Source organism: Trichomycterus rosablanca, chromosome 5 (assembly GCF_030014385.1).
Source record: "Trichomycterus rosablanca isolate fTriRos1 chromosome 5, fTriRos1.hap1, whole genome shotgun sequence".
Classification (NCBI taxonomy): Eukaryota; Metazoa; Chordata; class Actinopteri; order Siluriformes; family Trichomycteridae; genus Trichomycterus; species Trichomycterus rosablanca.
Window position 1 is genome coordinate 11,776,738 of NC_085992.1, and position 119,425 is coordinate 11,896,162.

The 119,425-nt window shown below is 40.1% G+C and overlaps 8 protein-coding genes across 12 annotated transcripts; 3 read left to right on the plus strand and 5 right to left on the minus strand.

Annotated features, from left to right (window-relative positions):
- The first annotated feature begins 2,026 nt into the window (after window positions 1-2,026).
- Window positions 2,027-19,015, plus strand: arg2 (arginase 2). The gene is made up of 8 exons (XM_062995705.1): window positions 2,027-2,482; window positions 2,604-2,676; window positions 13,053-13,227; window positions 15,142-15,301; window positions 16,397-16,491; window positions 17,650-17,754; window positions 17,854-17,990; window positions 18,319-19,015. Exons 1-8 carry the CDS (start codon window positions 2,369-2,371, stop codon window positions 18,483-18,485), a joined length of 1,026 nt encoding a protein of 341 aa, XP_062851775.1. The 5' UTR covers window positions 2,027-2,368; the 3' UTR covers window positions 18,486-19,015.
- A 7,527-nt stretch (window positions 19,016-26,542) lies between these two features.
- vti1b (vesicle transport through interaction with t-SNAREs 1B) lies at window positions 26,543-34,899 on the minus strand. 2 transcript variants are annotated; one of them, XM_062995708.1, is made up of 8 exons: window positions 34,836-34,899; window positions 33,241-33,378; window positions 31,108-31,166; window positions 30,405-30,593; window positions 29,147-29,320; window positions 28,120-28,181; window positions 27,754-27,972; window positions 26,543-26,802 (listed from the first exon to the last, which is right to left on the minus strand). In XM_062995708.1, the coding sequence occupies exons 2-7, from the start codon at window positions 33,335-33,337 to the stop codon at window positions 27,879-27,881; spliced, it is 675 nt and encodes a 224-aa protein (XP_062851778.1). In that variant the 5' UTR covers window positions 33,338-33,378; window positions 34,836-34,899; the 3' UTR covers window positions 26,543-26,802; window positions 27,754-27,878. The 2 variants fall into 2 exon arrangements, with proteins under 2 accessions (XP_062851778.1, XP_062851779.1); XM_062995709.1 differs by lacking the exon at window positions 34,836-34,899 and adding an exon at window positions 33,636-33,669.
- rdh12 (retinol dehydrogenase 12) lies at window positions 34,334-39,460 on the plus strand. Of its 2 annotated transcripts, none has more exons than XM_062995706.1 (7): window positions 34,334-34,567; window positions 35,807-35,925; window positions 36,010-36,165; window positions 36,686-36,790; window positions 37,946-38,155; window positions 38,241-38,430; window positions 39,005-39,460. In XM_062995706.1, the coding sequence occupies exons 1-7, from the start codon at window positions 34,500-34,502 to the stop codon at window positions 39,105-39,107; spliced, it is 951 nt and encodes a 316-aa protein (XP_062851776.1). In that variant the 5' UTR covers window positions 34,334-34,499; the 3' UTR covers window positions 39,108-39,460. The 2 variants fall into 2 exon arrangements, with proteins under 2 accessions (XP_062851776.1, XP_062851777.1); XM_062995707.1 differs by lacking the exon at window positions 39,005-39,460 and adding an exon at window positions 38,501-38,836.
- A 3,962-nt stretch (window positions 39,461-43,422) lies between these two features.
- zfyve26 (zinc finger, FYVE domain containing 26) lies at window positions 43,423-65,814 on the minus strand. Its single transcript, XM_062995710.1, has 40 exons — window positions 65,624-65,814; window positions 65,209-65,284; window positions 64,998-65,081; window positions 64,210-64,681; window positions 63,689-63,813; window positions 62,743-62,907; window positions 62,296-62,384; window positions 61,470-61,603; window positions 61,202-61,375; window positions 60,697-61,092; window positions 60,429-60,590; window positions 59,785-59,936; window positions 59,380-59,623; window positions 59,023-59,286; window positions 58,652-58,771; window positions 57,799-57,969; window positions 57,481-57,717; window positions 56,514-56,619; window positions 54,908-55,758; window positions 54,437-54,633; window positions 54,233-54,337; window positions 52,068-52,190; window positions 51,783-51,950; window positions 51,307-51,556; window positions 50,701-50,793; window positions 49,935-50,119; window positions 49,706-49,839; window positions 49,291-49,319; window positions 48,890-49,023; window positions 48,453-48,673; window positions 48,194-48,341; window positions 47,778-47,987; window positions 47,458-47,673; window positions 46,643-46,840; window positions 46,042-46,253; window positions 45,783-45,948; window positions 45,296-45,355; window positions 44,564-44,746; window positions 44,433-44,483; window positions 43,423-44,352 (listed from the first exon to the last, which is right to left on the minus strand). The coding sequence occupies exons 1-40, from the start codon at window positions 65,812-65,814 to the stop codon at window positions 44,146-44,148; spliced, it is 7,503 nt and encodes a 2,500-aa protein (XP_062851780.1). The 3' UTR covers window positions 43,423-44,145.
- A 2,370-nt stretch (window positions 65,815-68,184) lies between these two features.
- On the plus strand, window positions 68,185-72,337 carry si:ch211-10a23.2 (Galectin-related protein A-like). Of its 2 annotated transcripts, none has more exons than XM_062994900.1 (4): window positions 68,185-68,283; window positions 70,164-70,252; window positions 71,303-71,492; window positions 71,585-72,337. In XM_062994900.1, the coding sequence occupies exons 2-4, from the start codon at window positions 70,209-70,211 to the stop codon at window positions 71,726-71,728; spliced, it is 378 nt and encodes a 125-aa protein (XP_062850970.1). In that variant the 5' UTR covers window positions 68,185-68,283; window positions 70,164-70,208; the 3' UTR covers window positions 71,729-72,337. The 2 variants fall into 2 exon arrangements, with proteins under 2 accessions (XP_062850970.1, XP_062850969.1); XM_062994899.1 differs by lacking the exon at window positions 68,185-68,283 and adding an exon at window positions 69,021-69,164.
- A 1,620-nt stretch (window positions 72,338-73,957) lies between these two features.
- On the minus strand, window positions 73,958-80,664 carry plek2 (pleckstrin 2). Its single transcript, XM_062994901.1, has 9 exons — window positions 80,608-80,664; window positions 79,420-79,584; window positions 77,552-77,742; window positions 77,135-77,226; window positions 76,824-77,011; window positions 76,611-76,712; window positions 75,992-76,075; window positions 74,898-74,976; window positions 73,958-74,085 (listed from the first exon to the last, which is right to left on the minus strand). The coding sequence occupies exons 1-9, from the start codon at window positions 80,662-80,664 to the stop codon at window positions 73,958-73,960; spliced, it is 1,086 nt and encodes a 361-aa protein (XP_062850971.1).
- A 5,824-nt stretch (window positions 80,665-86,488) lies between these two features.
- Window positions 86,489-98,241, minus strand: LOC134314323 (tandem C2 domains nuclear protein). 2 transcript variants are annotated; one of them, XM_062994903.1, is made up of 11 exons: window positions 98,067-98,241; window positions 96,500-96,694; window positions 95,294-95,446; window positions 94,319-94,392; window positions 92,813-92,888; window positions 92,447-92,553; window positions 91,663-91,779; window positions 90,879-91,070; window positions 88,672-88,786; window positions 88,352-88,551; window positions 86,489-87,518 (listed from the first exon to the last, which is right to left on the minus strand). In XM_062994903.1, exons 1-11 carry the CDS (start codon window positions 98,137-98,139, stop codon window positions 87,408-87,410), a joined length of 1,413 nt encoding a protein of 470 aa, XP_062850973.1. In that variant the 5' UTR covers window positions 98,140-98,241; the 3' UTR covers window positions 86,489-87,407. The 2 variants fall into 2 exon arrangements, with proteins under 2 accessions (XP_062850973.1, XP_062850972.1); XM_062994902.1 differs by having other exon boundaries at window positions 95,294-95,467.
- A 1,450-nt stretch (window positions 98,242-99,691) lies between these two features.
- fbln5 (fibulin 5) lies at window positions 99,692-114,968 on the minus strand. The gene is made up of 11 exons (XM_062994904.1): window positions 114,854-114,968; window positions 113,697-113,751; window positions 113,171-113,219; window positions 112,632-112,922; window positions 107,375-107,497; window positions 106,761-106,877; window positions 104,446-104,562; window positions 103,077-103,199; window positions 101,684-101,810; window positions 101,402-101,597; window positions 99,692-100,338 (listed from the first exon to the last, which is right to left on the minus strand). Exons 1-11 carry the CDS (start codon window positions 114,856-114,858, stop codon window positions 100,177-100,179), a joined length of 1,365 nt encoding a protein of 454 aa, XP_062850974.1. The 5' UTR covers window positions 114,859-114,968; the 3' UTR covers window positions 99,692-100,176.
- Between the last annotated feature and the right edge of the window lie 4,457 nt (window positions 114,969-119,425).

A 119,425-nucleotide genomic window follows, 5' to 3' on the forward strand; every position in this document is an offset into this window, starting at 1 on the left:
GGAGAATTAGGAGACAAATAAGAGAGTTAATTAGTGAGTGGGTAGACCTGTTAACCCTATCACTCCTTACCCAACCCACCCCCATCAAAGTTACAGCTTTGATAAAGCACAATCTGGCAACCCTGGATGGTCTCTGAATAAAGCCGGTCACCCCACTGTCAGCAACATTGCATCATCCAGACTCCATGAAGAATTTTCTTTCTTTCTTTCTTTCTTTCTTTCTTTCTTTCTTTCTTTCTTTCTATTATTATTTTATCTTCACTGGCTTTCTGTTTTACTCCACTTTAAGTAGTAGGTGTTTTTTATTCTGTATATTCTTAATATTTAATTTTATGTTCCCCTTTCTTAAAAAAACCTTAAAAATACAATATTACAATACATTATTTCCTTCATCTTATGAATTTCTATGTAAATAGACCTTTTATTTTAAGGTTTCCTAAAGAACATTCTATTTTATAGTTCTTTATTAACTTACTGTCGATGGAGTATGCCATGTTGAATCCTGAGAGTTGAGTTCTCGCAGTTCTCACAGTGTATGATACTCAGCAAGGCCATAATCACAATATACATGGGGATGAGGAGCACATCCCCCTCAATAGTTAGATATGCCCAGATATTAAATTAAAAATACACGTTTTCCACTCACTAACTTTGTTTAATATTAGGATCCATCAGTGATACATAGACAGTCTTGATACACAGTGCACAAAAAAAAGTCACCACTGTAATCAATCATAATCACTAACAAAGAATTACAGGGACACCTTTTACACCAATACATTAACACCTCTTTTATTAATATATATATATATATATATATATATATATATATATATATATATATTGTTTGACCCCACACATTTTTCTAAATCTACAATGATTTAAAAAAAAACACAAACTTTTGGTTTTGATAGTGTTTAGTCTTTAAAAATGGTGGGACCCCCCATGTTCAGTTCATGGCTTTATACAGAGACGGTCTTGATACACATACATCATTAGTTTACTTTCCTCTTTTTTCCCCACATTGTTTTAATGGGAAACTTCTAATACGTTAGAAGTTCATTAAGTGCATGAACCAGTACCAGTTGTGTCCCTTCAAAGCCAGAATTGGAACCAAAACATTTACCTTATGATAAAAGGAAATTTATCTAGATGAGGTGATGTAATCTAAGAACCACTAAAAACCCAGGTCTGCTGTGAATAAGAAGCTGACAGGACACTAGTGACACTGTCCACAGTTAAAATGATGTGAAAATTGCTTGACTGTGGACAGTGAGACTTGTGCTCTAGCTGCCTCTAATGGCAAACTGTTTGTTGTTCTTGGATACATCTGATCATCCAGACAATCATGTGGGATCTTGTGTTTGACACAGCACATTTTTTTAAATCCACAAAGACTTTTGAAGAAACACAAACTTTTGGTTTTAATAGTGTTTAGTGTGGATGGTGTTTAATGGTGGGACCCCCCATGTTCAATTCATGTCTTGATACACAAACATCATTAATTTAGTTTTCTCTTTTTGTCCCTCATTGTTTTAATGGCTTTCAAAGCTATGACATTAAACAATCAGTTCTAATATTTAAAATAATAATAATAATGATAACAATATTATTATTATCATTATTATTATTATTATTATCATTATTGTTATCATTATTACTATTATTATCATTAATGACAGTAATAATAATAATAATAATGATGATAATAATAATAATAGTAACAATAATAATAAAAAAAAAAATAATAGTAATCAAACGCGACTGTTCTTATTTAGACACATTAGAGCAGGGGTAAACATTTAGGTCTGGCTTGTCCCAGTGTAACCTCAGAGCTGCTGGTGGTGCAGCGGAAATTTCCAACTCTGCTCTGCGGTTCTGTCGCTTAAACACGCCCCTTACCGAAACAAACCCACGCGTCCTCGCTCCTGATTGGTCGGTCAGAAGGCGCGTCTCTCAGCCTCCTCCAGCATCTATAAAAGGCGCAGTGTGCTCAGCGATTAATTATTTAACTCTGAGTATTAATTACGCGTGTTGGCTTGAATATCATTGCTTCTTCCTTCTTCCTTTTCTTTCTTTAGTTTTTTGTTGTTTTTGTTTGGCCGGTTGGACTGAATTTGCACCACAAAGCGGGTTTGAGCGCCACTCAGGACCTCATGAATTTGAATTAGTCGTTGATGAATCATTTAGATAGAAAGGCGGGTTTCTGTTTCTGGCTTTTAGTTTTTGCATCCGATCGAGGTGAAGAGCGGCGGCGCACGGAAGCAGAGCCACGCACCCGCAATATCCACGCCATTCTGGTGTGATCTTGTTTCTTTTAATTATTTATTTTATTTCACCGAATCATTTATTTGCTCTGAAAGCTGGCATGGCAGTGAGGGGGTCCATGTCGCGTTTGTTCCGGTCGGTTCACAGGTCATGCTGTCCACAGAGCCGCGCGCTGTCTGTGGCCATCGTGGGCGCACCATTCTCCAAAGGACAGGTTAGTGCACGTGCTATAATAATACATATCTGATGATAGATGTTAAGTGGGATTGAACTGTATGAAGCTAATTCTGATTTGGTGTGGGATGTGATGTCTGGTTTGGTTTTGTACCTTCCAGAAAAGGAGAGGAGTGGAGCACGGACCCAAAGCTATCAGAGATGCTGGTTTGGTGGAAAGACTGGCCAATCTGGGTGAGTAAATCTGTTATACATATTGGAAATACTCAGCACAGTGCATTGTTTTGGAAGGACTTAGCCCAAAATACTACCCTGTATCCAGAGGTGGAAAGAGTACTAAAATATTGTACTCAAGTAAAAGTACTATTACTTTAATGATTTTTTACTTAAGTACGAGTCTTCTTCTTCTTCTTCTTTCGGCTTTTTTTTCCCTTTTTCAGGGGTCGCCACAGCGAGTCATCCTCATGATCGCTCATTGATTTGGCACAATTTTTACGCCGGATGCCCTTCCTGACACAACCCTCCCTAATTTATCCGGGCTTGGGACCGGCACTACAATGCACTAGTGCAGTGGTTCTCAAACTGTGGTACGCGTACCACTGGTGGTACGTGAAGCAGCACGAGGTGGTACGCCAGATAATCTCGGAAAAGTAATTACATGCACCGAAAAAAATAATTAATAATAATAAATAAAAAAATAACATGTGTAAATTACTAATAAAATTCTTATAATTCTGTTTTAATAAAATCAGTTGAATTAAAACAAATCGTATTCAAACTAATGTGTTATTTAAAACATTCGGGGCTACGCAGACACCGTACTTCATTACGTCTATACTTCACGTTCGCGGTTTCCATCTGGAAATTTCCGAAACGTTATCAGTAAAGTTATCAGTACAGTTATCAGTAAAGTTATCAGTAGATCTCTCGCTTTTATCAGATCAGATCTGCGTTTGAAGCTCACTGATCTCGTTCCTGGCTGCTCCGCTAAACAGACGCATCCCACTCACTCACATGCCGATTCTATTGAACGGATCTTTGAAATGAACGAAAGGAGCCGAATCTTTTATTTCTGCACAATTCTTATCGGCTGTAATCCACCCATTCAGCTTCCATCAGTAAAGGGGAATTAATCGTAAATCGTAATAAAGGCTGTGTATTGTCGATATTCAAATCCGAAACACTTTCAGTATTGCGGAGAGCGAGACACACACACACACACACACAGAGAGAGAGAGAGAGAGAGAGAGAGAGAGAGAGCTGGTAGTATAATTACAAATAATTGAGAAATAAACTATAAACTTGTTTAATTCTGTTAAATCTGATTATTTCAATGTGCTTATGTTTTAAAGCAGAAACAAACACAGTCACATCTCTGTACAAGAGAGGATTTTTCTGAAACTTAATGAAATGCAACCACAGTCTGCCTCTTCCCTGTAGTGTTTTTGCCTTTTGAAATTAATCTTTCTTATTTAAGTGATGTTTGAATTAGCCCTACATTTAATGCAAATTTGATGTTAATATCGAGGGTGTCTTACCTAGTTTACCTAGTAGCGTGAAGAGTCACTTTTTGAACGGCTCTAATTAGGTGTGTGTGTATATATATACACACACACCTAATTAATGTGAGCCTTATGTGGTTCTGTGATGAGAAACATAGGTGGTACCTGGAAGTTTCGGTTTGATAATGGGTGGTACTCGGTCTAAAAAGTTTGAGAACCACTGCACTAGTGCATCTAGCAGCTAGGTATCTATAGGACAATTCAGTGTTTCCAATTAACCTGGTGGCATGTTTTTGGACTGTGGGAGGAAACCGGAGTACCCGGAGGAAACCCATGCGGACACGGGGAGAACATGCAAACTCCGCACAGAAAGGACCCGGACCGCCCCACCTGGGGATTGAACCCAGGACCTTCTTGTTGTGAGGCGACAGTGCTACCCACTAAGCCTCCGTGCCGCCCCTTTTTACTTAAGTACGAGTAAAATTACTAATCTAAAAATCTACTCAAGTAAAAAGTAACTCATTTAAAATGTACTCAGAGTAAACGTTACTTAGTTACTTTTTTAACAGAAGGAGGGATGTCATTTTCCAACAGAAGTTGATAGATGAATGATACAGCAGACTACACACAGCTCACCAGCCATGCAGCATATTAGCAGTTCATGTGTGGATTTAGCCGTTCTACACACCTAACAGACTGCAACTGCTGTTATCAAGTCAAAACAGCATTATTTCTGTTTATCCTCAATAAAAGGGTTAGGCGGTTAGGGTTGCACCTATAAAAAATATAAGGGGTCTTACACCGTCATAGGAACATGATCAAAAACAAACCAGCAGAATCTCACAATCACATTTATGCTGTCCGTTTCACTTAAATAAATACTCCAAAAAAAAATGAACATAAAAAATCACAATATTTCATAATGCTTTGCTATCGTTGCAAAATGAAAGCCAACCATAAACAGCAGAACCGCGACCTAGATCAATCACACAGCAACGGAAAATCATAACCACTTATCTGCTTACCTGATCTATATCCATGTGTTGTTCCATTAGGGATATAATCCACTTTATATAAGACCATCTTGTATGTTTCCAGAATATATAAATCCATACCCAAGTGTTTTATCCACCTAACTAATGAAAACTAGATTTATTCTCTCGGCTTTCCGGGTAAAAAGCTTAAATTGGTGATTCGTTCACTAAACTGTCATTTATAGAACAACCAATGAAGAAAGAGATTGAAATTCCGCCCAGAATGTGAATTCTGAAGCTCTGATTGCTTTATACATCTGAATCTCTTCACCAAATGAACCGATTCATGGAGTTGTTTATGCACAACATCATAATGAAACGGAGTGAGTCGTTTCTGACTCGTTAACTCAGTGATTCAGTTCGCAAGCCCGACTCTAAAGCACACAAATGCATAAATGCTCAGCGGGCCGGATCAAACAGCCTAAGGGGCCGGTTTAATGTCGAGTTTTTTATTGTTTTCTTTTTTTTTTTTTTTTATTGTTTTCTTTTTTTTTTACTCAGTAACAGATGTTATTTAAAATGTAGCGAATTACAATTCTTGATACAAAACATACTTAAGTAAAAGTAAAATTACAGGTTGTAAAATCTACTTTAAAAAGTACAAGTACACAAAAAAAACTACTCAATTACAGTAACGCGAGTAAATGTAATTCGTTAGTTTCCACCTCTGCCTGTATCACAAACGTAGTTTACATCATCCAACCAGAAGGTCATATCAAATCAGTCATGTTTTACAATATGCAGAAGGGGTGGCTAAGTGGGTAGCACAGTCGCCTCACAGCAAGAAGGTCCTGGGTTCGATCTGTGTGGAGTTTGCATGTTCTCACCGTGCCTGCGTGGGTTTACTCCGGGTGCTCCGGTTTCCTCCCACAGTCCAAAGACATGCAAGTGAGGTGAATTGGAGATACTAAATTGTCCATGACTGTGTTTGACATAACCTTGTGAGCTGATGAACCTTGTGTAATGAGTAACTACCGTTCCGGTCATGAATGTAACCAAAGTGTAAAACATGACGTTAAAATCCTAATAAACCTTCAACATGCGTAATCCAGTCTGTCATTTATTTTAGATAACTTATTACAGTCATGTAATGAGCAACACTCAGAAAGCATTTACTAAACTGTACCTGTGCCTGTCACTAAATGGCACCATCAAGGGCACAGCTTTGCTCCAGAATGAATTTGGCAAGATTCCAGCCTTTTTAGGTTCCAAAACAGGATTTTAGAGAGTTTGATCAAGCTCTTGTCCAGCCATACAAACTGCAAATGGCTTCACTAACCAGTTTCTGGAAATACAACCTGTTCAGGGTGCCAATCCTTGACAGAGCCACCCACACTTACACATTTATTTACTCACTCACACTTGGGGACAATTTTAAAGAACAGTCAATCCATCGTCAGCATGTCGGCAGTGGTAGTGTTACTGGACTAGTGATTAGAAGGTCATTGGTTCAAGCCCCATCACCAGCAAGTTAACACTTAAGCAGGGCCCTAGATCCTAGAATGCTTACACTGTACTCAGTCACAGTTGTAAGCTGCTTTGAATGAAAGTGCCTTGAATGGGATAAATGCATTCCTTTGTGAGGTTGGAGGAAGCACACAAGGGGAACATGAAAAACATCTCACAGATAGTGACTGGGATCAGAACACAATATCAAGTCCCCCAGGACTCCCCAAGAGTGATAGAAATTATTGATATTGATAGAAATTAATAAATCTTTGGCACACAATAAATTTGTAATAAGTTAATTTTAAGGTACAAGGCTGTTTTAGGTGCTTAAGTTTCTTATTATGTAGAGCCAGCTCTGTTTTTTGTTTAGCATTTATAGGAAAGTAAATGATTCAAAGTTTATGGCAAGTGTGCAGATCTTCAATCCTTAGGTCCGTCTGTCTGCATAATATCACAAGCTACTTAAATTCTGACACACCTGATAAACAAATTAATTGATTTATAATGAGCCCATCGGACTGAGTGTAGCTGAACCTCAAAACTGGAGACGCTTACCATCGTTTCAAATTGTCCACTTTTAACTATTGAGTTCAGGTTCACTGAGTTTAGATACACCTATTGATAGAAGCTGCATAAATGATACAGAATACAATCAAATAAAACATATCTTGCCATTTTTGTGGCTACCATTCTTTTTTAGCATAACCGTGCCCCTGTGCGCACAGTGAGGTCTAAGGACACTGACGAGTGGGGTGTAGAGGAACAACACAGACCTTGACCTTATAAATGAAATCTCTAGGACTGATTAAATTCGAGACCCTATACAGCCATGTCTTCAGTTCCTGTTTACTGTACTTTCTGCTCTAGAATAGCTGTAGTTAGTTACATCATGGGATTGCTTGTGTAAGACTGGAATTTGAAACTGGCCCCACAGGTTGGTGCATGTATAAAAGCGTCAGTCTCGTCTCATCTCTTGTAAGGTTTACAAATAAAGTGGTTTGATCCAGTTCAGTCTGCTTTGGTTTGGATTTTTTACAGGAAAAAGCAGGTGCTGAGCAAAACACAGGGCGAGTGTTAGTGACGGAATTTGCAGGTCATTGCCCCCTTAAATCATCGTTCATTTGATCTTCGTTTTGTACCTTCACTATTTCCTTTGTATTTATATTGAAATTAGAAACACATGACTTTAAAATACCTAATCATTTAGAGCCACCTTTGTAGTCCAAAATAGTATACAAGCTCTTAACCAGCATGGGTTCACTTATTTTTCTCACAATTTAACCCAAGATCTTCTGGGTCCAGAGCCTACCTGGGAACACAAAGCAGAAAATACATCTTGGACAGGAAGCCAAATATTGCAGGACATCAAACATTCACTCACTCACTTACTTAAATTCACTCCCTGGAATGTTTTAGGAAGGCAGGAGGAAACTATAGTACCAGTACCACTTTTACTAACTGTTTTATCCTGGTCAAAACCTAAGTGGGTCCTGTGTCAGACAGAAACACCGGCACAACAGCTGGAAAACTCTCTTAACAGAGCACCAGTCCATGTGCATCACACACTCGTGCATTTGCTTACCTACCTATACCATGGGCTATTTTAACACAGTTGTTCACCATTACACTCTCCCACACATGCATGCACGCACATGCACACACCCTATGCAAAAGTTTATGCACGCCTGGTCGAATTCTGTGTTATTTTGTGAAAATAAGGTATTCTTTACACTTTTGATGCACGGCTACTGTTTATTTGCTTCACGTGACATTAAGAAAAATGGGAAAAGGAAAATAAAGTTAAATATATATATTGCTGCTTTTGGTCAGCATGTTAAATTGAACATATATTGCTATTTACTTAAAATCCAGGGGTGTCTAAACTTTTGCATAATTTCAAAGCATTCAAAAGATGAACTGGCTGCTTCTAAGCTTGAGTAACAGAGCACAAATGTAATAAATTAACATTTGTTATTTCAACAGGGGTGTCCAAATATTTGCATAAGACTATTTACGTAGCTACTGCAAAGTTACTACACCGCTAATGTGTGTAAAAAAAGGTGGGGCAATCAATTGACCATATCCTTGGTAAATTAGCAAAGCACCGATGTGTTTCATATGTTAAAGAGCAGCATTTACCCCCCTGTAGGGATCTGAACACTCCTGCTAGTTTTTCCATCTATATGCAAGAGCTTCACTTGTCACCTGCTAATGTTCTAGTCTATTCCTGTCTGGATGTGGATAGACATTGTGGACATCGTTAGGTCGGAAACACAAAACCAGCACCCCAACACCCGAGGCATCCATCCCCTTAACCGCTTCGTTGTTTACTTCATTCCTGTTTAACGTTAGTGGAGCTGGCTTTCATTAGCCTTGTTTACTCAAAATCGGTCATGTGCTTTTATGCTTCTGACAGTAGACAGGAGTTAGCATGGGTACTTCGACTGGCAGCCCCATAGAAGAGATCGATTAAAATGACCTACAGTTTGATCCACAGTACACAGAAGGGATCGATTAAAATGATCTACAGTTTGATCCACAGTAGCTCTACTGTTGGTCTGTATAAGACGACATGGCTTTCATGCTCCCTGGCATTGATAAGTCTTGGGCAACCAACAACCTGTCGTCAGTTTGTAGCTTGACCCTCATCAGACCATGGCTGGTTGTGGTTGCCCCTTGCTGTTTGGGAGATACTTCAACCCTTCTGTGTGGTTATAACAATTTGTTCCTTATCAAAGTCACTCAGGTCTTTATGTTGATCAGATCTGGCACATTCCTGCGAGTTGCTGTTGCTCCAAGCGGATTGTAAAAATGAATGAATGAATTTCAGAGTTCCGTGTTCTGTCTGACGTTTGTCCACTTACAATCTGAAAGCTTTAAGAAATTTCATGAATTAGGAAACTCAATTAAGTCCCTTGTACTCATATTGAACAAAAAAGACGTCATCCAGGACTGAGCAGTTATGACCGGTTTCCTTCCTTTATACTCAGAGGCATGACGGATACCAGACGTGGTTTGCGTAATGACCTGTTGTGTTTCAGAGTGGGCATGCAATATCAGCCATCACACCCACACTTTTACTGCTTGTACTAAAATTTAACATGCATGTTTTTGTGCCCTGGGGTTTGAACATGAAGTTCAGAGTAAAGGTGTAAACGAATAGCTTCTGCACCCGAAATAAGCCACCTAGCTAAAGAAGATTTATGTTCAGTCAGTTCAGTCACTCAGTTCAAAGAATTCTGCCTTTTTCTACTTTTACTCAGTAATGACAAAAAGGGAAAAATCCAATGAAGACCCTGATATGTCAACCATTTTTAAGTATTCACAATCTTGTTTTGTACTTGGTTAAACCACTTTTGGCAGCCAATTGTTCTGAATGAAACAATTTTGTGTTACATTTTTCCAGCTAACTAAGTGGCTTACAGCAATTTTAAGGGTTTACTACTAATGCTGGATGGGGTTAAGATCAGGGCTACTGAAGGACATCAGTTTTCATTATTTTAAACCACTCCACTGTACCTTTGGCTATTTTTAGTAGGTTTTAACCAAGATCTGTGGTTCTCTTCATTGTTCCACTTACTATGACCACGTTTATAGTCTCGATTGCTGATTCTACACCCACCATATTTTACAGGTGGAATGGTGTTACCTGGGTGATGTCTTTTTTAGGACGACACCTATATACTGCTTATATGACTGTTTTATCAGACCAAAAAACACCTGATGGTTTGTTGGAAAGTCTTCCAGGTGACATTGCAGATTCTTTAGGTTTAGTGTATTGGATGGTTTCCTAGCAAGTCTCCTATAAAGGCTGATTTGGTGTAACACCTGGAATTGGTTGTTTGTTGTACGTGTTCCAGTAGCCAGTCTAAACAAATATCTGTCTTGTTCGTTGAGGTCAACTGGGGTGGCCTGTCCTAGACAGTGTGTCTGCATTTTACAATTTCTTTATAAGAGACTAAACTGAGATCTTAAGTTTGTTTGGTGCCTGTGAGACGGTGTATATTTATTCAGATCTGATATTCTCTATGATTAGATCTTTGACTTGATTGAATGCTTTTTGACTTTGTTTTGGTTTGCTTTATGGCCAGTCTAAACAATTCAAAATACACAGTTTATTCCCATGAGCTGTGTTGACTAGAAACTAGAAATATTGTGGTGAATCTGGATTAGCAGTACCAGGATAAAAAAATGCAATCTCGATAGTTCCCAGGTTCATCTGTGGAATGTGCAAGTCACTGTAGACAGTGTGGTCAGCAGGAGTCTAGTCAGCTGGTAAAGGGATAAACATTGCGTCAAGCCTGGAATCTGATAGTCTGACCATTTTAAACCTGAGCTTCTTTTTCCATGGTTGAATGAGACATGTTTGTCTAAATCAAGTTGAAATAATCTGGTGAAGCTTTTCTCTTATGAAATGCCACCCAAGACTGACATGTTACAACATAAAACAGTTAAGAAATTATTCTTGTCTTATTAAAGTCTGTATGAGATTCTGTAACAGTGTTTCTTATGTAGGATGATGATTATTAAATATTTAAAATACGAATTTGAATCTCAGCAGTGTCGCCAAGCTGGCGGGGCATCGAGCAAACACAGTTGGTCAAGTTTAAGAGTGGGAAGGTCAGACAGGGTTTCTCCTATCTCAAATGTCAGCTATGTAGTATGTGAAGATTGCCGTGACTCTCAGTGTGCAATAAAAGCTTGCTGTAAAGCCTCACAACTATCCGGTGAAAAAAAGTGCCTGAATGCTACTGTGCATCAAGGAGTTTTACAGATCCTTTACAGACCATAAAACATTTTGCATTACTTAGGGGTCTGAGGTTTTTTGCTCTCTATACCAAGTTGTGCGTAATTACACATTGGCTTTAGATGCAAAATGTTTTTGAATGGCAGCTCTGTCATAAATTCCAACATTGTAAAGCATGTAATATTAATTTTGGTTCAAGACTGGGTCATGTAATTGCCTACTTCTGTGGATTTATTATCTATCCTGTAAAATAGTATCTATTCCTAAAAGCGAGTTTTTGCTTGTGACCACTCTTCCTTATTGCTGTTTGTCCATGTTGGTCAATATTGTTTGTTAAAACTGCTGATAAAATGATTTGTTGTGACCAAACCAAGTGCAAATCATGTAGAAGCAAGTTTCATTAAGTTCCTTTCATCACAATAGATGCATAGTTGTTTTTTTCTTATAAATGAGCCAATGCTGTTGGCACTGGGGAATTACCTCATTTGTCCTACCAAAACATTTTCCCAACAGAGCCTGCAGAAAATAACCAAATCTGAAACCAGCCAACACCCTTCAATCCATATTTTCCATCTGAGGGTGTGACCAGTGTTTGCTCCCTGCTTATTTTATAAGCTTACACAGGACTCTGATGTTCCAATCTATTCCTGTCTGGATGCCACAGGAACGTGGGGGGCATTAAAAGTCTAAACAGACAAGTAAGATGAAACCAGCAGCCATACCCCCTGTCAACTTGAAAGGTTTCATCGAACACACCACCTAACACACCCTTTTATCTGTCCACACCCCTCACTTCAACACACCCACCAAACCAAATCCATCACCCTGCTGTTTACCTCATTTCTGTTCTCATTCATGTTCCACCCAATAGTCAAGCTGGCCAACCTGCTTCCAGACTAACTCCCTAATAGATATTAGCAAGCCAAATTCTTGTTTAGAGGATTATGGGTAATGAGATGAGTGGAAAGTGCACAGTCAGGTGGCCCCTGAAAACAAGCTCAGATAACAGGCTTTTGAATGCCAACCAGAGAGGAACGTGCTTGGTCAGAGGTGGCGTGCGGGAAGAGGTATTTGTTTTCAAAAATAGCTCAAAGACTCGGCGGTGAGAAGCTGCTGCTGAAAATAACACCTCACTCGAATGAGTGAATCACTTAACAAATATTCATTTGGCAAAAAATGGCTTTTTGGGTGACAGATTTCTATAGCTTGTTAACTTCATTAGCCGTGTAGCTCCAATGCTGAAGTGAAGAAGCTAGCTGACTGGAAATGTTTGATGGAAGTTAAAATTGTGTAACTTTCATCTTTGGCCAAACTATTTCTTTAAAAATGATTATTTAAATCTGTACAAAGTATCGATTCTGGTTTTTATTTTTAACACCATGTCTGCTGTGCAGCAAATAATAATGCACTGCATAAACAATTAGCATGTTTTTAGCTTTCGGTTGAAGCTGCTCAGTTTTATACAAAAGTAATTAATCTAGTACTGGAATACGTTTGACAAAAATGATTCTACACTTGTCTCGGGGGCAAAACATATTCATATAGTTCAGCGAGTTCAAGCAAAGCCCAGACTTCCCTGGGCTTGAAATTCTTTTCACATGTTCACTTTATTTTAATACTGAATACTTTTATATAATCTTCCTGTTGTTAATCAGCTAAACTTATTTAAAATTAATTATTCAGTTAGTATATTTCCATTAATTAATCACAGACTGGCAGCTGAATTGAATTTTTACATTGAATTTTAAATTTTTAAATTGAGGCTTTACATAGCACAGTGCCTTGTTTAACCTGTAAATATTAACCTGTTTTTTTAATTGTTTATCTTTAATCCAGCAGGTTCTCATGTAATCATTACTTGTGCCTTTTTGTTTTTAGAAAATGCCGTCCATGATTTCGGAGACCTGAATTTCCAGCAACTAGAGGAGGACAAACATTTCATGCATGTCCCCTTTCCCCGTACTGTGGGACGAGCCAATCAGATCCTGTCAGATGCTGTGAGCAGAGCCGTGGGGGCGGGACATACGACAGTCATGCTTGGAGGAGATCACAGGTACCATTTAGTAGACACTTTTATCCAAAGCGACTTACAGTATACAGTCTAAGCAATTCAGTGTTAAGAGCCTTGCTCAAGGGCCCAACAGTGACAACCTGGCAGTGGTGGGGTTTGAACCAGCAACCATTTGCTTACTAGTCCAGTAAGTGTTGGGCTGCAACTGCCACACTTTTACATTTGATCAGATTACATACTGGGATTGAAATGGCCTCTGCAACGGTTCTCTTTCTGTGACTGAATGATTGAAACACATACTAGTTCGTCCAGTAAAAAAATCACAAAGTTGAATTTCTTCTAAAAGTATGACACAATCTTCAGGGTCAAACATACACATACCAAATTCCATAATGTCATTTAACCAGTGGTCTGTAAGTACAAAGTACATGGAACACTGGTCTCATCTCCAAGGTTGGGAAGGAAACTCTGATTGTTATATTATAGGGCATGAAAATTTGTCTTGATGGTCAAACATAATCGAAGAACCACCAAAACATGTCTTCTATAAGCAGATGCTCAGGTTGGCCAAGGTTAACACCTAACACACCCCATTCTCTGTCCAGCTCCCCCACCAGCCCAAATTTATCACTTTGCTGTTTACCTCGTTCCTTCTTTCATTCCTGTTTCACCTGATGGCCAAGTTGGTCAACTTACTTCCAGACAAATTCCTCCATGGATATTAGAGAGCCTAGGTTCTGAGGCAGAGGATTGTGGGTAATGGGGTGAGTGGAAAGAGCACAGTCAATCAACCCCTTAAAAAACAAGCTCGAATAACAGGAACGTGTGCTTGGTCAGAGTTGATGACCAGGGCAAAGTAGTTTTTAAAATAGACCAAGGACTTCAAGACATAAGACAAACTGTTGCTAAAAATATCTGGAAATGACCATGACATAAATAAAAGAAACAGTTTTGGCAAAAATCATTCAGTCACAGAACAAGTTGCAGAAATTATAAAAAGGTCTTGGGGCGTTCGGACAATGGTCTAATGTGGCAACACACTACTGCTGAGAGACCTGAGTTTAAATCTCAGGGGCTCCTGTAGTCGGGGGCTCTACAGGTTCCTATTGTATGGTCGAAGTGCTGGCACAAGCAGTAGAGGATTGCAGAAAGCAAAGCGTGGTTCTTTGTATGTGTTTTGTAGGAATCCACTCCTGGCTAGTAAAAAAGAAAGTCAGTGACTATCTGAAAGTAGGCGTTGCTTTCCAGCAGAATTTCCATAGCCAGCATGGTTGGGGTACATGCTGTAAAAGATGGGGTAGAGGGGCACCCAGGTGAAGCAGTGGGATATTCAGCTACCACACCCCAGTTCGAATCTTGGCTCTGCTACCGGTCGGCTGGGCGCCATTTAGCGGGCACATTTGGCAGGGTTTTTAAATGCTGTGCAAGGACCCTGGTTAACAGACCGAAGCACCTGTTTAGAAGTCGATGAGCCTCATGTGCAAGCCACCAAAGCACAGGCATAAAAGAAGGGGTCCGCAAGGACTGCACACGCATCAGAGGGGACCCCAATCAGGATCCCCAGTAGCGGAAGACAAACGGACTATGCTAAGATCAGGGAAAAAAAGGAAGAAAATGCATAAATAAATAGGAGAAAAAAGATGAGGTGGAGGTGCAATACATATATACAATGCATGTAAATTTTATTCACTCTTTGGGCTGGGAAGGTGTAAGGTTTTCTCTATGTTGCCCAGCGAATACTCTTTCAACTGAGTGCTTAAATGTTTGGTGCCTCTGGCAACTTCCTTTTTTGCCCTTATTTAGTCACAGCTATGACAGTTGGCATTATGGCACAATTACTTAACCGCATGAAGTCTAGACCTGAGCGACAGTCTTTATTCTTGTGTTTTCTTTGTAAACATGTTATATAAAACAGGTATTAAAGTAAGATGAATGTCCCCGTCTTACCCTGTGCAGCTTGGCGATTGGTTCGGTAGGTGGCCATGCCCATCAGCGCCCAGATCTTTGTCTCATCTGGGTCGACGCCCATGCAGACATCAATACTCCAATGACCTCACCGTCCGGGAATTTACACGGCCAGCCAGTCGCATTCATGCTTAAAGAGCTGCAGGATAAGGTGAGTCAAGTCAACCCAAGGTTATACTTACAGTACAATATTCACCTACTGTACGTTGGCTTAGTTGGCACCGTGAAAAAAACATGCCCACGCAGTTTAATCAGACATCTGAGATTACTCTTCACGTAACAGTCCTGGAAATTTTCCAAATGTTTGGTTTGCACAAAAACAAGCCGTTAAGACTTGGAGATGAGAGTCTAAGAACAGTCGACTGAGTTGTTTGTTAACTTTTTGGTTAAAGGTTGCAAATGTTTTAGCACATAAAGGTGACTTGATATTTTTTTGAAAAGTTTATCTTCACAAGTGCTTCAAATATAAAAGGTTTAAGATATTGTGTATATTTTGTTGCAGGCACATCAAAAGTTAACATACACTTGTAGGGCAACTGTAGTAGAGATACTCATGATAGCGGGATTTTAATGATTTCTGAAACAGTTCTATTTTTGTTAATAATATCAAATATCTTTATTAAACATGCTGAGCAGTCAGAATTGTTCAAAAACTGGTCAGTTCAAATCTGAGCTCTGCTTTAGGGTGCCTACAAACAGTTATGATTGGCTTATCATGCTGGGTGGGAGAACAGCAGAGATTCCTCATCACTACTGCAATTATGACCTCTGCTGGCTGGTCGATGATGCTGCACAGAGACGAGGAATAATGGAGAGCAGTGTGGGATTTTCCGTAACGTGTCACTGATCTCTGTATGAACACATTTGAAAAGAAGCAGTTGGCAACTGCACATGTGTGGGTACGACCCTCTTTCATCAGGATAGGGGTCTGGGTAAATATCCAGGGTATTTGGGTATGACTAGATTGGGAGAAAAATGGAAAAATGAATAAATAGAGTAATAAAAAGAGAATAGTTCCAAAATTCTAATTATTTCTTCAAGTATTCAGATGGAGATTTTTACATCACACACTGTACATTTCTGTATTGTAACGCTATGAAGTACAAACCATGTTCAAACCCGTCACACCGTATTATGTAACACAAACACATTCACAGTGTCCTTGACTACAAGTGTCTGTAAACAAAACAAAACTACTGTCTATCATTATTGCTTAAGTTTCATCTTCTGATGTCTTTGCTTGAAGATGCCAGAGGTTCCCGGTTTCTCCTGGATGAAACCATGTCTCACTGCTAGAGATCTGGTCTACATCGGCCTGAGAGACGTTGACCCCGGCGAGCAGTGAGTATTCCTAGTGAAATTAGTGGATTTTTTTTTTTGGAAATCCACTCATTTTTAATTCAATTAAGGAAAACACATTTATATAAGATTGTAATCTGTTACATTTGCAATTATTAGAAAGCAACTGCACTGACAAATGGTGGATGATGTGCAAAGGAAAAAAATCAGTTGACTAATACCGATACTGGTCTGACAATAACGATTCCATTGTAATTAATCAGACTCTTCAAACAAGAAATGCAAACTGTTGGTAGAACAATGACGACATGCGTCAGTGTCTCCACAACATACACACACCCATAAAATATTTTTCAAAGAGCTTGTTGGACATCCCATTTCACAAACAAAAGACGTTAAAATAGTGACCTCTCTGTGATCTTTTCAGCTGTAACAAAAACCTATATTGAGAGGAATTCTTTCAAGACTTTAAAGTATGTCTGAAGGAATCTGTGCCCATTCAGTCAAAAATCATTTGTATAGCTGGGCATTGATTTTGGTCAAGAAAACCTTAAATGATGTTCCAGTTTTCTCCAAATCTGTTCAGTAGGGCTGAGGTCAGGGCTCTGTGCAGGCCACTGAAGTTTCTTTAAATAAAGCTTTTCTTCATGTCCTAATGGAGCTTGCTTCGTGCACAGGGGCACAGTCATGCTAAAACAGGAAAAGGGCCTTCCCTAATCTGTTCCTGCAAAATTAGAGGCATATAATTTTCTTTATATAATTGATCCATTACACCTGTTAGCAAATGCATGAATGTAATAATTAGAAAGGGTGTCCCAATACTTTTGTCCATATAAAGTAGAATATCTTAAATTATACTGAAGTATAACTTCTGACCAGGGTCCACAAATAATTTTGGAAGCTGTCATCACCCCTTATAATCGTAACAATAGTTTAGAAACATTTTAACCTTTGATATAAAACGTACATCATTTCATGCCAACATCTGACGCCCTGCCTGTACTGACTGGTTTACAGTTATTAACAGTAATTTGGCACATTCAGACGCTCCAGCAGACATACCCAAAACCTACATTATTTAATTAAATTAGATTAGACGAAGTAAAATGAAAAACCTGTTCCTTCATGACAGGGACAGTTGTATAATCACTGTAACAACTCTTTTTATAGCAGGCTTTAACTGATCTGACTTTCTCTCAGTGTTATATTGAAGACCCTGGGTATTCAGTCCTTCTCAATGCGTGACATTGACAGAATGGGCATGCAGAGAGTGATGGAGGTTACACTGGATCATCTACTGGCAAGGTAGGCATATCTTGTTTAATGCAAATCACTACACATGCACACACAGAGGTTAATTCCAGTCATGTAAAGCTAAAATACTTGTTTCTAATTTCTTAACAGGAAACAGCGTCCCATCCACCTGAGCTTCGACATTGATGCGTTTGATCCAGCACTTGCTCCCGCTACAGGAACTCCGGTTAACGGAGGACTGACCTATCGAGAGGGCATCTACATCACAGAAGAGATCCACAACACAGGTACCATACATACGTGTACAAGCATATACGCTCTTCAAAAAGTTTCTGCACTTGTATATTTTGGTTAAAAATGGTAAGGGTGGTCAATCAAATGCATTTTTGCTGATGGCATTAAAATAGTACGACGCTGGGAAAAATGCCTCAGAAGGTGACTGTGTAGAAAATGTAATTTGTAATTAAAATCTTTAATAAATAGAGTTTGAAAAAGTGCGGAAACTTTTTGAAGGACCCTCATATCTATCTATTTCTGTATGATGTTAATATCACAACCAACTGGTATATTTTAAGCCACACAGTTTGCTAAACTGATCATGGATTTTCTCTGAAGGTTTGCTGTCTGCAATGGACCTGGTGGAGGTAAATCCGACATTGGGCGCAAATGCTGAGGCGGTGGAGGCTACAGCCGGTCTCGCTGTGGACGTGATTGCTTCGTCTCTGGGTCAGACACGTGGGGATAACACTGTGCTGCAGGACACCGAACAGCTCGGCCTGTAGAACCACGAGGACTGAGAAGCATGGACATAAAATACCAACCGCCTGGCATTCCAAAGTTTAGCACAGTACAAAAACTTTTGCACATGAAATGAACTATGGTGCACAGGAGTGAACGTGTGAACATTTAGTTTGAGTGAGTGATTGTAGAGAGGGAGTGCGCAACCCTCAGAAATCAAACACACACAAGCGTAGCATAAAGCTAAAGACTACCTACTCAGACTGATAGCGGTATTGATCGATGTTGCTAATAGTTAGCACGGTTGAATTTAATGCAGCTTTGCTTAAAAAAAAGGACAGTTTTAATTTTATGCAACAGTTTGAGTCCTCACCTATGAAAAGACCTGCTTTTAATTATTTGATTGTAAAGTTTTGAGAAATTGTATATTTTTTTGCATTTCTTTCATGTGAGCCAACATTACTGTTTCAAAGATGTTGGTGGCATGATGAATAACTTTTATTAGTTGAATATTCATGTTTTTATTAGTGTATTTTCTTGTCATGACAAAATAAATCAACATTTGATCTTTAAATTCTTTTAAACATTGTCCTATTTAGTATTTCATTTAGACATTTACAAACAGCACATATCAACATCACCTGATTTCTGGTATCATACTGATTAGTTTCTAAATATTGAGACTTTAACTTTGAAGAAAAGTATTTGCCTTGCCTGTAAAGTCAATTACTGAATGTGGACGTGAGTGAGATTCAGTAAAAGCAAGTAGCAGTAATGCTACCTTCTTGGTCAGTCTATTTACTGTTTGTGTGAGGTAAAAAACTATTCATTTGAAGAGGCAAACACAACACACACTGTTTTTTGCTGTGTTTGGAACACAAAACCTGCATTAACTAGTTTAATACAGCGATATATTGTCACAGAATTTAACAGCAGACACCAGCTTCAGACCAGCGGCTAGCTAATAGAGCTAACAAAGCTGTTTTTTAGGCAGGTCTAGCTAACATTTCATTTAAATTCTAAATTGCTTTGATTAATTCTCAAATTTAAATTTAGCTAGCTGACATAACATAGCTAGCATAACCTGACAGGCAGTGTAGGTAGCATGCTAGTTGGTGATTAGCTAGCATCTGTTGGCAACATTGCTGCCCTGTTTTATTGTTATTAACCTGACAGACTTTACTAATTTTGACAGGTAATGCATGTAAATGTCTGGTTAGCATTTGTTCATTTAACTATCCAACTCAATTGTGTCACTCAGCCATTTCTTCATCAACTTTTAAACAACATTATTTGTACATCCAGGACAAGTTTTTGGAGGAAAACATCCGGAAACCTACAGCACATTTGTCCTGTATGGTCAGATGTAGTCAAAAAAACACAATTTTTTTATGAACACAGACAGTAAACAAGTGCACATAGCCTGCTCACCTGTAGCAAATTCAGCATTTTAGCAACCTTTAAAACGACCTGCACTTTTCCACAGTCTATTGTCAGAACATGTGTTGGTTTAATGGGGGCAAATTGAGGGTGTGTGCAGTGTGGCGGTTGGCAGCCAATAGGCTGTGTTGTTTGAGGGGCAGGATACCTGACCTTCCGGCACACATTCAGACAGCACATGGCAGATTGCCTCCCCGGGCGACTTCGTCATGTTGCCATATTCCAGGAAACACTATAGAATTCGTACAGTATGTACAATACTGTGCAAAGGTCATAGGGTACTAGGGCTGGGTATCGCCACTAATTTCCTGGATCGATTAGATTCCGATTCACAAGGTCCCGATTCGATTCGATCTTCGATTCGATTTCGATTCAACACATTTAGGCATATTTGAGTTACATTAACAGGTTTTGTTTAAATATGTACAGATGTACAGAGAACGAATGTGATAATTGTACAAAGAACACTCATTATTAAAAATATTTGTTTTTACATAAATAAGTAATCCACAACAAAAAACAGTAACATAAATTTTTTTTATTATTATTATTTTATATGTCTGACACGCTACAACAGTGTATGTGTAATGTAAACATACACCTGGCTGTTGCACAGCTTATGCCAAGTTCACACTACACAACTTTCTGATTTGCCGGGTCACTGTACAGTTCACACTGCACGACTGATGGGTGATGAGGGGGTTTCACATCTACACCATCTATCACCAGGAGGAATCTCAGATGAGTCTGTCTGGTCTCCCAAACTACGTTTTGTCACAAAAACACATGTGAGAAGTGACGAGGGGTTTAATGAAACCACGTCCTAAAATACACTCCAACAAGTAGCAAACTCTGAAGTAATCATTTGGTATTTTATACCTAGGCTTCTTTGAGCACTTCCTAGAGTTCTTTATTTGATTTAGACTGTCTTTCATTTCTTTCTCTGTCAAGGTGTTTCCATACTGCCTCAATAATATTTAGGTCTGGACTGTGGATGCTGGTACATGACTGTCAAGTGTTTTATTAGCTGTTTTTCTCTCCAAATTTGTCCTGGTGATTGTCATCATGCTGAAAAATAAAATTATTCCCTTTTTAGAAGGAAATGCATGGTGAATGAATTAATGAAATTCATTAAAATTAATTAAAACCTGTCTATACTTTTCAGCAGTCATGATCCAATTAGTTTGGACAGTATCGCCAACACCACTGGCAGTAATGCAGCTCTAAACCAGGACAGATTCTCAACCATGTTTCGCTTGAGGCCTCTAGCACTTTTTCTTCCATCTCTCTTCAACTTTTCTCTTATATTGTCGACAACTGGACCCAAAAATATTGGATTCATCACTCCATAATACTCTTTTCCACTGATCTTCATTCGAATCTTTGTGAGCTTTAGCATACCATAGTCTTTTCACTCAGTTCCCCTTCTGTAAAAGTGTTTTTTTGGCAGCTACCCTTCCAAAAAGACAATACCTGATCAAACTTCTTTGGACTGTAGAAGGGTCAACTTGGCATCTTGATGAAGCTGCAAACATTTAGTTACAATTAAGACAACATGAAATTCAAACAAGAGAGATAAAAAATTAAGAACATGAAAAACTAAAAGAAAATATAGTAAAATATATCCTACAATTTAGGGAATATAAAATTAAAACAAGAGATAAGCAATTAAAAACATGAAAACTAAAAGAAAATATATATACCCTACAATTTAGAGAATAAGAAATGAAAACAAGACTAAAAGAAATATAGTAAAATGAGGGTAATAGCAACAATTTTGAACTCAATCATAGGCACAAGAAAAAAGAAAAGTTTTTAACCTGGATTTAAACATTTCTACATTTGAGGAACATCTAATATCTCCTGGCAGTCTGTTCCAGTTACATGCAGCCCAACAGCTAAATGCTACTTCACCATGTTTAGTTTGGACTCTGGGCTCAACTAGCTGACCTGAGTCCATGGATCTAAGAGATCTACTGGGTTTATATTCTCTAAACATTTCTGAGATGTATTCTGGGCCGAACCCATTCAGTGATTTATAGACCAGTAGCAGCACTTTAAATTCTATTCTGTAACTAACCGGAAGCCAGTGTAGAGATTTTAGAACTGGAGTGATGTGCTCAGTTCTCTTCGTCTTAGTTAAAACTCTAGCAGCAGCGTTCTGAATGAGCTGTAACCGTTTAATGGTATTTTTGGGAAGTCCAGTTAAGAGACCATTACAATAGTCCACCCTACTGGAGATAAAAGCATGGATCAGCTTCTCTAGGTCTTGTTGGCACACTAGACCCTTGATTTAGGATATATTTCTAAGATAGTAGAATGCTGTTTTGGTGATGGTTTTAATATGGCTGGTGAATGTGAGATCTGAGTCTATTAGAACGCCAAGATTTCGGACTTGGTCTTTGGTTTTTCGAGCCTGGGAACTGAGGTGTTCACTGACACTAGACCTCTTCTCTTTGCTGCCAAACACAACAATCTCTGTTTTGTCCTTATTTAACTGTAGAAAATTCTGGCTCATCCAGTTATTGATGTTCTCCAGACACTGACACAGTGAATCTATTGGGCTGTAATCATCTGGTGAGAGAGCCAGATATATCTGTGTGTCATCTGCATAACTATGGTAATCAATGTTGTTAGCCTGTAGCATTTGGCCTAATGGCAGCATATAAAGATTGAACAGAAGAGGTCCAAGAACTGATCCCTGGGGGATTCCACAGCTGCCAATAGTGACAAAGTAACTCCGGTCTTCTAAATAAGACCTGAACCAATTAAGGACTGTTCCGGAAAGTCCAACCCAGTTTTTCAACCTATCCAGCAATATTCTATAATCTACAGTGTCAAAGGCAGCACTAAGATCCAGTAAAACCAGAACTGATATTTTACCTGAGTAAGTATTCAGCCGTAGATCATTTAACACTTTTATGAGAGCTGTTTCAGTGCTGTGGTGAGGTCGAAAGCCTGACTGAAATTTGTCAAAATAACCACTGGAATTCAAAAAACTGCTGACTTGACTGTAAACAACGTCCTCAATGATCTTAGCTATGAAAGGAAGATTTGAGACCGGCCTGTAGTTGTTTAACACAGACGCATCCAGAGTTCTCTTTTTTAGGAGTGGCTTAATGGCAGCTGTTTTCAGTGACTTTGGGAAAACGCCTGATACTAGTGAGCCATTAACTATTTGTTGCACATCAGTTTTTACAGAGTTAAAAATAGTTTTAAAAAATTCAGATGGCAGTATGTCGAGACAACATGTCGATGATTTAAGATGCTGAACTGTTTTCTCCAGAATGCTTTGGTCTATTGTATTAAATTGTGACATAATAGTTATGTTATTTCTAGGTGTCTGTAGGGGCAGCATGGTTTCATTGTTTGACTGAGTGGCGTTGATGGTCAGTGATTTTTTCACAGAAGAAATGAGCAAACTCATTACATTTCTCTGTGGACAGAAGTTCTGGCGTGATCTGTTTTGGAGGATTTGTAAGCTTGTCGACCACGTTGATGTTCCTGTTAATGATCTTAGAGAAGTGCAGCTGTCTAGCCCTGCATAACTCCGAGTTAAAACTACAAAGGCTTTGCTTATAGAGATCATAGTGGATTTGAAGTTTAGTTTTCCTCCACTTACGTTCAGCTGTCCTGCATTCTCTTTTCAGAGCTATTACCATCATTGTGTTTTGCCATGGTGCTTTCTGTTTGCTCAACGTTTTCATGACTTTTACCGGGGAAACCACATTCATGAGTCAATATTTTCACATTAAAGTTATCCAAGAGTTCATCAACTGACTCTGCAATTAAAGTTGGTGACATAGCTATGGCCTCCATAAACTGAGAACTAGTGAAAAAGCTGTACTCAGTGGAGATAACTGACAGTAGTTCAGCAAATTCATCTATAAAATGTGCAGAGTATCTTGGAGGTTTATAAATGGTTAAAAATAAAATTTTGGGAGTACCCTTCAAAATAAAACAGGTATTCAAAAGACATAAAATTGCCAAGTACAGTCTCTTTGCACTGGAATACATCTTTAAATAAGGCAGCTACTCCTCCACCTTTCCTACCACTTCGACACATTCATAGAACTGAAGTTTGCTGGTGCTGTTTCGTTAAGAACAATAGCACTGCTGCCTTCTGCTAACCATGTTTCAGTTAGAAACAGAAAATCTAAACTGTAGGATAGAATTATGTCATTCACTAAAAATGATTTGTTGGCTAGGTGATCTAATATTAAGCAGAGCTAGCTTTAAAGGAACCACAGGAGCCCCTGGGGCAGCCCGAGGTTGTCGTGGTACAGGTAAGAGGTTAGACTGGTTGACTTGATATGCTGAATGCGTTCTATTCTTTCTATTTCTAATCAACACAGGAATAGAAAACATTTCAGGCATACTGGGTCCAAGCTTACTCTCCAAACTGTTGTCAGTACCATATCTGCTATAGCAAGGACCCTGAACACATCACATAGTGTTATCATTGTTTTGTTTTCTATCAGTAGCACTCGCTGCACATTCTGAACTCTGTACAGCCAGAGGAGATGAAGTACAAGGCTGCTGCTGACGGTGTTGAAGTGGCCTCAGAGAACGGGGAGGGGGCTGTGGACAGGGGGGAAGGGGTGCCCTGCGCTTTTTGGGTGAAACCTGTGGACTGGCTGAGATGGAGTGCGAGAATTTAGTCCCAACACACACCAGTTTCTCCATTTTCTCTGTGAAATCCATGTGGAGGTGATGTTGTTGAGAGAGAGAAGTTGGAGGATGACTGTGATGTCTCTGCTGTTGACTGCTGTGTCACTGCCTGATGATGAAGTTCGTAATAGCTTTCGTCAAGAGTCAGAAACTCAGCCTGAGCCGTGTTCTCCAGTGATGGAGATTTTATGTTTGATGGTCCTTCATGGTTGAAAGCAGGTGAGGGAGGTTGAGGATGCACGTATTGTGTCGAGTCAGTCCAAGTAGCAGATGGGTGGTGAAGAGCAAAATGGAGGTTGTCCTTTAGTGCCTTCACTCCAGTCTTGCTTAGGTGGGTGCCATCTGGGTAAAAAAAATTCTCTGCGCCCTCAGAATAAATTAAAATTGTCAATATAATTCATACCTTTCAGACTGCAGGTTCTACTTAGCCTCGTGTTGAGGTTGAGTAGCCGTGAAAACATATTAGATCCTTGGGCTCACTGATGAACTTCTGAGCAGTCAGCTTCTCAAGTGTATTAAACAGTTCAGTGAAGTTGTTCTTTAAGATTTCTGACTCCTCTCTGCGAATGTCATTTATGCCCATGTGCAGAATAATTCGGTCGATCGCTCCATGCTGGGAGAGAATGTTGGGAAGTTCCTCATTTAATTCCGAGACAGTCACGTTCGGGAGACATCATGTTAGCATTGATCTGCTGCCTATATTCTTGATGGCAGAGTCACCGACGATCAGAGTTTTCGGAGCGGTCTCTGTCAGGCGAGGGCCTCTGCTTAATCAGCCTCGTGTTTTTGCTAGCCCGCTTTGAGTCCCCTTTCATAGTCAGCTCCGCTGGTTTTGTTTCGTTACCATTACCACTGGGGATAACCTCGATCAGATTTCTGAGCGGTTCAAAATGATTCAGCAAAGGGATCGGTTTTGGTTGCAACCCTGCTATTTTCCCACGGGGTGCAATTGTGCTAGCTTTTGGAATAGTTTTAGCTTTCCGAGCCCATGATGAACAGTCTGGCGTGGAACACATTAAGACAGCCACCTAATGCTTTTGTGCTTTTGGCTTTGCTCCAAGTTTGTGCCACCAACTTATTCTCTCACATGGCTCGTTTCTGTTCCCGTTTTGACTGAATTCTGTCAAGCTTCGGGAAGTCTGTTAAGCTCTCTAGCCTTAGTTTAGCTGGTTGTTCTGTGTTAAATTTTGACTCACCCTCGAGTGATCTGGAATCATTTTTCTGTCCGTTCCAGGTAGAGTTGTGAGCATTTTTGTCTCCAGCACAGCGATTTTCCGTAGGAGTCTGTAGCAGTTCGAGCAGCACGAAGAACCCGCTGTAGTGATAGGAGCCATGGTAGTCCTGATAACTGTGCCCGAGTTCAGTCTGACAGCTAGTGGAAAACTCTGTTAATCAAGTGTCTAGTTTAATGTAGTTCTGTAACTCTGTGCCTTTCCAGCCGATCTATCGTCAGTGTCTGCTGATTGAGCTCTATATTTTAGAAATAAGAGATAGAAAATAACTAAAAAAACTAAAAGCAAGCGGAGAGCAGACAGAAAGTGTGCAGCCAGAGCGAGCGTCAGCCAGAGCGAGCCTAGATGTCCCAAAACGTTGCCCAGCACTCACACTGCGTCCACTGTCCTGCCTAAAAAAAAAAGATTCATCAGCCCACATCCTTCCATTGCTCACGATCCAGTTCTGATGTTCACATGGCTGTTGTAAATGCTTTCGGCAGTGAGAGTGCATGGCGTGGACTCTGACAGCCCCATACTCTGACACCTTTCTATCATCAACAGATGCTCTTCAGTGGGATCGGATCAGATGTATCAATAAGTCTTGGCGCACCTGACCCTGTCGCCGATTCATTGCTTGTCCTTCCTTTAGGTAGGTACTAACCACTCACTGCATGCTGGAAACACCCCACCAGCCTGGCATTTTGAAGATGCTCTGATCCAGCTGTCTAGCTATCGCAATTTGATAGATATAAATATTAGTCACCTGACCAATCACACAGCTTTCCAAGAACATTTTAATACTATTTACAATAACATAAGAGGCAAATACAAAGAGTTACTGATAAATATTTCAGTATTATACAGTTCAAGAAGATGGGTTTTATTGCAGTGTTAGTTATTAGTTCAGTCGGGTTCAAAAGGTCTCAGCATCACAGCCAGATTAGTGTTGGCACGTCCTCCTCCTCACTGATGCTGATTCTCCTGACCAGAGCCAGAGTGGTGAAAAATCAGTGATAACATTGACACCGATTTGGACCTTGAGAGGCAGAGAAGAAGAGCCCACCAAACATCAATTAATCAACTTGAGTGGAGGAGTTACAGAAGTCAAAGTCTGAAGTCTCAGTCATACAGAAATGCGACTGCAAAGTTCAGCAGTCGAAATAACATTATATTAATGGCTGATCTTTGATCTACAAATTCACATCTGTACCACTGTATTTATGTCTAGAGGGACGGTCCTTCCATCTTACTGTAGAACAGTTTAAGTTTTTTTATTTAAAGTTTTTTAATTTAAAAAGCAGCATGGTTCACTGTCAGTGGTGAAAGAGCAGGACATCATGGTAGAGCAAATTCATCAACCACAAAACTAAACTGTGTTAAAAATGATTGCTTTTGGGTGCATACAGGTGGCACAGTGACCTAATTCACTAGCCCACCACCGCTAAGCTCTCCAGCCCTCATAATTTCTAGGTGGTGCTACAGACCTGGCCAGTGTATCCAAACAGATACAAACGGCTGTGCCTGAAAAAGCGAGGTCGAATGGGCTTCAATGACACTGCGACACAATTGCGACCTGTGCTGTCTCTTTGTACATGATATGACTCTTTGTCTTTGATAGCTCACCTTGGCCAGCGTGGGGGTGGTACAGGTAGCAAGAGAATTACAAAATATGAAATTGGAAATTAGTAGACTGGGAGAAAAATGGGGGAAAATACACAAAAAGGACACCAGAATTGATTTGAAGCCCCTTAACAATGTATAAACAAACACTGATTTCACCACAAATGTTGTTTCAGGGCGTGTCCATGTTCCTGGTGGAATTTTGTTTATCTTTAAAACACTCTTCATCATAAATATAAGCACAAATGTTTAAGAACGAAAGATTGGAACATTTGGAAGATTTTGCCTCCCCAAAACCAGCACAAAACTTCTAGGTCATGCCTCATGAAATATATTATCAGCAAGCTTTCACTTGGACCGTGGTCACCTTTTCAAACACACACACACAATGCAAATTTTAAGTCTGATCCACTTGCATAGACTGCATCTTCAGATGCTCGGCAATCAAGACGGGGAAAACTCGTATCACGCGTTCAGCCCCACGTTGTAAGCTCAGTGCCAGAAGAACTTGAGGTAGACCACAGCTCCCAGTATGACCAGCTCCATAATGATGATCACCGCCAGCAGCATCTTGTTGGTCATCACCCTGTCAGAAGAAAGAGGATGGACAGTTTGTGAAGGTGTAGTTTTACTGAACTGTTTCTTGAATGTGTTGTGCTACTAGACAGAAGGTTGTTTGTTTAATCCCAGTCTGCTGGATTATTTAAAGAAAACACGAGTAGATGCTGCTCACCTGCGAGACATGGAGCGCAAGATCTTCCTGCTGCGACTCAGATTCTCTCCCGTGTTTACAAGCTAAGATGAGAAAAAGGACGTCGAAAAGAGAGGTTAATCACCACTATGATGGATTTATTTATTTAATTACTGGTAACACAAGATTTAACAGTTCAAATGTTTAACGTCAAACACGGTCATGAACAATTTTGTATCTCCAATTCACCTCACTTGCATGTGTTTGGACTGTGGGAGGAAACTCATGCAGACACGGGGAGAACATGCAAACTCCACACAGAAAGAACCTCGACCGCTCCACCTGGGAATCAAATCCAGGACCTTCTTGCTGTGAGGTGACAGTGCTACCCACCGAGCCATTGCGCTGCACCAGTTTTTATCATTTTATTTCATTTCCTGGTCAGGATTGCAGTGAGTCCAGCTTCCCCGGAATCACTGGGCATAATGCAGCAACACACCCCGAACAGATTGACAATACATTATGCTTGGCCAACTCCTCTACCCCAAAAAATAGCCAATAATTGTATGCATACAGATGTGCAGCTGGCTAATAGCACAGCTGGGGATTGTTGTGGGCTAGTGGATTTTCCAGATGTGAACTGAAATTCATGTAGTAATGTTGATTAAACAGGCAAATGTAATTCCAGGTGAGAACTTGGGAGTGTGCAGCATTCTATTACACTAGCCCACCAGCACTGAGACCTGGGTTTGAATCTCAGAGGTGATATTGGCCAGCCGGGTATCTTCACAGACATGACCGGCTGTCTGGCAGGGGGTGACCCAGCCAGGCTGAAGTGGTTGATGAAAATGAAATGAAACTTTCATAAACCTTTCTCACAGGGTCAGAAGTCTTCTAACATCAACATTAACCTTTATCAAATCAATAATATTTTAATACACACATTAGTCCATCCATATGCACTCATACAAACAATATTCTAATAAATTTATATAATTTTTATTATAGGCTGATAAAGGGCTTTTTCCACACATCTATTCAGCAGTAAACGTTTGAATAAAGCTCTCACTCGGTCTCTGGTGCGGTCCAGTTGTTCTCTCTGTTGGCCGAGATTGTCTATGATGTCAGTTCCAATATGTTCGCTCTCGATGGCGATGCGGTGGCTGCGTTCGATGCTCTGGCTGGCACTATTCAGAGATTCCGTGCCCTGGATAAGTAATGCCCTCTGTGCCTGTAACTGAGACTGAACATACACACACATACCATGAAGACCAACTTGTAAGAAAGACAGCAACATTAAAAAACCTGTGGAAGAGTCTTTTTGTACCTGCTGGGTCGATAAGCATGAATGTACACAGACTCACTTAAAGGCACGGCATTTCCCTTTTTTCCTCCAATTTAGGCATTTCCAATTCCCTGTTATAATTCTTTTGCTGCTAGCACTGTCCCACACAAAACGAAAAGGCCTACAGGCTAGCACCCGCCCCCTCAGACACGTGAAGAAACCCTATCCGATCTTTCTTTTCTCATAGACTTGTGCAAATTGTGTCTGCTGAGTGTCTGCCCAGGCTGGATGCTGCACCACCGAGCTGCACTACCTTTTAGCCAATCCAGTCATTTCCATGTGCCCAGTCACACTTCTTTTCACCCGCCAGTGTTTGGTTCTCGCACAGAGCTGAATCTTGTATGGAGAGCCACGCTAAGCTTCATATGACTACCCCACACTCACACATGCCCGGAAGTCACAAGTCCAACCTACTGTACTCTCCTTTAAACACATCAGTTGTGTTTGTGTGAATGCCCGGCCAGGCGTTCTTCTGAGTTCCAACACTCCGCAGCGATGTACTAGCATGTGCTAGACCGCTGCCTCACAAAATTCAGTCATGTCAGTGAAATTTGAAATACATTTTATGAACTTTCCTTTCCTTTTGGAACCTGTTTGCAAAAATTAGGATGTTGTGATACAGTGACACCGCTGCGCTTTTTAATATGGCTATCACGGCTGGGAAGCACTAACACTGATCTAGAAGGTAGATGGAGAGAATCATTTTAGACTGCGCCTTTATGTGATGTAATGTGTGAAACCCACCCCTCTCATAGTTATGTGGGGAAGGAAAGCCATCAAAAGTGAATCTAGACTTCTCAAACAACCCTGGTGTCAGACTCAAAACAAAAGGAATAAACAAACAACTACAAAGGTCGTTGCTTATGATCATATGTAGCGGAGAAACAACAGTTTTAAGCAATTAGAGATTTAGTATCTGCAGTACTGTTACCAAGCATTAGGGAAGCTTCTAAGCTTCTATGTTATACATATATGCACTCACACTTTGCTCGTTTTGAGCGGCATAAACGTGCCCACCATCTCCCGGCCGAGCAGAAAAGCCACCAGTGTCTAGGCTTTGTAGTTGGCGCTGCAGCTTTCCCAGGTCCCTGTGGTAAAGTCGAACTTTGGAGGACATGGAACTCCTGAAGGAGGAAGGAGCACTGAGCAGTTCCTGCTCCATGCCTTGCAACTGGGACAGACACAGAGAACACACTAGGATGAAAAGACATTCAAAAGAAGACCCAACACAATCTGACCAAGGTCTCTGGGTTCTATTGTGCACATTCTACCAGTGAATCACAAACTCTAAGATCAGGCTCAAAAGCCCTCAGCAGGTGGGTGATGATGCTCTGCTGCACCCTAGTGGTTTAAGAATAAAGTTAGGGTGAGTGAGGTTAGGTTGTGAACATTCGTACCATCACAGAATGATTTTGTGCTTTACATACAATCAGAACCCAAAACTCATAGTTTTAAATTTAATAACACTGCTGCAATTCGTATGTGCTGTTTTTAAGTAGGCAAGAGGTTGTGGAAACAAGTATAAGAGAAGAAATTCCATGTCTGATGTCAGTCACCTGAATCAAAGATTTAATTTGCAAACTGTGGTCTATATACGGGTTACTTTCTTATCAGTGTTATTATATGCCTAAGGAATCCAGGTCAAAACAAATGTGACATGTTTTGTGCACGTAAACATTACTTACTACTTCCTGTGCCTCCCCATGACGTTCATCAAACACTCGTACCAGCTTCTTCTTCTCCTCTGAGCAGAAAGAAATGTGAAGTTTTCTTACTGTTACTGAAATATTGATCTTCGCACATGTGTCACAATAACTAACATGAAAAATGAAGTGGGAGTCAAAAGTTTACATACACATGTAAGGGACATGCATACCATGATAGTTGTACGATTTCAAGACTGTCATACAATTTTAATACCAGCTTTAACAATAATTAATCAATACTAATTATTACTTATCAGATTGGTTTCCTCCCATCCTTTTAAAACATGCAGCGACTTAATGCACACCAAAGAGGGTGAAAGAATAGATGGGTCAGTGGCACATAAGAGAGTAGGTTGGTGGATGGATGTGAGAGTGTGGTGGGAGAGTGAATGAGTGAGAGAATGAATGGGTGGATATTTATTTATTGGGATTTTAATGCCATGTTTTACACACTTTGTTTACATTCATGACAGAACAGATAATTACTGGTTACACAAGATTCATCAGTTCACAAGTTTAATGTCAAACACAGTCATGGACAATTTTGCATCTCCAATTCACTTCACTTGCACGTCTTTGGACTATGAGAGGAAACCGAAGCTCCCAAAGGAAACCCACGCAAACACGGGGAGAACATGCGAACTCCACACAGAAAGGATCTGGACCTCTCCACCTGGGATTTAAACCCAGGACCTTCTTGCTGTTAGGCAACAACGCTACCCACTGAGCCACCGTGGAATGGGTGGATAAATGATTAAGCAAGTGACTGGACCAGTAGGTGAGAGGATGTGAAAATTGAGTAACTAAATGGGTGAGTGGATAATCAAGTAAGCAAATGGGGGAGTGGGTGGATGGATGGATGGCTGTAAAAGTGGGTAACTAAATGGGTAACTAAATGGGTGAGTGGATAATTTAGTAAGCAAATGGGGGAGTGGGTGGCTGGATGGATGGCTGGAGGAGTGGGTAACTAAATGGGTGAGTGGATAATTAAGTAAGCAAATGGGGGAGTGGGTGGATGGATGGATGGCTGTAAAAGTGGGTAACTAAATGGGTGAGTGGATAATTAAGTAAGCAAATGGGGGAGTGGGGGAGTGGGTGGATGGATGGCTGGCTGGAGGAGTGGGTAACTAAATGGGTGAGTGGGTGGATGGATGGATGGCTGGAGGAGTGGGTAACTAAATGGGGGAGTGGGTGGATGGATGGATGGCTGGAGGAGTGGGTAACTAAATGGGTGAGTGGATAATTAAGTAAGCAAATGGGGGAGTGGGTGGATGGATGGATGGCTGTAAAAGTGGGTAACTAAATGGGTGAGTGGATAATTAAGTAAGCAAATGGGGGAGTGGGTGGATGGATGGCTGGCTGGAGGAGTGGGTAACTAAATGGGTGAGTGGATAATTAAGTAAGCAAATGGGGGAGTGGGTGGATGGATGGATGCTGTAAAAGTGGGTAACTAAAATGGGTGAGTGGATAATTAAGTAAGCAAATGGGGGAGTGGGGGAGTGGGTGGATGGATGGCTGGCTGGAGGAGTGGGTAACTAAATGGGTGAGTGGATAATTAAGTAAGCAAATGGGGGAGTGGGTGGATGGATGGATGGCTGTAAAAGTGGGTAACAATGGGTGAGTGGATAATTAAGTAAGCAAATGGGGGAGTGGGTGGATGGATGGCTGGCTGGAGGAGTGGGTAACTAAATGGGTGAGTGAGTATATAATTAAGTAAGCAAATGGGGGAGTGGGTGGGTGAATGGATGGCTGGAAGAGTGGGTGAGTGGATAATCAAGTAAGCAAATGGGCGAGTGGGTGAGTAGGTGGATGGATGGCTGGCTGGCTGGGAAAGTGAGTGGCTGAGTGAGGAAGAGAGAGATTTTATTCAATTTGCTGATCGAAATTGAACTGATCTGGGCTTAAAGTAAAATTAAGACCCTACCGCAGTGTCTAAGACCCTTGGAGCAGCAACTGTTCCATAGTAATGATGTTTACTTTCATTAAAATGTGCGGAATCAGCTAAATATGTACCCAACACTGCTACATGACTTTAGATATGCACTAGAATTCAGACACTGTATTACTGACTCTAAAGATAAGATAGATTATTAATTAAATGAATAAACGCACCTCCTTGTGCTAGTGTAGCTCTGTCAGTGATGAGTTTCAGTTCTTCATATAGAGATCTGTACATCTCATGGAGCTTCTCAAACTCCTCCGACGACATGATGTTCCTTTATCCTTTTCTCCAGACACTCACTTTAAATCCTTTACAATTATAAAAATACAGCTTTAAATTACTGCTATTCACAATAAAACCACATAAATAATCAGTTTACAGAGCAACAGAATAATAACATCCTGAAAGAAGCTTTATTTCCTCAAGTGACCGTGTAGCTGTTCTAAACACTGACTGTAAACAAATCATTAAAATATATGTTTTAACATTAATGAAACAATAAATCTGCACAAAGGTATTGGTTTTTATTATCTATAAATTATAAAAAGAAAACAAAGAGCAATACTTAGATTTTAAAAGGGAATTGTTCAAAAAATATCCTATCAGGCGACACTCAAACGTCTTTCAGCAAACGATGCATTGTGGGTAATGTAGTGTTTGTGGTACAAAGCCAGACGTCTGTAATTTTTTTTTAATGTAAGGTTTTTTTTTATCACTCTGTACTCCACTATAGTTATTTTTTATAGTGAATTTTTAATTAATTAATTCTTTTTATTTTTAGATTTTCAATTGTATTATTATTGCAAATAATTGTTCATATTTTTTGATAGTTTTTGATGTTCTATACACTTATTTTTCATTTAAATTTTTTTTGTTTATCTTTTTACTCTGGTCAGGGTTGTGGTGGGTCTGGTTTTACGAGACAAACATTTGGCACAAGGCAGGAACACTTTGGACAAGGTGCCAGTCCATCACATGAAATAACACAAATCCTCTTCTGGAAACTTAAATACTGCATTTTCCTGTAAAAATGGAAAAATAAATAGACACAGCAATCACCCCTTTCATCCTTTCTGAATATGTTACATTTGTCAAATAAGCTGTAAGTGTTTAAAAAAAAAAAGCAGAATTTTTTAACTGATCAGGGTGTGTAACCTTAAAACAAACCAATAAAACATACTATTAGTTTAAACTTTTGCACATGATTTTGCCACCCTCCATACACACCTGGAAGGGGACAATGTATGGTTGTAAACGTCACGTGTCACGCATCAGTACTACAATATATAAAAACTACAACTCCCATGATCCTCTCGGCGCTCAGCGAGTAGGAGGTTAAGCAGAGGCGCATATCATCACACATTCATACAGCACAGTATTGGAGTATTACCATCAGATACTGTACGTTTTACCGAATATATCCGATATCATGTTTCTGATCATCTTGGGATGTGGAATAATCGCTTTAATACTCAGGATCATGTCTCCTCAGATCAGGTAGGATGATCACCTGTAACCTAAATAATACTGCTGCACCATAGAATCTGTAGGTTCGGTTCTACAATGCACATGTTTACATGGTTATATATGTAATATATATATATATACCCACACACACATAAATATATAGGGATGCTTAAGGGTGCAGTGATAATTCTGAAAAAAAAAAAAATCCTGAAAACATGTACAGAGCAGGGTGCTGAAACATTTTTTAAGAATAATATTTACGTAAATGTATATTAATTATAGATTTTCAAGAACTTACACCACGACATTACACCACGCTGTATTTATATACTCAGATATCTTATGGGTGATTGATCACTATAGTAACTGGCTCCGCTCAGTATACATATAATTCGCTTATCCAAACAACCAATAAAATTTCACCGGGGGCGGGGCTAATTATGCATGTATAAATTGATTATGCAGCTTGCAATCTGATTGGTTGTTGAGGGTTGGCGTGGTGGTATGATCAAAGTAAGTAAGTAAGTAAATTTTATTTATAAAGCACTCTTAAAACAACTTACGTTGACCAAAGTGCTGTACATCGAATAAGCATACATAACACAACATTATGTTAAAAAAGTAAGAACCAAATAAAAATACAGAGTAAGAGACAAAATAAAACAGATACAAATATATAAAGGTGTACTGTACTGTTAATATGTTATGTATAATTTTACTTATTTTATATATTTTTTTAAATGTTCTTATATTTTGTCTGTTCTGTTTACTTTGTTTTAATTTAAACATACACCAATTATGTTCTCATATCTTGGGCAATTTAAAGCAGCCACCTTCTGTATATTTTTGACTAGAGATCACAAACCCCCGGTTCCTAAGACAAATGTTGCTGTTCGGCACTCTCTGTAGCAGCCATGCCACCCCCATTTTTTATATTTTACTATTTAATTGTGAGATGTACCACTCAACACCTCCGAGATCCGAGTTCGAATTTCAGTCATGCTACTGGCCAACGTCTATCTTAATTTTAATTTACTACAAAGTGGTCCAATTTTTTAAAATGTATTTAATGTTGTTGTTTTTTTGTTTTTTTTTACATTTTCTGTATTTTTATTTTTAATTGTACTGCACCTCACAGAGGTTCTCTCTTGTGGACTCTACTCTTTATCTCAACCCATAGGCCCAAAATTGTTTTATATTCAACTCCACTTGATCAGCCAAGTATCTAATGTTGGTTGAATCTCTGTCTGATTCTCATTGTGTGTGTAGGAAATATTCTGCAGGTGGAGTGTGTTTATCCACAAGTCATCTAGATGGAAAGACGGTGCTTATTACAGGTGCAAACACCGGCATTGGGAAGGAGACGGCACTGGACTTGGCAGCACGGGGTGAGGGAGAGTATATGAGCAAAATAATGCAATAAAATTCACTCGATATGACTGTCTATGAGTTTGTTGTTCCAAAAACCACAGGAGCACGGGTGATCATGGCCTGTCGGGATGTGGAGAAGGGTGAGGAAGCAGCAGCCGAGATTCGGGCACGTGTTGGTGGAGCTGAGGTGGAGGTACGAGAGCTCGACCTGGCCGATACCTACTCAATACGGGCTTTTGCACAAAGATTTCTCCTAGGTATATTTATTTTGATATATAAATAATGTGTGTGTTTTAACCATTCAGTACAGTTGAGGGTCCATAAGGAATAAAGAGCATCATTTATAACAGTCATACAGGATCACTTGCACCCTGTGGTGTAAACATTCATTAAAGCACTTGGCAGGTGTTTTTATTCCAAGTAATTGAGTGAAGCACCTTGCTTAAGGGGGTAAACTTGGCTATAGTGGGGCTTGAACCACTAACCTTTGGAGTTCTTTAAATACTTAGCAACCCCGTCCTTACTCCTTTCCTGATCCTCCCATGTTTGAGGATTATACTGACCCCATTCCTATTGCAAAAAGTACTAAAGAGGGGTTTCGTGAACACTTCGCTGAAGGTTCTGGATCACAGATTGCAAGCAAAACCATTCAGCATATTTATAAGCATAATAATACTACAGCACAGACCTTTCACAATGTCCATGGTATTCGAGGAGAATTTTGTGGGTCAGGCTAACTGAAGTGCACCGGGTATTTCTGTCCCTTTCTTTTCACAGAGGTGAGTCACCTGCACATCCTCATAAATAATGCTGGAGTGATGATGTGTCCTTACATGAAGACTGCAGACGGGTTTGAGATGCACTTGGGAGTTAATCACCTAGGTGAGTATTTGTAGTCATTTAATGAAATCAATCTGGTCATTTCCAGTTCCCCATTGTACTTTACCGGCTGCTTTTTATCACTTTTTATCCCGCCCAGAGCCGTATTGCATATGGAGAGTCACGCTATGCTCCTTGTGACTCCCCACCACTTGTGTCAGTACCCTGACCACTCCCAGAGATCAGTATCACAGCAGAAAAGATGAGAAACACTGTGTGTGATGGGTGTCTGGCCAGCTGTGTGTTAGCGTGTCGGACTGGGACATTGGAAGAACATGCCAAACTTTTTACAGATTTTTGACAAGGTTCCTTTATTGACAAAATGATCTGGGATCTATGGTTAGAATCCTTAGCAGTGCTATCGGACGGTCAAGCGTCTAAATACAGACTCGATTGGCTATGTCGACAAGCAATCAGACTCCTCAACTCAGTACTGTAACAATTTCCTCTGCTGCCACACACTGAACTATATTGACTATGTTAGGCTGTTTTACCTGTTTATTCAAATATTGAAAAAGTCTTTTTGTATTTTTGCACCTTATTTACTTCTTAGGCACCTTATCTCCATTGCCAATTTCACTGTTTATTCAAATATTGAAAAGTCTTTTTTGCACCTTATTTACTTTTCAGGCTCCATTGCCAATTCTTACGCTGCTAATGTACAACATGTCACTACCTCATGAACCATTGTACCATCTATTCACCATCATGTACTAACACTTGTCTTTAGTCCTGTCTTCTAATTACTTGTTTAGATTAGGAATAATTAGGAATATCTTTTGTAGTTATTTATTATAGGATTTTTTGTATTTATTGTTGTACTTACACTGTTTTGTATTTACACTGTTTTGTCTTGCACTTTTTGTACCGTGTTACACCGTGATCCTAGAGGAACGCTGTTTCGTTTCAATATGTACTTGTATGTAGCTGAAATGACAATAAAACCTCTCTGACTCTGACTATGTGTGAGGAAGGGGTGGGTGGACTGGCAACCAGTTCAGGTGTGTTACCACATTGTCCATTAATTCTGGACCCACTGCAACCCAGACACCACTGCGATGGAGCTTCAGAAGCTCACGTTATACTGTTCACATATGGTTGATAATCCTAGTGGTTTCTGACCGTCTCAACTCACTAATCCCTGCACGCTTTTTTTAGGCCACTTCCTGCTAACCTACTTGCTGATTGGCATATTAAAGCGCAGCGCTCCGTCCCGCATCGTGGTGGTTTCCTCTCTGGCGCATTATTTCGGCTGGATCCGATTCCACGACCTGCACAGCCAGGGCAGCTACAACAGTGGCCTGGCCTACTGCCAGAGCAAACTGGCTAATGTGCTTTTTACCAGGGAACTAGCACGCAGGCTAACAGGTACGTGGTTAAAATGCACACTTTGTTAAATATACACTTAAACTAAAGTGTAAAGCGTACAAACTGAATTCTTCTCACCGTCCAGGTTCCAACGTGACTGTGAACTCAGTGCACCCGGGGACGGTCAGGTCTGATTTGGTGCGCCACTCTACGATGATGTCTCTGGTGTTCGCTCTGTTCTCCATGTTTCTGAAAACGCCACAGGAGGGAGCTCAGAGTTCTATCTACTGCTCTGTCGCAGGGGAACTGCACTCCATCACCGGCAAACACTTCAGGTAAAAGTCACAATTAGTATACAGTGCCTTAAAATTCATAAGTATTCATAACCCCATCCCCCTTTCCCAGACACCCCCCCCACAGACAGTGACCTGATGAAGTTTAAACCAAGGTCTTTAGGACAGTGGAGCTGTGTGGCACCCACCCTACATGCTCCACTACTGTGTTGCCTGTGTTATTCTTATTCTTCTAATGTTCACTTTACTTTAAATTGTTCTTTTTAATTATATTGTTAATTGTTCTAATGTTTCTAGATTCTTACTTTTAAAAACATTCTACTGTATATTTTTTTGTATAATATATTTTTTAACTATTTTGTAGTTTTTGTAATTACTGTGGCGGAGCAGTCACTAAAGCATTTCACTGCCAGTTGTACTGTGTATGACCATGTATGTGACAAATAAACCTCGATTTGATTTGATTTGATTTGAACACTGTTGGGGAGTGATTTCTTTTTTAAGGCTCTGTAGATGGAGATCTGTGGTCCAATGCAAAATGGGTTCTAAAACCCAACACAGGTTTGGACGTTTTAAAACTAATATTTGTTTCTTTTTTTGTATCTTTGTATCTCAGTGACTGTTCTCCAGCGTCAGTCGCTCCTCAGGGTCGGTGTGATGAAACCTCTCACAGACTCTGGGACGTCAGCTGTGAGCTACTGGGAATCGAATGGGACTGAATATACATTCCATCTTTACTCTTCATTTATCAGCCACCACCAGAAACGTGCCAATTCTTAGATACTGCACACTTACATCTTTTTTGTTCTACCGATTTGCCAAATTCACCATTACGTCAAAGTTATTTATAAACTTATAAAGTGCTATCAGACTCCAAGTCCAGTCTGTGATTTGTTGATGCTCAGTTGAATCAACCTTGAAGTCGAAATATTGCTTTGAATAATGTACACATTTCTGTTCACACCATGTCTGCTGAACTGCACTGGGGTTTTTATACAGATGTGAAAATGTCTTTTTACTAATGGTACTCATGATCAGAGATCAGTATTTGAATAAATTAATAAATATATATTGTTGGAAAAGAACTGTGTTTCTTATTCACATTAATACACTACAAGCATTTATAATTATTAGGATGATCACTATTATTATAATCAACCGAATACTTTCGATTACATGAACAGCAATAATGATTCAAATGTAAATGCACAGAGAATCGTTTATATTAAAACAGCATGTTAGAACTTTTTTCCTATTTTGGGGGGGGATTTGCTCCCCTCGGCACAAACACAATTGGCCATGTTTAAGGGACGGGAAAGTCAGACAGGGTCTCTTTTCTTTGTGACAGGTCCAGGTGCCTGCATGAATTTTTGGGAAGGGGGAGTGTCACATTGAGCTTAGAGTGTTTCTTCGTAAGTGATACAACCAAACACTGGCCGGTGATAAAAAGCGGCCTCAGTCTTGTGTAGGAGGGGGCATGTTGTAATCTGGCTCTCCTTGATCAGACTGGGAGTCGTGCGAGCGGCAGTGAATTTACAATATGGAATCAGAAATGACCAATTAACTGACTACATAAAGGGGGAAAATACAGGAAAAGCTAAAAGAATGGCTTAATAGACAATTATGTAATGACTGAAAAGCCTATTGCTGAAAACCCTTGGTGTTTCTGTAGTGTTTATAGAAAGAGAATGCAGTTTTCTTTAAAATGATAATACATACCCTGACCTGTCGTAACATATGAAAATCTCATGATTTTGAAGTTTAGGACATCTGTCAGTCTCATTTAGTTCAGATCCTTTATTTGGTGCACATACATTGGACATTTATTTATCATCCCAAAAGCAAATGATGTCCCTTTAACACTCCCATTGTAGTATCAGTTTAGCAGCAAAAAAAAAAAATTCAACCACACCAGGATTTCATAAGCACACATGTGTTCGTGAACTGGATTGAATTTCAATGTAATATATGGCAGTAAATTATCAATGTCAACTTCCTGAGGAATAAAATTTGCCTAATAGTCACCCCAAGCATAAAGCACATTATATGCATGTCTTACATGTAGGACCTAATTTGGTAACAGGTGAAATGCCACAAAAAAATAAGAACTTCAGACAATTAAGTATATGTTCCAATAGCATTTAGATCATTATGTAATTACATAGCATTAATTAAAACATCTGCCATTTACACGAAGGTTTTTGTTATTAATGCCAGGTAGTGTCCATTTTCTTTTACATTTCCTAAATTTTTTGCAGGCGGTTCATAATAAACTAAAACCATCAATGTAAACAATATTCAAGTTGCAGTATGAATTGGAGACCCCTGTGCTGATCTGAATAGTATAAAAATGAAGAAGAACGCCTTAATTTTCTCATATATACAGTGTATCACAAAAGTGAGTACACCCCTCACATTTCTGCAAATATTTCATTATAGCTTTTCATGGGACAACACTATAGACATGAAACTTGGATATAACTTAGAGTAGTCAGTGTACAGCTTGTATAGCAGTGTAGATTTACTGTCTTCTGAAAATAACTCAACACACAGCCATTAATGTCTAAATAGCTGGCAACATAAGTGAGTACACCCCACAGTGAACATGTCCAAATTGTGCCCAAATGTGTCGTTGTCCCTCCCTGGTGTCATGTGTCAAGGTCCCAGGTGTAAATGGGGAGCAGGGCTGTTAAATTTGGTGTTTTGGGTACAATTCTCTCATACTGGCCACTGGATATTCAACATGGCACCTCATGGCAAAGAACTCTCTGAGGATGTGAGAAATAGAATTGTTGCTCTCCACAAAGATGGCCTGGGCTATAAGAAGATTGCTAACACCCTGAAACTGAGCTACAGCATGGTGGCCAAGGTCATACAGCGGTTTTCCAGGACAGGTTCCACTCGGAACAGGCTTCGCCAGGGTCGACCAAAGAAGTTGAGTCCACGTGTTCGGCGTCATATCCAGAGGTTGGCTTTAAAAAATAGACACATGAGTGCTGCCAGCATTGCTGCAGAGGTTGAAGACGTGGGAGGTCAGCCTGTCAGTGCTCAGACCATACGCCGCACACTGCATCAACTCGGTCTGCATGGTCGTCATCCCAGAAGGAAGCTGACGCACAAGAAAGCCCGCAAACAGTTTGCTGAAGACAAGCAGTCCAAGAACATGGATTACTGGAATGCCCTGTGGTCTGACGAGACCAAGATAAACTTGTTTGGCTCAGATGGTGTCCAGCATGTGTGGCGGCGCCCTGGTGAGAAGTACCAAGACAACTGTATCTTGCCTACAGTCAAGCATGGTGGTGGTAGCATCATGGTCTTGGGCTGCATGAGTGTTGCTGGCACTGGGGAGCTGCAGTTCATTGAGGGAAACATGAATTCCAACATGTACTGTGACATTCTGAAACAGAGCATGATCCCCTCCCTTCGAAAACTGGGCCTCATGGCAGTTTTCCAACAGGATAACGACCCCAAACACAACCTCCAAGATGACAACTGCCTTGCTGAGGAAGCTGAAGGTAAAGGTGATGGACTAAACCCAATTGAGCACCTGTGGCGCATCCTCAAGTGGAAGGTGGAGGAGTTCAAGGTGTCTAACATCCACCAGCTCCGTGATGTTATCATGGAGGAGTGGAAGAGGATTCCAGTAGCAACCTGTGCAGCTCTGGTGAATTCCATGCCCAGGAGGGTTAAGGCAGTACTGGATAATAATGGTGGTCACACAAAATATTGACACTTTGGGCACAATTTGGACATGTTCACTGTGGGGTGTACTCACTTATGTTGCCAGCCATTTAGACATTAATGGCTGTGTGTTGAGTTATTTTCAGAAGACAGTAAATCTACACTGCTATACAAGTTGTACACTGACTACTCTAAGTTATATCCAAGTTTTATTTCTATAGTGTTGTCCCATGAAAAGATATAATAAAATATTTGCAGAAATGTGAGGGGTGTACTCACTTTTGTGATACACTGTACATATACAGATGTAGTGTCTTCACATGTACCAGCTTGTTTGGAAGCTGGGGTCAGAGTGCAGGGTCAGCCATTGTACGACGCCCCTGGAGCAGAGAGGGTTAAAGGCCTTGCTCAAGGGCCCAACAGTAGCTGCATGGCAGAGCTGGGATTCGAACTCTCAGCCTTTCAGTTGATAACCCAAAGCCCTACCCACTAGGCTACCATTGTCCCTAATAAATATGTGTAGATATGTAAATGTGTATATGTAGATCTGACTTGTATAGCTTGTCAAAAGTTCTAGCTAGCTGGCTAACAGAATGAGTAAAAAAAAATCCCGGTAAGACCTAAAAAAAAGATTTTTTATTTGATTCTGGTAACGCAAACTGAAAGTATAAAGTATTAAAGAAATACTGCAGCATTTCTCAAAATCATCTCTGTACTGGACATCTCCAGAATCTGAATGACCAGTACTTTAGATTCTGGAACAACATACATTACACAGCCAGGATGGTAAACCAGGTATGTGATAGTAATATTTTTTTTGTTATTAATCTTTTGTCTGCATTACTAATAGGTAAAAACAAGTGGGATTTTAATGCGTGTCCTGGCAGCTATACAATACTTTAAGGCATAGTTTTATTCGGGTAATGTTATTATACTGCTAACAGGCCAGCAGATTTCAAGCTTGTTATTGAAGTGCTGTTGCATTGTGTAAAAGGTAAATAAGAGTGGGATTTCAGTTTCATTAATAATATAATTAATTTATATTTAACAGTAGTCAATAATGTAAACATATACAATAATAATCATGATTTGTTGTACATCACTGTCAAGGCTATGCTAATATAAAAAAAATAATAATAAGTGGTATTTTAGTATATTTGTTATATTCATAATAAATTTTATAGCAGCCAAACATTAAAACAGACCATAATAATAACAACCATTTTATGGGGGTAAAGTGGTTTAAAGTGATGACAATGTGTGTGATGACTAATCAGAATCATTTAAGAAGTTTATCATTTAAACATCATGTTTTCAAGTACAGAGGGAGTTAAACGATGATGAAAATTAACATTTGCTCCTAGACTTTTATTATAAATACATTTTAAACTGACAAGTCTTTTGCTCACTGTCTTGCTCATTAATGTCCGTGATAATTGCAAATGCACTCAGTGACAGTGGATGGGGAATTAAAATTACGAAATTTGACATGTAGAGACACTTGCACCATTTGTTCAAAGGAAAGACAGTCGCAGAAGCAGGATGTGTCCCAAATCACACACTACTTTATTAAATAGAATGGTATAGCTACACACTATGTAGCACATGTAGCGGTTTCGGTGGCACTAGGAAACCACTCGTGTGTGCTGTCTGCCTGTCGTCATCAAGCTATTTTAATAAAGTCATCACTTGTAAATGCAATGACCTTCCAAGAAGTCAAATCTTGTTAGAGAGGAAGCCTGGCCTGGTAAGACTATGGACCAAACGTTAAGGATTTGACACCTGTCAGTGGTTGCCAACTTGTGTTTCATGTCACTTGGGCAGATGTCCTTTTTAAAATACATCTCTGTAAACTACTTATTGATTCCACAAGTGTCATTTCTTGCCATATAGTGTGCAGTGTAATACCAACTATGCCGGCATTAAATAAATCTGTGCTATAGACATAAAGAATCAGGTCACATGACCTGATCAGAGTGGGCACGTCGGTGATCACGTTACAAACTCAGTCTATCCAATCGGTTGCTCCGAGCTCCGGTGGTATAATGGAGTCCATTACTCGACAGATGGTTGGTGCTACCTGTTGTTGCTGTGGCGATGCCGTGACGCGGGTTCCTGGTGTTCCGAGAGCCACTGTCGACAGATTTCCTGCATAGCCGAGTCATTCGAGACCTCTGCAGCCTGCAGAACTTCTCGTACATGTGAACAGGCCTTCACCGGGTCCAGCTTCACCGCCAGGAGATACGCCGCTCTCAGCTTACTGCACATCAGGAAACCCTTGATCTACAGACACACAGACACAGGTGAGATCAGTACTGTCCCAACAAAAACAGAAAAAAGCATAGACGTGAAAACAGGCTTACCTTGTTCTCTGTAGTTTTGCATTCCAAAATCAAAGACTCCAACTCTTTGGCCTAAAAGAAGAACAAGTGGTGACTAGACATTAGAAAACTGGCTTCCACTTCTAAACTGCATTACTCAGAGATGGACTTACATCAGCCAGGTTTTTATCTGCAGCCGAGACACAGTTGAGCACGATGGCATCACAGTCTTGTTTCGTGGCTGTGCCCGATTCACCCACGCACTTCAGCAGCTGGCGAACAGCCTGGTATTCACGCTGAGACACCAAGCGCTGCCCAACACGCATGTACACAGCCTGTGCCTCCAACTGGAAATCCTGTGTGCACAGAAAAATAGACCATAATAGTACCAAACATTTTTGTTATAGTTAAAAATACTTTTGGTTGTTTGTAAATGCACTCGGGTGGTGTATCGGTCTAATGCACTCGCACACCACTGCGGGGTGTTCAGTTGGCTGTCTCTGAGGGAGGGAAGGTCAGACAGGGTCTCTCCTGCTGCCGCTGCAATATGCAAAACACTGTGACTGGTGAGGCCGCCTGTGTGAATGAGGGGAAAAGTCACGTAGAGCTCAGCATGGCTCCCTGCATGCAATTAGGCTCTGTGTGGGAACCCAACACAGACAGGTTATAAGAAGCGGCCGCTGACTGGACACGTGTCGGAGGAGGAGTGTAATGATACAGCTCTCTTGATTAGATCGGGGGTTGTGCAGGCAGCAGCAGATTTACAATTACTAAATTGGGATAATAAACATACTCAATAAAGGGCAGGAGGCAGTGTATTTTTATACCAGATTATTAATATCAGGTCTTGCAAATGTACTTAACAGTATCACAGTTTACAGAGGCAGGTGATCATTTAAACTTACCTGTATTACTCGATATGCAATGCCGAATCCCTCCTCAATGTTTTTGCCCCCCAACATCACCTACAGGGGAAAAAACCACACTTGCTGATTAGACAGAGGCTACAGTTCAGACTCTCCACAATCTTCCCTCAACTGTATGATGTATACAACCACTGAAAGCTACAGGAACATTCTGGTTTTCTCCCCTTGTTCCCAATTTCCCGCTGTAGTTGTGACCCCTCTTGGATGCATGCATGAAGAGAGGTCTGCAGCTTGCACATCTCACAAAAAATATTTGAGTCCATCGCTGCAGCAGTGGCAAAGACGTGATGTTTATGCATGCTATACATTATCATACATCACCCGACCCTAGGATTAAACCCAGGATTGAACCCAGGTCCGTGAAGCTGTCTACTGTAGCACCATGCTGCCCCTAGTGTTTGACATATTACCACATTTGTTCTATGTAGCATGTATATATAAATGTGTGTATGTGTTTCAAACTCACTCGACAGGCCACATCCACCTTCATAGGACTCCCTCCAAAAAGAGTGGGTGGGGTGTTGTTCCTTGTGGGGGCGGGGTTTACTGCAGCTCTAGAGGAGGAGGAGGAGCTTTCACAGCGATGAAGGAAGCGCGTCACTTCCAGCTGCAGCATGATGGTGTTCATGTGTCTAATTTAAACACACAACATGTACAATAAAAACATACCTGTTTTTGTGCACAGCTTAGTTTCTCCAATAATTTTAAATGAGGTGCTGTCGTACCTGGAGACGTCGCTGGAACTCATTTTCTTCCTGAAGGAAGATGAGGATGAAGATGAAGAGATGGTTTTCCTGCGATTCTGATGCTCCTGTAGAAAAGATCTCAGGTGTTCTTTAGCTCGGATCAGCCAGCGCTGCTGCTCACCCAGCTGCAGGTACGAGTGAGCACCATGCGTGAAGAACCGGATGCAGGTCATTGCCGCTCTCACATGGTCCTGAACACACATTTACATGTGTACATTATTTGTTTGGCTAACACTTTTATCCTTATGGCTACTATATAACCAAATGTATTTGGAGACTCCTCCTAATGTGTTCAGTTGTTTCAGGTACACCCAGTACTAACAGGTATATAAAATCAATTCTGTAAAATACATGATACGCTTTAGAAATGCCCATTCTTGTTTCAGGATGACCGTCCTCCTGGGCAAAAAAAAAGAAAGCAGCCTCCCCTGAATTTTATTCTTATTTTGTTTATAAAAAATACTTCAAGATGATATTTTGACATATATTTCTTTCTTGTCATTAAATGGATCAAGACAACTATCCTAATCGACTGCTGTTCTGTGTATTTGGATCATCAATATATTGTGGTGTTCGGTACCATCATGAACTGTTGAAGCTGGTACAGGGTGTGGTAATGGTTTTTGCGCTGCAGCATTTGGCATGCTGCTATCAGGTAGCGGCCCCAGCTCTCTAATGTTGGGTCCATATTCTCAAGCAGCCCCTGCAGCACCAGCAACCGGCCTTGTTCCAAACACAGCTGGAGTATGCCCTCCAAAAACACCTCATCTGGACACTCCTACAAAACAAAGAGACTTACAAGATCACATCAGCTCCCCAGGAAACGTGTCAAGGTCCACCACTGCATTTCTAACATATTATTTAACAGGCCTAAATGTGTTTTTAAAATGGTGAAGAAGGTGTGTATGTGTAACAGTAATGCATGTGTGTATAACAGCGGTGTGTGTAGCAGTAATGTGTGTGCATGTGTAGTGGTGTGTGTGTACTGGTGCTTGTAGGATTGATGTGTGTATAACTGAAAAGTGGTGTGTGTAGTGGTGTGTGTGTGTACATATGTAGTGTGTGTAGTAGGAATGTGTGTGTGTACATATGTGTTGTGTGTGTAAACAGCAGTTTGTGTGTATAAGTGATGCATGTGCAACGGTGGTGTGTGTAGCAGAAATGTGTGTGTGTAGTGGTGTGTGTGTGTGTGTACATATGTGATGTGTGTGTAGCAGGAATATGTGTGTAGTGGTGTGTGTGTACACAGCAGTCTGGGTGTATAAGTGATGTGTGTGCAACAGTGGTGTGTGTAGCAGGAATGTGTGTGTAGTGGTGTGTGATGTGTGTGCAACAGTGGTGTGTGTAGCAGGAATGAGTGTACATGTGTGTTGTGTGTGTAGCAGCAGTGTGTACCTTGTTGAGTAGATGCGTGAGTGCATCCTTTAGCCTGTCCTGGCGCAGATAGAAGCTGATGAGGCTCAGGTGTGTACCGTACGTCAGCAGGTAGTACACACACTCCTGGTAGTGTCCACACTTTTGTGTCCGGGTCTCTGTCCGATCCACTGGGCCCAGATCACGCAGCGCCTCCTCCAGCTCCACCAGGGACGCCAGGATGTTTTCATCTGGGGTCTACGAGTGAAACAGACACGCAGTACACACATGAAGTACAACATCCAGATAAAGATCATATAATGTGCTCACACACACTCAGAAAACTGTGTCTGTATCCTCACCTTGCTGAGTGTGAGTCGGACAGTGGACTCCAGGTGCTGGATGATCTCCTGCAGTATCCTTGGCCCCAGGTTAAGCTGGTTTCTGTCCACTGGAGCTTTCAGGCAGCGGGCAAACTTCTCCCGGGCAACACTGAGACACCCAGACTTTAGGAGAGCCATACCCCACGCGTGCCACACGCCGCTTGGGTCCAGACCGCTTTTAGTGGACACCTGGTTTGAAAGTTAGAACAATCAAACCAGACCCCTGTTATTAGTTAAAATTAAAATCCATTCTCCTGATGCAACTTATCAGACATTTAAAGACCAGGACCAACTGAAGAATCAGGTGTATCAGGTGTATGAAACCGTGTAACCTCACCAGCCTTTGGTGGACACAACTGGACAAGCAGAAAATGAGAAAATGAGAATGGACTCACCTCCACAGCTAGCTGGTAATATTCAGCCTCCAGCAGCTGGTTCCTCAGGCGCATCACTGCAGCCGTCTCCAAAATATCATCCAGAGATGGAATGTACTTGTAGTTAGCGCTGACCAAAATCTTCAGCACATCCACCTTACTGATGTAGCTGCACAGAGAGAGAGAGAGAGAGAGAGAGAGATGCAAAGTCAGCCTTGTGCTCCTAGCCAGAGTAAATTGCTGCTCATAACTGTTTTTGTGTGTGTTCTTGTGTTCTAACCTATCACACAGGGCGAGGTCCTGGTTTCGTCCTGCTCTGACAAACATTAGCTTAGCGCTGAACATAAGCTGCTGCATCACATCTGTCAGGAGGCGAGGGTCCACCTCTGGGTTGGTCAGTTTGTGAGAGATGGAGCGGCAGTGATCGATCAGCTGGTGTCCACAGGCAGCATGATCACCGTGGAGGGTCAGGATGGATACACACAGGGATGCACTGGGAGCCTGACACACACACACAAATGCAATTACAAATGAGACATTAGAGGAAATAGTAATGAAGAATCACCCATGTTCAGGAGCACTGGTGAAGGTGCAATAATATTACATTAATATGCAGTGCAAAAATGAGCAATCTGGATGAAACACTTCAATGTTCCTCGACAAGAACAATTCAGGCATGGTTGGAGGAGGACAGACAGTTGTAGAATCAGATCAGACCTGTTCATAGTAGAATTCGCTGTGCAGCTGCTGGTTCTCGGCTGGGATCGGACTTAGTCTGTACTGCCTCTGAGGAACCTCAGGGAGACTGAGCACTCCATCCAATGCGCCATCAGTGGTCGCCGGACTGCCTGCTACTGCACACACAACTCTGTAACTACACATGCTGATTGAATACACTACATGGCCAAAAAGTTTGTGAACAATTGAATGTAGGCTTAACGTGGAGGGTATCTGTGGGAATTTGTGCCTATACAGTTAAAGAGTCCAATTGTAAATATCATCTAGCATATTGTGTAACTGATTAATTATCAGTAAATGCCTATTTGAATCCAAACACATAATAATAAATATGCTAATTACTCAGAATGAACCTTTAGATAAATGAGAACATGAAGTACCTTCTGCCTGCTCCAGCTCTCCATCAGAACTGCAAAAAAACAAAACAGAAACATTAGTCTTTTCTGAAAAGTCTTTTCACAAGTTTTAACCATTTGAAACTATAGTTTAATGACCATCTACAAGTCATTCTTGGTATTAATGGTTAAACATTCTTAATTGTGGCATATTTAAAACAGTACTTTTGGTAGCACTTTTGGTGTCCCCCCTCAGAAATTGTTTTTAAGAAATTTTACTGTTTATTGTCCTTCCAAACCTTTAAATGAAACTTACGATGTGCTATGTGAAAGCCTTATCGGCAGATAATGCCAGACCACAACAACATCATTTGAATGTAATGCGAAATGTCAATGTGAAGTGATAAAAATGTAAAGGGACTACTTGTTGTGGTGCTTTTATATAGTCGAGTGTACTTACTCAGGGTGGAAGAAGCCATAGCACTGGTCACACACTCTTACTGGTTCGTCAAGTCCGTCTACCAACATCTTCCTGGTGGAGCAGGCATGGCACACCAACCTGCCACAGCGCCTACAGTGGTGCCGCCGATTAAACTGCAGCAGTCAGGCATTAATGAATCAATTAGTGATGATCTAACAGATTTTACATTTGGGGTAAGAGGAACATTTTTAGCTGCACTATCACTCACCATGGTGAACCTCTCTCTCTGGCACACCATACAGATGTTCCTCTTGTGGTCAGGAATCCAGTCTTTACGCTCTGGAGTTTTCTCAGGAGGGGTGAACATGGCGGCAGATGAGCGAAGCCTCCTCCCTACAGAGTCTCTGTCATGATCGTGGCTGGAGTGGGATGGCGTATGCACAGGAGTGCTGCCTATACATGGGGAAACAAAGTGAAGCTCAGGCACAAATGATCACATTATTTAAACTTGCCCAAATTCAATGCCAACTGGGTTTAGATTGGTACCCCATTGATTAATCATCTATGTGGCAAGTCATGCACTTTTTAAGTCACATAATTACGTTTTTACTGTCACTAATAAGAGTATATTAGACACTCTATACGTTCAAAAGTATGTGCACAGCCCTTCTAATTACTCAGTTTCCTGAGCACAAAGCAGATCCATAATGAAATGGTTCATCAAATTCGGTGTGTAGGAACATAAATGGCTAGCACAGAGCTCTGACCTTAACACCAATATACACCTGCTGGATGAATAGGAACATTGATCACACAGAACCAGGCCTTCTCCAACACCATCTTAACACATAAGTGCCTGACCTCACACATGTGAATGAATTGGCACACATTACCACAGGTTCAATCAAAAATCTTGTGGAAGCTTTCCCAGCAGAGTAAAGGCTGTGAATTGTCAAGTGTCCATATACTTTGACCATACAGCGTATCTAGCACAACATGGTTCTTTATGGATAAAGAAATGTAACGCTGCTGACCTGCTGATGGAGGTGGTGTGTGGTTGGGAGAAGATGGCGCATTTTCCTGAAACGGACATGGCAGCAGCGCCTCCTGTAGGCTTATCACTGAGTCTGAGGATACAAACAACATTAAGACAGTGCGTGTCTATAAACTTTTCTTCTACAGTTCGGTTTGGTGTAAAGCAGGATTGTATGTTTTATTTTTGGCTGAATTGGCAGTACTCGTCATTTTAAAGCTAAACAAATGCTTGGTCGGGATTACAAGAGCACAGGACACAGTGGGCTAATACGCCAGTGTCCAAAAGAGGAAAAGGTTAAAAAAAAGGTTCGTTTTCATTGCCACTGCAATAGTGACCTCTACTGTCTGGTTAAGGCAGCTAGATGAGCAGTTAAAGAACATGTCACAGGACACATCATGGGTTTTCTGTGAAAAAGCAGCCAACAACTGCACACATCTGTGGATCTCCTCAGCCAAAATAAGGGTGGTGAAGGCAGCTGAGGAATTGGAAATGTGGCCGATTATACAGTTCTACGTTAATTATAACGTGTAGAAATAATCTTTACCTCATACTTTAACACCATTTTATTTAAAAATGTTTTAAATAAAATGGTTTTGGTTCTCACCACTACGTGTCCTCTCTCGTGGGGCGTATGGAAAGTCAAGGGCCTTCCTTGAGTACTCGGCCAACAATTTGTCGATGTCCTGGTTGGTAATTCCTGCATCCTGAGCAGGCAGAAGGTTTCGAAGGGTGGAGACGGCAGCTGAAGCCCAGTCCACCTTCAGGTTCATTAGCAGCTGCTCCAGCATGAGCAGAGGATCGGCCAACAGCTGAAAATAATCCTGCCGAGATGTTTCTGGTAGAGTCAGCAACACCTGAAGAGGTGTGGAGTTTAGATTTAAAAGATGTAAGAAGCCGTGCAGGTGAAATTAATAAAAAACAAAAAACAAAAAAAAAAACCCTCCCAAATTGCTTCATGCTAAATTATTGTATAACACTAGAAACATCAACATTTCTGATACAGCTGCATAGTTGTCAAGTCTGCCTTAGTGAACAGAGTTTAGTGAAGGGGGCATGGCTTTCTAAAGTTTGGACACATACCTTGGAGCCCAGGTGCAGGGTGTGTATGTGACGTCTTCTCGCTGGTGTCATTCGGTTCTGATGGTGCAATGTGAGGTAATCGGACAGGAAGTGACAGGCGGCCAATCCGGGTCTCCGGTCCAGAGCACGCTCGCACACCTCCAGCGAAGCAGAGAGGGTTTCGAGAAGCTGAAGTGGAAAAAAAATGGTGAACTAATGGTTCAAGCTAATTATCATTTTTGTCAGACATGTTTATTTTTGGTAAATCATTTACATACACATGTGCGCACACACACACAGCCGCACCTGAAAGACATCCTCTGTACGTCCTTTCTCCAGTAGATTCAGCAAGTGTTCAGTTTGGAGCTGCAGTCTGGATCGGTCTGATACAGGATATAACTGCACCCACTGAGCACACAGATCAAACTCCTAAACACACAAACACACACAGCAATTACTACTTTAACATGAAGCACTTCACTTAATTAAGCGTAGTGGTCCGTTTCCATTGGATACACAGATAAGTTATTAAGACTTGTTATAGCATTGCATGGCATTACTGGTACAACTATGAGGTTGCTTGTTTTTTTCTTAGGTAGATTTTATAATAAATACTTTAATGTTCAAGTTTGGTGATGGTGATGGTGATGTTTCCAATACAAAACCAGGAGGTGCAGTGACTTGCAGGAAATATATTTGCTCATACATTTGATTATGAACATTACAGCATGTACAGTGTATCACAAAAGTGAGTACACCCCTCACATTTCTGCAGATATTTAAGTATATCTTTTCATGGGACAACACTGACAAAATGACACTTTGACACAATGAAAAGTAGTCTGTGTGCAGCTTATATAACAGTGTAAATTTATTCTTCCCTCAAAATAACTCAATATACAGCCATTAATGTCTAAACCACCGGCAACAAAAGTGAGTACACCCCTAAGAGACTACACCCCTAAATGTCCAAATTGAGCACTGCTAGTCATTTTCCCTCCAAAATGTCATGTGATTTGTTAGTGTTACTAGGTCTCAGGTGTGCATAGGGAGCAGGTGTGTTCAATTTAGTAGTACAGCTCTCACACTCTCTCATACTGGTCACTGAAAGTTCCAACATGGCACCTCATGGCAAAGAACTCTCTGAAGATCTTAAAAGACGAATTGTTGCGCTACATGAAGATGGCCAAGGCTACAAGAAGATTGCCAACACCCTGAAACTGAGCTGCAGCACAGTGGCCAAGATCATCCAGCGTTTTAAAAGAGCAGGGTCCACTCAGAACAGACCTCGCGTTGGTCGTCCAAAGAAGCTGAGTGCACGTGCTCAGCGTCACATCATACTGCTGTCTTTGAAAGATAGGCGCAGGAGTGCTGTCAGCATTGCTGCAGAGATTGAAAAGGTGGGGGGTCAGCCTGTCAGTGCTCGGACCATACGCCGCACACTACATCAAATTGGTCTGCATGGCTGTCACCCCAGAAGGAAGCCTTTTCTGAAGTCTCTACACAAGAAAGCCCGCAAACAGTTTGCTGAAGACATGTCAACAAAGGACATGGATTACTGGAACCATGTCCTATGGTCTGATGAGACCAAGATTAATTTGTTTGGTTCAGATGGTCTCAAGCATGTGTGGCGGCAATCAGGTGAGGAGTACAAAGATAAGTGTGTCATGCCTACAGTCAAGCATGGTGGTGGGAATGCCATGGTCTGGGGCTGCATGAGTGCAGCAGGTGTTGGGGAGTTACATTTCATTGAGGGACACATGAACTCCAATATGTACTGTGAAATACTGAAGCAGAGCATGATCCCCTCCCTCCGGAAACTGGATCGCAGGGCAGTGTTCCAGCATGATAATGACCCCAAACACACCTCTAAGACGACCACTGCTTTATTGAAGTGGCTGAGGGTAAAGGTGATGGACTGGCCAAGCATGTCTCCAGACCTAAACCCAATAGAACATCTTTGGGGCATCCTCAAGTGGAAGGTGGAGGAGCGCAAAGTCTCGAATATCCGCCAGATCCGTGATGTCGTCATGGAGGAGTGGAAAAGCATTCCAGTGGCAACCTGTGAAGCTCTGGTAAACTCCATGCCCAGGACAGTTAAGGCAGTTTTGGGAAATAATGGTGGCCACACAAAATATGGACACTTCAGGAACTTTCACTAAGGGGTGTACTCACTTTTGTTGCCGGTGGTTTAGACATTAATGGCTGTATATTGAGTTATTTTGAGGGAAGAATAAATTTACACTGTTATATAAGCTGCACACAGACTACTTTTCATTGTGTTAAAGTGTCATTTTGTCAGTGTTGTCCCATGAAAAGATATACTTAAATATCTGCAGAAATGTGAGGGGTGTACTCACTTTTGTGATACACTGTATATCATAGTTACAGCTCTGAGGTTGCCAGGTTTTTCCTAAGTGGAAACCACATTTAAGTTGCTGTTTTTTAAAATCCTAGTTACAAAGACTGACCTTTGTCTGCAGCAGAAGGGAAAACATGGACTCTGGCTTGCTGCTTGACTCTTCCTTTAACTGCTGCCATGTTTGCCATTCCAACGGAGGCTGCAGGTTCAGCATCTACAAAACAGTAAATATATATACGAGTATGTAGTAAAATTTATCATCTTATAATGCATGATTTAACTTGTGGTTTGTAATGTGTGAAGAACACCCTACCCTGTTGTACATGTGGAGTTCATGCTTCTTCTGCTGTAGCTGTAGTGTGAGCGGATGTTCCGGGTTGGCATCACTGAGACAGAACTGCAGCAGCTCCAGACAGCTGTGCAAAGACCAGAGTTCCAAACCCTGCAGCACGACCCGGGAACGTAACTCCCAGTCCTTCACCCGGAACAGCTGTTCTGTGCCACGCTCTCCTGCACAAACATCTAAGATAAAAGATCTGTATTCATCTTGTTGTTTCTCAGTGAGGTCAGGCACTGATGCTGAATGAAATTATAATAATTTAATAATTTAAACTATTGTGATCGCTCAATTCATGAAAATAATTTTTGCGCCACCTATTATTTAGAGGTGGAATTGCATAAACATCAGTCACTGCTTTTCCACAGCTGTACCTTCTTGCTTTTGTGATGATAGGTATGACCAATGAGTGTGTGTAATACTGGATGGGTGTGTTAAGGTTCTTACCCTCCAGAGCAGTACAGACAAGCATTTTGTCCCGCAGCTCCTCCTGTTGGCTGTCATTCTGAGCATACAGCTCCAGCAGAGTCAGAGCTCTGTTGAGATCTTTGGTGTTTAAAGCCTGCTGGAATGCATCAGACACCATCCCCTGATCCGTTCCATCCTGAGAAGCAGAGAACAGTACAGCCGCTGTCCCTGACTTCCCGCTCAGAGCCACACAAATGCCCTCTTCACTTCCTAGAGACGGTCCAAGCACGGGTGCTGCCATGTCCTTCAAGAAAGACTTCAGGATCGGAAAGGAAGCCAACAAAGTCTCGGTTTCTCTTGAGATTTGCTCTGAATCGAGTGGAGTTTCTTTACGTGCTGAGCTTCTGAAATATGCAGGCAGACCAGGCCAGGCGGATGAAGCCACACGGGCAATCTCAACCCGGTTGGCGCTGAGCAAAGCCAGGGCGGCGACGAGGGGAGAGTGGGATTTCAGGAACGACAAAGCAGATGGCGTGATGATAAAAGACACGGTTGAGGATGAGGAGGAGGAGGATGATGAGGTTATTGACGAAGATGGGGAAGGAGGAGAAGTGGAAAGATTCGGAGAGACACTGGTTTCCACTGAAGCATCAGATTCAGAGCTGGGTTCAGGCAGTGAGGTCGGTTCACAAAGATCAAGGGTTGGTGTTCGGCCCTGAGCATGCTGATGAAGGAGAGAGGCAATATTGGTGGGGCAGAAAGCACCAGCGTTAGGCCCTGTGTTCTTTAGAGAACCAGGAAACCAGAGGGGAAGGGGATCACAGCAGCGCTGGACTATCACCTGCTGGACGTTCACATGGAGACCCTCCTGTCTCAGCAGGGACAATAACCTAAACACACAGGAATTAAATTAGTTAATAACAGGCTTTAAAGTTCCAGGGAACATAAATTCATGATTGCATACTAAAAACAGTTTGCGACCCCTGTGAAACCATCATTTTTAATAAATATGTTTAATAAAGACATGATAAAAAGTGCAGTTTTAATTAAAGTATGTGACCATTTAGGCTTCACAAATTCAAGTGCAATTTTCAGGCAAAACCTGTTCAAGTAAAGCCCAGATCAAACAAGCTTTGCAACAGATGTACTTGCTAGAAAAACTGTCTAGACTGCGAAGTACTACTCGCCAGTGAGTGCTTGTCTTGCAAAGACCACACTAGTAGCACAACATGCATTTTATTTGCATAAAACAAACTAAATGTTCCGCAACACTCCCTGCTCAAAAGCACAATGCTTCCTTTGCAGACACTGCATCATATCCGTGAAGCATGGTGGAGGAAGCATCATGATGTGAAATCTGGACATGTTAACAAGTAATCTCAAAAAGGCATCAAAAATCTACTCAGTGTTGTGTACGGGTGATCAGCAGATAAAGTGAATGTCATTCCTGTGTAAGGAGATTTAACCCTACAATAATAGTTTGTGTGCTGTTAAGTCTTGGAAAAAGATCAGACATCACACAGGAAATTCCAAAGGGTTCACAAACTTTTGTTAACACGCATGTATCAGTAACTTATAGACAAGTTATCATCAGTTCGCTTTTTTACATTTCTGAATGAGTGTAAAGTGAATTTATATGTCATACCTGTCGGGTGGAACCTGTCTGTCGAACAGTAGGTGTGAAAGGAGCTGAGTGGGCGACTGCAGCAGCACCAGCAGAGGATTTCCTAACTTCACCTCAGAATTCTGATCTAAATACAAAAAGCATATATAGCAGCTAAACAAATATCTTTAAATTTGTTCCTTTTTGCATTTTCCTAATTATTGTCTTATTATCTGATGTGACCAGGTCTGCATAACAGGTTTTTATTTACCTTTTTACTTTTAATGAACATTTACATTTTAGCATTTACCAGACGCTCTTATCCAAAGCAACTTACAGAAGTGTGTCCACAGTAAACATTTCCCTGCTCTAGTTTACATAGACAACAGTCCAAGGATACAATTCTGCTAAAACCCTGTGTTTTTTTTTTTTTCAAATAAGATGCTATAGAAGGTTAGTCAGTGCATGTTATTGCTCAGCCTAAGTGCTTAGTAAAAATGTGGGTCTTTAATCGTCTTTGGAAGACAGTGAGAGACTGACAGGGGAAGGTCATTTCACAGCTGTGGACGTTAAACAGCCAAACATAAAAAAAATCTTAATGTCAGAAAATTTGGCATTTGGATCTGCTGTGCTGTCAAGAGGCTGAGGGCCCATATACACAAGCTTGACAGGCGCGGTTGAAGTGGTTTCTTATGGCCCCTGCAATTGCAACCTCTGCTGGCTGGTCGAGGCACCTGTACAAGAGATGGTTGATTCACGGATACTAGAGTGATACTAGGCTCTATCTCTGCCAGACAAAAGAAGTGCTAGATGTCTAAAGCGGTAAAGGAATTAACAGTTGGGGACTTAGATACGACTAGATTGAAAGGAATAGGAGAAAATGCAAAAATAGTATAATTAAAGAAAGTTTAGGAACAAACCTCACACGTTCAGGGCCCCTCATCCAATGTAGTTTTTGTCTAACCGGCAGCTAGATTTACAAAAAGCAAGAGAGTTATCTTCATCTCACCTTCACAGCTGAGGCTGCGCACCAGCACTGACGCTAGCATGTTCACATAATCCAGAAAGCTGCGCATGTAATCCGGCCTGCAGGTGGTACTGTCTAGTTCGAATGGGCACAGTTGGTCGAGGGAGCGCAGCAGTTGTTTCATAGAAGATCGGACAGGGTGGCAGTCCAGCTCGGACTGCTTCATACCCGCTTGCTCAGACAGAGATGCCAGAACAGAGCTGGCAGACTGAGCTTCACCTTTAGGAGACACAAGTTAACCGATTCAGTGTTACAGCAAGAGCGAAATAAACTACTGAGATACTGAGAAATTGTTCCTACCAGCCATGTCAACAGCGTTGGTCAGAGTCTGCAGTGTGACCTCAAGGCGCTGGATAAGTGAGAGCCAGGCGGCGATGGTCTCCTCTGTTAGAGAGGAGTGAGTGCAGAGCAGCACCTCCTGTGCACTGCAGCTGAACGGAGGAAGCACTGCAATATCCTCTTTGTTAGACTCTATATAAAAGAGGAGGTTACAGTAAAGTCCAGCTGATATTGAATACAACCTTCATGCATCATTTATTATCTTCCTTAATAAAAGAAAAAAAATGAAAATAGTTATTGCTGCTCCACGCATACCAGTGGTTCTTAAATACCTAGTCCTGAAGTTTTTTAGTCAGTTGTAATCCAAATAGCTGACTACGTTTATGAGGGCATGGAAAAGTGAAGACCTTATTTAGAGAATTGACAGTTTTCAGGAGCCAGACCAAGCTAGACCTTAATGCAGCAGTTCTAAAACTTGAAATGGCAAGAGATTGGGCTCTCTGTAATCAGGGTTGTGTAGATGGCAAAAGACAATCAGGAATTGGAAATAACTAGATTGTGAGATTAAGGGGGTGATCAGGTGACACAGTGGAAAAATACGCTAACACACTACTCTCTCTGCATTCGGCCGGTCAGGCGTCTACACAGACATGATTGGCTGTGTCTGAGGGAGGGTCTGTTGTGGCCATACAGCCCAGCCACTCTAAGTGATGGTCTCAAGCTCAGATACAATAAGGAGGGCTGTGCCAGGAATGTCCACCAGAACAAAGAAAGTAAGAAGAAAATAAATAAATAAAACAATCTAATCCAGAAACTGATCAATTACTTGCCTTTGTATGGATACAGTAAGAAAATACGCCAGTTGGGTACATACCTGATTTGGGTACTGCTTTGCCAGTTGATGTTCTGTTGAGAATTTTGCTGACTTGCTGTAGTACCAAAGAAAAACCCTGAATTCCTTCAGAATGTGAAACATCTGGATTCACGACCACACCTAAATTTATATTAATAAAAAATAAAGGGATGTTAATACACACAAAATATGTTATTAATAGCAAACTGTAATTTATATAATGTGTGCATCTGTTTGGCATAGCCTCTAATAAATTGTGACTTCTCAAGTGCCACATAAACAGTACTAATTCAACCACACCGTATAAACGGCACAAGGCACTGTATCTTTTGGACAACAGAAACCCTTGCATATAACAAATTTTAAATTATAATTTATTTATAATGCAACACCTCTGGTCTCCAATGAGGCATGCAGTCTTCTTTCAGCAGTCTCCAGAAACTGTCGCGACGTCTTCCACAGCTGGCACTGACAGCAGGCCAGGTCAAAAGCAGCCATGCCCGCTGGACTCAGCTCTTCCAGCAAAGGACACAGCATGTTGGAAGGGTCGGAGAAAGAATGAGAAAGCCAGTAACTCTCCTCCAGACAGGGCAAAGGCCGGGAAGGGGTGCTGAGGAGTCTATCGGCTACGTCGGAGATGGAATAGAACGCCATGCCTGAAAGACAGAGATAAAAAATCGTCAGGATCTAAAACACAGACGAGGTAAAGGAGCATTTTTCCTAAGGCAATCAGAACGTGAACACAAAACCTGCAGCAGCTGCATTGCCGATGCTCTGCAGGGTCGATCTGCTGCTGCTGCCCAGTCTGGTCCGTCCTGATGCAGTCAACCCAGCAGACCCTAGCCCCTCAGTGGATGATGACAATGATGAAAGTGACTGGCTCTCGATTTTCTGTTCAACCTGTCCGAGTTCAGCCAGCACCTCGCGATATCGCTCCATGAAGAGAAGCTCGCCACAGCATGGGGCGTTCTCCAGCCCAAACATTAGCATCACCTGAGCATAATCACAAGCACATGGCATTACAAAGCTGCCAACTATCTCTTATCTGTAAATACAACTCCATTATGCAAAACAAGTCACATTTCATAAGTGTTTAAGGAATTGACTAATTGACTCTTGTGATTCTCATATAAATGGAATTATGTTTCTGGTACCTGATGGGCTTCGACATAGTTTCCTCTGCGAATGCAGGAGATCAGTAGAGATTCAGGTGGTGAGAGCATAGCAGGCACGAGCCAGCTGTGAGGTCCTCCACATGTACACACCTCAGGCTCCACAGTTACCGCTGCAATGCCGCCACTGCCATCTAAAGCACACAACAGCCACAATTCACATAAAACACCTTCATAATTAATTATTTATTTGTTTGTTTGTTATGTGACTTCCCCCCCCCCCCCCCCCCCCCCCCCACACACACACACACATACAAAAATCTAAATAAATACTAGAATTTTTTTTCACGCCTGTACTGAATGATAACCTGGTGCAAACACCAATCTACAAGCAATGAAAGACAACAGGTTCTCACTTAAGTATGTTCAGTATGCACAATTATTCTATTTTTGTATTTCCCTCTCTTCCTCCCAATCTAGTCATATCCGATTCCCTAGTTGTATCTTCCTCCAATGCTGCAGACCCTCACCTTGACTGAGGTAGAGCTGCAGACAATCATGTGACCCCTATCAGATATAATGAATTAGGTCTGTGTAAACAGGATCTCCCTGGTGGTGGGCTAGACTTCTGCACCACCAGAGCACCTTTAAGGTTAGAAATCCTGTATATAATTGTAAAAACTAGCCTGAAGTGCTTGCGCTGATCTCTCCGTTATGCCGTTCCAGGGTGTTATGTCGTTCCGGTCGGTGCCGAAGAGAGCGTTTCTTCTTCCTGCTACCAGACACGCTGCTGCTGCGCCTCTGTGTCAGATTAGTGCTCAACCTTGGTGAGGAAAGAGGTGGTCCACCTACACACATGATCATAGCGTGTCAAATCAAAATGACCTGATCTAACCTTCTAAACTTTTCAAGTAAAACTATTTATGATTCAAAACACAATCTGGCATGACTCACCACTGGTTTTACACTGATTGGTGGTAATGATTTGTAGCCTCCACTGAGCTTCAGCTGTATATTTCGAGAGTCTCTGTAATCGTGAGCTAAAAGTCTCCACTGTAACTGAGCATCCCAAGCTTTCAGACAGCTCTGCCTTGGCCTCCAGTGCCCTACCGAGGGAGCACATTCCCTCCAGACCCTCCCTGATGAGCCTTAGCACTCCTTCCATGGCATCTGCATCTAGCAGGAAACCACAGCAGCTTCGTGCAGGCTCTGAATGATGGTTAAAGTCAGAGTAGGACAGGAAGAGCAGCGAGAAGATGTTCTCCAAAAGCTCCAGACGAAACATGGCAGGAACTGCTTCTAAATAGAGCTGACACTCTGAGAGATAATGCTGGAAAAGGGATGAGGTGCCTGGGGAGAAAAGGGGGAAACAAGACAACATAATCCCCTTCTGATTTCAGGCATGGTACAATGTCCAGGATAAAAATCACACTTTCAAAACCTGCTTCACTGCACATACCTTCACCTGACTGGCTTTCCTGAGACTGTTCCCTCTGTGGTACCTTTAGTAAGCCACAGTCAGAGCAGTTCACACATACAGCGTATACGGCATATTTCATGGCACAAAACCCCCTGAACAGGGTGACGTTGCGCTGAACAGAGCTGTTCTGGGTGTCTCCTGATGAAGAGTCCCCTTAAAACAGTACAGTAAAATTGTCAAGGGTTTTAGTCTCATGTTGACGATTGTTTGAAGTGTTTTCATGCACACCAGTGTTCGTGCATGTTACCTGTAGCCTGCAGCAGCTCCAGCACTTTGAGCTCGTCATACTTGGTGATGGGTGTGAGAGAGTGGAGCACATAAAGAGCAGAATGCTGATCCAGAGTGTGCAACTGAGACAGCAAAGCCTCATGGGAAATTTCTCTGATCACACACACACACACACACAAACAGTAAGTCAAAACATTCAAACCACCCCCTTAAAATGTGCACGAAAATTTCTTTTTGGTGCATGTAAGGATGATGGGCTGATGGCAGTTCCTTATAATTCAAAGTAAAGACCTGAGCAACTTCGATAAGGACCAGATCATTATGGACTGATGATGGGTTGAAGAACAAGAAGGGGTGCTCACAGACAGTCATGGTGAGTACCGTCCAAAGACTCATTAAGGCCGGAGGACAAGAATGCCATGGTGTTTGGTACGGATGAACAGAAAATCTACTGTACTTCGGAGGGCCAAGCATGTGAGTATTTTTTTACCGGGGAAAAGATGCACCAGAATGGACTGTTGAATGATCGACCTCACAACATACAGAATTTGACGGAGCTGCTAATAATATCCTAGTACCAGATACCAAAGGACACTTCTCATGTTTCTGTGGGTATATTAGGCTGGTGGTTTTGATATTATGGTTGATGGATGTATAGACACAGTAATACATATGAAATACAATGACTCTAAAAATCATTTATTAAAATATGTGAAATGTAAATAAGTTTCTTATTAGACAACACAAGGCCACAGAAAAAATGGGGACAAAATTTCCCAACGCAAAAACAATTTAGCAAATAGAATGGCTCAAATTATTGGTGCTTTTTCTAGTGTTCCACTTACAGGTTGTTTTTGGTGCACCACTCCAACACCCCTAACTGAGAAGAGAGAAGGTTTGCAAACTCGCAGAGCACTGCATCACTGGCCTGGGTCTACAAAAAACACAGAGTGAAATATAGTCACACATGGTTTAAAACACAATATGAAGCTTTTCCTTTCATCCTTTCATCCGTTTTATCCTGGTCAGGGTCACAGCAGGTCAGATTTCACCAAGAAATACCCTGGACAAGGCGCCAATCCATAGCAGGACTTCGGCCAGTAGTCATTATTATTTACAATGAATTATGAGACCATGTCACAAAGTTAAACAGACTTTACAGAACATAACCCAGCTGCTAAATGTGTATTTTTGACCCACAATAAAATTAAAGAGCTTAAATGAATGAAAGCTGAAAGTTGACCTTTTGACCTGCATGGTTTAGCATCTTATTATTGATGTGAGTGTCGGACCTGTTGGTGGTGGAGAATCCTGAGCAGCGTCTGAGCTGAGTCAAGACTCTGGCAGTGTTTCCATCCTAGCAGAAGCAGGAGGCGGGACAGTGGCTGAAACTCCGCCCCAAGCAACACCTCCAGCTTGCTAAACTCCTCCTTCTTTATAAGGTCAAGTCCGGTGACCTACCAACAATACGTACACACAAAATATCGAGACAACAGCTGAACCAATGACACATACTGTACAAACAGAGTCTATTTTTTTTTTTATTTCACACTTTCCGTGCCTAGTCATTCTGTCCTGTGTTCTTACTTTTACTACTCTGATTGAAGTCTTAGAATCAATTTCCACTGGCTAGTGGTTGTCAGTTGGGAATAGTCATCATATCTAAGCACCAGCTGATCCAATCATCTAAAAATCTAGTTAGATTTAAAAGTCTAGATAAAAAGTGCTGTGGCCCAGAGGACAGGACCAGAGCTTCTACATTGGGTTGGTGTTTGTCTTTCATTTATTCTATATTTGCATTTTACAGTTTTTCCTTCCAATCTATTTCAAATTCTTCCACCGCTGCACCACCCCCACTGACAGATATGTACTCATGACTCTTTTCACAGACAGCTGTAGCATGTACAGTGTCACACAGTGCTGTCTGTGAACATCCATTTCTTGTGCAGGCACCTTGTCTAGCCAGCAATAGCAGAAATGAGAAACCCAATCAGCCTTCATTCCTCAGGCACAGCTAATTGCGCCTTTTGGTTGGCTGGCCTGGTCGATAATACAGCTGAGATTCAAATTTAAATTAAATTCTTTTCTTTAGCCCATGCAATGAATCCATACTTACATTTAGTTTATCACTGACACCATTATAATGCAACACTGTCTGGATGAGGCTTTTCATTTAAGTTTGGGCAAAGCAAGTTTACTCACTTCTCATTTAATAACGTCGACAGAGGAGACTCTTACCACAACCTGCTCCAGAAAGTGCTTCCCACTGCTCAAACACTCAAAGTAGATGGCCTTCCAAGCCACCCGACGGTCACTATGGCAGCACAAGGCAAGCATGAGCCTCTCTGCTTCAGGTAGGTCCACTACAAAAATTTACACACACACAGTGATGGAATAAGATGTCAGCCCACAGCGTGGTCACATGCTGGTTTTGTGACAGTGCTAAATGTTAGCATAAGCAAAGCAGTCACATGGATGCGATTCAATTAAGCAGAAGTGAAGATAATGCAAAGCTTACAAAACGTGACCATTTACTTCTCTCACTTCCCCAAAACAAGCAACACACATGTAGGGGTAAGAAACCTGACTACTGAACTTTGGAACTGTTTTGGAGGAATGGGACATTAATCTTCCAGTAGATCCTACCTCACTTCATGTTTTGATCATGCTGGGGGAGATTATCTGACATGCCAGTCTAAAATCTCAAGTATAACTGGGTTGAGATCTGATGACTGCCCCCCACCACCACCATTTCTTACCTTGTATGTGTGGAGCGTCCATTAGCAAGGCGTCCCTGTTCAGCCGCAGCACCGTAGAACAGTAGTGCATCAGCAACGTCTGGCTCCGTGGTCGAAGCAGACATCCCATCATCCTCTCTTCGCTCAGAGCCCCCTTTCTCGCCCTCCACAGTCTCTCCCACAGTGCCTCCAGCTCTGTCGCCCTATCCGGAGCAAGTGCCAGAGCACTACAAACCTCTTCCGCCCACCCCACACTCCTGTCATCCTCTGTCATTTTAACAAGCTCCAGCAGATGTTGCAGAAACACATTTGATGCATCTTTGTGTTTCAAGAAGCCCAGGAGAGCGTGAGTGAGACGAGGGTGATGCTGGGAGAGGAGGGACCGGATTGAGGAGAGAACTGCATCGCTCAGGGAAGAAAGAGGAGATGATAATGATGAGTTCGAGTCCTTTTCTGACAGACGCTCGGAGTGGAGGAAAACCTGGTGCAGCTCCTGAGGAACCGATTTAGAAATGTTATCATATTTAAAATATGAACATTAGTCACATACTTAAATGTGTATACTTAAAACATCTCTAAAGTGGCAATACACACTACATGACCAAAAGTCTTTGGACAACTATTCATGGGTCTTTTGGGTATCCCATTCCAAAATCATGGGTCTTTATATGGAACAACAATAGACTATTTTAGCAACAATCACCCAGCCTTAGTCTGACCATGTCCGCTTCACAAAGCAAACTAAATGGCAAGTTTCTGGTGTATAGTAATACAATAATGAGGAATATTATGGGATGTAAGGTGTTTACCTGTAATACAGACAGTGGTACTTCCTCTCCAAGTTCCTCTAAGAGCAGCAGGAAGGTCAGCTCTCGCTTCACTGATTCAGACACCTAAAGCACACAAGTGCAATTACAGCATAACAGATCAATTAAAAAAAATTCAATGTATAAATACGCATAAACATTTTATTTTAATAATAAAAAAGCATCCAAACAGCATAAAGTATTGACTTTGTACCTTTTGTTTTGAGTGTTTCTCAAGCAACTGTAGCCAAAACCAGGCCAGTCTATGAGGACTCCCCACATTTTCCCATCTACAAAACACACACGATGATGATGATGATAATTATGATTATGAATTGTACTGATTTGCTGTAATTCTTCTTTTGAGGGGTACTTAAAGCACACCAAAATGTCATACACAGCTTAAGAGACCCTGGGCCCCCTTTATTGTAGAGGTTTAGAAATTAGATAGGCCTTCAACATTCTCTTAGTGTTGTGTACGGAAACACTAGCCAGTTCAATAGGTCAAGGTAAACTAGTGAAAGTTTGATATTTCATTCATGCTGCAGATGTGTATCATGCCAAATGCATTTACACTTCCATAACTAGTTACAATACTCAGTACTAGTAGCACTTTCCTCAATACTTACGCCAGTTGGTACGGGTGTGTAACAATGGCGGTGATGATGTCATTGGGATGACATGGAACATCTCCGGCAGCCTGGTTAAGCTGGTGAATGCAGGCGGCAGCCAGCTCCCACTCCCCATGCTGTATACACTGAGTAAAGAAGATGTACAGGTCCTGCACTGAGCTCTCCTCCTCACGCCCGAATGGATGCATGATGGTACTTTACTTGCTCCACTGGATTTCTGCTTAGTTCCTGTGTGAGTTAATGTTTATCCTGATGACAACAAAAGCTTCTCATGTACAGTAAAAACAAAAACAATGTTTGATAATTTGAACTTTATGTTAAAATGAACCACATATAGAATAATGTACAGATGTGTACAAATGTTTGGGCACCCTGGACATATCTTACTTATCCTTAAATTTTTTAAAGCTTACAGAATTAGCTATTTTTTACTTGAATACATTCTTTATTTATACTTGCCTGAAGCATAAAAGATCCACGTCCATTTCATAAAAAACAATATAACAGTTAGCAGTCATCAATACTGCTCTTCTGTTCTTGAAATATACCTATGGTATTTGATAGACATGATCAAAAAGGTTTCTTTACTTGTTTCCAAAATGCTTTAGGCTTATCCATATAGTAACTTTTTGATGAGGTCACATATTAAGTTTCCTTTCCCTGAAAGGTCAACTCAAGGGAACTGTGTATGTTAAGACAATTCTTATAGAACTGCCTGTATACTGATCTCAAAGGCAAAGCAAAGTCCATGTAAGAAACTATAGCTGACATTAACAGGGTGGTGCATTGTTGTACTGTGCAGTGTTGCCTGCACAAGCATAAATTGCATGGAGTCGTCAAAAGGAATCTGTCAGAGTGGATATTTTACGCTTTGGAGAGGCCAGTAGTCCAAAACATACCTTGACAAATTACTTAAGAGATGCATGCTGACGTGTTGATGATGACCCTCCCAATCACCTTCAATCAACTTAGGATCTGTGGGTAGATTGTAAACATGCTGTGAATGCAAGAGGGCAAAAGAAACTATACATTCTCAACATTCTACAAGTTAAAGTGCACAAAATTCTTAGAACAACAGTAAGACTTCTAGCTACTAGAAAAAAAGTGTTTGCAAGCTGTGATACCTGACAAAGTTTTTGTAAACAAGTACTGTACTTAGAAGCGCCCAAACTTCCACTTTTTGGTCACAGGTACTTTTTTAGGTTTATCAAATAGATTGTAACTGTGCATTAACAAACCGTCTGATAATTTTACTGTTTGTTGCAGTGATTAAGTTTAACTTTCCATGTAAAATAAAAAACTATTTATGGAATTTGTACAAAAGTTCCCAAATTTCCTAACAACTAATTAAATTCTTTTTTGATAAGACCTGTACAAGCCAATAAATGAAATAATAATAATAAAAGATTTCCAAATAAACAACTCTGCTTTAAAGGTGATGACATATTATTGTTATTACTATTATTATTATCATTATTATTGTTATTGCTACTGTTGATATTACTGTTATTGTTTATATTATTGTTTTTGTTGTATTGATACTATTGTTGTTATTGTTACTTATACTACAGTTTTAGTTTTAACAACAATATTTCAATGTTATTATTATTATACTGTAATTCATTATTGTACATTTATTTTTGTAACCGGCAGAAATGTCAGAAACAAACTTCAAATCTGAAACTAATACAGACTTTATTGCCCAGGCTGAGTAAAGCCAGTTCTGTAGCAAGTTTATACATTCAAAAAAGCATAACCGCTTTTATTATATATTTAATAAACGTTACTTACGGTTTATTTTGAGATAAAAGTGGTGTATATAAGAAGCTCAGCGGTTATTTTCCTCCTGTGTCTGAGCTCTGCAGCCATGACAGCTGCATCATGTGATTTTATCAGCTGATTTAGAAAGTCTTGGGTTGCCAGATTGGTTAGTATCCATACAATTGCAAAAAGCATATTAAATAAAGAAAGAAAAAAGAAAAGAAGATGAACAAGTAAAAATGTAATTAAATGGTTTAATAATATGTAAAAGGGGTGGCACGGTGCGTAGCGCTATCACCTCACAGCAAAAAGGGCAGTCAGGCTGTGCATGTTCTCTTAATTGTGTTGTGTGGGTTTCCTTCAAGTGCACCGGATTCATCTCACAAGTCCAAAGACATTAGGCCCTAGGACTATTAAAATTGCCCTGTGTGTGTGTGTGTCTGTGTGTGTGTGTGTGTGTGTGTGTGTCCAGGGTGTTTGCCTTTCGCCCAATGAATCAGACCCACCTCACCTTTTTTATATTAATGACTCACTATTTATATTTTCTATTATATGTCATTTTCTTTTCTTTTTGTAGTTTTGCGTCACTCAGTTAACCACAAACTTTACGACTGTAGATGTAAACAATTTATTTAATCACCTCTACCTCAAACCCTTCATCTCAGGTTTTGTAAACACTCAGACTGGCCAGACACAGATATTGACAGCTGAGGATCAAAGGTCAGAAGGTTTTAGCTCAGTGTGTTTATGCACTTTATTGATCTACTGACAATCAGTTGGACTGTGTGACCCAGAATTCTGTATGTAACCTGTGGCTCCAAAATCAAGAAATGATGATAGAGGAAGCAGGAGTGCCATAATAAACTTAAACGCATCTCAGAAGCTAAAATAAAAATGTAAGTAATCATATTAGCTTTATCCCAAATATCTTCATGTTCAACATTCGATTTATAGCCATTAAATGAATTTTCAGCTAAAGTCAAACACTTGTACAAGACATGTATTCCTACAACTTTTTTTTTGTCTTTAAATAATCATCTGTTTGGTAAGGTAACTTTTATTATTAAATCTATCATTATTTTATGTTTATTATTGTTGTTGTTATTTTCTATTTTTTATAATTAGTTGCTCATAGCATGCTTATTATGTTATATTTTATTTTTAGTCTTATTATTATTTTATTCTTTTTATTGTAATTATTTTATATTTCTTCTTTTTATTGTTATATTATTATTGTCTATTATTATTGTTGTTAATGGTTAATGTTTATTTTTTATTAATTATTTTTCATCTATTCTTATAAAAAATACTAGTTATATTATTATTATTATTATTATAAAATACATAAATTGTAATTGTAATAAATTATTATTATTATTGATATTATTAAATAATATCATTTACATTTACATTTTCGGTATTTGGCAGACGTTTATATTTATCATTTATCGTTTATATTACTTCTTATATGCATACATGTTTTAAATGTATGTTATTGTTACTGTTAATAAATGTATTCAGATTTTTTTTGTTTGGGCGTGGCTTTACTGTGCTCACACACACACACACACACACACACACACTGCGGTAGATGAGAGCCTCGTCTTTGTCATCACTACGGCAGGTGATCACGTTACCAGGGAGACGGTTACTAGGGGAACACTAGTCGGCCGGTGAGACGGGTTCTAAATGAAAGGCGGTATAGAAGAATAATACACTGATAATTTACTGGATTAGGACTGAGGGAAACATGTCGGATCAGACTAAACCAGCAAACGTAAGCGAGTTTATTTATATCAATTCTATGGTGTGTAATAAATCTAATCCACGTTTAATCAGTATGTGGAATATAAATAGGTAGACAGAAATGAGCCTTTATTCTCTCAGCATTGTCCACCACAATATCCACAGTCATCACAATCAGAGCAGAATGATGTAGTGATTAAACGATCACAGTCATAGTGGTTGTTGTAGATTAACTATCATTCTCTTCGTTTTGGTTATTAATTACTCTTTGATTGTTGGTATTTCGGTTTATTACTTATTGAGGTTCCAGTATTCCCATTATTTTAACTATTGTTATTGTTATTGTCACATTTCGCTACCTCTACTGCTGCTGACCATTTCTCCTGACCGAGGAGAGCCCCCTCTGACATGAGTGCAGTAGCCAACTGCTGCCTTTCACCTGCACAAGTCTAGTTCATATAAAGACCCGTATCATGCACGGAGAGTTACACACTGATCTCCATTATCCCCCGTATCTGTGCAGGTAACATCGAACAGCCAACTGAGGTCGTAATTGCAGCAATTATAACAAATTCCCCTCTGGCAATCCCACCCACAAACGAGCCAATTATTGTCTGTATAGGCGCCTGGTATGCTGCTAGATTCAAATTGTTTGCTTTTGTTATATATTATATTTATTGAAATTTTTTACATAAATGAATTTTCATTGCTTTGATGTTGCTAGTTGTGTGTTGTTGCGTATTTTTTATTTTGTAATCATTGGTTGGTATTTTTAAGTTGTGAAGCACCTCATGGACTTGTATCTAATTTATTAACTCATATTTAGCAGGTGATTTTCTCCACAAAAGGTTTGGTCCTTGCTCTTGTTTACTGATTTCATGGAGTTTAGAGGTTTCCTCTAATTACTTCTGTTTTCTTTCTTCTAGTAAGGCAGGCACGTTTGCCTATCTACATTGCTTAAGGTGGAAATTAGTGAGAGTGTGATGACCTGATGATTTGTGTGACAGTTATCTTCTGTTTTGGTGAACAGGAGCAGGACTATGTTGGGCAGATCAAAGGAGGCCTTCGCCCTGCTATGAGACTGGTAGTGATGGGCATCATTCACAGACAAGCAAAAAGGTACTGTTTCAACACATTTTTACTAAGTTTTACAGATTCTTCTTTTACACAACATCCCAACTTTTTTGGAAATAGGGTTTGTATTACAGTCACCAAGCTATGCTATGCACATAACCTGCAGGACTGTATTTGTGCCCCTTTTTATTTAATTCCTTGTTTTAGCATGTGCTGACAGTGCCAGTGTGGGAAAAGGGCAAGTACCATGAGGAAATTGGTCTACCAGATGCTGAAAGAGATACTGAGCAGTGTGGCTGCTGATTTGTCCTTCATTGAGAAATGAAAACTTAATTTATGACATAAATAACTTAACACGCACACAAACACACACACACACACACACACACACACACACATTGTCCTGCTATATAATACACACATGCTTTTAACACTCCTTGTAATTCTACACATTCACAATTACGCTAAAACACAGAAAATATGTTTTATTAGCAGACTTGTCCACAGCCAAGTCAGCTTTACATAACCATGGGCATAGAGTCTGCTATTGTTTGCCTATGTGATGTCCAAATTTTATATGCTACAGACAGTGGCACTTGTGTTTGTTTTTGTTTGTTTTGATCTGACCATTCCTATAAATGCCTTGTTGGCCGGTAAAAACACAGACTGGAACCAGAGCTGGGATCTCGAATACAACATATAGAATCTTAGCTCTGCCTGCCGTCTAAGGCTGAGCGGCCACATGAACAACGATCGGCCTGTTGTTCAGATATGGGCGGGACTATGCCGGATGGGGTCTCGCTCCCATGACTGGTGCAATTACGACCTCTGCACAACCCTGAGCTGCACTGCACTCGTCAAAGTGCAGGTGATATGATGCATATGGCATGCTGCCCAAGTGTTGGAGGGGGCGTGAGCTTTGTTCTCCTTAATCAGAGCAGGGATCGGCATTGGTGGAGAGGAAGCATGACGCAATCGGGCAAAGGGTTTTCTTTCAACCTTGACAAAGAGACAACTTTTCCAAGTCATCACCAAATGAATTATCTAAGTTGCTGTAAATCCAATAATAATAAACCCTTTTACGTCTCTGTCCAGTATGGTGGTATCGTTATCCTGCCCCTCTCAGGAGGAAGGTGAGGAGGTACAGGAGGGAGATGTGGGCTTACAGCTGACTGTGATCTTCCCAGAGAAAGCTGTAATTCGAAACTCCCGAATGGATGGAAAGTGGGGAACATCAGAAAGAACCTTGTCTTTCTTCCCTTTCGCTATCGGAGAGCCGTTTAAGGTAGAGAGTGAAAGATTTTGTCTCAGTGCAGTGCAGAGATTATTAGATCTCAGTCAGTGATTCATTTTTTTATTCTGTCCTTCCTCTGTCAGATGGAGATTGTGTGTGAACATCAACAGTTTCGGGTTCTGGTGGACGGTCAGCCGTTGTGCGGATACACACACAGAGTGACCCAGCTATCGTCCCTCACATCCCTCCATGTGTGTGGAGACCTGCAGCTCACCAAGGTCGCGTAAGAGCTAAACAAAAATATAAGGACATTCCCGAGATGAAAATGCTAAACATGAATTCAACCACCTTTAATTAATGTTCTCATATTGAATAATGTCCTTAATTTGTGTAGCTTCTATATTTGAAGATTCGATTCCTTGGTTAGAGAAGTTTGACCCTCAAAGTGACCAATGAGGTTTGAACAAGGATTCGTTACTAACAACAAAAACAGGCAAAAGCTTACATGCATACATCAAACTGATCAATTACATCAACAGCAAATTCTATAAACCACAATTTCTCAGAGATGCAAGCAAAATGATAAAAAATGACAATTCTAGTGCTTCTTAAATAATAATGTACTTTCCCTACATCTCTACCAAATTAACTTTGACAGAGGCAAGGGAAATCTCCTCTGTGTTTTACTAGTACAAAAGTGCCTTGACATTTTTGTGGGCTTGATGTCTTCAGTCTTCTCTGAAAGACTGCTGAGATAATAATGTACATGGTGCTATTTAACAGGGTGGTTTTCCCTATCATGAACAATATTCAACAAGTTTAACATTCATATACATCGATCAGCCATAACATTAAAACCACCTCCTTGTTTTTACACTCACTGTCCATTTTATCAGCTCCACTTACCATATAAAAGCACTTTGTAGTTCTACAATTACTGACTGTAGTCCATCTATTTCTCTGCATGCTTTGTTAGCCCCCTTTCATGCTGTTCTTTAATGGTCAGGACTCTCCCAGGACCACCACAGAGCAGGTATTATTTGGGTGGTGGATCATTCTCATCACTTCAGTGACACTGACATGGTGGTGGTGTGTTAGTGTGTGTTGTGCTGGTATGAGTGGATCAGACACAGCAGCGCTGATGGAGTCTTTAAACACCTCACTGTCACTGCTGGACTGAGAATAGTCCATCAACCAAAAATATCCAGCCAACAGCGCCCCATGGGCAGCGTCCCGTGACCACTGATGAAGGTCTAGAAGATAACCAACTCAAACAGCAGCAGTAGATGAGCGATCGTCTCTGACTTTACATCTACACCTAAATAATACCTAAATTGGTGGTGGTGTGGGGGTCCTGACCATTGAAGAACAGGGTGAAAGCAGGCTAAAACAGTTTGTAGAGAAACAGATGGACTACAGTCAGTAATTGTAGAACTACAAAGTGCTTCCATATGGTAAGTGGAGCTGAGAAAATGGACAGTGAGTGCAGAAACAAGGAGGTGGTTTTAATGTTATGGCTGATCAGTGTATGCTGCATTAGTTTGGCTTGGTCATGTTTTTTTCATGAACTTTAGAATAATAAATGTATGATTGTGATTGCACATTGATTAGAACATTGGATTGAAAAGTGATGAAGTGTCTATTCAAATGCTGTTATTTCATTCAAAATTAAAATCATAATGATATAAAAACATTTTACTTTCTGTGGTTATGTCGATGTGGGAATCTGGTGGTGTGTTTGTGTGATGTGTGAAGGAATTAGGTGTAATATTTTTGCTATAACAGAGGCAAGTGGGCAGTTATTATTTATAACTGCTATAAAGTTATATTTTATTTTTGGAGGTGTGGGGCTTCAGGTCAGTAATTCAAATGCAGTAGCAAGGTGCAACCCACCCCGTTATATTCTGACAGGTTTATAGGAAGCGGTTAGTATTGTAATCCAGGATTTGGACTACATTGATTAAAAATACATATAAAGAATAAAAAAGTATTATTACATTTCAACATATAAATATATTCACTTTCAATATATGTTCAGTAGAAATATTAAGAACTAAACAGAAAACATATTTGTTAATACTGCACTTGGGTCATATAAAAGATAATGAAAATAAAGCAAACATCCAAAGATTTTACAGAGGATTTAAAAGGTCTTTAAGTAAGAGTGATGGTTGATGTTGTGGTCATCCTGCCAGCAGGATCATGTTTTAGATAACCATATTTTTAACATATTCGATCTAGCAAGTTTGTGAGCGTGGATTAATTATTTTCATCATCAAAAATTGTTTAAATAAAATAATGGTTAGCTTTGTCTGTTCGTCAATGCTGGAGACCTGGTGCATCTTCTGACTAGGATCAGTCACAGCACAGTAAAACTATTAATTGATTAACAAACATCTTCTGTTTTCATTATGCTTAAGTGTTTGTTTAGTTTTTACATAATATTTAATAGTTGGATCAAAACCAGACAGATTTTTGGCTCCATGCTTTGACGTGTATTGTGGTTGGTTTTAACTTCAGGTGTAGCGCTTGATGGCCTCGATCCACTCCATCTTCTCCTGGTGCGTGGGTGCTTGAATGAAGTAATGTTTGTCTGTCTGGGTGATGATCTTAAATAAATTCCCTTGGACTTTCCCCTTCACACCTGAAAACAAAGAGGTTTATCAATAGGCTGCAAACCTTCAGCGAGCATTAACACATCATGACTCATGTCTACTGGTTAGACGTGCAAAACACAAAGCTTCTACTGAGCTGAGGAAGACAATTCTCTTTCTTTTTCAATCCTCATACTCAGTTCAGTGGGAATGGTAAAAAAGAATGGGCATAATATATTGGGATTTGGAAATTTAACATTCACCATATGGCCAAAAGTTAAACAGGTGGACAAATTACATTCTAATCCAAGATGGAACCTAGGGCAGAAGAAATGGCTTTATATACATTTACATATGAACAGTACAATATCCGCATATCCCAGCTTTTTTGTTACTTGCACATTGTAGTCTTAGGGTTGTGTGCAAATCCTCAGCCTTGGAGACCCAACCCATTAAGCTTTCGAGCAACAGATCTTTTGTTTCCAGAGCTATTTTGGAACTTAGTATTGAGTGGTGCAATCAGGGAGACAGACTTATTACACGTACACACTTCACAATTTAAGCTGCACTGTTGTTGCTCTTAGACTTTCCTTTTTGAGAATGGAACTCATGTATAACCCAAGTTGTTTGTAAATTTGACTGCATGATTCTATGCCTAACTTTGGCCACCTATTAATGAGTGCCCATATACATATTACAAAGAGCTACTAGTTCTACTATGACTCTTATGCTGTACTGGCAGAGATAAATATCATTGCTAAGTGTGATGCATCTCTTAATACTTGCTACAAAATAGTCATTATTGATGTCAACTCAGCACACGCCCAAACCTTACCAACACCCCCTCCCAACAAACACCTACCTGAGGGTATGCCATTATCATCTAGTGAAGAAACCAGACAGCCACGTAAAGCAAACCCGCCCGTCGGACTGATGTCATCCTAAGGAATGGGGTTAACACAGGAAGCAGACAAGTCAGTACACAACCAAGGTAAGATTTCTGAAGCATGTGGGCAAACACAAAGTTTTTATGGATGTGTCTATCCTACACTCAGTGCTTACTTCAGATGTCATTACAGGAATATTCCGACCAAAAATAAAACATGAAATTTCTCATACACCCATCTTCTTACCAATGTAGTTAATCCATCAACACATGCTTGTTTACTGGATATACTGGGCTAATATGGCTAATAGTAGCAGGTTTTAATAATAGCACAAGATCTAAGTTACTCTCTGTGTTGATCTACTGGAAAATATTGCTAGCTGCCCAACGATCTTAAATATGCTTCACTCAAGGAAAATAATATTAAACTATATATGACCGCTTTCTCCCAATTAGGGTCACAATGGGTCCAGTTTCCTCAAAATCACCAGGAGCAATGCAGTGACCCACAGGATGTCAATCCATTGATCCATTCACAGCCCCACTCAGACATAGCCAATCATGTCTGTATGTAGATGCCCAATCATCCAATAGCACCATCAGGGATTCGAACCCTGAACCCCTGAGCGACCTGAGCACCAAAAAATTAAATTCAAGTTGTACTCATAGCCAGTAAGATTCCCTATTATTTACAGTCCTGCTAATGACCACTAAAAGTTTCTGCATGTCTTATCTCTTAAAGCAGTATAGCCCATCTCAAGCACTCAAGCTCAACTTCTGTTAAATCCAGGTTGGAGATGTTTAAAAGATGATCATTCAAACCTCTTCTATTGTGTGTACATGTTACATGTTACTGCTCATAGTTTTGAAATGGAATGTCCATAGTTTTGGAATGGTCAACAAAATTATTACTGAACAACCCAGAATGGTTTAAGAAGAGTTTCCGGCATGGAACTTGGCATATATTTTGTTCCTGTAGCACCCAGAGCAAAACTAAACTTGGCTGATTTGTGTTAAGACAAATGTTGTGTACATTTCATTTAATTTTTGGAACATGTCATCATTCTTACCTTGCTTGGGTCGTAGTAGTGCAGGAAGCCAGGCTCCGACCTCAACACGAACAATCGCACCTTCCAGTTCTTTACTTTATGCCCCTGATAAACACATTTCCAGATTATAATCCAGTCACATTCATTCACTACTGCATTTTAGTAAGCATTTTAAGCTGGTCAGAGTTGTGGTGAATCAGCTGTATGTCTTGAAAACACCGGGCTGAAGGCAGAACTACCCCTTGGAAGGGATGCCAGTCCATTACAGGGCATCATATACCTGTTCACTTACTAGTCAACCCACCTACTGTCATTTCTTTTTGAAAGGTGGGAAAACATCCGTGCACCTGAAGGAAACCCCCCAAATTTACAGTAATCACATTTTGGATTTGAACTCAAGGACACCAGTAAGTAGTGTTGGTGTTGGTCAGCTTAAGTGACTCAGGTTTGATTGCCATCACCACCTCTGATTGCTGCCTCACATGTCTGTGTGGGTTTATATCAAGTACTGAGGTAGTGTCTGATGCCCTGAGATGTACTGGTACCTTTCGGGGGTTTCATTTACAGGCTCTGCACCCACTGCAACTCTATCCAGAATGAAAAATGAATTAATTAAAGCTGTAACACATATTCTATTCACCTGTTTGACGAGGTAGCCTCTCTTCTGCACCCTGCCACTTAGCTCGACAGCAGATAAAGACTTCTCCGCCTTTACACTCCCTCGTTTCCTCAAACCCTCAGCCTTCACACATACACACACAGAGAGTTGCAGAAATGATTGAACACTGCCATGACATACATGTTTCTTTTGAGCTCAACATATCAGGAAAAAAAGCAGAATTAGGAAACCTACAAAGCTGTAGAGAGCGGTGGAGTCGTCGAGGAACTGTTCACCCAGAGCGGCGTTTCTCACAGCAGCTACACTTTTAACTCCAACAGCTCTTACACAGCCTTCATCAAGCAGAGTTGACGCCAGCGTAACGGCCTCCATCCGAGTCATTGCTAACTGAGAGAACACCAACCAGTCAACCACTGCTGATCCTACACACACAAACACACACAATAAAATCATTTAGCATTATTCTACCCACATGTGGTTTCCCCAGGTACTTTACTTTTCTCCTGCAGATGCTAAAATGTCAATGTGAATGAAGGCCGGCTTACCTGAAAAGCAGTTGATGTAAGTGCTACCCTGCTCTACATGGCTGCTCATCTTAATACCGCTATGAAGGTCGTACATGGCATCCACCACCTCACTGATATGCACAGACACATTTACACTTCAGCATGGAAACATACGTCTAACATACATCCTTAAGTTCATTGATCTGCTATGTTGTGAATGCATTAAAAAATTAGGTTTGTTTAAAGCTAACATGTTAACTCAGGGGCCCAGAAGTGTTCTACAAAAAGGGGTCTATAAACAGATGGGATCACATACTGTGGCAGATTACTATCGACTACTAATTTGACATACTGTTTAGTGCAGTAGTCTGCAGTTTGCCATTATTTTTGATGGCATTATTTTATTTTTACCTGTATGTCTACAAATTCTCCTAACTTGACCTAAATAATTCTTACCTGAGGTTAATGCTGTGTGGCTGCAGCGATTGTGAAGGTTTACGCACAGATAGTGGAAGAGATTTAGCATCACCAGGCTGGAGTTTTTGAGCGGCTGCACTGATCTCTGCAGCCCATTCATCACGCTCCTCCCTAGAAGAGGCCTCTAAAAAGTACTCCTCCATAGATTTGGTCTTTAGTCTCAGGACCAGCTGTGAGATTAATGCAAAAGATGTTAAAATAATAGAATACAAATTTGTTGCATTTGCCATTTGTTAAGATACGACTAACTACCCCAAACAGTTTTTTCAATAAAATCATAATAATAACCTCAATAAAAACAATAATAATATTATATAATATAATAGTATTATTATTATAAATTATAATTAAATTATAATTAAAATTATATAATTATAATAATAAAATAAATACTACAAACATAATAGTAAAAGGTAGTAATAATAGTATAAAGCATAATAGTAAAAATTAATAATAACAATAGCATAAATAATAATTACAATAGCAATATAATAAGAATAATTAAAAAATAATCATTGGCATCAATAATGTCAATAATTATATGAAAAATAACCTTATCATTATTATATTACCATTATTAATAATAAAAAAATTAACATTAATAATTATAACAGTAATAGGAACATCATCAATAATATTAATGATGCCAAAAATAAGTATAATAATAATAATTATATAACAATAATAATAATAATTGACATTAATAATAACAATAATAGTTATAGGAATAATATTCATTAAAACATTTGTTATTACTATATTAATATTAATAAAAGTATTGACATTCATAAAAAAATATTTTAATATGTAAAATAAATGAAATCGTTTTGGTCTAAAAAACTTTACTTCGTTTATTGTTCTCTGTTTTTTGTTTTCTGGGTTTACTTGTTTTATTTGTATATGATTACAAATTATCAGTCACTCGCATCCAGCCTGTAATCCTGAATATTACACTTAGTCCCCTTTGGCACAAGAGAAAAACTGATGGCCAACAGATTTTCAATGATTGTGTGTTTCTACTAAACTATGTGCAGTTTTATTGGTTTGCTGAGCAGCTAGCATGACTACTAACTGGCTTGATAGCTTGTTGGCATGCTAATAAGCAAGTACTAATATTGAACATAGTAACCTCCTCTGTGAGGTACAGTGTGCTGAGTGCTCATCATTTTGTTAATGTGAACAAAATAGAGGAGAAATGAGGACAGAAGTCAACAAGGACATGTTAATAGTAGCATGTGAATGCAGGATGTGTGTCTTTCTTTACTGACTGGAGCAGACACGCCACAACTAGCTGAGAACAAAAAGACACCAGCAGCCATAAAAGCGAGTACAGCACAAATTTGTTTCCAGCAAGTCAAAGCAGGCTTTTAAATTACAGGGTACATATAATTAAATGCCATTATTTAGTCCATGTGTGGAACTTAAATCCCCTGCAGGTAATTGTCTGTTTCCTAACTACAACTGAGAGGTGAAGTTACGCTCACTGCTTTTCTGCCAAATACAAAATCTGAGAGATACTGTACATTTCTCAAGAATCAACCAAACTGCATTTTTACCCCATCCTGTTGAGGTGCATATGCTCTCTAGGACTCACAGATGGCTGCGGAATTCTAAAGAATCATTTACTTTTTCAGCACCGAGCGCACACTTTTATTCAAATCAACTTACAATTGTGATCGTATACAGTCCAAGCAATTGAGGGTTGAGAGCCTTGCTCAAGGACCCAACAGTTCCAATCTGGCAGATGTGGGGATTGAACTTGCAGCAACCTTCTGATTATCATTCCAGTAGCTGAACACTAAGCTACTACTGCCCTAAATTTCACTGTAAGTAACGTAGCTTCTTACCGGTCTGTTTTCATATTCCAGGTATGGACAGGTGATTTCACAGCTGTTTAAAGGGATGCTCCCTCTGTGGCACGAGTCCCGTTTTCCTGCTTCATATCTGTAATAAAGCAGCTTGTCTGCTCGCAGTACAAACCATCGCACCTTCCAGTTATGAACTATGTGACCCTGATGTAAAAGACAAAGATACAGATGTCAAAGATTTGGGTGGAGGTGACGGGACGTGGCAAAAATTTTTTACATTTGACAATACACAATATGACACTAGATTAGTAATATGCCCATATCAAAGTACCGACAAACAAAATGATCATATCATTTTGAACAATTAATTTAGATATCATATGTGCAACATTTACAACAAATTTGGTATGATTATTGTGACCACAATTATTTTATATTGTATTATACTGCACTACAGTATTGATTATCATATTACCCATTACAGCCCAGAGCCTTAAAGAGTTAATATTTTCCAAATTCTAGTTATTTGAGTTCCTTTTTTAATAATCAAAATACACGAAGTAAAACTACGAAAAACTAGAAATAATTATTTCAATTTACTGAACATTATTATTAAGTAATTAAGACCACGTATTACATTCAACCTAATAAAGTGTCACTGGTCATTTATTTATCAATCCCCTGACCAGCTGATCAGGGTCATGGTGAGCCTGAAGTCTACCCAGAAACACTTGCCACAGGGCAGTAGTATACACAGCCTAAATAGGGAACCAATTTATCAAATAAGTTCCAAGCAGCCAGTCCACCTTCTGAATGTTTTCAATAGGTGGGAAGAAACCGGATTAATTCATATGAGACCCATGCAGACTGTGACTAGACATGAGGTCTAAATTCAGGTCCCAAGGACCCTGGTGTGTTATCCACACTGCCTTCTGTACCACACTTTTAATTCTATTTACATCTTTCGGTGAGAAGTAAATACAATCTGAATCCATGTTTTTAATGTGTCACATTCAGCTGAATAAGATATATTAATAATGAAATAATAAACATATAATAATTCAATAATAAACAGAAAATTTAAAATAGAAATATTGTCATTATTAACATAAATAACATTTAAAAAGGGAAGAAATTCAGCTTGTATATACATAAAAACTACAAAATTATGCAAAATACTAAACACACTGATTTGTGCATTTACATATACATTCACATTAGTCTTACCCTCTTAACCAGAAATCCCTCTTTAAGCACTGAAGTGTTCTGCATGTCTGACTTCATGGCTGATCTGTTCTGATCTGTCCTGATCTAACAGTGTGCTGTGATTTTATAGCCGCTGGTGCATTGCGTCATGCTTCCTCCACACCCTGCAGCCTCCAGGTTTAAATACCTCTTCCAGGTAAGTATTACAAACTGAGAACTGCTTTGTCGGAAGTACAATCTTATCTGGATGAGTTATGTATGGGAGGGTCTGGTCACAGTTAAGCTCCCAGTCAGGAGGGTTGCTCCTAAAGTTGCTCTGAACTGAAGTCATTAACATAACGGAGGTGTACAGTTTAGACGCTTAACAGAAGTGAATACAATCAAATGAACAGCTGAGAAAATTATAATCTATTTTCTGAGACTGAAATCCCACTTGTTTCTATTAGCAGTTGGTGTGCAAAAGCAGCAATGCCAGTTAGGCTACATATGACATCTAGCTCATTTCTAGGCCATGATTAAACTATAAAACGTACTACAACATTGTATTTAATTTTCATCAACCGATTTATCCTGGTCAGGGTCACTGCAGCTCCAGTACCACTGGGAAACAATGGGGGCAAGGCAATTTAATTGCAGGGGGAGCACAGTCAGACATGTCTGGGTAGACTACCGGCTAGCTGAAAACACCAGTGATATCTCAGCCCACCTGAGCACCCACTATGACATAAAAATTGAAATAAAATGAGGGGGTAGAATTTACTTCTGATGGTAGTGTGTGTGTGTGTGTGTGTGTGTGTGAGAGAGAGAGAGAGAGAGAGAGAGAGAGAGAGAGAGAGAGAGAGAGAGAGAGAGAGAGAGAGTTTGTACACACCTCCAAAATATCTGGATGACGGAACACCTTTAACCAGGTAAATGCAGACATGGATAGTTTTAATGACTCACAGCCAAAAATCCTGAGTCAGACTGTCGGCTGGTTGTGTCACAATCTGAGTCACTTCTGTCGAATGCTTCACCTCAACAGCAGAAAATGATTCTGAGATTTACTCAGACAGTTTATTGCACAGTCGTAACTATGGTAATAAAATGAGTCAATTACCTAAACAGTAACAACAGCGTGTGGTAGCTCAGTGATTAAACTAATGGACTCTTAACCAGAAGGTCACAATTTTAAGCCACACCACTGTTATCACTGTTGGGCCCCTGAGCAAGACCCTAAACTCTTAATTACTTGTATCGAAGTCAGTAACAAGTGTAAGTCACTTTGGATAAAAGCGTCTGCTAAACAATAAGATACAAATACACAAAACAGCAGTATAGTCCAGAGGTGTCCAAACTTTTTAGGAGGGACCTACTTAATTGTAATTGGGGGAATGAAGTGTTCATTATGGAACTCAAGTACAATTTTTATTTTGTCTCTGAACTCTGACATTGCAAATGAAACCATGGTCATGAAGTTAATATGCAATAAGTCTCTGAGTTATTCACTTTCCACATTCACTTTCCGCTTCATTTCTTCATTCCTTCCACAAGTCAGGACAGAAACCCAAATACTTGCACAGGCAAATAACAGTGATGGACCCTGGTTGCCAGATTGGAACTGTGATGTTTGACGTTTGGCTGGATTAGTTGACAACAGATTATGTTTACCTTTAATTTAATTACAACTTGAGATGTTCTGGAATGAATAGTGTTCCCAATCTGAATACTCTGGATGGACTGATAAGTTTGTATCCAGTGGCTACATAAAAATTTCTATACACATTTTGCATATTATTAATAATTTATTTGTGGTTCAACAGGATATTTTGATGCCTGTGTGGGTTTCTTGTGAGTACACTGGTTAATTACCACTTGGAAAAACTTACCAGTAGGTAAACATGGAACTCTGGCATATGATGTAAGCATTTCTGCCTTGGATTCTTTGTTTCAAGGTTAGGATCAGACCCACTGTGATCCTGAACAGGACGGAGTGGAAACTAAAGATGAATGAATAAGTAAAAATATGTAATACAACCGACTGATTGCTACATCATAGCGGCATAATGTCTCCCTCTAGTGGCTGAATACAAGTCTATACTGTAGGGAGTAAAGCTGCAATTAAAGAGGAGAAAAGAGGAAAAAGAAAATAAACTGGTATTCAATCTTTTTAAATTGCTAATCTGATGGTAATAAATACACTGAGTACAGAAATGGGTCTGTTTTGTTGATATGTAATATAACTATACAAACATAGTTTTATTATACTTCAAATATTTAAGTGTATTATGTAAATATAAATATATTTTTATTTACACCATGAGCTCTTCAGTGTATGAAGCCCTTTGCTTTAATAAACCCGTTGTAAAAAATTCTAAAAAAAAATTGTCATATTTAAAACATAGTGTGCTTTAAAGCTTCGAGTTTTTTTTACGCTGTTGCACCTAAAACTCACCACTAGGTGGCTCTATTACTCCAGTAAACGTGCATTCAAGGGCTCATTAACCCTCTACAGCACAGCGTTGCCCTCAGGCAACAGAAAGTTTTCTTAAGCGCCATGTCTAGAATGGTCAAAAAAATATCAAAAAACAATCTTATAAAGTTTGAGATTCACCATCAAGTATCATTTTAAGGTGGGACTGCCTTTTCTGACACATGGTCACAGAAGCACATGGTATAAGAAAAACATACGATTTTTTGCTTTATTAATCTTATTTAAAATAACTTGGACTGTACATTTTTTTTGCATGTTTAGAAATGAGTTTTTTCTTTTTGTTGACTCAGGGCAATGTTGTGCATTAAGGGGTACTTTTCAAGGATGTTTTCGCTGACTATGTTTTAGGATGTTATCATGTATTATCACATGTATTTGTGTATAGTATAAGCTCCAAATTCAAATGTGTTTTTTTTCTCATTTAAATTAATTTTTTTCATGCTTTTTGATAGAAAATGGACATAAGCGTGTTTTATGTAAGACAGAAACAGGATCGCCATGTTAGGCCAATGCCATCGGATAGCGAAGACAGTGAGATAGACAGCAATGACAATGAGGAGGAGTGGAGTGTAGAAAAAGTATGAAATAATGAAAATATAGGGTTTTAATTTCGTACAGCAGACAACATACAAAAAAGTATTTGAGGAATATTGGAGCAACATCAAGCTGTGACAATAATTGTTTTATTATTGTGTTTTTGTTGGCATTGGAAATGTACTCAAGACACCAGTGAGGAAGAGAACGAAGAAGACAATTTGTCAGAAGATGACAGTAGTTCTTCCTAAATCCTGTGATGGAAAACACACCTTTGCCTCTACAGTACCCCCTGAATGGTTACACATTTCTCCATCAGCCAGTGAAATGTTGGCATGTATACAGATAGAATTGTGCTAACAATAGCATAATAAGAAGTGACCTCATGCATCTTTATGCCTTTAAGTCCCAATTTGCATATAGTTTGTGCAATTACAAATAAGATATCAGGAAGAGAGGGCGACCCAGTGGTGGGATTTCCCAACAGTATTAGGAGAAGAGGGGGAAGCAGGGCCCCACAGCACCTATACCTAACCAACATATCGGACTGGACAATATCTTACACTGGCCAATAATGTGTGACAAGAAATAAAGATGCAGGGTTCCTGGGTTCACAAGAATGCCCAAAATTATGTGCAAAAAGTGTAACGTACCACATCACAGCAGAGAAGAACTGCTTTTTAAAGTTTTATGAGCAAAGTCTTAGTGCATGACACAACACACTACATAATACAAGCCTATACCCATGTACAAAAAAAAAAAACGTTTCTTTTTTCTTTCCTTTATAATTGTTTGTTGAGATTTTTAAAAAGATTTTCTGATTTAGTGCTGCTCTCTGAGTTGTTAATTATAATCCATTTATTCATCATTTTCTCTGAGAATCTGTACCATTGTTGCACAACGTTGCCCTTAGGCAACAAAAAAATATTTTTTGATGGGGGGGGTCAATAAAATAAAAAAATATATTTTATCAATAAAATGTCCCAAAATAAACCTAGAAATAATGTGGAATAATTTTTTTCATGTACCACCAAAATGCGTGCAGTAGAGGGTTAAGGAATTCGCTCAATTGATTACATATAAATGCATATAAATTGGGGGGGGGCTGCACTAACAGCCCCCTTCAATCGTAAAGAAGTCTGTGTTTGGAAACTTTTTTGACATGTTCTTGGTGTCCACGTGGATTTTCTGCTGGAAAGGACATTGCCAAAACAATCAGATGAATTGGCTACTCAAAATTGCCCCCAAAGTGTATGTTCATGTGTGAGTGGCCTGAAACAGGCTGGCACCATGTCCAATGGGTATTCCTGTCCTGCACTCGGCTACTGAAGATAAAGGAATGCCTAAATCTAACCATGTAGTCCAAACACAAACACACACACACACACACACACACACACACACTCAGATTGTTGTTCTGCTGCTCCTCAGTATCTTGGCAGCAGCCTTTTAGCGTCATGTGTGTCAAACTGAGATCCTGCAAACACAGCGGTGAACCAGGACACAATCCTGATCCTTTGGACAAAAACACTAAAACCATGCTGATTGGTAGCAGCTGTGCTACTGATCTGTGTGTGCAGACACAAAAGAGAGACTGGAGTAGGAGTACCTTACATAGCTTCCTATATTTCTTCTTGTTTTGATCTGGGCAGGAGACTTGGTAATATGGGTTCTAAGCACTACCAGGAGAAAACAAACTGTCACTGAGATAACAGATCACAGAGCTAGGAGGAACGCCTTTATTTGAGATCTATATATAGACACGTTTACAGTACGAATAATTTTTTTCCGCATCTGCCAGCTTGTTTGGAAGCTGTTGTCAGAGTGCAGGGTCAGCCATTTACAACAGAAGCCAAAATTGTGTATGCAAGAGTCCAGCAGTGGCTGCATGGCAGAGCCAGGATTCAAACTACCCACTAGATAGGAATACCCTGGACAGGGCATCAATCCAACGCAGGGCTTCAGGGCTTTGTAACCCCTACCCCACCCCCACCCCCACCAATTATGTCTGTGTAGATACCTGGCGAGCCGATAGCACAATTGAGATACTAACCTTGGTCTCAGCAGTGGTGGGCTAGCGTAATAGACCATTTTTAATATTACATTTAGCAAATAAACAGTACTGGTGCCATCAAATATGCAGATGTTTGTTTTAATATCAATATATTACATACATAAACAATTATTTTTTAACTAGACAGTTACCACAGCCAACGTTTTACAAAATGTATGGTGTGTTTACAGGTAAGTTTTCAATGTGCAATGTAATGTTTTTTAATGATTTGAAATCATTCTGCGTGAGCAATGTGCAATAACAGGCAATCAGAAACTTTTCACACCACAGTATCCTTATACTTTTCCATATTATGTTCACAAAAGACTTTTTACATGTTCAAGCACTCACACTGATCAGCTGTTGATAAGCAGGAGTGAGAGAATGTGTGTTAGGTGTGTCTGTAACAGTAACCATTAACCAAGTTCAAATAGCTTTTACGTAAATAATGATGTGAATTAAAAGCGGCCTCCCGGATCCAGACGCACTTGGTTTTCCACTTCGAAAAAGCCCAGCACAACACAGCAGGGGCTAACTTCACCTACAAATGCACACACCTGAATGAATTCCCAAATGAATTCAATGCCAGTATAAAGCTATAAGTAAGTCCCCTTTTCCACTTGTGCCTGTTATTGCATGATCATTACATAGCATGATTTCGAACATTGATGATCAATCAAACCAACAAACAACCATTGTAAACATACTGTATGAGCATCCATGTCCTTTTCTGACCAAGAACCACAAATGTACTGTGACAAGTCCAAGTCAGCTAGCAAGGAGGACGCATGACTGAGCTAAGCAAAAAAAGAAATGAAAGCCTTAGTCAAACCTCAAGCTCCTTAAATACACAAATAAACAAAAACAGCAGGTTTTTAGTTAACCCCTAATTAACTCTCGACTTCATCCCCCAATCTCCTCCCCTCTGTTGCAGCCTTGAGCTTAACCAAACCCACCTGTCACATGCACATACTGTACATAGTGGTGATCGAAAACCATGCCGAACGGGGTAAAATGATGATTTCCACACAAAAAGCTGGATTAAAGAACATTTCCAGATGTTTTTAATAGATTTTTTGATCTTCAAAGAGCAGAGACTGTGTTTACTTATATTAAAACAATATTTTAGTTATGACTAATCTTAGTTCACAAGGTTCTAGACACATGCACTTCAAACTAACCCTGGTTGGAGACTTTAAACAGACACTAAAATGTCAGTAAAACAACATTAAAGACTTTCTAGAAGCTTTGTTAGTGCAGTGTTCTGTTACGCTACTCATTGAACAGCCAGGCATCTATACAGAAATGATTGGCTATGTCTGAGGAAGAGGTGGTGTGACCAAGGCCCTATGGTGGATTGGCATTGGCATAGAGCGGCTGATGAAAATTTCTTACCACTGCTTTATCCTGGTCAGGATTGTGGTGGGTCTGGTTTCCTCAATCAGTGGGCGCAATGCAGTAACACACCCCAGACAATCTATCACAGGACTTTGGCCATCCTTTCCCTCAGACATAGCCAATAATATCCTAATATATATGCCCAGTTGGCTCCTAATGGTGACTCTGTAAAATGCTACTGCATGAAATAAAACATTCATATTTGTAAAAAATAATTGTATGCTAATTCTCTAAATACCACAGACAAAAACATAAGAGGTCCATGACTTCATAAATACACCTGTACTATGTGGTGTTTAAGTCCTGTGTCCAGTGTAAGGTAAACACCTAGTCCACCTGTTTGTCTTTCTATAATGACTCTTTTTCTCAGGAGTGGCTCAGTCTGTGCCAGGCAGTCACAACTTTTTCTGGGTGTTTAACGGAGTCTCTCCACTGTTCCACAGCGTCTGCTGAAGGGCTGTTAAAACCCAGCATGACCTGCACACAGAAACAAATACGCACATGTTTCATTTTTATTGCAATATAAAATGTTTCATGTAGTTTTTCCTTCGAGGGTGAGCATGGTGCAGGCACTTTTACTCAAGCCTGCAGCGGGTTCTGACGTCAATACGCCCTGCCCATGTTCAGGTGACTACCTGTAAATGTTCAACGTAATTCACGCCCTGCAGAAAAAATATGAGCAGCCAGGAATCAAGAATGCAATGGCTCTGCTCCATAAACTGGAGAGATTCTCATTAAAAAGGCAAGGACAAATCTCTTGAACCCAACTGATTCAGCTTGCACACAGCAACTGAGAAAATTAGTAAAAAAAAAATACCCAGGTCCACATCATACTCCCACAAGATAGGGCCATTTTTTATTCCCACTGGGACCCTGAACTACTCAGTGTCTTTAAAATCATCTCCACTTGTAAAGCTTGCCACTATTGAGATCTCAGGAACTTGAGTTTGAATCTCAGCAGTGCTACTGTTCAATTAGCCATGCCGGGGGAAGGAGCGGCAACTGGGGTTCCTCGTTGCTGCTGCAACTGCGGCCTCTGATGGCTGGTCAAGGCAACTGCATGAGTGGTGAGGATTCCCAGACAGCAGTGCACAACTCTCTGTATGCAATACTGTCAACTGTGAGAAAGAAGCAGTCGGCAAGGGAATGCATGTCAGAGAGGGCGCATGATAGTCTGCAGCTTTTCTCTGGCAGAGCGGCGTGGTGCAGTGACAAAGAAAGTTACAATTAGAAAATTGGACACAACTAGATTAGGAGGAAAACGAATTATCTCCAATTTCACAATTTGTCCAACCCTGGTCCACACTCACCTGTCCGAGCAGGTACTTTCTGCGTATAGATCCACAACTGTAGAGTCTAACGACCAGCTGGATCTCATGGTCCTGTATGCTGATTGGCAGAAACATGAACTCGCCCCACTGCACCTGATTTCCAGATGACTTCACAATCTTTGTCTTCTTCTTCAGCAGAAAGCATCCCTCCCTAAACATCTCCACTTTTACATAGAACCCTTATAAGAAAATAAAGTGAGAGATTAATATGGCTGAATTCCATTCATTCTTAGACACATTAGCTAAAGTAAATGGCAGCACACTTTGGATCATAAAGATTGAAGAATCGATCGACTGACTCTGAGTGCGGAGTGAGGATGATGTTGGTAAGTTTTGAGCGGTGAGGATCTGCAGCTGAATTCGGCTGCTGACTGGTTGAAAGCATGTGGATAGCTGGAGCTCGGCATGACAAACCTGTAGAAATACAACACAGTCAGTGATACAATCCCACACACAGACCCACCCAACGCAGCACTGACATGCTCGGTAACACACAGGTTAATGTATTAACTGTATTATTATGTAATTGAATTAGATTGTATTATTTGTGCTCAGGTGGCACAGCTGTCTATTATGCTTGCCCATCATTGCTATGATCTGGGTTTGAATCTCTTGAAACAGACATAATTGGGTTGGTCTGGAGGGATGGCTTCAGCACTGTGATGGCACCTTGCACCAAGGTTGATAAAAACAAAATGAATGAATGTATTGTATTGTATTGGACTAAACCAGTGTTTCTCAACCTTTTCTCAGTCACGGCACCCTTTAAAAGTATGCAAAATCTCAAGTCACCCCAGTCTAAAATGTACTCGCACTGCTAACACACACGCACACACACCATAAGGTGTCATTTAGGGAGGGAGGGGTAAATGTGACTTACTTTTATTGGGAAACCTGAGCCTGGGATGATGCACACAATCGCCCTATTCTGGCAGGGATGGATGAGAGGCAGACACGGAGCTCCTGGTCCAGAGCCCTCAGTCGCTCCCTGTACTTGTTCTTGATGTAAGTTAGGCTCGAAAAGCTCAGTTCGCGCCATGAACGAATCAGATTTAACATAATTAAACAAGTTTATAGGTAATTTTTTTTATTATTTGTCATTATACTAAGAGCACTGCTTCTTTTCTGCATGTTCTCTCTGTAGCTCGGTTACGGCTCTCTCAACTCAAACTCAAAAGAAGCTTTATTGGCATGACAAATAAGGACATTCGTATTGCCAAAGCAAGTTAGAGAGAAATAATAAAAATAACAAAAATAACAAAAATATACAAGACAGTCACAGGTGCAAAAAATATAAAATAGAATAAAATATTAATAAAAACAGTGCAAAATAATAACAATAAAAATTATAATATTTACAGTAATGAGGTAGTAATAACGATCAGTTTGTGTGTCTCTCGCGCTCTCTCTCTGTGTGTGTGTCTCTCTTTCATGCTCTCTCTGTGTGTGTGTGTGTGTCTCTCTCTCGCGCTCTCTCTCTCTCTCTCTCTGTGTGTGTCTCTCTCATGCTCTCTCTCTCTCTCTGTGTGTGTGTCTCTCTCTCTCTCGTGCTCTCTCTCTCTCTGTGTGTGTGTCTCTCTCTCTCTCTCTGTGTGTGTGTGTGTGTTGCTCGCTCTCCGTTTTCAGATTTGGATTTCCACAATAAACAGCTCTTATTATGACTGATTAATTCCCTCTACTGATGGAAGCGGGAAGGGGTAAATTACATTCTGAACTGCGCAGAAATTAAAATATATATATAGCGGCTCCCAGAGGCGCAACTCGGTTCCTTATGTTTATTTTAAAGAGCCATTCAATAGAATCACAAAATACCCATCATTATCAGAATATTTTCGACGGCACCCCTGACAAAGCCAGACGGCACCCCAGGGTGGGTTGAGAAAGGCTGGACTAAACTATATAAGACCTTTATTAGACTGTTACACTATTAAATAGTACTAAATGTTATTAGATTGTATTGGACAGCATATGAACATTAAAACCTATCATACTGTACAATATAGCAACAATCAGTACTCAGTTGTATCAGGCCACATTATATTGTATCAGATTATGTTCCACTGTAAAGAATTTAAATGTAGAGTACTATATAATAGTGGCAACATGTGGTACAGCAGCTAAAGCTCCAAAATCCTAGGCACCTGGGTTTATCTATTTTCTCCAGTCACTGTCTGTATTTTCCCCTGTTCATAAGACTTCTGTTCAAGTACTCAGATTTCTTCTCACCTGCCAAAAATGGCAGAAGGTGGATTGGACGCTCCTAATTAACACTAGATATTGAGTGTGTGGATGTATTCCCAACATGCACAAAGCATTTCGGTATGGTGCTGGACCTATGGCAACCTTGAGCCCGAAATCAGTGGAAAAATGGATCTCAGCTGTGGTGGGCTGGCATACTTTCCTGCTACGCCACCTGAGCACTTAACAATATCAATACATGGCATTTCTGTAGTAAAGAATACATCCAATCCAGTGTGATTAGAGACAGGGATAGGTTTTAACTCACGTGTGTTTTGCAGGGTGGGCTTAGGTCCAGCCAGTGTTGGGTTTCCTGCGGTCCGAGTGTTCGAAGGGATATCATACACTCTCCCTGTGTGTGTTTGCGAGGGGTGTGTGTCTGCAGTCGCAGTACCAGTGCAGAACTGCGCAGTTGCTCCAGGTTAAGAGTGAATACAAAGGTCTCCATGAAAAGCAGATCCTAAAACAGAAACAGAGAATAAGTATACGAACTGTTTACATACATTCAGCAGAAAGATATTAATTGTTTATGACCATGTTATATAATTCATAGATTTTAGAAGTACTTAAAAGTTCAGATTTATACCTGAATGTTCTTTTTCATTTAGTAAGTACTACATACTTTAGTATCTCCTTTTTTATTTCTTATTATTTCTTCATCCCTTACTTATTTTCTTTCCTCTCTTATTTGCAGCCTTCATTACTTCCTTTGTTTGAGAAATTCAAGTCTGGCTTTATATCATGTTATATGTTTAGTTTTAGGTGAATATTGCAGTCTATGTGTGGAGGCTTGAGAAAAGGACAGACTTTTGCTTGGCTGACCATGTGATCTGATACCACCTTTAGTATAGTACATATTTATAATGGTTAATGTGTGGATAGTAACACAGTTTTGTATGTTCTGTACAGGAGATCTGCTACATTAATAATGAATATGTTGGACTGATGAGGGTGTGAGGTGCTGACTGAGTGTGTATTTTGGGGGGCAATGTTGATATGGGGCAAGTGTGTGTTTTCAGTGTGTGTAGTGCAACAGCAGGACTGGTACTTACTGGTGTCGCTTCCTTTACTGAAGTCTTAAACTGCACAGGCTTTGCCATGGTGATGACCCCTTTAAAGCCGACCCGCTGTTGTTTAGCACTCTCCGAGCTCAAACACAGATCCTTACACTGACAAAGAAAAAGAAATAGCTTGTATTGTATTGTGCAAAGAAATGAAGAAAGCATAAGGCTAAAAGACATAATGTAGGGCAGATAGAAAAAAAGGAATGTACACAGAGAAATAAAAGAAATAATAAATATAAAGAATAGAATGAATGTTTACAGGATTTTCATCAACTGCTTTATCCTGATCAGGGTCCCGACAGGCCCAGATCCACCTGGAAACACCAGAAAAAAACCCAGACAGGATGCAATGACCCAGAGATATCCAATGTCATGGCTGATATTACCGCTAAGATTCAAACCTGAATCTGGGCTAGCTAAATATACAGTAACAGAGTTATTAAAGAAAGTGAAAATGGGTTAATAGGTTCCTAGTTTCAAATACAGAAATCATTAAAAAATAAAACATATTTAAAATTACAATTAAGGTAAAAGTCAAAGTAGAAAAATAAGAAATAAGAAGAGGGAAAAGACAAACAACCAAAATGATACATACAAAAGAAATGTCAGGAAAAAGAAAAAAACAAAAAGAGAAAAATGTCAGAGAAATAAAAAGCTGAAAGTGATAGTTATTTTCCTCCGGCTGTAACACAGGGTACATTCATAAGGACAAGAGGGGACACAAAGAGACACTGTCCCATTATGTCTCCTGTGGGTTCGGCTGTAATCGTACCTCCACCACTGTGATCCACACCTGCTCCACATCCTCCTGATACCTCAGTATTACACACACTTTCCCCAAATCCTGCTCCCTGTCCTCACTCGACACTGTGCTCGACTCTACACATACACACAAATACAGATTGAAAGAGGATAGTGAACTGGAATGAATGTGTAGGTTTTGAATGTGTTTGTGTGTATGCTTTAAATTAAGGTAAAAATGCGAACTAATACAACTTTCTGTTGCTCTCATATCTAATTACAGTGAATTTACACTAAACTTTCTGTATTTTAGTTTTGTTTGTTGTTGTTTTAATTTTGTTTATTCATAGCTCTTTTTATTTAATTAGATTTTTTTTATTTAAATATGTATAGTTACCAATGCTCCGGTTGCTCCCAAAAGAATCCTGTATGGAGGATGTACTGCTTGGGACACTTGTCAGTGAGTCGTGGCGCTGAGAAGACACAAGGAACATTACTGAGCTACAGATTTCATTTTTCCCATGTTTACAGCAGGGCTAGGACAAATAATAGTGTTGATAAAAGATTTCAGTCACCGCAGACTGTAAATGTACTGTTTAATCAGGGTGCAACCAGTGCGTAACTGTCCAGACAATTAAAACGACAGCTATAAAATGAGTTTCAGTGGCACAAAGCATCCTTCAGGTTAATTAACTAAAAGTAACACACCAGTAAAGAGGTGCAATTTAATAACTGTTCTGTCAGAGTGCCGGTTGCCATATAATCATAATCATATTTCTCCACTCACTACTGATGAAGACGAGGATGAAGAGCTGATGAAGACCCTGTGTACGCTTTATAAAACATATTCACAAAGGCAACAAACGTCAAGTTGCCTTGACCTCCAATGACTACAGAAAAAAAGGAACACAATGGCTCATCCGCAGGCCCCTTTCTAGCAAAATTACACAAAATTACATTTAATGCCTAACGTTTTTGTCACTGGTTGAACCAATTTGTTTTTTGGAAGGAGGTGGATTTCATAATATGAATTGCACTTCACGCAACATGATCAGACCATAGTCCACCGGCGACCCAAACGCAACCCAAATGCTCACCAGAGCAACAACACGGCTACAGAACCCAAAAACTGATTCACCACCCATGAGAAATTTAGAAATTGAAAGGTGTTCATGACAGACCCATCATAACCCTGACCAGGATGTTAGTAAAGAGTTAGTTAGTAAAAATGAATTTAGCTGGAATTCACATTGCCCTAAAGTTGAAAATGGGATACCAAACCATGTGCAATAATGTAAATGCTGGAACTGAGACATGAGTGCAACCTCAGGTGGTTATCAGATATCTGATCTTACTAATGGCTTATCAATAAGCTGACTCAATATTATTCAAATATCTCTCCTCCAAAAGGAGGCCTCACCCAGTGCAGCTCAAACACCCAGCATTGTGTTGTTCACATCATCATGATTTACGCCTGCTTTATAACACTCCCAGCTAAACCTCAGAATAAGCAAACATCTTCTGTTTGTGGAAAACAGTAGCCAAACAGAACAATCACTTTAGCTATTATCAGTCTAACCAAGTAACATGAAAAAAGCTCAGCTTGAGGCATTCACAGAAGAGTACAGTGTGAGCGTAAGTTACAGCTCTGTAAAACATCACCTTTGGCAGGTAAAAATAAGTTCATTACAAATTAGCTACAAGGGATATGTGGGATTTTAAGCCGTGAGGTAACTAACAAAGTTCCTAGAAAAAAGAAACGGTTTTAGGGGGAACGATCAGGGTGAAAAGTCATGATTGTCAAACATGGACAAACTTCATCAGCAAAGAGGAACAGTATTGTAGGAATTTTGATATGTTCTATGTCCCTAACGTGCAAAAGGCGGGTGTGAACAGGTCACACCTGAATGGGGCTGTGAGGACTGGACAGATCCATCATTGACGCACGGAGTCTCTGCTTCGCGCTCTGGTCCAAGGCTGCAAAAAAAACAACCAAACAAAGATGTTTATTTTATTTTATATCTATTTTATTTTTAATTTATTTTTAATTTATTTATTTTTATCAGCTGCTTCATCCTGATATTTAAACCTACTCTAGCTTACTCTCTCTCCATGGCAGAAATATGAACTGGGCAAGGTAAAAGTCAATGGTATAATTTTGTTATCAAATATTATTTAGCAGTAATTGACATATTTACAATATTTCTTATGTAATGTGATTCCAATAGCATACATATATTATGCATTAAGAATCTTTGTTCTGTGAGAAAAAAAAAATTTAATACAGAAAAAATACTTGGTTGTCAGTGCTTTAAATTGAGGAAGGGAGGCACAGCCTACAAAAATCAGAAATGAACAATGGATGACTGGTATACATAATGACTAAAGGAATAATAATGGGTCAATATTTAAGCAGAGAATTACATGCTGAGAAATGCAGGAAGGAAACCACACATTATGTGCAGTTACACAATCTCAACATGGGAATGTTTACTTTTCATAAAAAAGATTATTTATGGAAGGATATAAAGATTGAAGACCATATGGAACAAATAAACCTACCTACTTACCCACCTATTACCTGAACTTCATTTAATCAGCTTTACTAACTGCTTCCTTCTTGTTAAGGTTGCAGTGAAGCCGGCACCACCCAAAAACACTGAGAACAAGGCAGGAATAAAACTGGGCCAGGAGGCAGTCCTCACTGACACTTACTCCCAACTAGGGCCCATTTAGAGTAGCCTACTCACCTTCGCTCACTCCCAACTAGGGCCCATTTAGAGTAGCCTACTCACCTTCAACATGTTTTTTTAAAGGAAGCAACAAATACGAAACAAAATTCCACTGCATTATGGTTTTTCACTCGCCGAATACCCACCTGATGAATAGTTGCCTTTCAGAAAGGGCCCTTTAATGGCTCCTGGGGAGATGTAGCTGATCAAGTGACTCTGATGAAAAGACATAGTAGGGTCGTATACCATGTCTGATGCAGCAGCAAGCTCCGCTTTCCTCTCTTCATATGTGACTCTTGCTGAATTTGAAGGAGAGGAGTCTGTTACAAAAGCACAACATTGTTTTGAAACATAGTAAACAAGTTTAGATGTTTTAAGAATAGGACAATCATTTGACAACCATGGGGTTTGTCTTTTCACAAGCATACAACTACAGGTCAACCTTCAACTGTAGAGAATGAAGAGTGATTATGAGACTGGAAAGAATGAGAAAGGAACTTTGAGAATATTGGGCTGGAATTAAGGGTGGCTCCAGCTGTACATTTTTAAAGGATTGTGGAGGAAATGGCAAGAAGATGGGTGCCAGGATTTGTCACGGCAAAGAGAAAGTAACAATGGGCATGTGTGTAAGAAGTTAATTAGGGTTTAGGAAAAGTTTTAGTCATGGCCTCCACCCAGCTTTAAGATAAAATTAAGTGACATATATTATTTTCATGAAACTAAACAAAAATACAAGGTCAACCTGAAACACTGGGCACAAAGCAGGAATACAGCATGAACAGGGTGCCAATCCAATACACAGTTATCATACCCACGCTGTCACTCACACCCAGCTAAAACTATGTAAAACAGTAAACTGTTTTCTGCAGAATACCTGCTGAACACCCAATGCAGACATGGGGAGAACATGTTGCCTAATATTGATACTGCTTGCTATACAGTGACTGTGACTGGCAAACGTGTCGGCTGAAATTATGATCTGCTAATGCAAATAAATTGTGCTCTATGGGATGCATATGAAACTATTGACTAATCCAAGAACTAATCTAATTATATTCACTGGAGCTATTAAAGTATTAGAAGGGCCTTTCACTTGGTGATGGATTTTCCTAAGCAGTAAAGATGTGGGCAAAGCAACATGTACTGGTACACAACCATGGTCCTCCTGTATCTGTGAAGGGTTTGTTTATCTGTTCAGCAAATTTTGTCTAAAAAGTCTAAATGCTTATTAATACCAATGACAATTTATCTGTTCAACAATATTACTAAGACGACTGAGGCACCAAGTTACCTTTAATCAAATACATTATTAATATGTAATTCATGATTTTAATCATTTTGGCTGCACTCACCATGTAGTCCACCCTGGTAGGTGGGGTACCGGAGACCTTGCGGCTGTACATAGGAGGGTTTGAATAAAGGGAGCACAAATGGCACTTCTCTACCATCAGGAGGCAGTTTGGAGAGAAGGTAATCCTCCGAGACGCCCAACGCGCTTTTTCGAACTTCTACTTCTGGTGCTGGTGAAAGGGTTGGAATGGTGACGACTGTACAGGACACACATGGACACACATTAAAAAGTTAACACAGGCTTATATCACCAACAAACGGGTGACAAATGTTAGAAAAAAACAACTAAAGTGTTTGAGCTGTTGAGCAACCATAGCAGCTTCAATGCAGCGTCAATTCTACAGTATGCAAATCAAAGTGGGTGCCATGTAGGTTCTGGGTACCATAGATCAGTCCTTGGCTCTGGTCACCACTGTCTGAGAGGAGTTTGTATGTTCTCTGTGGGCTTTCTCTAGGGTTGCCAACCGTCCTGTAAAATATGGAATCGTTCCTTATTTTGAAACTAAACGTGGTGTTTTGTGTAGAACTGATACAGGATGCGCTTTATTTCATATTTTTATCAATGGGAGAGAAATGCTGCAGATTAGACTGAGACAGTCCAATGTGTATGAAACAGAAGGAAACTGCTGCTACTGTGGGAATTAGAAAGCGTTTGGTTATTATTTTAAGTAATGTTCACTTTTAGTCTTAGTAACACTGTGTGTGAGCATATCAACATAACAACCTGTTTGTTACTCCGGTGTTTGAGTAGCACAGTGGGCAGAGCGCATCGCGCATATTTTTCCGGCCTAGGTTTGAATCCTGCTTAGAGCGAAACTAAAGTAACACAAGCAGGGCCGGCGCTATGGGGGCACTGGGGTGGGCATTGCCCCCCCAGATTTTCTCACTGCCCCCCTAAGCAACGCAGTCCAGAACCGGGGCTGCATGTCAGTGTGAAGATGGATTATGTTGTTTGCACTGTTGAGAAAAAATGTTACATGATGTTCTTAATGTTGTTTTGCCTCAAATATGGTTCTGATTTATTATTATAAAGAATGAAATTAATAAATGTTAAACAGCCTAAATAAAACATTTTAATAATGTTCCTATGACGGTGTAAGACAGGTTATATTTTTTATAGGTGCAACCCTAACCACCTTCCCGCTCCCGCTCAGGTAAACACCCGCCATACCACCCCCCACCCTATGCCTTCTGCCAACCCCTCAGCCCAAGGTGTTCCTTATTTCCAGTTCTGAAAGTTAGCAACCCTAGTTTTCTCCCACCTCCAAAAACATGTCCCTAGGTGTAGGTATGTGAGTAAATGTGTGTGTTGCCCGGTGGTAGATTGGCATCCTGTCCAGGGTGTATTGTTGCCTTGCGACCCTGACCAGAATGAATAGGTTAGTAAAATAAAACAATGAATACATTGTTACAATATATTATTATTATTATTAGTAGTAGTAGTAGTAGTAGTAGTATCCTACAGTCTGATGTAGCAATAAACATTGCTTTAATTGCTTTAAGCAGTTAAGCTTAATAAAAGAAAAGTAAAAATAAATTCTTGAGAATTGAGAGAGATTTCAGGCTTACTTTGAAGTTCTGGTTCTTTCTCCTTGTTCAGAAAATTCTTGCAGCAATTTTTAATACATTCCATCATCGCCATGATGAACTTCAGACTTCTCTGAGGACAACCTCAGCTCTGCACTCGCCTTTTACTGATAGCCAAACAAGAATACCGGACTTAGTAGACCAAATTTCTTCAGACGTTGCTTCAAAACAAAAGTTAATTGACGTTTGTAAGATTGTAACGCTGAAAACATCGAACAGTTAAACATTTTGTGAACGAACAGCTCGGATAAAGTGACAGTTTGTCATGGTCTCGCGCGCACTAGTCAACTCGAGAGATTTTTACAGAAGGCGGGAGCGCGCATTGCATTGCCCAGCGCCCGCTGTATGAGGCGCGTTCACGCTGTGCTCAGACTTCTAACAGGTGCGCTCGGAAAAGCGCTCCAACAGGTCATAGCGAAGGTCTTTTACACCATTTCGTTTACTCGCACCCAGGGGCAGTAAAGCAGCCGGTTCATCCTATCTGGGGGCTTGAAAGGTTGAGAAGAATCCAAAGTACCTGAAACAGACACGAGGTGACTGTTCTAAATGTGTTAAGATCGAACATAGGCAGGACCTATATCTCTGTGCCGCGCCCACTCTTCCAGCTGCGTATGCAGTGCATGACATATGACATATAGCAAAAACATGGTGCATTTTAACATGATAAAAAGATTGGGGCAGTAAAAAGGTATACAGGTTATTGGGATATGTGTATATATTATTCAACAGCTTAACTGGTGTCATTTTGATTTTTTAACATAAAGTATGTAAGTAACATAGTTTTTTTTCTTTTCTTATTTAGGGGTTGCCACAGCAAATCTGGTCATCATAACAGACTTGGTACAGATTTCAATCTGGGCTTGGGACCAGCATTGAGAGCACACTGACAAGTGCGCCTCCCTATAGCTAGGCTGTTTCGGCCATCTCCCCAGAGACAGATCATGTCCATAAATACGCCCGACTGGCTGATAGCACCGATGAGATCCAAACCCAGGATACCCAGACTTCGGCAGTAGTGGGCTAGCACACTTTACTGCGGCGCCACTTGAACACCCCATACACGTAACAGTTAGTATATGAAACATTATATTGTTGTACATTCATTGCAAACATTTGCATTTCCATCTACATTAAGCACTGTCGATTTTATATGAGCTGTGAGCATACTAATCGGGTATATCCAACACTTTTTAAGGTTTAAGGTTGTGCCGAGCTTTAGCTATTTCAAAATGATTGAAGCTATAGATTTTGCTATTGTTTTATATCCTTGGCCTTGTCTATTTGATTGCAAAGATCCACAGACAGTTGTTTGCACTTCATGGTTTGGTTTTTGTCCTGACAATGTGGTGTAAATTGGGGGCCATTATAGATGGTCCCTTTCCAAACTATGTCCAATCAATTTAGATTGCAACCAGTGGGATTCCAGTTGAGTTCTAGACACAACTCAAGGATAATATACAGTCCATTGAAAAAATAGCTTTCTTGATGAAGCAGCAAAGAATTAAATACTTTTAAATCATTTTGACATCTACATTAGTGACTGAAGTAGACTACAGGCTTTGTTACATATTTTTCACCAAATATTCTTAAACCATCGATCACACGGGTTATCAGGTCATCACATTTAGCTTTATTTGACTGACCAGGCCCTTCTAATACTTACAACAACAAAAAAAACTGATACTGACACAAACATTATGTAAGTTCACTTTCACAGTTTGTTCACTGGACAATAGAAACAGTTGGTGTGAAAAATAAAGCTTATTTAAGAAAAAGGGAATTCAGCTTCCTTTAGGAAAGAAAACACAAAAGCACAAATCAAGTCTAAGAAAACAAACATAAATATGACTGTGAATGGATGCATGTAAGTAAACATGGAGGGTATGGATGAGGCAGATTTTTATTAACCTCCATTATAAAGATGGTAAAAGGTACTATTTGTTACAACACATCAGTCCTGATAAAGAAAAGAATAAAAATGACTTATAAGAGCAATGACAATCATAAACCGGTCCAGAACTGTAAAACAGGAACAAACACAGCTGCCTGATGGGTAATAATGCAGTAACAGCAAGAGGGTCAGTGTGGAATATCAGAATGGGTGCTCTGAGACGAATATTGTGAGGCGGATGATGGAACTGCCACGAAAGTTGATGACATTGTTGACTGTTACCATTTCCAGGTCCAGAACGACAGTCTTCGGCCCTCTGATTGGTCGAGCAAGGACCAGTGTTGCGCTAACGTTACTGGTTTGCTGTGGCAAAGAGAAAATCAGAGTTAGAGACAAAGCAAACATAACCTACACCTATGAAATCCTAAAGCAAATCTTGATATTTAAATCTGCCATAGCTAAGCACTAAACAGACAACAGATGAGGTGGGAGGTGGGCTACAATCAACAAGAAATATGCCATCACTCCATTTAATTCAGTACCAAGGCTCATCTCTTTACATTCCTACAGCTCACTCTACTGGCCACACATGTCTGTTACATGGACGTTACTTTTGCTGCTCAGGTCATCTGATCAGGCTATCCTGGTTTCCCCTGAAAAGTTTGTGTCATGCCACAATTTTTACTACCTACTATAGAATCGTGGTAATATTTTGTCCTCATCTCATACTGTTATGAGTATTGGGGCTAGTACTGACCTAAATAGAAGACTGGCAAGTCTAAACTGCTCCTTTGTGTGAATTGGTGTGTGAATGTTTGTTGCCCTGGAATGGATTAATACCCTGTCAAGGAAGTATTCCAGCCTTGTGCATGATAGCACTGGGAAATGCTGAGCACAAGACAGGAAACACTGGACTGGACACCCATCCCAATCAGACTTAAGCAATCATGTCTGTATATATGGTCTGCCTGGCTGAAAGCACCGCTGCTTCAAACCCGGATATTAGTAGTGTTGGTCTAGCATGATAGACCGCTGCACCACCAAGTGCAAAGTGGTAAGCGAAAACATGCTATGAAAAAGTGTAATGCAGGTACACAGGACTTGTAAACAGTGTTAAGAAAAGGAATACTGGTTCAGTCTGTGCTTCCCTCAAATGTTGCAATGATTTGTGGATTCAGTTGTATCTTCTCTGTTTAAATTTTTTTATATGTGACATCTACAACTGAATTTGAATAACTAAATTATTGTTCACTCAAAGAAAACATAAACATTTCCAATCTGTCCACTTAATGCTGATAAGTCTGATCTACATCCTTAAATAATGCTTTTAACATAGGTAAAGAAAAACATTAAACCCGAGATGTGCATGTGACATGACCTTCAATGCTAAAAACATTACAAGTGTGTAACCCTGAGCTTCACTCACCCGCATGTAAAACTCTCTGCCCTCATTTCCAGATTTGATCTGGAAGATGTAGAAGGCCCCAGGGTAGCGAGTGGTGGCCTGCATCTGAAATATATCAGCAGGAACGCTGCGTCCCGAGGACAGGTCCATGTGACGGAAGAGAACAGTAAAGGGCCTATCTCTACAGGCAGGGTTTTCAGCTGAACACATACACTGACTGAAAAAGAGAAAAAAATATTAGCATGCAAATATTCTGGATTATTGTTTCATAAACATTACAAATGAGGCTTAATCACGACTCACTTGTCACTAAGTTCTATGTAAGGTGGTTCACATGTGAGGGGGTCCAGGCATGTGTACCCTCCTGGGAAATTGAAACACACTTGCGATGCTGTACACGTGTTGTTATCTGTCTCACATTCATTGAGATCTTCAAAATCAAAAAGATGCAACAGTTGATTAGAGGTCAGCAGGGTCAACATTAATGTCATTAATATTATAAAAGCATATAAAAATCATCAGATAAAATGAAATGTACAAATGCATTTATTAACATATATGAGTATGCTAAAATAACAAATCTAATCAGCCATTCATGCTGCAGCAGCAAAATGTGTAAAATCACTGGTTAATGTTTGCACTAAACAGAAAAGAAAAAAACATGTGAACTAAGTTACTTTAACTGTTGTGTTGATGTTGGTGCCAAACAGACTGATGTGAGTTTGTCAGATAATCTACTGAAATTTTAAGGCACAAGAGTCTCCAAAATCTACACAGGAAGGTAGAAGGAGAATGGCCAAAATGACCAAAACTGACAAGGCTATAGTGTCTTAGTTAGTCTTTACAACCAAGGAGAGCAATAAAGAATGCACAACAGTACAACGGCAGAAGAACATTTAGGACGATTAAAATTGTCTGGTCTTTAGAATATGACATTAACTGCAAGAATGATTTAACCCAACCTGCCTTGTGTTTACAGTTTAGGCTAGTGATGGTGTAACAGTATGGAAAATGTTTTCTTGGCATCTTTTATTGCTGCTGACCAAGTGCACATTAATGGGCACAATTAAGCATTTTATGATGGCAACTTTTGGCACAAGTGTAACAAATCAGCCTGTGACACTCTGTACCACCAGCAGAGGGAAGCACAGGTCTACAAGTACGAGTTCTAGACAAAACTACAGGTCCAAGACTCTCTAGCACTCATCAGCTGAATTTAACGCTGTAATAACTGGCTTTGACTTTGCAAACGCCTTCTTGAGTTGTCTCTAAGTCTGAATAGCAATTTTTAAAATCAAATAGTAAACACTTAAAAGTAATGTCTAAAACAAACAGCAAATACTAAAGTCATTGCAGCTTTAAAGAAATCTGGGTTGTCTAATCTCTTCTCATTTATAGCTAGGGCTTGATGGAGAAGCATTGCTCTGTGATCGTGTAATGGTACATTGGTGGATTGAGTAGCTGGTGTGCCGTACTCAACCACAATTCCACTTGCTGCTCTCTCCTCCTTCATACTTATTCATTCAATGTATTTATTTTTTTTTTTTTTTCTTTGTTTAATGATTGTAAATGCTTATTTTCTCATGGCTCATCACATTACTCATGCTGTGCAGCATGGTATCAAATCCCCGCCTCTGCTAAATACGTCTGCTAAATGCCATAATAGTCTCAAAGTACAAGCCATTACAGGTCCTACCCTCACAACTCCTGCCATCCTCAAAGACATAGTAGCCGGCTGGACACGTGCAGGAGAACGAGCCTGGAGTGTTTATACACGTGTACTGGCAAAGGAAGTCTGAATAACTGCATTCATCCAGATCTGATATCAGAGGAGACAACAAAATTATACATGCACAACCACAGCAGTTACACAAAATTATGTGCAAGTCCAAGTCTGATGAAACAGGCAAGCATTACAGAATATGAAACAGTAACTGTGTGACTTTCCCTGATCATCACCTATCATCAACTCAAACACCCTCTCCAACATCTTTATCCCAGCCCTGATATATATGTATGTATAACAAGTTTTAACACCTGAAAGCACTGATAAATTATGATGTACTATATACAGTTCATCAGCTGATCATTCTGTATATGTACAGTTCTTTGTTAAATTACAAGCTGTCAGGTGCAAGTTTGGGGTTGATTGCATTTATAATCAAAGAACGATGGGACGTCTAGTCGTCTAGGATGTAAGTGTCTTTAGCTTTAAACCTTACTTTGTTTACTGTCAGCACAGTAAAATACAACAAAGCCAATCTTTGTTTCCACACAGCTTGTCAAGCTTAAAACATTAGGATTTTTCATTCTTTTCAAAACTATTATCTATAATCCTCTTTTTTGCTGAATGTAACTTTCACCTGACTACTTTATCCACACGCACATACATCATATGAACAAAAGTATTAAGACACCTGACCATGAGCCTGCTGGACATCCCATTCCAAAACCATAGGCATTTATATTAAATGGTTTCCTCTTTCCTTTGTAGGTTTAATATCATCCACTTTTTTGGGAAGTCTTTCCACAGGACCGTGGAGTGTGACTGTGGGAAATTGCACCATTCAGTCAGCAGAGTCAGTGAGGTTGTATGAGAAGGCCTGGCTCGCAATCTAAGTTTAATTCATGCCAAAAGTGTTTAGTTGGGCTGAGATCAAAGCTCCGTGTAGATAACTGGAGCTCCTTTGAACACAACTAGTCAAAACATGTCTTTATAAACCTTGCTTTGTGTTCAGGAACAGAGAGGGGATTTCCATAAACTGTTGACACAATGTTACAAGCATATAATTTACCTTATATCATTTTCATCCACCTGTTAGCAAAGGAGGTGGCAGAAACAAATAATTGAATAATTAGGAGGGGTGTCCACATACTTTTGGTCATACAGTGTACATTTCTTTCCTTCACTGTCATTTAACATTTAAAACACTTTCTTAATCTTCCCGTTTCCTCTTGTTCTCTTTGCATACTGTCTATTTTCCTCTCATATGTTCTATCTTCCTATCATTATTTATCCTTCCTCTTCCTGTGCCCTGCTTTTCACCGCTTCCTCCTGTGATCACCGATGCAGGTAGTTCCGTCTGAAGCTAGCTCGAAGCCCTCATCACAGGTGCACATGAAGGAGCCGTACGTGTTCAGACATCCATGAGTGCAGGGATTCGTGTCACATTCGTCTACATCTGCAGAGAAAAAGAATGAATGAGCATGTGACTTCGTTTTAATCTAATTCAACATCAAAAGAATAATTCTTCAAAAACATAAGGTCACACAAAACTCCAAATTCCAAAATGGGCCCAAATTCCAAAAATATGAAGGTGGAATTATTTTAGATAGCTAAAAGTTACAAGTTGACAATATGGTTCCACTTTAAACTTTCAGATATTTACAATCCATGTCCTTACAGACACTGCTTTGTGCAAAGTGGCACAGTAATCTTAGAACAGGAAGGGGCTCTCTACATTGTTGCTTTACAGCCTAGGGCATATAAGCCAATGAGCCAAAAACATTATGACAACCTCTGAGATATGGACTCAATAGATGCAACAGATCTGAAGAAGTCTTGTGGTATCTGGTACCACAACATTACCAGCAGGTCCTTTAAACTCTGTATGTTGTGAAGTGGATCAGCCAATTTGTGTCTTGGCCCCTCCTCGGACCACTGTCACTACGACTGCCTTTGAAGTCACTCAGTTATTTATGTTACTCTGATATGCTTCATTTAACACGTGAACTACGAGGATCTACTACCATTTATATCCATCACCCTAACATTGGGACAACATACAGTGGGGCCAAAAAGTATTTAGTCAGCCACTGATTGTGCAAGTTCTCCTACTTAGAAAGATGAGAGAGGTCTGTAATTTTCATCCAGGAAATCACATTGTAGGATTTTTAAAGAATTTATTTGTAAATTATGGTGGAAAATAAGTATTTGGTCGCCCACAAACAAGCAAGATTTCTGGCTCTCACAGACCTGTAACTTCTTCTTTAAGAAGCTCTTCTGTCCTCCACTCGTTACCTGTATTAATGGCACCTGTTTGACCTTGTTATCTGTATAAAAGACACCTGTCCACAGCCTCAAACAGTCAGACTCCAAACTCAACCATGGCCAAGACCAAAGAGCTGTCGAAGGACACCAGGAAGAAAATTGTAGACCTGCACCAGGCTGGGAAGAGTGAATCTACAATAGGCAAGCAGGTTGGTGTGAATAAATCAACTGTGGGAGCAATTGTAAGAAAATGGAAGACATACAAGACCATTGATAATCTCCCTCGATCTGGGGCCCCACGCAAGATCTCATCCCGTGGGGTCAAAATGATCATGAGAATGGTGAGCAAAAATCCCAGAACTACACGGAGGGACCTGATGAATGACCTGCAGAGAGCTGGGAACAAAGTAACAAAGGCTACCATCAGTAACACACTACGCCGAGAGGGACTCAAATCCTGCAGTGCCAGGCGTGTCCCCCTGCTTAAGCCAGTACATGTCCAGGCCCGTCTGAAGTTTGCCAGAGAGCATATGGATGATCCAGAAGAGGATTGGGAGAATATCATGTGGTCAGATGAAACCAAAATGGAACTTTTTGGTAAAAACTCAACTTGTCGTGTTTGGAGGAAGAAGAATGCTGAGTTGCATCCCAAGAACACCATACCTACTGTGACTCATGGGGGTGGAAACATCATGCTTTAGGGCTGTTTTTCTGCAAAGTGGACAGAACGACTGATCCGTGTTAAGGGAGGAATGAACGGGGCCATGTATCATGAGATTTTAAGCCAAAACCTCCTTCCATCAGTGAGAGCATTGAAGATGGAACGTGGCTGGGTCTTCCAGCATGACAATGATCCCAAACACACCATAGAAAATTTGTGGAGGGAGTTGAAAGTCCGTGTTGCCCAGCGACAGCCCCAAAACATCACTGCTCTAGAGGAGATCTGCATGGAGGAATGGGCCAAAATAGCAGCTACAGTGTGTGCAAACCTGGTGAAGACTTACAGGAAACGTTTGACCTCTGTCATTGCCAACAAAGGTTATGTTACAAAGTATTGAGTTGAACTTTTGTTATTGACCAAATACTTATTTTCCACCATAATTTACAAATAAATTCTTTAAAAATCCTACAATGTGATTTCCTGGATTTTTTTTTTCTCATTTTGTCTCTCATAGTTGAAGTGTACCTATGATGAAAATTACAGACCTCTCTCATCTTTCTAAGTAGGAGAACTTGCACAATCAGTGGCTGACTAAATTCTTTTTGGCCCCACTGTAGGCATTGCCTGCACATTTTTCAGTTGGCCAAATAGTGCACACATAGCAGACAACATAGTGAACATAAATGAACTGTCTGAACTTATTTACTCTCTGACTGATGTGTGTATACCTGCACATGTTCTACTGTCAGCATTGAGGTTGAAACCAGGATTGCAGGAGCAGGAATAAGAGCCCGGCACATTGGCACACAGCTGCTGGCAGTAACCGTAGCGGCATTCATCAATATCTGGAAGTTAAATAGAATTTGATAAAAGAGAGCAGAGAATAGATTTACATATCGGTGAAACAAACTCAATGATCTCCGACCAACAACAGTGGTCCTATAAATGACTTCACTCTGTTCTGTCTCTTCTGAATGAAATACAGCTGTTACATGATGAAATTTCTCCTCATATCAGTTTTTTTTAAATCTTGAATGTTCTATGTAGGAAACAATGCTTTCTTTGTTTAGTTTGTGAGGAAATCTTATTAGTTCTGACTGGACGTATCTCTTTAAGTTCGTTTGTAAGAAAGCTTTATTTGTACAGTTCTGTGCCTGCATGGTGTAAATGTGCACCAGATGAAGAATGACTCTCCAAACAAACTGAGTTCTGGGCACCTATCCACAGAACAGAGTCAGTTTAGGACTTTTTTCTGCAGTGTACACATCTTTGCTAAAAAATGCATAAAAAAATAGAAACATACTTCTTTTTCTGTTCTTTTGGCGTGGGTGGTTGTACTTACCCTGGCACTGCCCAGCTACCAGCCAGTAACCCTCGGTACATGAGCAGGTGTAGCCCCCTGCTGTGTTTATACACACCTGAGTGGGGTTACACTGATGGGACTGTGCCTCACACTCATCAATATCTGGAAAAGAACACATAAAATAGGAAGAAAATGTTACTTAAGATGGACCGATCAGCTTTTTTGAAGTACATGCAGATTTTCTTTTGAACAATCAGCTGAAAAAAAATCACCATTAGATAATCTAAACTAACACAATGTAACATAAAACATACGCCGTATGGGGTCACTGGGTTCCATAAGCATCTTTCCTTATGTGGGCATTATAAACCCTGAAACAATTCCAAACGACAAGTCTGGTTCTCAGACGGTGAAGTCACTCATTTAAAATAAAGCAGGGTGGTGTAGGGGATGTTAACTGTCCAGATCTGTTTCTGTTGTTTATTCAGGAATTGGTGTTGGTTGATAACGTGCAATGTAGAACAGCCTTGTTGAAATGCCAGGTTATTTAGGGGTTGAGTCGGGCTGCGTTCCAATCAAATCATAGGCCTGCTAGCACTTTAGGGTAAGTGAGGAATGAAGGATGCTGGAAATGGCATGTGGGTTCCACGTGTACAACAGGGTAGAACATGTAAGTGTGCATCAGGCCAAGAAAACCCAGACCAGTACGTACACATTGACAGTACATGTCCTTATATAGAAACAGTCCCTCAGAGACAAAACGAGAAGCAGACTAACAGAGGCACAAATTGGGAGAAAGTAATGAACAGCTTCAGACTCCAGGAGCCAATTTTCCATACACAGATTAGGTCTAGATCCTAAATAGGTGATTGTGAACTGTATACTGTATGTTTTAAGCTCCCAATCACGCATTCAATTATGTGACAGTATACGCAAACTGGCAACTATTTTTGGCTAAAGACTAGACTTCACTGATGATTCATGCCATGCTTAGCAAAACTTGGCTTCAACAGAATAAGGTCAAATTATTTTCAGTCAAGCAACACATCTGCAATGTTTAGAAATACAACTTCTATTACTGGCTTGTATAAATTCCATGAGGTTCAGTGAATACAGCAGAGCAGGAGGCATTGTGTCTCGCCAGTCTGCAGCCAATTTAACTGCTAAGTAATATAAAATTTTGAACTTTCTAATTAATTTGAGCTACTAAAATTGTACTGAATGCCCTGAATTGCCAGTGAATCAGACCCACCATGACCCTGAATAGGATAAAGTGGTGGTAAAACAGACAATGAATGAATGAACAAACTTTCAAACTTCCTGACTTAGGTATCCCTGAAATAGTGAAATAGCTCTAAAGCAGATATTCCAGGTGTATCCCAAACTGCATACTTTGTATATAATATTCCAGGTGGAGGACAAAATAATAGAAACATCACAAAAAATACAGTTACATATACAGTTGTGCTGGTCGAGTCTACTAGCTTCAAGATAATAAACAGCATGCACCGGCTGTAAAAAAAACCCTGATAAACAACACTTCTATGTTAGATTCATTGTTTTACCACCACTTTATCCTTGTCAGCGTTGCGGTGTGTCTGATTCAGTGGGCAAAAGGCAGGAAACACCCAAGACAGGTACTATGTGAGATTTCAAAGCAAAATAAGGCAGCTAATATCGGAAAAAATAATGTTTTAGGGCAAGCCAATGAATGCAAAGACAAACAGTGGTTACAATTGGAGGGTTTACCACATGCCAACAAATTACAAACTGTTAGTGTATTTCAAACAGCTAACAGTTCATAAGTAGTAAAACTGAGAGCAGAGTCAAGAGTGCAGGTATCACACAAATCAGCATCATGTAGAGGAAGTCTGTGTTGGGCTAAAATCTGTCTTAGCTGAACTGACCCTTGTAGGTACAAATGCACATTGTCCGGAAATTAAGATTAATCAATTGCTATACACCACTCTACCAACTGTGCAAACAGCTGAATCCACAAAGTAAAGTGTAAAAACATCATTATCATCACTTCCTGTTGAATTAACATGGCGACTCACACCTCATTAGCAACAGACATAATGACAAATAGAGCCACACGGCCACTGCAGCCAGACAAAACAAGACCAGGATCGAGACATTTGAGATAATTCAACATCCATGGTTGGGTTCTAATTTTACAGCATAATATCTGTTGTATTTCCCCCCCTGCTTAGCTGTTGACTAAATGATAAAGGTGGTGAAGGAAAGATTGAGTGACTTTTTTTCTCCCATGATTCAGTACCACTAGCAGCATTAGGGCTTTCCCTGTCTTTTCTCCTGTACACACAAGGCTAGGATTGTTTAATGAGTGATAGCATGATCTTAGCCTGGACTAAACACACACACAAACACGTACAGGCCTGAAATCTAACAGCCATAAGCACTACTCCATCTTTATTATGGCAGAAAGCCTTCTACCAATGGGAACTCTCATTCCACATTTGATGACCTCATCCCTGGCTCAGGCAACCACAGGCTGAAAAGTCTGAGTGTGGGATCCTTTGTGGCTTACCCAAACACGGCCCAAATCAGACAGAGATTTTCCTAATGCCCCAAAAGAGGTGATTATCCATGTCAAAATGCTATGAGCAGAAATATCTGGCGCCATTTTACACTGATTACCCAGTGATTTCTGGGAAACTCAACTTTTGCCCAGCTGGGTTTCTCTGGAAATGTGGCCTGTCCCTTGTGAATATGATATGCTGGGGCTGCAAAGTTCTGACAGTGTCCCTAAAAGATTTAAGCAGACAAATGGAGAACACATTTGAGGCTGGCAAGTCTGCCGAAGCAGGAAAATCGACAGAAAAAGTACAGCCTAAATAAACATCATAATCTGGAACGGTGAGATACAATTTATCAAAATGCCATCACCTATCATAAGTAAACAGATCTGTCAAGTCACAGACAGATTCATGAATTCCTGGTAACTATAAGATACAATTCCCAACAGTGCATTAAGGCACATTAGGAAAGGCATGACAGACACATTCTTAAAGAAATGCTCAAACATTTTTATTCTGTCCATCTAATCTGTAGAATATGAACAATTACCAGATGTTTTCCTATAAGAAAAAAAATGCACCACTCCTGTCCTGGTTGAGGAGAACTGCAGACTTTCTCACAGCCATCACCCACCATAGACAGAGTCTCACAAAGAGCCATATCACCAGGAATGTGTCTACTGGTGGACTGGGTAAAAACTAAAGAGCACATTAGGAATGGCATGACAGACACATTTTTAAAGAAATGCTCTAACATGTTTATTCTGTCCATCTAATCTGCAGAATATAGACAATTACCAGATGTTTTCCTGTAAGCAAAAAAATGCACCACTTCTGTCCTGGTTGAGGAGAACCGCAGACTTCCTCACAGACGCACCCACCACAGACAGAGTCTCACAAAGAGCCATATCACCAGGGAAGTGTCTACTGGTAGGCTGGTTAACAATTGAAGAGATTGTTAACCTGAAAAAAACATCTGCTCATCCAATAAAAACTTTGTTATAGGTATTTTTTTGAACGGTTATAGTTCTGTAATTTTGTCATTGGTTATTAATAATGCTCTGTGTTCCTATTGGCCTTTTGGATGTTTTGTTAGTGTTTGTCTTTTACATTATCGTTAAGAGTTGCCAGTTGGAAGTTAAGAGAGTGGCGGTTTTCCCCTCAAAATGGGCTTGTTTGAAAATGTAGTCACCAGGGTGAAAATTCAGGGGTCTCGTGGTACAATTTTTTGGGCTACTTTCGAAATTTACTGTGACCACCATAAAGCTTTCACTACAAACCCAACACAATGAAAATGAATATCTACTCAGGACTTGCAAAGAAAGACAGGGAAGGGAGCACTAGGTGCACATTATGATTATGGCCCTACTAAATTCACAGGAAAATGTGCTTAATTTCACAGACCTTATTTTTCAGAAATCACAGATTTTTAAAGAAAAGAGCCACATTTCACATCAGTCATTAAATAACACTCATAAATGGAAGCTACAAAACACAGCACAGTCTACCTTAACGGTTAAATGTAAACCTAAAACATCCAGCAAAGGTGCAACAACAACCTGTCCGTGTTTTAACTGTGTCCACAGAATTGGTTGGGAGTTTTTTTAAACTCAGTTAGCTAAGTAGTGTTTTTAGCTGCTTTAAATTGCGGCATCTTGGACGTTTTGACTAACAGATTACTAACTAAATTGTCATTGAATTGCTAGGACCCCTCATTGTGCAAATTAGGCACTTGAACACTAAGCGAATGAAAAATGTTACATCGCTTAACACAAACCTCAAAGTTTGAATTTCACATCAAATTGCATAGTTGTGAATTAAGTAGGGCCTAATGCAACACTTTCAATTTTAAACAAATACATTAGAGAAAATGTAATAACTTCAGAGATGTAAAATTTACAAACTGTGTGTTGCATTGTGGCTGTAGTGCTTGACTTCAACACACTATTACTTTTAGGGCAAAGAGGAAAAAACTAATTAGATGTTAACTGTCCGGCACAGTAAATGAAATTCCCTTCAGGGGATGTGTAATTACTCTACCATTCACAGAGGACTTGAACATTACTGTTAAATCAAGATTTTTTGCAGACGTCTGAACGTTAAAAGTCTGTCTCACTGCTGACCCACATATATGAGTAAATTATAGCCCATTGCTTTACTGGTTCTGCTCTGTCTGCAACCCTGTGAGATACCCGAGCCACTGACACACAGAGAACTGAGCAAACACCACAGTACGACCAGATCCAACCCACAGAATCTCACAAAACCATCAGTCTAAAGTCGCACTGCATCACACATCACTGCTTCATCAGTAAGCTGAAGAAAACGAATCAATCTAAATCATTTTATATAAAATTGTATAGGCAGAGCCATTTATAAATATAGGCTGGTGCAGTGGCACAGCAGGTCATGTGGTGGTCACAGAGTACCAGGGTTATTGGAAATCTCACCTACAATGTGAGGACTCTGTGAATATGGCATGTTTATTCTGTGTTCGAGTGTGTTTACCCTGGCAGCATCCTTTCACCTCCCAAAAACTTGTCACCATGTGGATTGGCTACTCCTAACTACCCCTAGAGTAAGTGACTGAATGGGTAAGCATGGGTTGGCCTGAGATGGATTGGTGTCCTGATCAGGGTGTATAACTGCCTTAAACCTAGTGTTTCTGTGTACCACATCCACGATGACCCAAACCGAGTTAAAGCAGTCACTGAAGACGAATTCCTAGCTTAATGTCCAAAGAAAAGGCTACTTACCAACACAAGTGCCATCCTCTCCCAGAGTGTATCCCAGATAGCATGGAGCAGAGGAGCGACTCACTATAGGGTAACTAGGGCCGGGACCTGGCCCAGGACCGGAGCCGGCGGGAGGAGGAGGAGCAAAGGGCTCGGAAAACCCAACCGATGACTCGGAGTAAGACGTAGACTCTTGCCTCGCGTAGGACTGAGAGTAAAGGCCCGGAGGGATGCAAAGGTATCCCCCTCTCTGATTTACGCACTGCATGTCTCCACGGCATGGATCTGGCAACGTGCGACACTCATCCACATCTGCTGGTGAAAGACATGTCATAATTATTGGTTTCATAGATGCAGCATTGCAATAAACCCCCAACTTGGTCATGATATTCCCCATTCTGCATATTTTAGTGTCTTTCTTAGAAAGATTCACCTGATTTAACCTTTACATGGTTAAAGTAAGTAAGTATTAGAGTGGGTGAGAGCACTGCATAGACAGAACATGGGGATTCCAGGAACCAGGATTGGTAAATACTGAATAACAACTTTGGCCTACTAACCAATGCACTGCCTGGCACGAAGGTCATATGTGAACCCTTCCGTGCACCTCTGTGGAAATCATACAGCATAGCACATAAAAGAGAGAATAAAGAAAGAACAAAATTAGGTTTTCATTTATGTGTCAGAATTACACTGGTAAGATGAATATCATTTTAGACAACTTGTTTAAGTTAATAATTAAATATGATGTTAAATACTGACATTCTGATGTTTTTTTTTAACTGAACGTTCTGCATACATGCAATTTGACATTTGCAATTTGTTTGCTGCCAGTATACATGATGAGCTTTAATGCAAATGAATAGCTGCTTTAAACTGAGAGAGAATTTCTGAGCCAATTCCAGCCAAGCAAGGCAAAGACGTTTCACTCCAGTTGAGACTCTTGGCGCAGACAGAAAGAGTGAAGTACTGTGGGTTCACGTCTGAAAGGAGTTGCCATAAACTGAATACAACTGACAATTTGTTGTATGATTCTAATATTTTTTTAAACATAGTATAAGTAAAAGAAAGAACCGGGCTTCTTACCTGACTCTTCCCAAGCTGGAAGCAGCACAATAAAAGTAATAAAGTTGTTAGCATTCTGCAAGACAGACATCCACCATCAGTGAAACATTTTCTGGATTGTCAGTAAAAAGTTTTACAGTGAAACATGAGGACATTTCAGCACGTTATCGCCAAAGTATAAAAAAATGACTTTTTATGATTTTATATTGCATTTACAATTTAAAACAGAACTGGTAGATATTTTGTTTTTGCATGAAATCAAACCCATACATATTTTATAAGATAAGAAACTTTGAGTGAAACTTTATTGTTATAGCCACTCAAATAACACGTTGCAAGGAAAGACACGGGCTCAAACCCAAAAATGCATATTATGCAAGAGTATTTTTAATGCTAGAGTATTTTACATTTACATTTTCAGCATTTAGCAGACGCTTTTATCCAAAGCGACTTACACAGTGAGCGGAACACAATGAGCAATTGAGGGTTTAGGGCCTTGCTTAGGGACCCAACAGTGGCAAGTTGGTGGTGGCGGGGCTTGAACTGGCAACCTTCTGTTTACTAGTCCAGTACCTTAACCACTGAGCTATCACTGGCCCTTCTTTAGCTTTATTTTCAATAATGATAAACCAACCAAGGTGAAACTCTACAGTATACTGTATGTACAGACACAGCTATTACTACTTTTGCCCATACAGACATGTAAATCTTATTTTAAAGGCACATTTTGCAAAACGAATGTCAACCACATTTACACGTCTCACCCTATAGTGCAACTATTTATTTTATTGTCACAGCAAGTACTAAAATCCTACAGATCCCTATATAACGTTTTGCTATAGGAAACTGATGTGCATTCATCATTCAACATTTATCATATGATCTAAAGCTTGCCTCATTAATATCAAACAAAATTGTTTGCATGACCCATTTAAACAATAACAAAAAGGGACTGGGTTAGGGTTAGAGTTAGAGTTAAGGACTGATGCACATTTTTGTTTCAAACTTCACACAACTGATGCATATACACTATTAACAATCTGAAAATCCTAAAATGAAAGACTGTCTGCTTGCTTGGTCAATAACAGCAACAAAAAGGCCTGTTTACTTTCTGCACACTCCTAGAATTTATCCCCCAAATTCCGCAAACAGTTAAACCAACCATGCGCCCTACCAACCTCATTCTGCTGGTGGAACTCGAACCACGAACTCTGTACCACTTCACTGCGGTTCCTGCAGATGTTGCTCCAGCTGAAATTCCCGGAAGATCAGTCACTACAGAGGTTAAAACAGATCGCTTCTCTCTTTTTTTGGTGCGCTCACAGTGACACAGTGGAGGAGGAGCGCGCACTGATCCGCGTGTGCGCGCTGACGCCAGCTGCCAACACCTGGTTTGGGTTACGCGCTAGGGGGGCAATAGTAAAGAGGAGGTCCTGTAGAAACACGCACTGCCCCATTGCACTGATTATTCTGCAATGCAAATAAACCGTGATGTTCATATGCAAAAAGACTAAAGCAAATTAAATATATACTCTATGTGTACACTGTATACATTTCTATAAGCTATATCTGTTTTAGTTCTTCCTGGCTGACCAATGAACATTTCTACAAGCCCCGTCCAAAAAGGGCCAAAAAAATGAAAGCAGAATTGCAACATCTGTTAAAAAAGATTTAAAATGCAGTATTTGAAAAGGAAAGAAAAAAAACTGACATTCATGTGTTATCTTTATATATTTTTAGATAGATAGATCTGAATTGTACATGTTTCCTGTTGTAACTGCTTAAGTATCACAAATTCGTCTTGAATACTTTTGGACCAGGACTAACCCCAGGGCCTTCCAGCAACAGCTGGCTTCCATAAAGTACAGACACCCCCCCCCCCCCCCCCCCCCCTTTTGCAATAAGAAAGCAAAGCAGAAAGCAAATCTCAGAAATAAAAAGATTTCCAAACATAAATTGATATATGCTTTAAAATCACAAAAGTAATTACACAACAAATTAGGTGTCAATGCATTCTTATGGAGTTACTGTTATAATGCCAAATATTAAGCTGGGCTTGAGCCGTAAGGCTCCTCAAAAGGCCTCGTTATTGTGGGGTTTGGTCAGAGGGTTTGGCTTTATGTACTAGATTACATTTTCCATAACAACAAAAATTTAAAACCTTAATTCATTTTTTGACAAGTGTATATAATTTGGCAAATTTATAGTAAATAAACGTATGCATACTAACACCAAATCCACATTTTTTCATTCAGCTTGCTACTTTGCATAACCTAATTCTGCATGTCAGATAGAGCCAGTTTCGGTTGGTACAGGGGTTAAGATTCTGTGTTCTTGCCACTACTGCCCATGTTGAAATCTCTGGTTGGAAAAAATCTTTGTTTCTTAAGAGCAGCATCTTAGCATCAAGTGCATATTTCTTTGGCTTTTTTAAACAAATTTAGTGCAATTTATGCACACTTATACATCCTTATAAATAAAATGATCAAAATGGGAGTCTTAAATAGTTTATTAAGTCATTTCTGGGACATTTTTTTGAAAATTGGACTAAACAGAACTTAAAAGTTGGCTTTATTTACATATTCAAAATGACAATTATTGGCAGAATTATTCTGTTTATAACCTAATTTTCAGTTTTGAACAGTTTGTCGGTGGTTATTTTGGGATCTTAGAATGTCCAATCCTCTCTTAGGCCCTTAGATGAGAGGCTTTAAACGCAGAGAGTGGGATGCATTTGAAGAGCAATTCTAATGAAATACTGCACGTTGAACCCTAAAAACAAAACCCTCCGTCAGCTGGTAATGAAGCTTATTCATCTGTAACTGACACAGAGTGCACTCAGTCCAGCTCATAAAAGGTTTCATAATGAGCTCATCATGCGTTGTATTGGTTGTGTTGGATGTTTCAGCACCAATCCAACCAATGATTGCCATTGTTCATGGTGATCCTAGGCATATGTGTGGCAGCTCATCCTTGGCCACTCAAGGATGAGCAGCTGCATGCCCTACCACTTCATGGCTGAGCTGTTGTTGCTCCTAGATGTTTGTAATTCAGAGTAATAGCACTTGCAAGTCACAGGAGCAACTCACAGGGCAGAAATTCACCGTACTGAGTCTCACTTCTTTTTTATGCATTTCCCTCATACTCATACTTCTGTGGATTTCTGTGTGAGGTCAACTTTGCGTATGAAGAGCCACGCCCCGGTCTCTGCGGTCCTCCACATTCTGTACATGCGCCCTGGGGCAACCAAGGTCCTTACACAGCATTGATAACCCCACCCGTTAGTCCGGTCTTTCCCACCCAACAGACTGGAGGCCAATTATGTCTGCTAGACGGTGCCCAGCCGACCGGCTGACAATGTCATTCTGAAAGTTTAAGTCCACTGCCCTGTTTGACAACACATAGGAAACATGTATGCCCAGGGCTATGGGAATTTGGGAACTACTGGTCTACAGTAGAATCAGCTTTAAAGCACAGACAGTGGGAAAAAATACCTGACAGATATAGTTGTCGGTTAGATGGAGTGAATTTGTGCAGCTTAGCAGACAAGCAAGGAGACTGCTCATAAGCTTCTCCCATTACAGACCCACCTAGAACCAGATGTTCTATAAGATAAAAAAAAAAAAACTTGGAACAGATTTCAAATATTTCAGCAAAGAATGAGAGATTTTTATTGATCTCAGAAGCTCACAGTGTGACATTTTGACAGAACAGACAGCATTTAGTCTTATAACCTTTGAGCTGTCTGTAGGTATACAGACTTAAACTATTATTCAACATCTGCACAGTTTGATTCATCCACCTTTAGGACAGTTACCATTTTATAGGTAACTCTTGCTAATTTTAGAGATATTCCTTACAGGATTAACAATAAGCAGACCTTCCACCTGCCATCGTGTCCGGCACGTCAGTGCTTCTGTTTTTTCAGCAGTACTCTAATTTTTTTACTGAGTTGGAGTTGGCAGTCAAACACACCAGATGTGAAGTCAGGACTAACGAACTGCTGGAAGTCTAAAAGAGCATCTAAGCGGCCTGTCAACACTGTCTGGAACTATTTCATCCTAAAGCCGGATATAGCTTCCCACACCTCACTTATTTGATCTAACCTTCCATAAATACATTCACAGCCAATTTCTGAAACTTGCCTGGGACCCATCCGGCCATCCAAACTTACATTCCTCAGTCTGATCATTAGGGGTGTAAAGAGCCTACAGATGCACCTCTGTGATGCTAAACAAATCACATAAGGGGTTACTCGTCCAAAAAGTTGAGTCCTTCCAGAGTACTAGTCAAGAAAATGACACACATGGGTGCTTGGGCCTAATACATGAGCTCACCACTGCTGAGATCCCAGACGGCTGTGCCTGAGGGATGGAGGTCGACTGGGCTTTATTGGCACTGCACTTTGCATGCTCTGCTGTTTGGTCAAGGCACCTGTTGGGGTATTCTAGGAGTTCATTAGTGTGACTGTACATACAGTTGTGTTAAAAAAAATAGTGAATAAAGCACAAAATAACTTTTATTTCCATAAATGCAAATGCACTGAAAATACTACACTTTCAATTCTAAATCAAAACATTAACACAATTTAGCCAGTTTGTGTTAATCCTTTACAGAAAGTGAATATTAGGCTGTTCAAAAAAATAGCAGTGCCAGCATTTTTCTTTAAAAACTCAAAAAAATGTATGTATAAACTGAAGAAAATGTTTGAGGTTTCACTTTACTTTAAATTTCTGAACTAATATTTAGTGGCAGAACAATTGTTTCCGAGATCTGTGTTGCATGGAGTCGACCAACTTCAGGCACCTCTGAACAGGTATTCCAGTCCAGGATGATTAGACTACAGATGTCAGTCCACAAGTTCTCTATGGGATTGAAGTCAGGGGATTGTGCTGGCCACTCTATTACCTTAATCATGTTTGTCTGTAACCAAGATGTTTTGGGTCATTGTCATGTTGAAACACCCATTTTAAGGACATTTCTTCTTTGACATAGGGCAACATGATCTCCTCAAGTATTCTGATATATTTAAACTGATCCATGATCCCTCGTATGCCATAAATAGGCATAACACCATGGTATGAAAAACATCCCATATCATCATTTTGTACCACCATGCTTTACTGTCTTCACAGTGAACTTTGGCTTGAATTCAGTGCTCGATGGTCATCTGACATACTGTCTACGGCCACTAGACCCAAAAAGAACAATTTTGCTTTCACCAGTCCACAAAATGTTGAGTCATTTCTCTTTAGACCAGTCAATGTGTTCCTTGGCAAATTTGAACCCATTCAGGACACGTCTTTTTCTTAACAACGGGACTTTGCAAGGAGTTCTTGCTGGTAAATTGGCTTCACTTAATCATCTTCTGTACTCACTGGTAACTTCAGATATTCCTTGTTCTTTCTGGAGGTGATCACTGGCTGAACCTTTGCCATTTTGGCTATTCTTTGATCCAATCGAACAGTAGTTCCATGCTTCCTTCCGCATCTTTCAGGTTTTGGTTGTCACTTCAAGGCATTTGAGATCATTTTAGCTGAGCAGCCAATAATTTGCTGCACTCTGTTTGTTTTTCCCCCTACAATCAAATTTTTAATCAAAGTACGCTGTTCATCAGAACAATGTCTGGAACAACCCATTTTACCCAGTATTTCAGAAGGAAATGTGCTATGATCAACCTGTGCAACATTTGCCACCCTCCTACCTTAAATAAGGGCCAAAATTGACACCCGTTCTTCTGCAGAATGAAT

Excerpts from the sequence above, each read along its gene's own strand:
- arg2 (XM_062995705.1), top strand. The coding sequence starts at position 2,369 with ATGGCAGTGAGGGGGTCCATGTCGCGTTTGTTCCGGTCGGTTCACAGG. Across the intron at positions 15,302-16,396 it reads TTAAAGAGCTGCAGGATAAG|ATGCCAGAGGTTCCCGGTTT; the intron begins GTGAGTCAAGTC and ends CTTTGCTTGAAG. Across the intron at positions 17,755-17,853 it reads CTGGATCATCTACTGGCAAG|GAAACAGCGTCCCATCCACC; the intron begins GTAGGCATATCT and ends ATTTCTTAACAG.
- vti1b (XM_062995708.1), bottom strand. The coding sequence starts at position 33,337 with ATGTCGTCGGAGGAGTTTGAGAAGCTCCATGAGATGTACAGATCTCTA. Across the intron at positions 31,167-33,240 it reads AGCTACACTAGCACAAGGAG|AGGAGAAGAAGAAGCTGGTA; the intron begins GTGCGTTTATTC and ends CTTTCTGCTCAG. Across the intron at positions 28,182-29,146 it reads TGGACCGCACCAGAGACCGA|CTTGTAAACACGGGAGAGAA; the intron begins GTGAGAGCTTTA and ends TTCTCATCTTAG.
- rdh12 (XM_062995706.1), top strand. The coding sequence starts at position 34,500 with ATGTTTCTGATCATCTTGGGATGTGGAATAATCGCTTTAATACTCAGG. Across the intron at positions 36,791-37,945 it reads CTTGGGAGTTAATCACCTAG|GCCACTTCCTGCTAACCTAC; the intron begins GTGAGTATTTGT and ends CGCTTTTTTTAG. Across the intron at positions 38,431-39,004 it reads ATCACCGGCAAACACTTCAG|TGACTGTTCTCCAGCGTCAG; the intron begins GTAAAAGTCACA and ends TTTGTATCTCAG.
- zfyve26 (XM_062995710.1), bottom strand. The coding sequence starts at position 65,814 with ATGCATCCATTCGGGCGTGAGGAGGAGAGCTCAGTGCAGGACCTGTAC. Across the intron at positions 50,120-50,700 it reads CACACCACCTCCATCAGCAG|GCAGCACTCCTGTGCATACG; the intron begins GTCAGCAGCGTT and ends CCCCATGTATAG. Across the intron at positions 45,949-46,041 it reads AGTTCCAGCGACGTCTCCAG|ACACATGAACACCATCATGC; the intron begins GTACGACAGCAC and ends TGTTTAAATTAG.
- si:ch211-10a23.2 (XM_062994899.1), top strand. The coding sequence starts at position 69,138 with ATGTCGGATCAGACTAAACCAGCAAAC. Across the intron at positions 70,253-71,302 it reads ATTCACAGACAAGCAAAAAG|TATGGTGGTATCGTTATCCT; the intron begins GTACTGTTTCAA and ends GTCTCTGTCCAG. Across the intron at positions 71,493-71,584 it reads CTATCGGAGAGCCGTTTAAG|ATGGAGATTGTGTGTGAACA; the intron begins GTAGAGAGTGAA and ends TTCCTCTGTCAG.
- plek2 (XM_062994901.1), bottom strand. The coding sequence starts at position 80,664 with ATGAAGTCAGACATGCAGAACACTTCAGTGCTTAAAGAGGGATTTCTG. Across the intron at positions 79,585-80,607 it reads AGGGATTTCTGGTTAAGAGG|GGTCACATAGTTCATAACTG; the intron begins GTAAGACTAATG and ends CTTTTACATCAG. Across the intron at positions 74,977-75,991 it reads ACTACTACGACCCAAGCAAG|GATGACATCAGTCCGACGGG; the intron begins GTAAGAATGATG and ends CCCATTCCTTAG.
- LOC134314323 (XM_062994902.1), bottom strand. The coding sequence starts at position 98,139 with ATGGCGATGATGGAATGTATTAAAAATTGCTGCAAGAATTTTCTGAAC. Across the intron at positions 91,780-92,446 it reads TGTGGATCACAGTGGTGGAG|TGTAAGGATCTGTGTTTGAG; the intron begins GTACGATTACAG and ends TTTCTTTGTCAG. Across the intron at positions 87,519-88,351 it reads GAAAGTACCTGCTCGGACAG|GTCATGCTGGGTTTTAACAG; the intron begins GTGAGTGTGGAC and ends TTCTGTGTGCAG.
- fbln5 (XM_062994904.1), bottom strand. Across the intron at positions 103,200-104,445 it reads AGACGGAACTACCTGCATCG|ATCTGGATGAATGCAGTTAT; the intron begins GTGATCACAGGA and ends CTCTGATATCAG. Across the intron at positions 101,811-103,076 it reads GGATGGCAGGAGTTGTGAGG|ATCTCAATGAATGTGAGACA; the intron begins GTAGGACCTGTA and ends TTGATTTTGAAG.